This window comes from Scleropages formosus, chromosome 10 (assembly GCF_900964775.1).
Source record: "Scleropages formosus chromosome 10, fSclFor1.1, whole genome shotgun sequence".
Lineage (NCBI taxonomy): Eukaryota > Metazoa > Chordata > Actinopteri > Osteoglossiformes > Osteoglossidae > Scleropages > Scleropages formosus.
Window position 1 is genome coordinate 3,300,984 of NC_041815.1, and position 121,896 is coordinate 3,422,879.

At 44.7% G+C, this 121,896-nt stretch overlaps 3 protein-coding genes and 1 pseudogene across 6 annotated transcripts; 1 reads left to right on the forward strand and 3 right to left on the reverse strand.

Moving 5' to 3' along the window:
- Positions 1-61,285: 61,285 nt before the first annotated feature.
- On the forward strand, positions 61,286-67,410 carry LOC114911670 (uncharacterized). Of its 4 annotated transcripts, none has more exons than XM_029255778.1 (12): positions 61,286-61,475; positions 61,799-62,161; positions 62,495-62,605; positions 63,181-63,231; positions 63,853-63,915; positions 64,515-64,586; positions 64,717-64,758; positions 64,908-64,967; positions 65,173-65,226; positions 65,297-65,353; positions 65,480-65,512; positions 66,533-67,410. In XM_029255778.1, the coding sequence occupies exons 1-12, from the start codon at positions 61,406-61,408 to the stop codon at positions 66,604-66,606; spliced, it is 1,050 nt and encodes a 349-aa protein (XP_029111611.1). In that variant the 5' UTR covers positions 61,286-61,405; the 3' UTR covers positions 66,607-67,410. The 4 variants fall into 4 exon arrangements, with proteins under 4 accessions (XP_029111611.1, XP_029111612.1, XP_029111613.1 ...); XM_029255779.1 differs by having other exon boundaries at positions 63,853-63,888; XM_029255780.1 differs by lacking the exon at positions 65,173-65,226.
- Positions 67,411-79,356: 11,946 nt separating this feature from the next.
- LOC114911603 (olfactory receptor 1-like) lies at positions 79,357-80,337 on the reverse strand. Its single transcript, XM_029255503.1, has one exon. The coding sequence runs from the start codon at positions 80,335-80,337 to the stop codon at positions 79,357-79,359; it is 981 nt and encodes a 326-aa protein (XP_029111336.1).
- Positions 80,338-85,704: 5,367 nt separating this feature from the next.
- On the reverse strand, positions 85,705-86,751 carry LOC114911604 (olfactory receptor 1-like). Its single transcript, XM_029255504.1, has one exon. It carries the CDS (start codon positions 86,686-86,688, stop codon positions 85,705-85,707), a length of 984 nt encoding a protein of 327 aa, XP_029111337.1. The 5' UTR covers positions 86,689-86,751.
- A 5,281-nt stretch (positions 86,752-92,032) lies between these two features.
- Positions 92,033-98,007, reverse strand: LOC108934007 (olfactory receptor 1-like; annotated as a pseudogene).
- Positions 98,008-121,896: the final 23,889 nt, after the last annotated feature.

The window sequence follows — 121,896 nt, forward strand, 5'->3', positions numbered from 1 at the left end:
AGAGTCAAGGGTGGAAGATAGGGCAGAGAGGAAAGTTTTAGCGGCATCATCTGTACATAGATCCGAGAATTGCCCAGCAGAAGGGAGAGTGGCCAGAGTGGCAGAGGCAAAGCTGGAAGGCAAGAGAGATTTCAAGCTGTGGCGAAAGGTGATAACGGGAGCAGAAAGAGGCGAGGAGGTAGTGGTGATGCAGGGTTGAAAAGAAACGAAGAAGTGGTCAGAGACATGCAGCGGAGTGACAAAGAGGGCAGGACAGCCACAGTTGCAGGAAAATACAAGGTCAAGACAGTTACCCGCTTTGTTAGTAGCAGGGAATTGGGACAGGGAGAGATCGAAGGACTGTAGGAGCAACAAAACGTCTCTTGCGTGAATCTTGTCGACATGAAAGTTGGATTCACCCAGGAGAATCAACGGAGCGTTGTCCCCTGGCAGAGAGCTCAACAAGATGTCGAGGTCATCTAAGAAGCAGCCAAGAGGGCCAGGAGGGCGATAAAGAACAACCACAACAAGAGTGATTGGGACAGTGATAGAAACAGCATGCCATTCAAATGAGGACAGGCCATGCAGGTGAAGAGGAAGAATAGAATATTCTCACCAGGGAGAGATGAGCAAGCCTGTGCCTCCACCTCTGCTGGAGGGACGACGGGTGTGACAGGAGGAGTCATTAGTGGAGAGAGCTGAGGGTGTGGCTGAGTTGTCTGGGAGGATCAGGGATTTAGTTAGGGCCAGGAGGTCCAGTGAGAGATGGGAGGCATAGGCTGGTATGAAGTCAACCTTTCTCACAGCAGACTGGCAGTTCCAGAGTCCCATGGAGAAAGTAAAGCAAGATGGAAGGTTTGACAGGAGAGGATAGACCAGGTTAGTGTAGCAGCGAGAGTGCCAAGGTCTCCGGGGGTGGTGAAGTCGGATGACTCGCTTGCCATAGAAGACTTTGATGGTCGACATGGTGGGCACATGATCCTTTGCGGACAGCTATACCGGTGGCCTTCCTCGGTGGACTCCCACAGGTAGACTCCCTTGTCTTTGCACCCTGAGTCTTTGCACAAAGAAGCTGCCGCTACGGATCACCAGCCCCCATTTAAACCAGGCTACCACCAATCAGCAGAGTTTCCTAATCGAAACCGAAACTACTCCAACAATGGTGAGCAAAACAACCAACCAAACAGACGTGATTAATTGAACCACCGAGTCACGCCCACTCCCTGCTATGGGACACAGAAATGATCCGGAGAACGTTTACCCACCAGGGTGTCCTCTGAAATAGGACAGCTGAACAGGCATCAGATTTACATGTTTTTTTCTCTTTCTGCTCTATCACGTTCCTCTCGGCATGGGCGGCATATCGACACAACTCACTCAGTTGGGCTTCCTCCCATCCTAGACAGGAAGTCTTCACTGCTTTCTGCAACTCCAGTCTTAAGCAATTAACAAATAATGAAGCCATTGCTTTGTCTCTCTCGTTCCCAGCTGCAATGCTAGTGTGGTCAGCCAACATTTCTTGCAACTTACGTTCCCATTTACTCACTGCTTTGTCTATTTCTTTTGAGCTTGGATGACTTTGGTCCAATCATTCTGTCAGTTGTACCTTTCTTCAATGTGAGTATTAACTTTCTGGCATTTAGTTTCCCATTTCAGATCTCCGGTTCTTGCATTCCATCCCTCTATCAGTCCATTCCAATCCACCCCTTAGCTGTCTCCTGAGCACCTGGGTTGAGTCACCTCCACTGGAATGGTAGATGTCATCCAGGTCCTTGATAGTTTCCCAGAAACTTTACCCACATATCTGTTCAGGATCTGGCAGGCTACTGCAGACATTAATCAATTCTTGGATGTCCCAGTTCCTCTGCACCAGGACCACCCTTGGATTACCGGCTGAATCTAGGGATCTACACCAATAGCAACTGGTGGTGAAGGCCCCCCCGAGGCTGACTTGCCCCCCCCCCCGCCTTTTCTCACTCTCTCCTCTTCATCTGCTTCAGGTGCATTCAGCCATAGGATGCTCCTCCTTCACTTGCTTTTCCTCCTCCTCAGAGAGCTTATCTCCTCCTGCTGCTCCCCCTTCATCATCCTCATAGGCAGGAGGGGCTGTAGGTAACACATGGTAAAATGGAAGTTCTTTATCTTATTTAGGGTGGCACTTACCTGTTTTTGGAAGGTCCAATGCCTCCGATACCATGTCCCACTGCAACTTGTGCTTCAGCTTTTGCTTGTTGTGTCTTCAGTCTGTGGGCAAGATCATTCACATACTTCTGGGCAGCTTCTAATGTTTTATTTTACCACATTTTCCTATTTCTCAAATGTATGCATGTCATTTCCTCTCACATTGCCACAGCATCACCCAGTTTCTCTTCCTAAAAGGTATTGAGCTTTTTTCAATACAATGGGATCAGCAGTACCTTCTTTGGTCCATTTGCCTCTAGTTTGTTTTTGCCACTTTTTACATTCCTTTTTAAATGGCAGACCTGTTTTATCCCTGACATACCTTCAATGGCTGCCTTTTCTAGTTCTTAGTATAGGCTCATTTCCATGATTGGTCCGTGTATGTTGCATTCATTAATTTTTTTGATTTAATATTTAAAGCAGAATTTTTTTTTTAAAAAAATCTACTTTTTATTGTTTCTGAGAATGCACACAAAAAAGAAAAGGACTTTTTATTTATTTATTAAATGTTTATTAATGTTTTTTTTCCTTTAATCATACAAAATGTAGTAATCAAAATCTCACAATACCAAATATGATGAATGCCCTAAAGTGCACAATATTTCCAATGTAACAAGTAGCCTAAACTAGAACGGGCAGCATAATGGCACAGCAAGTAGCACTGCTGTCTCCCCACATGTGGGTGGTGCGAGAGGATGTGGGTTTGATGTCCGTTCAGTCTGTGTGGAGTTTGCATATTCTCCCCGTGTCTGCATGGATTTCCTCCCACACCACAGTCCGAAGATGTGCTGTTCAGGTGCACCTATAATGTGTGAGTGACAGAGAGAGTGTGTTCTAGTGGATAAGACTATGGATGAGTGACCCATTGTAAGTAGTGTATCTAGCAGTGTCACCATGGTGAATAAGGTGTGTGGGCTGATAACACTACATAGAGTTCATTGGAAGTGAATTTGAAGAAAAGCATCTGCTAAATAAAGAAATGGAAGCTAGAACTTCATGGTGCTTTTAACACCTGCACTTAATTAATAATAAGATTCTTAAGAAGCAGTACCTGAAAAACAAATACTGCCCAGTTTCTCGGTGGTCATGTAGCCCTCCCTTACCGTCAGTCTCTTGCTGCTTTTGAAGAGCACCCAGTGATTCATATTAACTTATGAATAACTTAGAGCGAAGCCAGCATGTTTGATGAAGCCACTGATGGATTATGTACAGTTTCAATTAGTTTACACACGGGTTGTTGAAGAATACCAGAAAACGAAATGACTCAAAGTGAGAACATAGACGGCAAGAAACTATGAATGAGGCATATGTTAAATATTTTACATTTTGAGCAAAACATGGTTTAGTTAATTCATAATTTGTTTTTAAATTTTGAATCAAAAATGAATGAACACAATGTACACGGACCATGATCACATTTAGACCTTTGTTTCTCAAATTCAGTTCCCACCTCAGGGTCATCAGCTGGGTCAGGAGTAAAGTTTACTCTTGGCTCTCCCATTGTTATTTTCGTTTGGTCTCAATCCTGCAATTTATTCTTTCGGGTTTTCAGTTCAAACTAATTTGGTCTGTTTGGTAAGGAAAATTGCAGATGAGATGAGATGATTTTTTTTATTCCACTTCAAAACTTTTTTTGCAGGGTCCTTGACCCTAATTAGCTCATTAGGCCTTAATAGCAATTAGAAGTTATCACCTATTGACTATTACAGAGCTTAATAAATTCCCTGACACTCCGAACATTGGGGTGTTGTGCAACAACCATGTGTTCCTCTGAGAAACTGAGTAAAGATCTGAAAATTATGCTATGCTATGCTATGCTATGCTATGCTATGCTATGCTATGCTATGCTATGCTATGCTATGCTAAACAGGGGAAGGCTATAGAAAGATTGCCAAACACTCTCAGTTTGCAATTTCCACTACCCATAATGTCCTCAAAAAGTGACAGTTAAAGGGAACTGTGTAAGTCAAGGCAAGACCTAGAAGACAAAGGAAACTTTGAGAGGACTGCTTGTCTTCTGACCAGAAAGCCAAAAGCAAACCCTCATATAATTGTAAAGGACCTGCAGGAAGGTTTGGCTTACACAGGTTTGGTGATGCACTGTTCCATGTGCAGCGTTGCTTGTACAAAGATGATCTGCATGGAGTCATCAGGAGGAAGCCTTACAGTAACCTCATCACAAAAATCAACATCTGAGGTATGCAAAATGGCATCTAGACAAGCCAGAGGCCTTCTGGAAACAAGTGGTGTAGACTGCTGAAGTAAAAATTGAACAATCTGACCACAGTCAACAAAGGTTTGGAGAAAAGGGGCAGCATTTGATTTGAATTTGGAAAAAAAAACACCTTGCCAACTGTTAAACATGGGGGTGGATCCATTATGCTTTGGGGTTCTGTGGCAGACAATGGTACAGGAAACATTGTGCGAGTAGAGGGAAGAATGTACTGCGCTAAATATCAGCAAATTTTGCCAACGTTAAATGGTCAGCCAAGAAGTTGTATAAGCAATCCCCTTTGCAACTTCAGCAAGCCAATGATCCCAAACATACTTCAGAAGACACCATGAGCTTCTTGGAGAAAAGCAAGCTGAAGGTTTTGAAATGGCCCTCACAGTCCCCTGACTTAAAAATTATGGAAAAATCTGTGGTTAGATATTAGACGTGCTGTGCAGTTATTAAAGCTATAAGTATGTACAAAGCATATTATTTAGTAGCTAAAATACAAGGAAAGATCTTAAAGTAATTTTCTGAAATGAATAAATAATTATTCTCCCGTCTGTGTATAAGTGAGAAATGGTGTTGCAATATTGTTTTTATACAATATTGGCAGAGGGTGGGGCCAGAAGTATGCTGTCCACATCCTTTTCTTTGGAAGTCATGCAAGCACAGTTTAAAACCAATATTGATTTTCATGCTGTCAATATTTTAATTGGACAAACAATTTTATTTTCAATATATTTCAAGACCTGACAAGTAATACTTGGACCCCTGAGGATTTTTTCTTCTGCTTCCTTCTGGACTGGGAGCTGGCCCTCACAACATACCTGGCGGTGTTCTAAAGTGTTATGGAGAAGAGTTTAAATGTCTTCATGAGCATCTTCCTAACTTCACTGTTAGGCAGTTGTTCCCACATGCTTTAAAGCAATCACAATAACACGAGAAACTAGATCTGCTGGGCCTGAACACTGTAACTGGATCTTGAATTTCCTTGCTGGAAGACCTCAGTCAGTTTGGATTGGTAGCAGGACTTCAAGCACCACCGCACTGAGCACAGGGGCCCTCCAGGGCTGTGTACTTAGTCCCCTGCTTTTCGCACTACTGACTCACGACTGTACTGCAAGATCTAGCTCCAACCACGTGATTGTTTGCTAACGACACAACTGTGGTGGGTCTCATCAGGAAATATGAAACATCATACAGAGAGCAGATAGACTAACTGGCTGTGTGGTGCAGGAACAACAGTCTTCTCCTGAATGTGGGGAAAACAAAGAACATTATTATCAGCTTCAGGAGAGCTCATACCCATCATCTCCCACTGACCATAGACAGTTCTGTCTTAAAGAGAGTCAGCAGCACCAAATCCCTACAGGTACACATTACCAATGATCTCTCCTGGACCACTAACAGTGTGTCACTGTCCAAGAAAGCCCAGCAGTACCTATACTTCTTGAGGAAGCTGAGGAGGGTGAGTGTACCATCACACATCATGCACACCTTCTACAGGGCACCATTGAAAGCATCCTGACAGCTGTATTACTGCATGGTTTAGGAACTGCAGTGTCTCCAACCGCACTACCATACAGCACACAATGACTACAGCTGGGAAGATCACTGGTACCCCACTCCTCTCCCTACAGGACATATACCATGTCCGCAAAGCCTCAAAAATTGTAGACGACCCCACGCACCCGTCCACAGCCTCTTCAGTCTCCTGCAATCAGAGAAAAAATACAGGATGATATGAGCCAGCTCCAACACACTATTCAACAGCTTTTTTTCCCCCAGAAGTCAGAATCCTGAACGCTCTCTGCCACTGTTAACATACTTGACTTTGAATTCCAATCCTGCACCCACACCACCCATCCAGAACGACACCAGAAACTTTCATATGGTATGCAGAGATTGTCCTCTCATGCCACTGACAGTTTCTGCTGAAATCTCACTTAAATTGGTGTCCATTCCAAGTATAGCTACTGTATTTCTGAAATTCATTCCATATCAACCTACATTAGGTTACACTACCTCATTTCCACAAACAATTATTGCACAAAATAACCTTACTTTTTTGTACTATCTCTATGAAATCTTTTTATATTTCTATTTATTGAACTGAACATATTGCACTTTACCCCAGAGCATTTTCAGTTTTGTAGCTTGTTATTGTAAATTATTACAGTAGTAGCAGTATATGTTGTCCTCTGTGTTCACATTGTGGTCCAGGAGGAATGCTGTTTCACTCCTATGTATGTCCTAAACATAATGAGGGATGACAATAAAGCTGGCTTTGACTGTTTTTATTTCCTCTCCTCCCTGGCCTGAGACCTTGGTCTATTCATATCCATATTTATTTAAATGCAGTATCTTTGAATTTGTATTGCAATCTTAGACAATGCTTTGTGTCACTTAGGTGAAAAGAACACTGTAAATAATAAATTGATTTCAGGTGAATTCATGGAGATGTGAAATTGCCTTTAGTGTGAGAATGAGTGAGTGACTGTGTGTAGCTACTCTGTGATAGACCAGTGTCTTGTTCAGGGTGTACCCACTTCAGTCTTGTGGCCAATGATCCCAGAGCAGCTCTGGATTACTGTGACTCTGATCAGGACAAGCGGTTATTGAAATTTGACAAATAGCTGTTACTTAAGTCAAATGAATTTTTTTTTTTTTTTTTTTTATGTTATTTGCTGCAACAAAACATTTGGCTTATACAAAATTTCAACGTGATATAAATTTTTACTTTTAATTCAATAAAAAACTCATTTCATTTAACACATTCAAAAATTCATGTCAGTTAATAGAAATTTTCAAAAAGTGATTCAAATAAAAAAATATATGTATATTTACTATGTAAGAATTCATGGGAATGGCAACTTGTAGCCAAAATCATAGGTAGCCTTGTTTTTCAGTGATGCAGCAAGCTATTTCGGATGAGTGACTTTAGAATTTGCAAATTGATAATATTGCTGCTGATCTACTGTACAGAATAGCCTAAGCTCTTTCATGTCATTTGGGGACAATCTGTAGACTTCATTCTTTAAGTGTGGGACTCTTCTTTAAGGGAGTTGACATAGATTCCATTTTCTACCTTTACCTCAGTCTTCGCAAGGTTCCTGTTAATAACAAAAGCAAAGCAACCGCAAAGCATAATGTACCATGACCACGTGTAAGTATGATATATTCAGTTTATTTTATTTTTGTAACCTTTTTCAAGGCTGAAAAATATCCTCTGATGAGTGCAGTATTCCTTAAGGTTATGAGTCTCTTTAAAAATGTGGTCTATAATATGGAACTTCTTTTATTCTGTGGCATTTCATTTATCATTTTTAACATCATTAACAGTTTGAAACAATTTAACCCTTTTAGTACTGCACACCCAAATGTGGGACTGTGTTCATGAACCTTTAAGTTTCAGCTGTTGAAAGTGTATTTGATTTCCTCACGAACAGACCCCAGCGTGTGTGGATTGGCAGTAATATCTCCTCCCCACTGATCCTCAACACTGGCACTCCACAGGGAAGCATCCTGAGCCCAGTGCTATACTCCTTGTTCACACATGACTGCGTGGCCAATCACAGCTCCAACATAATCATAAAGTTTGCTGACGATACCACCATTGTGGGTCTGATCATCAACAACGATGAGACGGCCTACAGAGAGGAGGTGAGGCTCCTGGCAGAGTGGTGCCAGGACAACAACCTGTCTCTAAATGTCAGTAAAACTAAGGAGCTGGTGACTGACTTCAGGAAACAGGATACGGTTCATGCACCCACATACATAGGAGGGGACATTGTAGAGAGGGTCAACAGCTTCAGATTCCTAGGGGTCACCCTCACTGCCAAACTCACATGGACTGAGCACACAGCATTAACCATCAAAAAGGCCCACCAACATCTCCACTTTCTCAGGCGTCTGAAGAATGCCCGGATGTCCACTACAGTCCTCACCACTTTCTACAGGTGTGCTGTGGAATCTGTCCTCACAGGGTGTATTACATCCTGGGGTGGCAGCTGCTCCATACAGGACAAAAAGCCCTACAGAGGGTGGTCAGAACAGCTCAGGAAATCATTGGCACACAGCTACCAGAAGTCCAGGACACCTACACCACACGCTGCCTCAGAAAGACAATGCGCATCATGAAAGGTCATAGTCACCCCGTATGGGCATTTTTCTTTTCCCTTCCATCTGCAAAACGACTCAGGTCTATTCGAACCCACACAGCTAGGTACAGGAACAGCTTTTACCCCACTGCTGTAAGAATATACAACACTAAGCAATGTGCTACCTCTAGTAACTAGAGTTGGACTGCTACACCCAAGCACATTGGTAAATTACACTGTGACTTTAAGCATTCTCATTCTCTCGTTCTGAGTTCTCTGGCTGTCAACTGGTATTATTGTTACTACTGTTACCATTATTTATTGCTATTGCTGTTGCAATACTCACTGTCATTGTCACTGTTTCGTTTGTGCAGTATTTCTATTGTCTCTGTCCTTGTACATAGTCTGTGGAGAAGCATTCAAAAAGAATTTCATGATACATGTACATGGTACTGTATCTATGACAATAAACTTGACACTTGAAACTTGAACTTGAAACTTCAGTTCAAAGATCTAGTGGTCTTTTTTCTATGGCAGTATATACACATGGGGGGGCACAGTGGGTTGGACCGGGTCCTGCTCTCCAGTGGGTCTGAGGTTCGAGTCCCGCTTGGGGTGCCTTGTGACGGACTGGTGTCCCGTCCTGGGTGTGTCCCCTCCCCCTTCGGCCTTCTGCCCTGTGTTGCCGGGTAGGCTCCGGTTCCCCACGACCCTGTATGGGACGAGTGGTTCAGAGAGTGTGTGTGTGTGTATATACACATGTGGTTAAAATAATTTGCTTACCTTCAAAATAATTACTTTTGTCTACTTAGCTCTGCTGAATCAATATGCTTGTGGTTATTTCTATGTACACATCATGACTGGCTGTGTGGTGGATGCAGGTCAGCAGGTTTTTCTCAATTGTTTAATCTATCTGGTTAGGGGCGCGGTGGCGCGGTGGCTTGGACCGGGTCCTGCTCTCTGGTGGGTCTGGGGTTCAAGTCCTGCTTGGGGTGCCTTGCGGTAGACTGGCGTCCTGTCCTGGGTGTGTTCCCTCCCCCTCTGGCCTTACACCCTGTGTTGCTGGGTAGGCTCCGGTTCCCTGTGACCCTGTATGGGACAGGTGGTTCTGAAAATGTGTGTGTTTGTGTGTGTGTGTGTGTTTAATGTATCCATCAATTAAAAAAAAAAAAAAATCCTGTAAGGAAGACAAAATGAAAAAGCACACACTTACATGAAAATAAATACATTTTTAAATAGCTAAAAGAAAAGAAAATTACATGGGAGTGACAGAAGAATATCACAAAAAGCAAATGTCTGGGCATAATATGTGTAATAGCCTAACAGATATTTCATGGCAATACTTGGTATAATTCTCACACTGCTTATACTTCTAAGATGCTTAAATTTACAGCAGTAACCATTGCAAGTGAAGATAATGGGGGTGAGCCATATTGGCTCCTGCAAAAGAGTTGAAGGATATACTGTAATCAATTGCACCAAAGTAATACCCAATATACTCTGTATAATACCTCATTTACCTGTTCAAATAAATACTCTAGCCATTGATATATCCAACATTTCTTCAATCCATGTATTTCTGTTTTTTGGAGATGCTGAAATATTCTTCTTCTGTGAAATGTATTCTGTAAAAATATTTAAACACTGTGTGATACTGAGTGGGATGGGTGGGGCTTGCGGTGGTGTAGCGGGCTTGGCTGGGTCCTGCTCTCTGGTGGGTCTGGGGTTTGAGTCCTGCTTGGAGTGCCCTGTGACGGACTGGCGTCCTGTCCTGGGTGTGTCCCCTTCCCTTCCAGCCTCACGCCCTGGGTTGCTGGGTTAGGGTGCAGCTCACCATGAACCCTCTTGGGAAAAGCAGCTTCAGCCTGTGTGTGTGTCACAACCTCAGAGGGACACTGCCACAGGCAACAGCTGTTGAAGTTAAACACACATACATGCCACACATCTGCTTCTCATTAAACACGTTTAAAAGGAACAGACTTACTGGCAGTACTTGTGGAATCTCACTGAGACAATTGTCCCCACTGCGCTTGCTCTTCACACACATTGTCTGAACTGCTTGTCTCATACAGGGTCGTGGGGAACCGGAGCCTAACTCAACAACATAGGGCACAAGGCGGGAGGGGGAGGGGTCACACCATGGACAGGACACCAGTCCATTGCAAGGCACCTCAAGCAGGGCTCGAACCCCTGACCTGCCATACAGTGGAACCTGCTGCACCCCCACCCCCCCTAAAAAAATTCAACACCTCACCAGTTCAGTGGAGCAGATTCTTCAGCTTATTCAAATCAAAACAAAGTTCAATGCTGTTGTTTCTCTCTGAGGCAGATTATGTTGAAAACTGGGAGTTGCTAGTGATGAAGTTGACATTTAAGGAATGGAGGCATTGGTTAGAGGGTGTCACACACCCACTCCTGGTGTTGTCTGATCATTGTAATTTAAAGTGCCTACAGAAGGCAAAGAGGCTAAATTACAGAAAAGCAAGATGGGCTTTGTTTTTTTTAAACTCAATTTAACTTCAGTCACCTGTCATCCAGGCTCCAAGAACAACAATGCAGATGCCATCTCCAAACTCCATGAGATGTCTCCAAAGACACAGTCTGAGAACACCATACTCCCATCCACATGTTTCATTGCACCAATCAGGTGAGCTATTATGGAGGAAATTCGGGCAGCACAGGAAAAGGAACTGGGACCACGGGAGCAGCCAAAGAATAAAAATATGTACGGCCCAAGCTTTGCTTGAAACTGGATCCATGACTCCCCTAGTACAGGACTTCCAGAGGTCGCCGGACTCTGAAATTAATCTAAGAGAAGTTTTGGTGGCAATGTATGAGGCAGGAAGTGAAAGACTTTGTACTGGTCTGCACCTCATGCACACAGGCTAAAGTACCATGACAATTGCCTGCCGGGCTTTTTGAACCGCAGCCTATTCCTAAGAGACCCTGGTCCCACACTGTGGCTGACTTCATCACAGATCTGCCAAATTCGGAAGGAAACAAATTTATTCTGGTGGTGAGGGACTGGTTTTTGAAAGTCTTCTATCTGGTGCCTCTGAAAAAATTGCCCTCAGCGATGGAAACAACGGAGGCCTTGTTCCAACAGTTTTTCCATCTGTATGGCATTCCCAAAGAAACTGTATTGGATAGAGGTCTCCAGTTCACAATCTGGCTATGGAAAGCGGTAGATTTATGATTGGGTGTGTCTGTCAGCCTTACCTCTGGGTACCACCCCCAGTCCAATGGAGAGGTGGAATCTCTGAATCAGGAGTTGGGTCAGTTTCTTTGCTGTTATTGTGCCCAGAACCAAACTGATTGGAGTATGTACCTTTCCTGTGCTGAATATGTCTGGAACTCCCTGATCCACTCATCCACTCACCTAACCCCACTTCAATGTGTTTCAAAATACCAGCCTCCTCTTTTCCCCTAGAACACCAAATCCAGTAATTTGTTGGATGAGAATAAGCAGTTGGGGAGGCCTCCTATACCCACCTTCAGCAAGTCACCCAGGCTATAAAGACCAAGGGGGGTCAAAAGATGGCAGAGAGTATGGCTTTTCACATGGGACGTGAAACTACGCCTCCTGTTGAAGAAACTGTCTTCAAAATTCATAGGCCCTTTCAAGATTGTGAGGAACATCAATCCAGTCAATACAGATTAGTTACCTGCCCAGTACAGAATTTGTCCTACTTTCCATAAATCCCTGCTCAAACCCTATTTCACATCACCTTTACAGGTTCAACCTCCCATCAACCCATGTTGGAGGAACTGTGATTCATTTCTCTTTTACATTTATTCACTTAGCAGACACTTTTGCCCAAAGCAACTTACAACAGGTACTATGTAGTGTTAGTAGCCCACGCACCTTATTCACCACACACACACACACACATTTTCAGAACCGCTCGTCCCTTACGGGGTCACAGGGAACCGGAGCCTAACCCGGCAACTCAGGGCGTAAGGCTGGAGGGGGAAGGGACACACCCAGGACGGGCCTTATTCACCAAAGTGACTATATTGCTAGATACATTACTTACAAGGGGTTACTCATCCATGCATCAGTGAAACACACTCACTCCATGACACTTACACAGACTATGAGGGAAGCTGAACAGCCTGTCTTTGGATGGTGGGAGGAAACCAGAACACCCAGAAGAAACCCACACAGACACAGGGAGAACATGCAAAGTCCACACAGACTGAGCAGGGATCAAACCCACGTTCTCTCACACCACCCAGGCGCTGTGAGACAGCAGCGCTACTCACTGTGCCACCGTGCCGCCTTTTTATCTCCTAAGGGATCAGAAAAACATAAAAACAGGACTGAAAAGCTTTTTTTTTTTTTTTTCTTTCCAAATTTGGAACCAGAGATGTTCCCAGCATATTCCATAAGCCTTTCACATAGGGAGGATAAAATAAACAAAATCAGCTGGACAAGAAGTTTAGGTAGCTTCCTTTCCTGTACATTTTTCAACATAAAGGCAACTGGTTTCTTGTTTTCCACAACAGTGATGTTTTTTGCAAGGGATTGCCATTTCAGATAATAAGTAACCATATACACACAAACACAGATAATGCATAATTATGTAAATAAAAGCTAATGTTGTTGTCATGGTTTCGCTTTAATGAGGACGGACTCAAATGCAGAGTTTGATGAAAATATGTTTAATAAAGCCAAAACGTAATCCAAAAAACAAAGTCGTGGGACAGGAGTAGGTCAGGCGATCAGCAAACGTAGTACAGAGGGCTAGACAAAGAGAGTGGTCAGGAAATACAAAGGCAAAGGTTGATATCGGGAAAGGTTCACTGTAACATTACCAGAGAGGAAGCAAGGGTGGCAAAACGAGGTTCTACATCCAGGCTTCCTCGACATCCCTCTTTATACTTGTTTCCATTAGGAAACGGCAGGTGTCGCCAATGTGCTGGCTGCGAGGGATGTGACAGTCGTGAAGCTTTGCAGTATCCATGCATTTGTTTCAGTTCTCTGACCTGAGGGGTAACCATCCTGATCCTGCAAAGTAAAGTACGCTGTATAAGTGCGGAAAACCTATGTCTGTTATTCTGACAATGGATCTTCTTAGTTGCTTGTACATTTACATTTACTGTGTGTTTATCAATTTAGCAGACTGATGTATTCTGGTTCATATAGTGGAATGTGATAAATTGACTGCGCTGTAGAATCATGTGTCTGCATCTAAAGCTCTGCTTCTGTTGATGGAATACATTTTTCTTTGAGACGTCTGTCGCTTTAGAGAAAAGCATCTGGTAAATAAATGAATGAAAAACTAATGCTCCACATTTCAGAATCATATAGAAATACAGACAGACACAGAACTGCAAGCACATACACAGGACTTAGAAACAATATCTAAAACATTTTATATCATCACAAATTTTCTTAAAAGTTAAAAAAAAACAGCAGTTAAAAATGTTTCTATTTAAAAAAAATTATGTCCGAAACCTGATACAACAAACATTCTAATAGCGAGGAGTGAGCACTCCTCTGAAACATGGCTCCAAAGCCCTTTGTGACTTTTGATTGCTGGTAATATTCTGCTTTGGCTTAATCTCAGTTGCATTAATAAAATATTTTACTTCAGTGATTGCAAGAGTCATTGCTGTTTTTCCACAGTTTTTAACAAGATGATGGACTTGAAACAGAAGAGAGGTTTTACCTCTCTCTGGAACCAAAAAGGTGAGTTCTTCACTGACACTACTCAGATGTTGGAAGTTGCATCTTTTTTTGTATAAAAAAATCTTTTTATGCTTAATGCCAACGGACCCAGTAACAGAAAGGTGTTTTTTAGAGAAATTAACATTGCAGGTTTCCATGAACTCTCTTGGCAGCCTGAAGAGCCCCATAACTTTGTCCAAGCTGCTGGAAGTACTTGGTAAGACGAACTGATGCAAAGCCCAAGTCCTCAACAGTCTTATTCCACCTTTTGCGACATCCTGGCCCCGCCTTTTCGCAGGTTGTCAAAGAGGTGTTGATCAGAGTCATGCTTACTGAGAGCATGAGGACAGTGGCCCTCTCTTTGCTCATCTTGCCAAGTGGAAGCCACTCACGATGTTTTGTATAGATGCAAAGATCATCACAGAAGTCCTCACCAAGCACCTGAACAAAATATTGGCCGACTTGGTCTTTTGCGACCAAACTTGGGCAATGCAAGGGTGTTTGACAATCTGGAATTTTCACCTGGTTTGAGATGCAATCGCTTAGGTAGGAGACTGAAAGGTCCCTTTTGCATCAGTCAAAGCAAAGGTCTCAATAAATAGAAGCAAAACGAAATTGTGCTTAAATTGTGCCATGCGGCATTCATTAAGGTTCATGCGGCAACTCGAATTAATGAGATCATTTCAAAGACCCCCTTTGGAAGCAGTGGAAAAGAACTGTGGGACACCTGAGAGCCTTCTCTGAACATTTCAGTCTACTGGCATACAGGTCAGCAGTCATAGGAAAGCAGAATCTGACCTGAAGCAAATTTAAATGGTGCTGAAGCTGTAATGCTGAGTTTATTGAGTTTCGTGTGAGAACCCTGCATTAATCAGTAGACAGTAATATTTTGGACCACTGCTACACCACAGTAAAGGATGCATATCACTCTGTTCCACGGGCAGCTTTGGGGCTCTCTGATCACTGTCTGGTTCATCTTATACCGACCTACAGGCAGAAACTGAAATCAGCTAAACCTGTAATAAGGACTGTTAAAAGATGGACTGAGGAAGCAGAGCAGGACTTACAAGCCTGCTTCGAGTGCACTGATTGGAGTGTTTTTGAGGCTGCTGCTAGCGATCTAGATGAGCTCACATACTCTGTAACATCATATGTCAGTTTCTGCGAGGATATGTGCATCCCTACCAGGACTCGTTTAACATACAACAATGACAAACCGTGGTTCACTGCAAAACTCAGACAGCTTCGTCAGGCCAAAGAAGACTGTTGTGTATTGATTATAGTGAAAACTCCAGGCTAAGTGTTAATAGGCCACTCTTAATAGCACCATGGGTTAGAGTTTGGTTGGCCGGCAATATGTACAGAAAAAGGGTAGAAGAGTTGTTGCTGCACGTGGTTCAGTAAAGGAAAAAGAAAACATTATCCATCGCGTCTTATCTTTATTTGTGTTCGAGTGTAGTTATTGCACCCGCAAACACAACAGTTGGCGACGAGGATTTTTCGGATATTGCCCTGAAGTTTCTCCTAGTTTTTTTTGTGGATGGACATTTTCTTTCCTGGGAGACGAACGGGACGAAGACGTGCGACGGCTCCGGCTCCGAGGGGGAAGCGCAATACTGAGTGAATACAGACCTGTAAGTGACATACTCTATAGGAAAGATGGCTGGATGTATCGGACAAATTGATGCGTTTGACAGTGCTACGGATGATTGGCCGATGTACTGTGAGCGAATCGAACAGTATTTCAAAGCCAACGGCATTGCCGACGACAAGCGGGTGTCGGTGCTGTTAAGTGTGATGGGTGGAAAAGCGTATGCGTTGCTGAGAACCCTCACTGCCCCCACAAAGCCTGCAGACCTCAGCTTTGATAATATTGTGCAAACACTGCGGGATCATTTAGCGCCAAAACCGCTGCTTATAGCGGAACGTTTTAGGTTCCATAAACGTAACCAAAAAGAAGGAGAGTCTATCGCAGCTTATGTAGCTGAATTAAAGAAGCTGTCAGAACACTGTCAGTTTGGAGATGGACAGAGTGATGCGCTGAGAGACCGTCTAGTCTGTGGTATTTTACAAGAGAGTATCCAGAAAAGATTGCTTACGGAGTCGGATCTCACATTCAAACGTGCAGTTGAAATTGCTGTCGCCATGGAAACAGCAGCCAGAGACGCTGTAGAGTTGCGATCCGGAGTAAAAATGTCGGTGAACAAAGTGACCACTGTGTGTAAATTAAAAGGGACAGTGCAAAATGCAGAATTGTGCTACCGTTGTGGCAAGGGCTGGCACAAAGCAAACCAGTGCAGATTTAAAACTGAAACGTGCAGAAAATGCAACAGAGTTGGACACATACAAAGAGCTTGTCGCTCCGATCTTTCACACCAGGAGAAGAACAAACAGTACAAGGCTCAGAGAAAGAAAAGTAGAGATGTGCATGCTGTTGCTCAAAGATCTGATGAAGAAAGTGACACAGGGTTGGCAACTCTGGAAATCCACAGTCTGAAAGGTGACTTGAAGCAAGCTATCTGGCTAACACCACGAGTGAATGGAAAGACAATCCGAATGGAGCTGGACACAAGCTCTGCCGTATCTGTCATGTCACAGACTGAGTTTGAAGGACATTTCACAAAAGCAAAACTTAAGCCATCGCCTGTTAAATTGAAAACATATACTGGTGAGCCCATAGTTCCTCTGGGTGTGATGCCAGTGACTGTAAGGTACAATGATCAACAGCGCGAACTAGATCTGTATATAGTTCCAACGGCAGGACCAGCACTTTGGGGACGTGACTGGTTGAGAAAGTTACAGTTGGACTGGAAATCCATAAAAAGTCTACAAATCTCGGATCCTGTTTTGTCAGGCACTCAAGAGAAACTGAAAAAGGTGTTGGATGGTGCTGCAGTGGTATTCCAACCAGGAATAGGAACGTTGAAGCATATTAAAGGGAGAATAACCCTGAATGAGGGTGCAGTACCCAAATTTCACAAAGCGCGGCCAGTGCCCTATGCTATTCGTCAGAAAGTGGAAACGGAGCTGGATCGGTTAGAAGCTGAAGGAATACTGTCCAAAGTTGACTGGAGCCCCTGGGCAACACCAGTTGTTCCTGTTGCCAAGAAGGATGGAACTGTAAGACTGTGCGGGGATTTTACAGTCTCCATCAACTCTGAACTGCAAGCAGAACAATATCCACTACCAAGAATAGAGGATATTTTTGCTTCCTTATCAGGAGGACAGTTTTTCAGTAAAACAGATCTGGCAGAAGCATATTTGCAGATGGAAATGGAGGAAGACTCAAAGGTGTTCCTGACCATTAACACTCACAAAGGCTTGTATCGATACAATAGACTGGTTTTTGGTGTTGCCTCAGCGCCAGCATTATGGCAACGAGCGATGGAGCAGGTACTTCAAGGATGTCGGGGTACCCAGTGCTACCTTGATGATATTATAGTCACTGGAGAGGATGACGACAGTCATTTGGAGAACTTGACACGTGTTCTACAGAGACTAAGAAGTTATGGACTGCGTGCAAGGCGTGATAAGTGTGAGTTTTTCAGGAGTACTATTACATATTGTGGACACGAAATTGATGCAAACGGCTTGCACAAGTGTCATGACAAGATAAGGGCTGTCGCAGATGCCCCACGACCAAAAGATGTCTCACAATTGAGGTCGTTCCTTGGATTTGTTAATTATTATAACCGGTTTTTGGCAAACCTTGCCACTGTTCTCCACCCCTTGAATGCGTTATTGCGAGCAGGACAGAAATGGATGTGGACAAAACAGTGTGAACGAGCGTTTCAGGAAGCGAAGAAACTGGTGGTATCAGAAACAGTGTTGACCCATTTTGATCCACGTAAACCCATCAAGCTAGCCTGTGATGCTTCGCCGTACGGTATTGGAGCGGTGTTATCACATGTCATGGGTGATGGAACTGAACGCCCCATAGCTTTTGCATCACGCTCTCTCAATGCTGCAGAAAGAAATTATGCACAAATTGATAAAGAGGCTTTGAGTCTAGTATGGGGTGTGAAACGATTCAATCAGTATTTGTATGGAAACGAATTTACTGTGGTTACTGACCACCAACCCTTGGTTTCCATTTTTAATCCACGGAAAGGCGTTCCACTGACAGCAGCAGCGCGAATGCAGCGGTGGGCGTTGTTTTTAGGAGGACATAGATACCAGATTGAGTTCAAAAGAACTCACAGTCATGCAAATGCTGATGGACTCTCACGGCTACCATTAGGCGGTGATGATGATGCGAATCCGGCAAAAGGAAGCATTCCCTTGGATGTTTTTACTCTTGCTCAGCTTGAGAGTTCCCCAGTTACAGCTGAAATGCTTCAGAGGGAAACCAGGAGAGATCCAATATTGTCCCGAGTTTACACAGCTACTCAGACTGGCTGGAATGAAGAACAGAAGATACAGTTTCAGCAGTTCTATCGGCGCCGCGATGAACTGACGCTGGATGGAGGTTGCCTCATGCGGGGATTAAGGATTATTATACCTCCGAAGTTGCAAGCTCGAGTCTTGGAAGAGCTTCATGCTGGTCACCTAGGAGTGGTGAAGATGAAATCACTCGCTAGAAGTTTTGTGTGGTGGCCAGGAATCGATCAGCAGATCGAGCAGCTCGCCATGCATTGCCCAGGATGCCAAGAGGTTCAAAATATGCCAAAACCTGCACCGTTGCACCCTTGGGAATGGCCTGCTGTGCCGTGGCAAATGATTCATGTTGACTTTGCAGGACCTTTCATGGGCACTACATTTCTGGTGGTTGTCGATGCATGTTCAAAGTGGCCAGAAGTGTTTAGCATGTCGTCCACAACCACTACCCAAACTATTACAGTGCTGAGAGAACTTTTTGCGAGGACTGGTGTCCCAGAACAACTGATGAGTGACAATGGACCCCAGTTTGTATCTGAGGAGTTCCAGATCTTTCTAAAGAACAATGGGATCAGGCACGTGACCTCTGCCCCATACCATCCCGCTACAAACGGCTTAGTGGAGCGATTTGTACAAAGTTTGAAGAATGTGCTGCGTGCCATGGTGGGTGACAAGATTACGTTAACCCATAGGTTGCAAAGGTTTTTGTTTGCATATCGTAACGCAACACACGCTACCACGAATCGAACGCCAGCTGTGGTGTTCTTGGGAAGACCTTTATGTTCAAGGCTGGACCTGTTGCGACTGAATGTGAAGAGGGTTGTGCAGGACAACCAGTTGAGACAGGTGCAAAGAGACGGACCGGTACTAGAGTTGGAAATTGGTGAGAGTGTGCTCGCTAGGGACTACCACGGGGATCACAAGTGAATGCCTGCGAAGGTAAAAGAAAGAACAGGACCACTTTCTTACACAGTAGAGATTGGACCAGACACCACCTGGAGACGGCATATTGATCAGTTGAGAAAGGCAGATATTTCTTGGGAAGGTGTTCCAGGAAATGTGCCATCCACGTCTACTGTTGCCCCTTCCGATGGCAGTGACACAACTACACCACAGGATGCCGCGATGTCTTCACAGGAAGTGCCACAAACACCTATCCCAACTTGTGAGGAGAAACGTTACCCTACCCGTACACGGAAACCCCCAGACCGTCTTACTTTATAAGGTTTGGAATCCTACCGAGGCGAAGACGTCATGCAAAGGGACTTGCGGTTGTGTTATTGTTATGGGTTGCTTTTTTTTAGAGAGTTGCTTTATCTAGAGGGGAGGAGTTGTTGTGTATTGATTATAGTGAAAACTCCGGGCTAAGTGTTAATAGGCCACTCTTAATAGCACCATGGGTTAGAGTTTGGTTGGCCGGCAATATGTACAGAAAAACGATAGAAGAGTTATTGCTGCACGTGGTTCAGTAAAGGAAAAAGAAAACATTATCCATCGCGTCTTATCTTTATTTGTGTTCGAGTGTAGTTATTGCACCCGCAAACACAACAAAGACGCCTACAAGAACGGGGACGGAGTCTTGTATAAACAGGCCAAAAACACACTGGCAAAGGAGATAAGAGTGGCTAAGAGAAACTACTCTGAAAAGCTGAAGAAACAAAGTACCTGTTGAGTACTTTACTCCAGCACCGTCATACTTCAATGACTTCACTACGTATCTGCTGAGGAAAGAAATGGTGAATTCTGGCTTGTTCCGATTTGATGACTGCCCTGAGAATTACTGGCCGTGGAAAACGTCTTTTCAAGCTGTAACCAGTGAACTCAATATAACTAGTAGAGAGGAGATCGACCTTCTCGTCAGATGGCTTGGTGCTGATTCGTCTAATCATGCCAAACAAATTAAATCAGTTTATGTCAGTAATCCTACCTTAGGAGTTCGAGTGATATGGCGTCGCCTGGAAGACTGCTATGGATGCCCAGAGGTCATCGTTCAGGCAATGTTAAAGAGACTTGATGCTTTTCCTCGCATCACAAATAAAGACACATCGTCTGAGAGACCTTGGAGATTTGCTGCTTGAGCTGCAGTCTGCAAAAGTGAGTGGTCGTTTACCCGGACTTGCTTACCTTGACACAGCACGGGGAGTCAACCCCATCGTAGAAAAACTTCCGTTCAGTCTTCAGGACAAATGGATTACGCAAGGTTCCAGGTACAAAGAAGACCATAATGTATATTTTCCTCTTTTCAGCTTCTTTGTTGAATTTGTTTGTAGACAGGGAAGAACTAGAAACGATCCTAGTTTTGCACTCGCTTCGATTGGCTGTTTGAACAACATGAAAGCCGACGGAGCTGCCAGGTTGAGTAACAGAACTTCTGTCTCCGTCAAGAAAACTGAAATAATGGCTGCACGACCAAACCAAGACAGAAACTCAGAAAAGAATGTAGAACCAGACAAGGTTTGCACTATACACAATAAGTCTCATCCACTCCAGAAGTGTCGCACGTTCAGGCGCAAACACCTGGATGAATGAAAAGCACATCTGAAGGAAAAGTCCATCTGTTTTAAATGTTGTGCTTCCACCAAGCATGTTGCGAGAGACTGTAGAGCATCTATTAAGTGCAGAGAATGCGATAGTGACCGATATGTTGCAGCCATGCATCCAGGACCTGCTCCATGGTCCATTGAAGCGTCTGAACCAAAAGTAGAGCAAATCACAGAAAACACAGATGAGGACACTGCCGAGGTCACCAACAAGTGCGCTGAGATTTGCGGAGATGCCAGTAAGCCCAAGTCATGTTCAAAGATCTGTCTTGTGAAAGTTTATCCCTCTAATCAATGTGAAAAAGCCAAACACATTTATGCTGTACTGGATGAACAGAGTAATAGATTTTTGGTGAAGTCACAGTTCTTCGATCTGTTCAACATTGTGAGCAGTTCTTCCCCTTATACACTGAAGACGTGTTCAGGTGTAGTGTCTACGGCGGGGAGGAAAGCAAGTGGTTTCTCTGTCGAATCGCTTGATGGGAAAACAGTAGTTGCTCTTCCACCCTTGACAGAGTGTAACACCTTACCAGACGATAGATCCGAGATCCCTACACCTGAGGCAGCTGTGCGTTTCCCCCACCTCACTGCGGTGTCAGATAAAATCCCGACTTTAGATCCTAGTACTTCAATCCTTCTCCCCTTGGGTCGAGACGTTCTTAGTGTGCACAAAGTGTGTGAACAACGCAATGGACCCCACAACACACCATATGCGCAGCGCTTAAACCTGCGCTGGGTGATAGTGGGAGAAGTTTTCCTCAATGGCACTCATCGTCAATCCAGCGTGGATGCTTACAAGACCAACGTACTTCCCAACGGATGAACTTCATTCTTTTCTTCATGCACGAAGGGCATCAACGTCGTAGAATGGGGTGAGTCACCTCTCTTGTCATACATACCCAACCCACCATCTTCTCTCAAATGTTCAAAATCTAATGAGAGCTATACAAAGAGCTTGAAGGAGGATGTGTTCTTCACCTCTCCAGAGGATGATAAAGTAGTGCTATCTGTGGAGGATAAAGGCTTTCTAGACAAAATGGACAAAGAGGTGTACCTTGACGAGAATAGCCACTGGGTGGCACCACTTCCATTCCGCTCTCCAAGAATTCAACTCCCAAACAATAGAAAGCAAGCTATGCAGAGACTGAACTCATTACAGCGCACTCTCTCAAAGAAACCAAATATGAAAATGCACTTCTTTGACTTCATGCAGAAGGTGATTGAGAATAAACAAGCAGAACTGGCTCACCCCTGCAACCGGGGGAAGAATGTTGGTATTTGCCGATTTTTGGAGTTTACCACCCCCACAAACCTGACAAAATTAGGGTGGTCTTTGATTCGAGTGCCCAGTGTGGAGGGGTCTCCCTCAATGATGTTTTGCTGAGCAGTCCTGACCTCAACAATAACCTTTTGGGTGTTCTGTTTGCGCTTCTGTAGGGAGAAAGCAGCTGTGATGGTGGACAGAGCAAATGTTCTATTGTTTCAAAGTAAAAGAGCAGCATCGCAACTATCTTTGCTTCCTTTGGCACAAAGACAACTGTGCAGAAAAGGAGATCATTGATTACAGAATGACCGTACATGTCTTTGGCAATAGTCCTTCGCCAGCAGTTGCAATATATGCCCTAAGACGAGCAGCAGAATTTAGCGAAGCAGAGCGCGGAACGGACGCTAAGAACTTTGTGTTATGCAACTTCTATGTAGACGATGGTATCACATCTGTCCCTACTGAAAGAGAAGCCATTGACCTTCTAAAGCACACACAGACAATGCTACCAAAGTCAAGCCTGAATCTGCATAAAGTGGCCTCCAACAAAGCTTCGGTAATGGAAGCTTTTCCGTCTAGTGAAAGAGCCAAAGATTTCAAAGACCTAGATTTCAATAAAGACTCAATACCTCTCCAACGCAGCCTTGGTATAAGTTGGAACCTCAAGACAGACTGCTTTACATTCAAAGCTTCTCATGATCTCAAACCCTTCACTCGAAGAGGGATCCTTTCCACCATCAATTGTTTATATGATCCTCTCGGGTTTGTCTGTCCAATTACTATGCAAGGCAAGGGTCTCGTGAGAGAACTTTCAACAATCCAGCAGGATTGGAACAACATTCTTCCGTTGGACAAAAGAGATCCATGGAAGGCATGGTCTTCATCTCTAGCAGAGCTTGATAGATTGCAAATAGCACGACCTTATGTCCCAACCTCACTGTGCGGAGCTCAACTTCGAGAGCTGTGCATCTTCTCAGATGCATCTACTTTAGCTATTGCTGCAGTGGCGTACCTACAAGTGATAGACTCAAACGGACAGCCTAATGTGGGGTTTGCAATGGGAAGGTCCAAGTTAGCCCCTTTTCCAGCGCATACTGTTCTACGCCTGGAGTTGTGTGCAGCAGTGCTTGCTGTTGAGTTAATGGAGCTCATAAAAGGAGAAATCCACACAGATCTCCACAACATCCATTTTTATACTGACAGTTGCATAGTGCTCGGTTACATTCACAATGTAACATGCAGATTCTACATGTACGTGGCCAATAGAGTCGCACGCATAAGAAAAGCCACAGAACCTAGTCAATTGCATTACGTCTGTTCTGAACAGAACCCAGCAGATCATGCCACCAGGTTTGTGGCAGCAGCCCACTTACCCCTTACCAACTGGTTCTCAGGTCCAGAGTTCCTTAGGAAATGTGGCCCTATAGGATGTAGTGTAGAAGAGTCATATGGAGTTGTCAAGGCAGAAGAGGATGTTGAAATTCGCCCTCAAGTGAACGCCCTGGCAACTGACATTACTGAGCAGTCTCTAGACTCAGGCAGATTCCAATGTTTCTCGAGCTGGAGATCTTTGGTGAGAGCTGTCACTACCCTTACTCACATCGCAAAATCATTCTCAGATCTTCTCATCTCTACCTAACAATCTCTGTCGAAAGTAGCATCGGTGTACAAAGACTTCAGATGTGGAGACGTCGCAAGCTAAATCGACTATAATCAAAACTGTACAGCGAGAAGTGTACAAAGAGGAGTTTGAGAGTCTGACCAAGTATGGTAAAGTCTCGCAGCGTAGCACACTCCTAAGACTTGACCCCTTTGTGGACAAAGAAGGTCTGTTAAGAGTTGGGGGTCGCATTCACCATGCTAATATTTCAGATCCAGAGAGGCATCCCTTGATACTCCCGCCCAACCATCATGTAACTGATCTTTTAATTCGGCATTACCACAATCAAGTGGCTCATCAAGGCCGTTATTTTACCAAGGGCGCTATACGTAGTGCTGGATTGTGGATCGTCAGCGGCAAAAGACTTGTTTCAAGTATCATCCACAAATGTGTGCTATGCAAGAAGCTGAGAGGTAAAATGGAGAGTCAGAAGATGTCGGTTTTGCCCTCAGATAGAGTTTCTGTAGATCCACCTTTCACACACACAGGTCTTGATGTTTTCAGACCATTCACTGTGGTGACACCCAAGACAAGAGGGCATAGCACTGAGGACAAGCGATGGGCTGTCATATTCAGCTGCTTGAGTACTAGGGCAGTTCACTTGGAGGTCATGGAGTCCCTATCAGCATCAAGCTTTATTTGTGCTTTGCGACACTTCTTGGCTGTCAGAAGACCAGTGAAGCATTTTTGTTCAGACAGAGGGACGAATTTTGTTGGAGCAGTTAAAGAACTCCAAGTCGTCAGCAGCGACTCAGAGTTGAAAGGCTTCTTGCAGAATCAAAGCTGCACCTGGACGTTCAACGCTCCGCACTCCTCTTATATGGGTGGGGTGTGGAAAAGAATGATCGCGATACCCAGACGTATCCTGGAGGTGCTTTTGATGAAAACTCCTATAAGACTCATGCGTGAGGTCTTGACAACTTTAATGACAGAAGTCATAGCCATTATGAATTCCCATCCCTTAACCCCAATTTCAACAGATGCAAGCATGCCGCAAGTGCTCTCACCAGCGATGTTCTTGACTCAGAAAGCAAGCGTTGCTCCAACTCCGCCAGGAAACTTTGAGTTAGGTCACCTGCACAAAAGTCAATGGCGTCAAGTCCAGATGTTAGCGGATTCATTCTGGAAGCGATGGAAGCAGAAGTACTTGTCTACCTTGCAATCCAGAAGGAAATGGACAGAGGAGAGAGATAATATTCATGAAGGAGACGTTGTTCTGTTGAAAGATGGGGAAGCTAAGCGCAGTGAATGGCCAGTTGGTCTTATAACAAAGACTGTAGCCTCTTCTGATGGGAAAATTTGTAAGGTTATGGTGAAGACTGCTACACAGGGGGTCGTCAGAGAGTACTTAAGACCTATATGTGATGTAGTCTTACTTTTTTCTGGTTATCAAAATGCATAGTGGTATAACATAACTTATACCAGGCGAGGAGTGTACCGTGCAGTGTTTATTTCTTATTATAAGCTGATTTTGATTTGTTTAAGAAGTACGTTTGTGACATCTATTGGTGAAAAAATGTTATCGCACTACTCTCTAGAACGTATCCGGAAGTTTAAAAAGTTATAGAAGAAGAGACTGTGATGGGCATCCAGAGTAGCGTTGTTGTTTGCTTTCAACCCTTGGAGTAGATACGACCGTAAGTCACTAATTTTATTTTGAAAACATCTGTAATAGTTCTTTTGTGTTAGTTTGATGAAAAATGGTCGATATTGGCATGTTTAAAGATTGATGTTCTGTCCTGAAATCCATCGCGATTTGATGACTAACATGCTAACGGAGCTGTGCAGTCACACACACACACACACACACATTTTCAGAACCGCTTGTCCCATACAGGGTTGCGGGGAACCGAAGCCTACCCGGTAACACAGGGCGTAAGGCTGGAGGGGGAGGGGACACACCCAGGACGGGACGCCAGTCCATCGCAAGGCACCCCAAGCGGGACTCGAACTCTAGACCCACCAGAGAGCAGGACTGTGGTCCAACCCACTGCGCCACCGCGCCCCCCAGCTGTGCAGTCATTTTCATATATACCTGCACGTCATTACTGTGCTTCGATTGTTTATTTAGCTGTTTGAATGTGTTAGCGGATGTTTAGAAAGGTGAAAGTTGTATGTTATTTGTGATATTTTGTGAGTTACTTTGTAATTTGTATCTTTGTATTTTCTTTTTTAGTTATGCAAAAAAGTCAAATAAAGTGACAGGTGCATCACACAAATGCAAAGAAGAATGTGTGATGGAGCTTTATTTCTGTCAACTATCTGTCAATGCTTTGGTTCAGAACACCACTGCCAGGGTAGAATAATATGATTGACTGTAAGTTTTGACAAAGAAAGAACTATGGAATGCACGCATTAACCTTATCTGAAAGGCACTGAAAACAGGAACCTGGGGTGTCTTTTTGAAAATTCAAGCCGAACTGAAGTTCATGATGAAGCAAGATATTCTTTATATTAATATTTATTTTTTATTTAATATGTGTGGATATTCTGTGCATGTGGGATTGTATTAAAAAAATTTTAGTGGCCCTTGTCTTACCTGGCTACTTTGAGAACTTTCAACTATTTTTTATGTTGCTGATTTCAACAGAGGGGGTGCGGTGGCGCAGTGGGTTGGACTGCAGTCCTGCTCTCCGGTAGGTCTGGGGTTCAAGTCCCGCTTGGGGTGCCTTGCGGCAGACTGGCGTCCTGTCCTGGGTGTGTCCCCTTCCCCCTCCGGCCTTACGCCCTGTGTTGCCGGGTAGGCTCCGGTTCCCTGTGACCCCGTAAGGGACAAGCGGTTCTGAAAATGTGTGTGTGTGATTTCAACAGGGGGCAGTGGTGTGGTGGCACAGTGGGTTGGACCTGGCCCTGCTTTCCGGTGAGTTTGGGGTTCAAGTCCTGCTTGGGGTGCCTTGCGGCAGACTTATGTCCCACCCCCCTTACGCCCTGTGTTACCACATAGGCTCCGGTTCCCTGCAACCCCATATGGGACAAGCGGTTCCGTGTGTGTGATTTCAGTTTCTTTATTATATGTTTTTTGTGTTGAGATTATTAGTTTTGTTTTATGTTTTAGGGGGTATGGTAATGTTTTGCATTTGTTTTTAGAAGTATTATTTTATGTTTTGGAGATGCATGAATGTGATATGATGTTTCACATCAAGCTGTTAATGGGGGACGGTCCTGTTGATGTGTCAAATGTGTAGCTCAGTTGTATTTTCATTGAAGACAATAAAGGGATTGTTTTTTTTTTTTTTTTGAGCTTTGAATGTATTTCATTGCCACACACACACACACACTTTCTGAACCACTTGTCCCTTACGGGGTTGCAGGGAACCGGAGCCTAACCCAGCAACTCAGGGCGTAAGGCTGGAGGGGGAGGAGACACACCCAGGACAGGACACCAGTCCGTCGCAAGGTACCCCAAGCGGGACTCAAATCCCAGACCCACTGGAGAGTAGGACCCAGTCCAACCCACTGCGCCACTGCACCACCACACCCCCCTATTGCAAAACAATTTGATGTCATTTTATTGTGATTGTCATGGCTGGTTCCGGAAGGAAGTGGCGGACCCAAGTGCAGAGCAGAATAAGGGCTTTATTCAGGAAATTCCAAAAAACTTTGTCACAGGATAGGCAAAAGGTCTCCGAGGGTCAAACATCACACACACTTTCTGAACCACTTGTCCCAGGGAACCGGCGCCTACCCGGCAACACAGGACATGAGGCCGGAAGGGGAGGGGACACACCCAGGACGGGATGCCAGTCCACTGCAAGGCACCCCAAGCGGGACTCAAACCCCCGACCCACCAGAAAGGAGGACCTGGTCCAACCCACTGCGTCACTGCACCCCCCCGGTCAAACATCATTAAAGGGGCAATTCAAAAGACAAGGTCGGTACACAGGTAGGAGGTCGATGATCATAAAGAGGCATGAAGACTAGGGAGTAGGCTAAAGAGACTTGGAAAGGGCTCAGGGATCAGGAAGGAGTTGAGATATAGCATGGGGGTTGCAAGTAACAAGGCTGAACAAGGTTCCACGTCAGCTCCTGCTCTGCCACGCCCCAGGTGTTCCGTGTTGTCTGGGCAGCGTGGATGTAGCAGTGATAATGTTTTTCATGTAAAGACTTTTCAAGAGGGAGGTGCAGTGGCACAGTGGGATGGACTGGGTCCTGCTCTCCGGTGGGTCTGGGATTCGAGTCCCACTTGGGATGCCTTGCGACAAACTGGTGTCCTGTCCTGGGTGTGTCCCCTCCCCCCAGCCTTGCGCCCTGATTTGTAGGGTTAGGCTCCGGTTCCCCACGACTCCGTATGGGACAAGCGGTTCAGAGAGTGTGTGTGAGTTTTCAGTACGTTCTTTGTTGACCCACCGAAGGAAATGTAGTTTTTATATTTGCTGAGATTTTAACTGTCTGTAATATTAAAAAACTTTATTCCAATAAAGGTTTAAAAAAATATATGTTTGCCCAACATGTGGAAGTAGTCACTGACCACAAGCCACTGGTGGCTATATGAAAGAGACTGCTGAACAAAAAGGCTCCAGATGTAGCGTCCGGATGAGAGTCTGACAGAGACGTGCGTTGCTCTTACGTCCGAACACGAAAGAAAAGTAGAATGACCCTACGTGCAGAGTGATATTAGAAGTGCACTGTGCAAACTAAAGCACTCGGTGGAGGTGAAACAAGAAACATAGGACAAACCAACACACAGTGTATTCCCCCAAAGGTGAACAGTGAAATTCGAATCTGTGAGTACAACTTGAACCGAGAGGAGTGATGAAATACTGGACTAGAACACTGGACCAGGACTGGAGAACAAGAGGCAGGAGTTGACAGGTCGGGCACTTGGGACTGGAACATAAACACCTATGAAACAAACTGAGGAGACTACTAATCGCAAGGAGAGCACAATGAAAATACGGATCAAGAATCCACAACCCATCATCCGCCACTTGCTCCCTTTATACCTTAGTAAGTATCTAACTGTGAACAGGTGCTTGGTTCTGGGTCAGCAGAAGGGAGTGGCCCCTCCTCTGGGCTGCCGTGGTATTACCCCTGGGGGTCGTGACACCAGAATCTCCTCTTGAGAGCAAAGAGTTGCTCATTTGAAATTTCCCACAAACAGAAAATAGAAGTCTTGCCAGCCGACGTGCTCTCAAGAGCTCCCACATTGAAACCGACCAGAGAGGAAGTAGTGCACAGCATCACTACATACGCGATTTGTGAAAAACTGATGCAATGCATCTGAGTAATCAAGTCCTCCAAAGTGCACAGGGGACATCAGGGCATCAACTCATGGATGTGGCTTGCCAGGGATATCATTTACTGTCTGGGGATGGCTGCAGAGATCCACCAGCACTTCAAAACATGCGGAACATGTGTCATGCACAGCAGCAAACCACCTAAACAATCCGTTATTGTCACATCAACCCCCAAGAGGCCCCGGCAAAGAGGAGCCATGGACATATTCTAATGGAGAGGAGATGACTATCTGGTCATTTATTGCTATTACAGCAACTTTACTGAAGTGGAGAAACTGAAATCCATCAGCTCTAGTGAAATGGTGAAAAGGCGCATTTTCTCAGGAATGGCTCACTGGATGTGTTAGTGAGCAACAACGGCACCCAGTTTGCCTCGACTGAATTTAAGAATTTCAAGGACCTGTGAGGCTTCTGACAAGAAACCATCAGCCCAAGTAACAGTCAGGTGAATGGAGCTATGGAGGCAGCAGTGAAAACTGTGAAAAGGATTTCCAACCTGGGTGAAGCAATACCATTCAATGACCTGCACCAGTTTTTCAATTACATTAGACTGGAACAAGGAACGGTGAGGGAACTGGGACCGGTAAAAAGTCAGCAGTATGATCAGACTGGAAATCATAATATTATGAGTAATATCCCAAAAAGTATGAGACAGCACAAAACCGCACAAAGTCAGCATTAACATGGTTTTTTTCTTGTGCTGTTTGCAGAGGAGGCAGCTTCATAGATTGGTGTGACATCACGTGTCATATAATCATTAAGATCTCGAAAAGTAATGGAACTAGAACCCTGGCTTGAAAGTCACAAACTGGCAGAAATGAAGGATTAAAGAATAAGCCTGAATTCGGATATCCACAGCATTGTATGGGGTATGTTTGTCATACAAACAGCACAAATTTCAGACAAAAAACAACGCAAAAGACCGTGGATGTCACTCCCTGCATATACATCAGTTCGGACATTCGACTATGTTGCGCATCATCTAAACAACGGCTGTTCTAACTGTGTCTTTTAAAGTCGGCATATTAGAGGGTGTTTGTTAATGTGAAGAATCTGCTCGAGATATAGGTCTTTGGGCAAAGTTGGTTTTTTCAAGTGAGTGCAGTCTTTCAATGGGTACTTGGTAGTGTCTCTTCGAGTGTACCGCTGGTTCAATAAATGTTCCTCGCAAACAGCTTTCATACATCGTTTTTTTCCCAAACCCACAGTGGCTACAGCATGCTTAGGTTTAACGTCTTCTCTCTTGACATTGACAAGAATGATATTTTAATTGACATTGACAAACAGTGTTAAATGGAATACGAAACCAGAACAAACAATATAACAATACAAGATAAAATGCATGTGACAGGCAACAGCAACAAGGTTCAGCGTTACTTTGTTGGTACTTTGCCGGCATCTTGCTGATTCATTGGAACAACTTGCCTGTCACAGCTCAGTCTGTGACACCCTCCCACCAACTTAGTTTTTTTGTTTTTTTTTTTTTTTTTTAAATATAAGATACACAAATGAGTAGTACAATACTAAAGTAATGGCTGAATAAAGGTTGTATCTGGGGATGCTTCTGGAGTTATGATGTGTGGACAGTTACACCATAGATGAGCTGGAGAGATCCTGGGCGAAGTGAATCTGGAAAAGGTGGGTTTTCAGACCCTTCTTGAAAATGGAGTTTCCGCAGTTCTGAGTGACAGGGGAAGGTCTTTCCGCCCAGAACCGAGAACCTCCGCGCTTTGCCTTTCGTGCGCAGGACCACCAAACAAGCAGAAGTAGATGAGCAAAGGGGCCTGGCTGGAGTGTACTGGTTGATTAAGTCTTGTGAATAGCTGGGAGCAGTTCTATTGATGCATTTGTACACAGTAACCAGGGTTTTGAATCTTTTTCGGGCAGCTATATGAAGCCAGTGCAGAGAGATGAGTAGAGGAGGTACATGGGAACACTTTGGCAAATCAAATACAACTCGTACAGCAGCATTCTGTAGAAGCTGCAGAGGTTTGATGGTATTAGAAGGAAGGCCACACAGAAAAGAGTTGCAGTAGTCCAAACGGGAAGTCACCATGGCCTGGACAAGTAGCTGGGTGGAATCAGTAGTGAGGTAAGGACGGATCCTTTGAATATTATGCAGGATGTATCTGCAGGACCAGGTTGTGGCTTCGATATGTTGAGAGAATGACAGACTCACATCAATCGTTACTCCCAGACTCTTAGCAAAGGAGCTAGGCGAAATAAGTGAGTTGTCCAGTTTGATTGAGAGGTCGTAACAGGAGGACAGGCCAGCTGGGAGGTAAAGAATCTCTGTTTTGGAGAGGTTGAGTTGGAGGTGGTAATCATACATCCATCAAGAGATGTCTGACAGGCAGGCAGCAATGCATGAGGAGATGTCCAAATTCAAGCCGCTCTCCAAATCTCAAATCTCTGACCTCCTGATATTGCGCAGAGCCACCACTTGCTTGCTTGATCCGATCCCATTGTCACTCCTACAGAACATGTCACCGGAACTCTCCCCCTTAATCTCTAAGATCATCAACTCCTGACTCTACTCTGGATGTTTCCCAGCTGCTTTCAAAACCGCTGCAATTTCACTTCTGTTAAGAAAAGCCCTCCCCAGATCCCAATCTGGTTGAAAATTACAGACCGGTCTCTCTCCTTTCCTTCATGTCTAAAACCTTAGAGCGGGTGTCCTGTGATCAACTGTTTGATTTCCTCACCTGAAACCATCTCCTCAATGGTTATCAGTCTGGTTTCAAAGTTGGTCACTCCACTGTGATGGCCCTTCTGGCGGTGTCTGATGCTCTCCAAGCCACTAGAGCCGCCTCCCTCTCCTTGGTCCTCATCCTCCTCGATCTGTCTGCAGCATTTGATACAGTCAACCAACGGATTTTACTCTCCTCTCTTAATCAGCTTGGGATCAAAGGAGCGGCATTATGATGGTTTGAGTCCTACCTATTTGACAGATCCTATCAAGTGGTCTGGCGGAGCTTTCATTCTTCCCCTCTGCCTCTCTCAACTGGTGTCCTGCAGGGCTCGGTATTGGGTCCTCTTCTTTTTTCGATCTACACCTCCTCCCTCGGGCCGGTCATAGCATCCCATGGATTCAAGTACCACTGCTATGCTGATGATACCCAGCTCTTCCTCTCCTTTCCACCATGTGTGTCAGACATGTCCGCACTCATTGCTGCCTGCCTCTCGGACATCTCTTCATGAACGTCTGATCACCACCTTCAACTCAACCTCTCCAAAACAGAGATTCTTCACCTCCTTATCTTGATCAAACTGGACAACTCACTAATTTTGCCTGCCTCCTTGGTTAAGAATGTGAGAGTAACAGTTGACTTGAGTCTGTCTTCCTCTCAGCACATCGAAGCCACAACCCAGTCCTGCAGCTACATCCTGCATAATATTCGTAGGATCTGTCCCTACCTCACAATTGACTCTGCCTAACTACTTGCCCAGGCAATGGTGACTTCCTGTCTGGACTACTGCAACTCTCTCCTGTGTAACCTTCCAGCTACTGCCATCAAACCTCTGCAGCTATTTCAGAATGCTTCTGCACGAGTTGTGTTTGATTTGCTGAAGCGTTCCCATGTATCTCCTCTACTCACTTCTCTGCACTGGCTTCCTATAGCTGCCTGAATCAAATTCAAGACCCTGGTTATTTTCTACTGCTACACCCTAACCAGACCCCTTCGCTGATCTACTTCTGCTCGCTTGGTGGTCCCGCGCACGAAAAGTAAAGCACGGAGGTAAGATAAGATAGGATAACACTTTATTGTCTGTTTACACAGAAATTTGTCTTGCTTCTCCAGCTCAGCAATCCATCCATCTTATTACATCACAAAAACACAAATAAAACATAAACAACTTGTTATAATCCCAAAAACAGTAAAAGCCATTACATAAAATTAAATACAAATCCTCAAAAACAGCATGGGAATCTGCATTTGCATTTTTAGTGCAGGTACATCAGTCTGTATATAAACAGTCCATGAGATGTATGTGTACCTGTGTGTATGTATGTATGTGTATATATATATGTGTGTATATATGCATGAAGAAGTAGAGTCACCTCCTTAACCTACCCTGTCGGTTCAATAGTGTGATGGAGTGAGGAATAAAGGAGTGTTTGTACTTATTCCTCTTGCAATCTGGTGCCCAAAAGTGCCTCCCAGAGGGCAGAAACTGGTATTCCTCATGTAAAACATGAGAAATCTGAACTGATCTTCTCCGCCAGTCTAAAGGTGTGCTTGATGCAACTATCTAGGAAAGAATTTTCCACGCAATGACCCACCATCTTTGAACAGATATTCAGCAGTCTTAAAATTCTGCTTTTCAGCTGAACCGAGAGGCCACAGAACCAGACCGGGCCTCCATATAGCAAAGTCCTGCGAATTGTGGAGCAGAAGAATAAATAAATAATCTCCCTACTGACTCCAAAACATCTAAGTCTTCTCAGAAAGTAGATTCTCTGTTGGACCTTAGTACATATATAATCCACATGATATGACCAAGATAAAGCATTATCCACATACACTCCCAAATATTTGAAGGATGAGGACTGCTTTATAGATTTATTGTAAATGATGATTGGGGCTGGTGTGAGTTGTGTGGATCCAAAAATAATTTCCTCTGTTTTAGTGGAATTTAAAATGAGTGCATTCTGATTATATCATTGGACCACTATGTTCACACTATCAAATAGAAGTCTGGCTTCTCCCCCTCAGTCATCAATGCTACCAGTGCTGTGTCATCAGAAAATTTAATGAGATAATGGTTAGGCGTACTAATGACGCAATCATTAGTGTAAACAGTGAATAACAATGGTGAGCTGACACAACCTTGAGGAGCGCCAGTACTTGTTATAAGCAGAGGGGAATATGTGTTTTTAATTTTAACTAACCGTTACTGAAATTTCCACTCCATCATCAGGCCTTATAAGTATTGATCTCAGCACATCACTGCAGCTCTCTGCAGTCCCAGAAGTCTCGAACCTGGTAAAAAAAAGTATTCAACTCTACAGCAAAGGCCACCTCATCCTTTGTTACCAATGACTTCTTTTGTTTACTGGGCATACCTGCCATGCTTTTCATGGTCTCCTATATTTTTCTGGGATTATGAACCTTAAAAGACTCTTCTAGATATCTCTTATAAATAGCCTTTGCCTTCCTGATTTTATCTCTCTCCTCCTTGTCCCTCGTTTGCAGCTCCAATTTATCCTTATTTTTAAAGGCTATTTTCCTCTGATTCATTATACATTTAATGTCTTTGGTTATGTAGAATTTATTATTAGGGCACACTTTAATTGATTTTGTGGGAATAATAGACTCAGCACAAAAATTAATATAATCACTTGTAACTGAGCATGCTGAGTCCAAAGTACCCTCCCTCAGCACCTCCCAGTCAGTACCGCCAAAGCAGGCTCCCAGAGTTTCTTTGCTGTTCTGTGTCCAGTGCCTTACCACCCTATTCAAAGGTTTATTACTTTTTAGTTTGGTCCGATTGCCACGCCCACACCTCCGAGCCGACACGGAACACCTGGGATGCAACGCAGACTGGGACATAAAAGGCTGCGTCAGACCAGCAGCTGATGCGGAACCTTGTTCAGCCTTCTCGTTTGCGACCTTCTAGACAATTCCTGTTCCCGAACGCCTTCCCCGATCCCGTCCCTTGTTCCCACGATCCTGTGCCTCTTTATGATCATCGACCTCTTGCCTGTGTACCGACCTCGCCTTTTAGATTCTCCCTGTTACGATGTTCGCACCTCGAAGACCATTTGCCTGTTCTCTGACCTCCTCTCTTGGATTTCCCCGAAGACACCACGTATACCGCTCTGCACTTGGGTCCGCCGCTTCCTTCCAGAGCCAGACATGACACCGATAAGTTGGAATAAGATGCACCACATTATGATCAGAGTTGGCTATTGGTGGTTTGCTTCTGGAATGATAGGCATTACTAATGTTTATGTAACATTTGTTCAATATATTATCCTTCCTCGTTCCACATTTTACAACCTGTTGAAATCCTGGCAAAGTTTTCTCCAGATTGCAGAAGTTAAAATCACCAAGAACAACAGTGGGGGCGTCAGGAAATTGTTGTTGTAAATTGTACACACTGTCCGCTATTAAGGCTGCAGCCCGATGCACTTTGCTGCTTAGTGGAACATAAACAACAAACAGCAGGATGCAACCAAATTCCCAAGAGAGGTAGAATGGTCTCAACCCAATGCCCAACAGGTTCTCGGTTTTGGCTCCGTTGTGATGGAATGACATTCCCCTCCAACTCAGAACTGCAGAAACTCTGTCCACATTGAAGAAGGTTCTGAAAACTCACCTTTTCCAGATGCATTTCACCCAAGATCTCTCCAGTTTATGTACGGTGTAAATGTTCATCCACCGCAACTTCATGAGAATCCCCAGATAAGCCTTTATTCAGCCGCTACACCGGCATTGTATGTGATTGTTTGTGTATCTTACAATATTAAAAAAAAAAAAAAATGGTAGGAAGTATCAGGATTTGTCTATCTTGTGTTTTATGCACCTACTTGAACGATGAACATTGGTGCAGCAAGTGGAAGGTAACAAATTAAGTTTACTTGAGAGTCACATGTCTGCAGCCATGTCTCTTTTTCGTAATGTAATGCATAAATTGTACTTTTGCTGAGATGTATGTCACTTTGGACAAAAGCATCTGCTAAATGACTAAATGTAAATGTAAACACCTGCCTATAAAACAGTCCCAATACTGGAGATGCAATGTTGCTGCCTTCTTCGGCCACAGAGACAGTTGCACCGAGCTTCGCAAGCAGGTCTCGGCCCAGCAGGTTCAACAGACAGTGGTCACTAAGGAGAAACGAACGGTTAGTTACAACAATGTCTTTTGTCATTCTCATGGGAAGTGAGTCTCTTTTTTTGAAGCTTTGTGTTATTCCTGATGCTCCCATGAAATGGATCTGATTTCCATTTGTGGTGGCCCGGCACCTCCTGTCTTCTAATAGTGGATCTTGTCGCCGCTGTGTCCACCAGGAAGGAAATGGGTTGATGCTGGCGCCACCAGTTGTATCATTGGGTTTGATGTGGGGCACCAGGTCAGACCACTCGTCCCCACTTCATCCTAGCCAGTGTGATCGAATGTCATCACTCCCCTTGGCAGGGGCGCCCGCTACGATTGACCTTGGTGGTCAGTCCACTGATTGTGGCTTCCTTCCCCAACCCTAACCCTAACCATAACCCTCTGTCTATCAATAAGCTTATCAATACTGCTTTCCCCAATCTGAACTAGCCCTAATCTTATTCCTGTTCCTATCCCAAATCTCAGCCATATTCTAACCCCAACACTAACTCTGTCCCTATCACTGAGCTCGAGTATAACTCTGACTCTAAGGCTAGAATAGAATAGAATAGAACTTTATTTTGCCATTTGTACACGTACACATGGTCCGGGCACATAGGAATTCTTGAGCAATGCTAAGAGAGTCATATGTAAAAACAACGTGTACAGAATAAATACTCTGAAACTTTAATAAATAAAGCTAAAATAATACAATAACTGCAATAAAAGAGAGAATAAATATTAAAAAAGGAGGAAATACTATTAAAAAAGGAGGGGGGCAAATACTTTAAGATGGGGGGGGGAGCAGGAATAAGAAAACCTAAGGCTAACCTCAACCCTAACCCTCATCCTAACCCAGACCTAATGCTAGCTCTATCCCTATTCCTAACCAGAACCCAACTGAACCCTTACTCTGACCCTATCTGTATCCATATCCATATCCCTATCCCAAACCCTAATTTTAATCCTAACCCCAACCCTATGCCTATAACTGTCCTTAAGTCTATTTCTAACTATAAACTTAACCCTATCGGTATCCTGATCCGTAACCTTAACAAGTCACTTTCCCAGCCCAAACTGTAACTTTAACTCTATCCCTATCCCTAACCCTCACCCTATCTATAACCTAACCCTACACCTATTCCTATCACTTTTCTCAACGCTATCTCTGACCCTAAGCCTATCCTTATTCCAATCCCCATTCCTATCCTTTTCCCCATATCTTTCCTGAACTGTAAACTAAACCTTAACCATAGCCATATCCTTATGCCTATCCCTATATATTTCCCTATCCCTGTCCTTAATGCTAACCCTAACTCTAACCCCATCCTTATCCCAATACATATTTCAACAAAGGAAGACCACAACAACGAAGCAGTCCCAATATTACTATGACTACACCAACTATTATTCCTGCTTTTGCAAACAAGGCTCCCCATTGCCCCAGCTTGAGGTTCAACCAGTCCTAATGCAGTACTTGACTCCCCTTGTTAGTTTTGACTTCCTGCCTCAAGTTGTTTAGTTTTGCCATGGTCTCAGCAAAGGATCCTTCAGGTGCAGTGCTGTTAAGTATGAACGTACAACATTGATCACGAAACATTTAGCACACTCTTCCTTTATCAGCCACGAGCCAGGTTAGAGCTCGGCGATTCTGCCAAGTCATGGTACTTGTAGCAGCTAGCTGCTCTCCTAGGACACTAAGCACTTCATCTGTATAGTTTATGAATCTTTGTTGATTGTAATAAGTGTGTGTAATCCACTCAATGTTTTTGTTAGGGGAAATCCAGAGAAACAAAGATCAAATCATGCTAGTATCTCATTCCTTGCCTTGTACTCATTGGGTATACATCTAGATTGCCCAATCGCATCAATATAAACACTGGGGTCAAGGGTATAAGCCCTCTTATCTGTTTTTCCTTGGGTCCTCCTAGGCTCCTGAATTGCCATATTCCCATCAAATATCTCCCATTTCATTATTGTGACTTCTTCAGCAAGCATTACCTTGGCATACAACCCATTCCATTGTCTTCGTAACGTTGTCCTAAGTTGACCCTCACCACATAACCAAAAAATGATCTGCTATGGCCATGGACTGATCCTCATAAGGGAGTATATACGGCACCGCCCTGTGCTGAGTCAGAAAGTGTGTGGCTCTGTTAAAGCAAGTTTCCTGAACTTCAGAGTCATTGAAATAGGTACTGTTGGCATATGGAGGCATAGCCACACTCTGTTCGGTCACTATGTTCACCCATTCACCTAAGTCCCAGGTTACTTTGCTTTTTCCTGAAAACCTTCCTACCCTAGTTCCATTTTCACTTCTTTTAAAACATTCAAATTCATGCCTTTTGTTAATAGCATACTTTGGAATTTCTCTCTTTTCTTTGTCCACTCCCACATTAAGGTGTTTACACTGGTGTCCCCTTCCTACCCAAGTCTCCCATGGGTTGTTCAAGTTCTCCAGATATGCCAACATTCAGTGGGACACTACAGTCTTACTGAACTGCTAAAGTGGCAATATTCTCTATTAAAGTCTGCGTAATGGCTATAGTTGTCACATCCCACGGGGTCACTGCCCCTCCTGGTCAGAGGCGGCGCCACTCAGTGCCGCTAGCTAACGCTTACCTATCACCTCACAGTCTCGTAGGACATGGAGGTATAAAAGGAGCCAGCGGAGCAGAACTAGTCGCGGATTCTTAATCAGCAGTTCTCTTGTGCTTCTTTGGCGATTGGTAGTCTCTTGTTCCCTCAGTCTGTTTCCTAGGTGTGCATGTTCCAGTCCCGAGTGCCCGTCCCGTCGCTTCCTGCCTCTTGTTCTTCAGTCCTGGTCCATCGTTCCTGTCCGGTATTTCGTCACGTCTCAGGGTTGCGGTCAGACTCACAGATTAGCATTTCACTGTTCACCGTAGTTCCAACACCGTGTGTGTTTCCTGGTCTCGTGTTCCTTGTTTCACTTCCACTGAGTGTCTTACAATACTCACCGTACACGTCTAACCTCACACTGCACGTGAAGTCATTATATATCTCGTCTGTGTTTGGACGTAATAGCAACGCGCGTCCGTGTCGGACTCCCGTCCGGACGCTACAGAAGAATCCGCCTGCTAATATGACTTCAGCGGAATGGCGTGAGCTGGCGGATCTGACAGAGGCGAACCAAGAACAACTCCTGGTTTGCACAAACGCCGCTAGCCGCATCACAGATCAATTGGAGCGGTTGACACGACTCCTCAGTCACGGTGGGCGGGGCGCCGATCCGACCAGTTCACAAACGCATGATGATTGGCGGACATGTCTTTTTGATCGTCTTTATGCTTCCTCGGGTCCTCGCGCGGAGCCCACGAGCCCTGTGCAGACCAATGGGATCAGCGCTACTGAGCAGCTGTCCGTTCCCTTCCAGGAGGCTTTGCAAGGTAGCAGAGATGAGAACCAGAATTACACAGAATACTCAATCTCCAGTCCAGCCTCTCTGTTCCCAGGGCCCTACTCTCCTGAGTCACCCTCTAGCCCAGACAGAAAGACAGAGAGACAGTTCTTCCCCAGCACCAAGAGTTTTCAGGTGCGTTCCTGGTCTCCAGTGGAGAAGACATCCAGCCCCCGATTGTCAAGACCACTCTCTCAGGAGTTCTCGCCGGATTACCGAAGCAACTCCGGGTCCAGCCGGACCCCGACGCCGCCAGGGCAGCAGGTGCCCTACAGCCCTGTGGACAGTGAGCCGGCTAAAGCACGCAACCTTGTCAGCTGTGCAGGGCTCGAAGAACAGTGTGTCAGGCAGGGAATAATACGACTCAGTAACGGGCGTTTGACAGAGGAGGAAAGGAGGCGCCGTTTTCTGCAACGCTTGTGCTTTTACTGTGGGGCTGCGGATCACGTTCAGGTTTCCTGTCCAGTGCGGCCACCCCGTGGATCCCAACGGACCGACTTGCTGGTGAGTGATGTATCTCTCCATATCTCCCTGTTGACATTACCAGTTACAGTATCCTGGGGTTTCCAGCAGCAGCAGACAAAAGCTATGGTAGACAGTGGCGCTGCAGGGAATTTCATGGATCATGATATGGCCGCGTCCTGGGGCTTGCCCTGTGCCCGATGCCCTAAACCCCTGGCTATTAAAGCTATTGATGGCGCTCCAATCGGGTCGGGGCGTGTAGAGCAGTGCACAGAGCCCGTTACTATGCAGGTAGGGCCACTCCATAAGGAACAGATATGGTTCTATCTGATTAAGTCCCCTGATAACCCCCTTATTTTGGGATATCCATGGTTATGCACCCATGACCCTATTATCTCTTGGAGGGAGGGGAAACTGCTGTCGTGGGGAAAGCAGTGTCCCAAACACCTGGAGACGTCTTGTAACTCCACATCCATAGAGAGCCCTAATGCAGATCTGCCCCTGCAGCTGCCAAGGGAGTATGCAGATCTAGTGGCGGTGTTTAGCAAACACAAGGCTGCAGAACTGCCTCCTCATAGGCCTTGGGATTGTGCTATAGATCTTTTTTCTGGCGCTACACCCCCTAGGGGGCGGGTATACCCTCTTTCTCAACCTGAACATCAGGCAATGGAGGCTTATATAACGGAGGCACTAGAAGCCGGATTCATCCGGCCGTCTACCTCTCCAGCTTCCGCTGGCTTTTTCTTTGTTGAGAAAAGGGACGGGGGTTTGCGCCCGTGTATTGATTATCGGGGGCTAAATGCCATTACTGTGAAGTACCCGCACCCCTTGCCTCTTATCACGTCGGCCCTCGAACAGGTTTCCGGTGCTACCATCTTTACGAAACTGGACCTTAGGAGCGCATATAACCTGATTCGCGTTAGGGAAGGGGATGAGTGGAAGACCGCTTTTAGCACCGCCCTCGGCCATTATGAGTACCTGGTCATGCCTTTTGGCCTGGCGAATGCACCTTCCGTATTCCAGGCTTTTGTTAATGAAGTACTCAGAGAGCTAATTAATCGCTCAGTATTAGTGTATCTGGATGATATCCTGATCTTTTCTCGGTCCCGTGAGGAGCATATTGGACATGTCAGGGAGGTGTTGCAAAAGCTGGCAGCACATAAGCTGTACGTGAAAGGGGAGAAGTGCCAGTTCCATGTGCACTCTGTGGATTTCCTGGGGTACATCCTAACACCCAACGGGGTCACGATGGATCCACAGAAGGTCTCGGCAGTTCTGTCATGGCCCCAGCCAAAGACAGTAAAGGACCTGCAACGGTTCCTAGGTTTTGCGAATTTCTATAGGCGCTTCATAAGGAACTTCAGTTCCGTTGCAGCCCCGTTGACTGCTCTGTTAAAAGGAGCCCCTAGGCGCCTGACCTGGACTCCTGAGGCTAGTCAGGCCTTTGAAGACCTAAAAAAGCGTTTTACTTCTGCCCCAATCCTGAAGCACCCTGATCCCAAACTGCCCTTTATTGTGGAGGTTGATGCTTCTGAGGCCGGGGTAGGGGCAGTGCTCTCACAGCGCCAGGGAAGTCCCCTGAAGCTCTATCCATGTGCGTATTTTTCACACAAGATGTCGCCTACTGAACAGAATTATGATGTAGGAAACAGGGAGCTCTTAGCCATAAAGATGGCCTTGGAAGAGTGGAGACATTGGTTAGAGGGGGCTACGCACCCATTCTTAGTGTTAACTGATCACCGGAACCTGGAATATCTGCAGAAGGCAAAGAGGCTCAATTCCAGACAGGCGCGGTGGGCCATGTTCTTCACCAGGTTCCGTTTCACGGTGACCTATCGTCCTGGCTCCAAGAACGGCAAGGCCGATGCCCTGTCCCGTTTGTTCGAGGTATCGCCTCAGCTCTCCCCACCAGACACCATCTTGTCCCCGACGCAGTTTGTGGCTCCTATCCGTTGGGCTTTATTGGACGATATCCAAGCAGCCCAACGTCAAGAACCCGGTCCCAACGAGCAGCCCCAAGACAAAGAATACGTCCCGTCCACTGTTCGGTCCGAGCTCCTACACTGGGCCCATGATGGTCCAAGTACAGGACACCCAGGGGTCAACCGAACCTTGAAGCTTCTCTCTGAACGCTTCTGGTGGCCATCCATGAGACAGGACGTACGAGACTTCGTCCTTGCCTGCACCACATGTGCCCAGGCCAAGGTCCCACGGCAGCTGCCATCAGGGCTTTTAGAACCACTCCCGATTCCCAACCGTCCATGGTCCCATATAGCGGTGGACTTCCTTACTGATCTTCCGTGTTCTGATGGAAACACCACCATATTGGTCGTCATAGATCGCTTTTCCAAGGCCTGTCGACTGATTCCTCTGAAAGGTCTACCTACAGCCCTGGAGACCGCGGAACTGCTGTTCCAACATGTCTTCCGGCTGTATGGCCTGCCAGAGGATGTCGTCTCGGACAGGGGACCCCAGTTCACCTCAAGGGTCTGGAAGGCCTTCTTTGCCCGCTTAGGAGTCTCAGTCAGCCTCTCCTCTGGTTATCATCCACAGTCTAATGGGCAAGTGGAACGCCTCAACCAGGAGGTTGGACGTTACCTGCGGAGTTACTGTGCTCAGAATCAAGCGGATTGGAACAGATACCTCCCCTGGGCAGAGTACGCCCAGAACTCCCTGGTCCATTCGTCCACAAACTTAACTCCTTTCCAGTGTGTGCTCGGTTACCAGCCTCCGCTGTTCCCGTGGACGATGGAGACCAGTGGGTTGCCAGCTGTGGACGACTGGTACAAGAGGAGTGAGTCGGTGTGGGAATCCGCACATGTCCGTCTCCAGGAGGTGGTATCCAGCCAAAAGGAGAAGGCCGACAAAAGGCGTAGGACTGTATTGTACCAGCCAGGGCAGAGAGTATGGTTGTCCACCCAGGATCTCAAACTACATTTGCCCTCGAGGAAGCTTGCCCCCCGTTTCATCGGCCCATTCAAGATCCTGAAGAGGATCAACCCGGTTTCTTACCGTCTTCAGTTGCCCTCACATTATCGTATCTGTCCCACGTTTCATGTTTCGCGCCTCAAGCCCCATTGTGTTTCCGCCCTGCAGAGCCCAGCAGTCTCTCCACCTCCACCGTTGGATGTGGATGGTTCTCCTGCCTACTCCGTCAGGGCCCTCCTGGACTCCAAACGGAGACGGGGTACGCTGTACTATCTGGTCGACTGGGAGGGCTATGGGCCGGAGGAGCAGTCTTGGGTACCAGCACGGGACATCTTGGACCCAGCTCTTATTGAGGACTTCCATGAGTGTCATCCGGATCGGCCTGCTCCGCGACGGCGGGGGCGACCGCCTACCCGCCGGCGTTCTGCGGCTGGAGCCGCCCCTGGAGGGGGGGGTACTGTCACATCCCACGGGGTCACTGCCCCTCCTGGTCAGAGGCGGCGCCACTCAGTGCCGCTAGCTAACGCTTACCTATCACCTCACAGTCTCGTAGGACATGGAGGTATAAAAGGAGCCAGCGGAGCAGAACTAGTCGCGGATTCTTAATCAGCAGTTCTCTTGTGCTTCTTTGGCGATTGGTAGTCTCTTGTTCCCTCAGTCTGTTTCCTAGGTGTGCATGTTCCAGTCCCGAGTGCCCGTCCCGTCGCTTCCTGCCTCTTGTTCTTCAGTCCTGGTCCATCGTTCCTGTCCGGTATTTCGTCACGTCTCAGGGTTGCGGTCAGACTCACAGATTAGCATTTCACTGTTCACCGTAGTTCCAACACCGTGTGTGTTTCCTGGTCTCGTGTTCCTTGTTTCACTTCCACTGAGTGTCTTACAATACTCACCGTACACGTCTAACCTCACACTGCACGTGAAGTCATTATATATCTCGTCTGTGTTTGGACGTAATAGCAACGCGTGTCCGTGTCGGACTCCCGTCCGGACGCTACAATAGTCATGTGGGTTGGGGATTACCACTTAGGTTTTTAACAGTGATAGCGCATATACGACAATCTCCCTGTTCAGATTTTGATGCTGTATAATGTGCCCACTTGTACCTGTCATTGTCCATAGCTTTTGCCCACATTTTCTCTTGTGCGCTGTTAGGCTGCTTGCTATTGGGCTGAGCCTGTCTATGTTTTGTCATAGCCTTCTGAGTTGCTCGTGTAGTAGATGATACCACAGTGGCATTAATTCCTGTACTTCGTTCATGTCTATGGCCCTGTACTTTCATTTCTTCTGTTAGAGTAGCACAAGAGGTATAAACAGAGGCCTCAGATACCACACTCTCCACCTGCTGAGTTCTAGTCAAGTGCTGAGAACTCAATGGTGGTAAAGTGTCCTGTGCCAGCACCAGAGGCAGGACTTGAAGTGCCACCCACAATAGGTAGGCCATCATCACCATCAGGTAGGCCAGTAGGCACCTGCCCTAGGGCTCCCTGATCTTTAACAGGCAGTGGGAATTGTTTTTCCCTCCCTGTGTCTGGTGCCATGTTGGTTTCCGTTGCTCCCCTGGGCCCTGTTTCATGGTCTGTCATTGGATGCGTCTCACCCTGGACCACTGGCGTTGCCTTGCTCAGAACTCTGGTGCTCTGGTTCAGATGATATCACGTCATGCTACCTTCCACCTGGACTGCTGTTGGCGTTGCCCAGGCTAATTTGTAGGGACCCTCTCGCCTGGGCTCATTCTACTTCCTCCGAAAGACCCTCAGGCACACCTGGTTCCCTGGGATGACCGGGTTGCTTACTTCAGGAGGCTCCTCTAGCTCCTTCCCTTTTTCCTGTAAGTAGATCATCTTATGTATAGCAATTAGTTATCTCATAATATTCTTTGAGTTCCACTTGCAATTACTCCAAAGATGGACCTTTACAGGGTCCTTGTCTGTAAATAAGGCACAGGCATGGATCGACCCGTAAGCATTTCCTGCGGGGTTAGGTGGGTGTTTCTGTTAGTTTGCATGCAATAAGACATCAAAGCCAAGGGTAGTGCCTCCACCCAATTCAATTTAGCACTTGCACAGGTTTTATTCAGCTTAGCTTTATGAGTTCCATTTACTCTCTCCACCATTCCTTGTGATTGTGGGTGATGGGAACAACCCAACCTCTGCTTAATTCTCAATTGCTGCATCACACCTTTCACAGTTTTTTGTATAAATGCAGATCCATTATCCACACTAATTTCTGAGTGTATACCAAAACACAGTATAACTTCTCTTGTGAGAAACTTAATCAACGTTTCTGACCCTTGATCTTCGGATGGTACTGCTTCCACCCACCTACTAAACCTATCTACAACCACCAACATGTATCTTTTTCCTTGTGCTCCTTTTATCATGTCCACATAATCTATCACCAGATGCTTTAAAGGTCCTTCTGGTACTGGGATGTGTCCTATGGGCATAGTAATTCCCTTCTTTACACTATTTTATGCACAGATTTCACACTTCACCAATGCATCATCTAACATAGCTTGCAGGTATGAGGATCAGTAGATTTATTTTTTGATTTTATGTATTACCTCCCCCCCTTGCACAATGGTGAAGACCATGCACATCTATAATTAGAATGGACAACAGGGACACTGGGACCACAAGGTCACCAGTGTGGGAGCGTCATAGACCAGCTGCATCTTTGGTCACCCTTTTCTGTGCCCTGGTAGAGTGCTCATATGGGCCTGCTTTGTCTTGTATTTTGGCTATATCCTCAAATGTGGAGGCAGGCTGTACTGCAACCATAGGCGCTAGAACAGAAATGTTGCAATTGGAGGCTGTCTTAGCTGCCTCATCAGCTGCATTGTTGCCTTTGGTAACAAAGTCATTTCCTTTCCTGTGGGCCTGACACTTAACAATAGCTCATTGTCTTGGGATCATTGTAGCTTCAGTAAGAGCAATGATTTTTGGTAGATGCTGTATCGAGGAACCATCTGTTTTCTTAAAACCTCGTTGTTTCCATACTGCACCGACAAATGACAGCCCCATGGCCATAAGCAAATTATTGAATAGAGAATTCCAAAAATGAAAAGTAAATCCCTTTTGCATTAAGTGGTTTTATTTGTTTTTAACAAATCAAACACAACAAGTAAAGGTCAACAATTCTTATTCTGAGGTGAAAATTACTAACACGGGGGCCCCACAAGGTTATGTTAGCTCACCCATTTTATTTACATTATACACTAATGAGTGTGTAACTAGTCAGGATAACACCTTTTTCATAAAATTTTCTGATGATACAGCTATATTGAGTTTATTGAACAGAAACACCACACCTTCGCAGTACTTCTGTGAAGTTGCCAGGTTTGTGGGGTGGTGTGACGATAATTCCTTGATTTTAAATGAAATGAAGACTGTTGAAATGATCTTTGACCCCAGATCTGTGGGGGATCATAGCCCTGTAATAATACATGCTAATATTATTGAACAGGTATCTTCATATAAATACTTGGGTATTTATATATGGGGGTGCGGTGGTGCAGTGGGTTGGACCACAGTCCTGCTCTCCGGTGGGTCTTGGGTTCAATTCCTGCTTGGGGTGCCTTGCGACGGACTGGCGTCCCGTCCTGGGTGTGTCCCCTCCCCCTCCAGCCTTACGCCCTGAGTTGCCGGGTTAGGCTCTGGTTCCCCGTGACCCCGTATGGGACAAGCGGTTCTGAAAATGTGTGTGTGTGTGTGTGTGTGTGTGTGTGTGTGTGTGTGTGTGTGTGTGTGTTACAATACACATAATATGTGGCAAGAAATCCAGGCAGTTACAAACTACAGGAATACCACAGACAGCACAGAGGCTAGAGACACCACTTTACCGGACAGTTTCTACGCCAGACTCAACGTGGATACCCCATCAAGCTCCCCTGAGGACTCTGCTTTCCAGGTGATACACACACAGGTCCTGAAGGCTCTGAAGCAGGTGAATCCCTGTAAGGCAGCAGGTCCAGATGGTGTATCACCCAGAGTCCTAAAGACCTGTGCTGAACAATTAGCAGGTGTGTACATGGACATTTTCAACCTTTCCTTATCACAAGCAGTAGTCCCACACATATTCAAGTCCTCCATCATTGTACCAGTCCCAAAAAAATCAGACGCTTCCTCCCTGAATGACTTTAGACCAGTGGCGCTCACACCAGTAGCCATGAAGTGCCTAGAAAAACTGAAACTTACTCACATCAACTCTGTGGTCCCTGACATTGTTGACCCTCTACAGTTCGCTTATCGGCCTAACAGGTCGGTGGACGATGTGGTGGCCATGGCCCTCCACCATACTCTACAACACCTGGACTGTAGCAGAACATATGTCAGGATGCTTTTCCTGGACTATAGTTCTGCTTTTAACACCATCCGGCCAGGAAAGCTGATCACCAAGCTGACTGACCTTGGGGTCCAGACTACCACTTGGAACTGGATTCTGGACTTCCTTATAGAAAGACCGCAGATGGTGAGGATGGGAAGGAGGGTCTCTGGTGAGCTCACGGTCAGCACAGGATCACCGCAGGGCTGCTGCCTCAACCCGAAACTCTTCACTTTGTATATCTATGACTGTGACTCCACCCAGAATGATACGGTGGTCATCAAGTATGCCGACGACATGACCATCCTGGGTTGCATTAAGGGTGAGGACAAGTCAGGGTACAGGGCCTCGGTCAACGGCATTCTGGTCTATGGTGAGGAGAACGACCTCGTCCTTAATGTAGACAAGACGAGGGAGTTAATCATAGACTTCAGGAAGAAATCCCCTCCCCTGCAGTCTCTCATCATCAGGGGGACTGAGGTGGAGAGGGCTGACAGTCACAAGTTCCTGGGGCTTCAGGTGACATCAAATCTGAGCTGGACTGAAAACACTGCCGCCATAGTGAAAAAGGCTCAGAAACGGCTTTACTTTATAAGATTGCTCAAAAAGGCTGGAGTGAGCCTCCGCCCCCTCACACAAACTTACAGAGGACTCGTGGAGAGCATCCTCACTACTCCTATCACTGTCTGGTATGGCAACACCACCCAGGCAGAGAGGAAGGCCCTTCAGAGAGTGGTGAACACAGTAGAGAGGATCATTGGGACTGATCTTCCATCTATTGACACCATTTATACACAACGCTGCAAGAAAAAAGCCCAGAAAATCATCGGCGACATACATCACCCAGCTCACCTTTTCTTCAAGTACAAAAAGTCAGTTTACAATCTGAGGCACAGCAGAACGGATAGCATAATCACACACAAAACATGGTTTTACAACACCTTCTTCCCCGCCACAGTGAGACTTCATGGCAATAACTGCATAAGGACTGATTTAAGATTTCGGCTACCTCATACAAAGTGCCATTGTTAACCTCGAACGTGCAATACTTAACCTCTATGGGTGCAAGAATACAATGTGCAATAATAACGTGCAATAACCATCAGAGCATTAATATTATTATTATTATTAACATTAACCAATAGCCTGTTAATATTACTATTAACAGTATTATTGTAGTCTTTACTGTGTATTTCACTGTGTATGGGATATTTTACTGTGTACTTTGTGTGTGCTTTGTGTGTATTGTGTTTTTTTATTCCTGTATTAAAGTATTTTCTCCCCTCCTTTTTTTTAATAGTATTTCCTCTTTTTTTAGTATTTACTCCCTCTTTTACAGTAGTTATTGTATTATTTTAGCTTTATTTATTGAAGTTTTAGAGTATTTATTCTGTACACGTTGTTTTTACATTTGACTCTCTCAGCATCGCTGAAGAATTCCTATATGCCCGGACCATGTGTATGTGTACAAATGGCAAATAAAGTTCTATTCTATTATATAGATAATTTGTTATGCTGGTCTTCTCACATAAACAGTCTGTGTTCTAGACTGCAGAAGAGACAACATTTTTTGCAAATGTTAAAAGCATCTGCAGTAACCAGAAGATTCTGTTTTTGTTTTATCAGTCTTTTTTATGAGAGCTTGATAAGATATGGTATTACAGCATGGTATGGAAACTTGACTGTCCAATCAAAATCAAAACTTGCACGACTAGTACATACTGCTCTAAAAATTATCGGGTGGGAAGAGAAACGACCCATACAGGAGTTGTACGAGATATCTATTTTAAAACAAGCTAAAAAAATTGCTGCTGATGACACACACGTTTGTCACGTTCTCCGCATCTGGCACATCTGCGACACCTGCCGTTCCCTGATGGGAGCGACAATAAAGAGGGAAGCCGAGGAAGCCCAGATGCGGAACCTTGTTTTGCCTCCCTTGTTTCCTAGCGAACCGTGTTACCAAGAAACCCATCCTGACTTCGACCCTTTGCCTGTTTTTTCCTGACCACGTTCTGTGCCTAGCCCTTTGGTCTCCGTTTGCTGATCGCCTGACCCTCACCTGCCCCTCGCCTGCCCCTCGACACTGATTATGGATTCTGACTCGGCTTCCGTGCACGTCGTTCCGAGAACTCTGCACTTGAGTCCGTCTGTGCTATGCGCAACCGTGACAGAAGGTTCCGCCGGCTACCAGGACTCAGCAGAGTATGCGCAACTGCGTACAGCGCTCACCAAGCAAGGCGAGTTTTTGGGAACACAATCCCAGTCGTTGCAGCGCATACAAGAAAAGGTCGACGGATTAATCCAGGTCCTCCAAACCGGAGGTTTTCTCAAACCCGCCTTCCAGAGTGCACCCGCAACTCCTGCAGAGCCTGTCCCACCCACACACCCCGAGGCTTCGGGGACGGTCACAAGGATCGCGACCCCAGAGAGGTATGACGGTTCGCCCGATCAATGTCAGGACTTTCTGATGCAGTGAGAGTTGGTTTTTGAGTGTTCTCCGCACATGTATCAGACGGACGCAGCTAAGATCGCTTTTGTCTTGTCGTTGTTAACCGGTCCAGCCCGGGCGTGGGCCGCAGCTGGGTGGCGCATTCGCCCAAGAACTACCTATGACATTTTCCGCAAGAAGTTCGAAGCGGTTTTTGACCACCCGCACGCGGGGCGCGCGGCGGGTAATGATCTCATGCGTCTCACCCAGGGAAGTAGAAGCGTGGCTGAGTATGCTCTTGAGTTCAGACCCCTCGCAGCCAAGAGTGGCTGGAACTCCCCTGCCCTCCTCACCTGCTTCTTCGAAGGGCTGAATCCCCGGATCCAGGACGAGTTCACGTACAGGGGTGAGGAGGGGGACTTCGACCGGTTTGTGGAGACAGCCATCGCCATCGACAATCTTGGCAGGAGTCGACAACCCCTGGGGACCAGCCCAGCAGAGGACTGGCTCAGGAAAGAAGAAAGGAGATGGTGCCAGGTGGGGAGACTGTGTCTCTATTGTGGGTCCCTGGAGCATCTCCGTGCCGCGTGCCCCGAGCGACCACCTCAGGGGACCTCCACAGAAACAAAGGCGAGTCCAGGGGAGCACTGGGGACAGCTACGTCTGCCGGTGAGTCTTTCCTGGGGGGCAAGCTGAGTGCAGACGAACGCCCTCATAGATTCCGGAGCCACGGGCTGTTTCATGGATTTAGGCTTTGCCTAAGCGCACTATGTCCCTATTAAAACATGTGAAGTCACCCTGAGTGTGAAAGCCCTGGATGGTCAACCCTTGGGTGATGGGGTGGTTGATTCCCGGACGACACTTCTCGTGCTTGAAACAAGCGAGTGTCACCACGAGAAACTCACCTTCTTTCTGATCCGAGCTCCAGACACCCCTGTCATTTTAGGTTACCCCTGGTTGGCACGACATGACCCCGTCTTTAGGTGGAGTACCAAGGAGCTGGTTTCTTGGGGAGGATCCTGTCACGCATCCTGCCTCACGCTTCCTTGCCAGGCCACGTCGGTGGAAGGGGTAGAGGGCCTTCCCCCACCGGTCATACCCCCGGACTATGAGGATCTACGAGAGGTCTTCAGCAAGGTCCGCGCCGCTCAACTGCCTCCTCACCGGTCCTGGGACTGTGCTGTCGACCTCTTGCCAGGTACCACACCACCTCGGGGCTGGGTGTATCCCCTGTCGTTACCGGAACAACGGGCCATGCAGGAGTACATCAGGGAGGCCCTCGAAGCTGGTCTGATCTGGCCGTCAACGTCACCAGCAGCAGCAGGGTTCTTCTTTATCGGTAAGAAGGACGGGGGACTGAGGCCGTGCATAGATTACCGAGGGTTGAACACCATAACGGTCAAGTACCCGCACCCCTTACCGTTGATTACCTCGGCTCTGGAGGGGATCCATGGATCGACCTGGTTCTCGAAATTAGACATCCGCAGTGCGTATAACCTCATCCGGATCCATGAGGGGGATGAATGGAAGACGGCCTTCTCCACTTCACTAGGTCACTATGAGTACAGGGTCATGCCTTTTGGCCTAGCTAATGCCCCCGCAGTTTTCCAGGCCTTTCTAAACCATGTGTTGGGCGATTTCCTTCATCACTGCGTCATCGTCTACCTGGACGATATACTGATCTACTTGAAGACCCGAGAGCAGCATATCCAACAGGTCCGGGCGGTCCTCAGGCGGCTCCTACAACATCGATTGTATGTGAAGGCAGAGAAGTGTGAATTCCACCAACGCCAAATCTCCTTCCTGGGCTACATCCTGAGCCAAGAGGGAGTTTCCATGGACCCCAGGAAGGTGGGTGCACTGACCTCCTGGCCTCGACCTACCACGGTAAGGGCGCTCCAGCGCTTCCTTGGGTTCGCCAATTTCTATCGTCGGTTCATACGTAACTTTAGCACAGTAGCCGCACCCCTTACCGCGTTAACTGCAAGCAAGGACCGAAGACTCCCTTGGGGGGCGGAGGCGGAGAAGGCTTTCCAGGAGTTAAAAACACGGTTCACCTCCGCCCCAGTGCTGAAACAGCCGGACTCTTCCTTGCCGTTTGTGGTGGAGGTCGACGCCTCCTCGGTAGGGGTGGGTGCAGTCCTGTCACAGCGGCAAGGGGACCCTCCCAAGTTGTACCCCTGTGCCTTCTTCTCCAGGAAGATGACCCCTGCCGAACGGAATTACGACATTGGGAACAGGGAACTCCTTGCTATCAAGCTCGCGCTTGAGGAGTGGCATCACTGGCTGGAGGGTGCGGTCCATCCCTTTGTGGTACTCACGGACTACCGCAATCTAGAGTACCTAGAGACCGCAAAACGGTTGAACTCCCGCCAGGCCAGATGGGCCCAGTTCTTCACCCGTTTCCGCTTTACTGTTTCTTATCGGCCAGGTTCCAAGAATGGGAAGGCTGATGCTTTATCGCGGGTTCATGACCCAGAACCACTGCCCCCCAACCCAGAGGAGATCCTACCCCAGGGATGCGTGGTGGGTCCGGTCCGCTGGCAACTCCTCCGGGACATCCAAGAAGCCCAGGACAGCGAGCCAGAACCGCCTGGGAGGCCAACCGACCGTGTGTATGTCCCCAGTTCCTTCCGCGCAGCAGTGCTGAAATGGGCCCATGAGGCTCCGGAGGCCGGGCATCCCGGGATCCGCCGTACCTTATCCCTGGTCCAAGGACGGTTCTGGTGGCGCTCACTGTCCGATGACGTCAGGGACTTTGTCCAGGCCTGTGCCACCTGCGCTCAGACCAGGACCCTGCCCGAAAAGGCAGCGGGTTTCCTACAACCCTTGCCTACGCTGACCTGACCCTGGACCCACGTGGCGCTGGATTTCCTAGTGGACCTCCCGGTCTCAGAGGGTAAGACCGTGATCCTTTCTGTCATAGATTGTTTCTCTAAGGCTTGCAGACTGGTGCCCCTTCCGAAGCTGCCCACCGCTCTCGAGGTATCGGCGGTCCTATTCGAGCAAGTCTTTAAACTCTACGGACTCCCCGAAGACATTGTTTCCGATCGAGGTCCCCAGTTCACCTCTCGGGTATGGAAAGCCTTTTGGAGCCGGCTCGGAGTGACGGTCAGCCTTACGTCGGGATACCACCCGCAAGCCAACGGTCACGTAAAACGCTTACAACAGGATGTTGCAAGGTTTCTCCGCGCCTACTGCTCCCAAAAACCCCACCACTGGGCTCGCTACCTGGCCTGGGCAGAGTATGCCCACAACTCCGCACCTCATACATCCACAGGTATGTCGCCCTTTCAGTGTGTGTTAGGCTACCAACCTGTCCTGTTCCCTAGCGAGACCTCTCCAAGTCCTGTTCAGGCTGTGGAGACATGGCACAACGAGAGCACCCACGTCTGGAGGATGGTCCGGGCCGACCTGCTCCGCAGTGCGGAACGCCACAAACGTCAGGCTGACCGGCACCGGCACACTCTTTCGTTATTGCCTGGGCAAAGAGTTTGGCTCTCCACCCGAGACCTTCACCTGAAGACCCCCTCCAAGAAACTCGGGTCCCGCTACATCGGCCCCTTCAAGGTAGTGCGTCGTGTCACGCCGGTTACTTACCGCCTTCAGATGCCTCCTGACCTCCGAGTGCACCCCACGTTCCATGTTTCCCTCCTGAAACCCGTAGGGGTGTCCTTGCATCAGCCACCAGTAGAAACCACGCCACCGTCTACGCTACCCCTCGCAGGGGACGATGTCTATATGGTCCGAGCCCGGCTGAAGTCCCGCCGACGGAGAGGTCGGCTGCAATATCTGGTGGATTGGGAGGGGTACGGTCCAGAGGAGCGTTCCTGGGTAGCTGCATCGGACATCCTGGACCCCGACCTGGTGGCCGCTTTCCACAGGGACCACCCCGAGTGCCTGGCTCCGCGCCCCCGAGGGCGTCCTCCTTCCCGGCCCAGGGCGTCCGGAGCCGCCCGTGGAGGGGGGGGTACTGTCACGTTCTCCGCATCTGGCACATCTGCGACACCTGCCGTTCCCTGATGGGAGCGACAATAAAGAGGGAAGCCGAGGAAGCCCAGATGCGGAACCTTGTTTTGCCTCCTTGTTTCCTAGCGAACCGTGTTACCAAGAAACCCATCCTGAGTTCGACCCTTTGCCTGTTTTTTCCTGACCACGTTCTGTGCCTAGCCCTTTGGACTCCGTTTGCTGATCGCCTGACCCTCGCCTGCCCCTCTCCTGCCCCTCGACACTGATTATGGATTCTGATTCGGCTTCCGTGCACGTCGTTCCGAGAACTCTGCACTTGAGTCCGTCCGCGCTACGCGCAGCCGTGACAACGTTCTACATGAGAACTTCAACGTTACCCTCAAAGAGACGATTTAGAATTTTGATGAGTAAATCAATTCTTTTGTGCCAACTGCGGTTAAATTATTGAATAGAGAATTCCAAAAATTAGATTTTTAGACTGGTATATAGTAGGTTTTTAATATATTTTGACTGTTGATTTCTTATTAATTGTATGTTATGGTATGTATTGTTTTATGTGAGTCCAATGTTGTGCACTGGCCATGTCATGGTTTTCCAAGACAAATTTCCCAGAAATGGGAGAATAAAGTCTGTTCTATTCTAATTCTATTCTATTCTATAAGCTGAATCAGTGTATACATTGGCAGTCTTTCCTGCTGACAACTTACACACCGTTGTCAGTGCCTTAAGTTTGGCCAACTGAGCTGAGCAGGGCTGTGGACAACTTCCTGCAACTGCTGTGATAAACTGTGTGTTTGTCCGTCTAACCACTGCGTATCCCGCATGATTGCCTCGGTGATCCTTGTAACATGAACCATCCACAAAATAGGTCACCTTAGTGTTAATTGTAGGAGTAGAAAGCAGATCAGGTCTCAGCTTTGTATAAGTCAATGCCTCTGCCACACATTTGTGAGGCTTTCCTTAAAACTGGAAAGAACAAGATTTGCTGGGTTAACACTGATGCATCTCTTAATTGTTACATCAGGGTCGGTCAGTAGAGAGGAGACATCTTGCAGACATTAACACAAACTTTCCCTGCTCCAATAGTTCTACAATCTTATGATGAGTAAATATTTGAACTGGGTACCCCATGGTTATAGAGGATTCTTTTTCATAGGCATAATATATAGCGGCCAGGCCATAATAACAGGGTGGCCATCCTTGTGCGACATTGTCGAACTTAGTGCTATGATACGCTATGGGCTGCTTCCTTTTACCACTGCAACTTTCCTGCATGAGGACAGCAGAGGCAAACATGCTGCACCGGTTGGAAATATACAGTAAAGTAGGAAAGGTTTAATATAATCAGGAACTGCTAGTGCAGGGGCTACCTGGAGTTTCTGTTAATTGTATCAAATGCCACTAATGCATCGCTTATCCATTTAAGAAGGGCTGTTAGAGATTGCCGTCCTGCCTCTTTCAAGATTTCCCTTAGAGGGGCTGTCTTAACGGCATAATCCTCTATCTAGTCAGAACTAAACATCATCATCTGACCTGTTGTCTGAGGCTGCAGGACCTTGCTGATTCCTTCAAGCTGGGAGGGTGTTATGGATGTAGCACCATGAGCTATAATTCTTCCTAAGTATTCCACTTGCGGTTGGCAGTATTGTAATTTGACCTGTGAGGCTTTGTGTCCTCCTTCTGCTGATCTTTTCACTACTGTTATTGAATTTTGATGACATTCCTCTATCAAAGAGGAGCAGATGATCAAATCATCTACACATTGAATTAGCATACCGCCATTATCAAAACTGTCTAGGCCTTGTTTTAGTATCTGATTAAACACATGTGGTGAATGCTTAAAACCCTGAAGCATTCTAGTGTATGTATATTGTTTTCCCCGTACGTAAAGCCGAACAAATAACGAGATTCTTCTTCCAAGGGCATGCTAGAAAAGGCTGAACACAGATCAATTACAGCAAAGTATTGGGCATTGGAGGGGGTGCGGTGGTGCAGTGGGTTGGACCACGGTCCTGCTGTCCGGTGGGTCTGGGGTTCGAGTCCCGCTTGGGGTGCCTTGCGACGGACTGGTGTCCCGTCCTGGGTGTGTCCCCTCCCCCTCCGGCCTTACGCCCTGTGTTGCCGGGTAGGCTCCGGTTCCCTGTGACCCCGTATGGGACAAGCGGTTCTGAAAGTGTGTGTGGTGTGTGTGTGTGTGTGTGTGTACTTGGCATTGGGGGCACATTTGTCAACAGAATGTGCGGGTTAGGTACTTCCGCTGGCCAGTCTTGGACCACGTTATTTACTGCTAGCAAGTCATGCACCAATCGCCACTTAGATCCGTCTGCTTTGATCACCGAGAGGATGGGGGTGTTACACCAACCGTAGGTTTCTCTCAACACTATGGCTTCCAGTAACCCAGTTATAGTCTTAGCTACCCCTTCTTCAACTTCTGGTTTGAGAGGATATTGTGCCTTTTGGCACAGAACAACCTTTGGTTTTAATTGTATCTGTACTGGACTAGCTGTTTTCACAAGACCTGCATCAGTATCATGTTTAGACCATAGTTGGGATGCTACTTGAAAAAACATTTGCTGCTTCAGTATCTCCTGTTGAGTTTTATTCATAGGCAATTGTAACTTATTCTTCGAGGTCAACACCACTTCTTTTGGGGTAGTGGACATGAAGGCTGGGCAGAGTATCTTAATCATGGCTTTGTCAGAGGAGTGGAGGATTAAGGGATGTTGAGTCCGTTCCCACGCAATGTCTTTTGCTTTCTTCATCATAGGGCTTATATCTTTTGATTCATATCTGCCATTTACTAACAATGTCACATGAGGTACTGATTCTGTCATGCCATATCACTTGGAAATAAAATCAGAGTCTATCTGCATAGCAGCTCCCTGTTTGCCTATTATTATATGTTGTGAGCTGAGAGGTACTATCTGTCCCTTAGTTGCTTTCTGCCATCTCTGTTCTGTTCCTGCATCATGCTGTGGATCAAACATCATTGTACAATGATATTCTGAATGTGGTTGCTGCACTTTTGGTATCTGCACTAAAATAAACCTTCCCCATTTTTCTACAATCTCTTGCACTACTTTTTCTATTTCTCCCAACCAATAAACATTAGCTCCTTGCACTTCATTTATTGGACACATGGTTCCTGCTTTGTCAATAGAGACTCTGTCATGGTTTCCCCATGGAGAGAGGCGACTGACCCAATTGCAGGTGCTCAAGTGTTTATTCAATGGGGCAGGTGAAATCTCGTGGTCCGAAAAACAGGCAAAGGGCCACCGAGGAACAAACGTGGTTTCAGGGAAGATCCAAACGAGCCGAGAGTCAGAAAACCGGGGAGACGATGAAACGGAGGCAGACAAACAAAGGAACAGGGAACATGGAGAGAGTCAAGGAGGACGGGGTTGTACGCAATGATTGTACGTAGTATAATGAATGGTAGGTTCCAGAATCTGTTGCATCCAGAGCATCCCTTTATACTCCAATTCCTTGATCAGCCTCAGGTGTCTCTGGTTGCATGGGAGCGGGGGGCATGACTGACTACCACCCTCACCTCTTTGTAACAATCTATTCCTTTTTCTAAAGATCTCTTAAGGCCATAATTGACTGTACTAAGATGTACCCTGTTTCCTCCACCTGAAGGAATATTTTTTCGGTCCTCCCCTACCTCTCCTTCTCCTTGTATTTGCATTGTCCCCGTTACTATTAGGTATTACCCTTTTGAATACAGCGGAGGCTTGGAAAAAACTTCCTGCAATTTCTCTTCCATTTTACCACTACTTTCTCTCTCAAAATTTGGGTTTAAATTTATTTATTTATTTAGCAGATGCTTTTCCCCAAAGCGACTTCCAATGAACTCTATGTAGTGTTATCAGCCCACACACCTTATTCACTGCAGTAACTTGCACTACTAAATACATTACTTACAATGGGTCACTCATCCATACATCAGTAGAACACACTGTCTGTGTAATTCACACACTATGGTTGAACCTGAACAGCATGTCTTTGGACTGTGGGCAGAAACCCATGCAGACACGGGGAGAAGAAACTCCACACAGACTGAGTGGGGATCGAACTGACATCCTCTCACACCACCGAGGCGCTGTGAAACTGCATTCTGTGCAAAATACGCTTGCTTATTCATTAGTCTTTGATTGTCAAGTTTGGGTGTCCCGACCACAGCTGTTTTTCCCCTTGAAATATTTTAATCATTATGCAGTATCTGCCCTTTTCCCCTACAATATCTTTTTATCTTGTTTAGCTTGCCACTTCTCTCTCTTTTTAATTTTCTATTATTATTATAATAATTAGGGGGCGCGGTGGCGCAGTGGGTTGGACTGGGTCCTGCTCTCCAGTGGGTCTGGGGTTCGAGTCCCCCTTGGGGTGCCTTGCGACGGACTGGCGTCCTGTCCTGGGTGTGTCCCCTCCCCCTCCGGCCTTACGCCCTGTGTTGCCGGGTAGGCTCCGGTTCCCCGTGACCCCATATAGGACAAGTGGTTCTGAAAATGTGTGTGTGTGTTTTATTATCATTATTGTTGTTGTTCTTGTAGTTCTTTCTTTCACATTATTATATTTCTCAATACACTTTCCAACACAACAGCACAACTTCTAACGGACAGATTTTCTTCACAAGACTCCTCTCAGATACACACAATAACACAACTTCTTACAGTCGGGTGATCAGTCTGCTGTAATTTGAACACGCCTTCTTCTGTTGATACACTTCCTCAACACAACAGAACCTATGTTCTTATCTTGTCGAGTGCCTGCATTTATACACTTCCTTGACACAGTAAAGCGACACTCACAAGAACTTTTTACTCTAACCTACCTGTGCAGACATCTTACTGATACACTTCCTCGACACAGTGGAGCGGTATCCGTATGTTTTCTCTATTCTAACTCCCCGGGATTTCTACTACATGTTTGAGACTTGGTTACTCAATAACTCTTATTCAGAACCATTCACCAGTACTATTATCCATCAAGGCCTACTTGATAGCACAACAGATTTACATGCAACACTCACACTCCTGCGTTTACAAGCTCCTGAGTGTGGTTGAACAACAAAGATTCTTTCACTTTGCCAGGACAGCCACACAAACTTTTACTAAGTAGGCAAAATACTGCTTACTTTTTTAGGTGCCCACCATTTGTGCAGGCTGTCCAGACCTCCATGCAACAGTGATCAATTTCGTTCCAGTCCCATTTGTGATGCCAAGTTTCTATGTCGTGGTTTCCAGAGATGATGCTCCAGACTCTTCGGGTAGTTTGTCAATGCAAGTAGACTTTATTACAAAGTAACAAAGCTGAGTTAGCCTGCAGAGCAACTGCCAGACAACTCGCAAACAGTACGTTTTATAAAATTTTGGATTAACCAGACACTTCTTTTTTTTTTTACATGGTCCAGATCCCTCTTTCAGTTAATGGTCCTTCAGTCACAGTGGCGCTTGATTCTTATTTTGACAACGATCGTTATTTTGGGGTTCTACTTCCTCACATGCTGTTCTCATTACTCCACTATTATGTTTTACAGGCACAACTGCCTTCAAGTGATCCCCTTGACTGATTGTTACTGGTTTAAACGTACCCTCATCCCAGGGCATATACTTGAGCTGTGTTTACTCTTTCCTGGCTCAGTTTCAGTTCACCTACACAAATCACACTTAAGCTTTACCATATGTTGGCGCAGCCATCTCTGCGTTAGAGAAGTGGTAAATTAATTATACTTAACGGAGGTAACAAGTACACGCTCACACCATCGGTTTTCTTAAACCGGAAGAGAAGAACATTCATTTAAATACGTGCTTCATCAGAACACATCACGTACAAAGGTAATGTGATCGATACTTCACCAACATGAGAGCACACTGAATAGAACCTCCAACAAGATACTCTAAATTGCCCACAGTATGTGAATGTTTTTTGTGGCTACTCTGTGATGTATAGGCAGGCATCCTGTCAAGGATATACCACTCTAACCTTCCTGCTGGTGATTCTGGGATTGGCTCTAGATCGCTGTGACCCTGACAAGAATAAGACAATCAAAAGTGACTGGCTGGGTGGTAAGGATGACTGTGTTTCTATTCTAGTGTCAAAATATAATGTCAGAATTTCTGCATTTTATGTAGTTACAGTACTGCATTCTTTTTGTGCATTTTCAAATAATATTTATTTCGTGCTTTAGGTCTTTCACTTTTAGTTACATGTGGCGTTCAGCAACTCTTAAACAGAGAAATAGCCAAAAGTAAACATAACTTATCAGGGAATATAATGGATCTTGTTTGCTGCCTCTGTGAAGCCTTTTTTTCAAGAAAAAAATAATGATTGTTCATGCATTATAACTTTAAGGTCATGCCCGGATAAATCTTTACACAGCTACTCCTGTAGCGTAACATAAACATTTATATGTATCTAAAAAAAATGCTAGGAAGGTGATTTGGAATTGTGGATATTCGGATTAAGTTTTATGCAGCTACTTGTGTGATGAACATTGGCTCATATGGTGGAAAGAAACAAACTAACTGCATTTAAGAATCACGTCTGCATCTAAGTCTCTCTTTCTGCTAATGTAAGACATACATTGTATCATCTATGAGATGTGTGTTGCTTTGGAGAAAAACTTCTGCTAAATGAATAAATGGACATGTAAATGTTCTGTGTTGTAAGCAATGCATATTATCAAGGAATTTAGACAAATACATACATTCTTGTATGTGGCGTGTGTCCGAAAAGAATCAGTGCCAGTTCCTAAATCAGATTGCACCAGTGACTAAAATTCGCTTGGTCAGAATTCAGTCAGAAATGTTACAGTTTGTTATAACTAGTGAAAAAGCTGTTTTGGAGAGTAAAGAGTAAAATGTCTGAAACAATAGCCTGCTTTCAATATTTATATAATCACAGAGCCTCTGTGGTCTTTCAGCCCAGTCTCCCTCCCCCAAAGGAAAAAACTTGCATTGCAACAGGAAACTGAACTTGTCTTATAGAAAGAAGAGTGCTGAGGGCCTCTAATGAAATGTAACCACCTAAGAACCTCAGAAAAAAAAAAAAAAATCAGTTTCTGCTTCCTGTTTAACTTCACACACATGCACTCACACACACACACACAGATATATGCGTGATGCATGTATAGCTGTTTGTGTGTATATTTAGCAGGCACACAAATATGTGGCTGTGTGTTTTTTCAGCAGTGGCTAATAATGTTACGAGACTGGTAATTTTCCTCTGAACAAAAAGTACTCAGTCTCAGAAAAGGGTGTATCTCAATCCACAAGAGCTGCAGTTCATACTGGACTTCGCTTTATCTCCCCTCTTAATTGTTTTTTTTAAACCTTTTTTTTTTTTTTTTTCAAAGATTTTTTTAGTACTTCCAAAGATGGGAAGTGTATGTGTTTTTTCTTTTTTATGAAAACTTTAAGATGATGCTTCCTGCTCCAAAATGTCCTACCATGGTCACGGACACAGATTTAACAATTTTCTCTTGCGTATAAACATTTTCTCGATTAATTTAATGAAATATTCAAAGTGTGAGATGTCAGTGTACGACACAAACGTATGAAGATGTTAAAAAAACTAAGTGACAGCATGCGCTGAGTATGCAACCACTGAAGCACATGAAAACACATTTGAATTTGTGTGAAGCACGAACTCAGACATTCTGGGTAATAGAGGGGAGAAGTGAGCAATACAGTGGAAGTTGTCACAGGAAATGACCTTCACAACTACGTTTTCTTTTTCTCTATAAGAAAAATTAAGCTTTAGCCACATGGGCACATTCTGATCTGCCTCCTGGCATTACTTACATGAGCCTGCAGGTTCGGTGTAAAAAATGTTGCATCTCGTAACCAAAATTTTGACTTTGTGGATCTTACTGTGTTGCAGAATTCGATCTTTAAAAGGTAAGCCCAAGTGGATATATGTACTGTATTTCAAGAATTGTCAAAAGGTTCTAACAGCTGTTGCGGTAATTGGTGATATTACAGTACGTAATTTAATATGTTACATAATAGTATTGTGGACTTGAATATTTATATCTGAAGGTGCACTTGCTTTTGTCAGGTCAGTTCTAAATATGTCAATGAATATAGAAGAAGTACAAGCATTTCTAATTGATTAGTAAAATGTAAGTTTGAAAAGTAATGTACTAATTTCATGACTCATTTATGTTATTCCTCAAAGTGTATATTCAGCATATTTTTTAAATCTTATTTGGGTTCCTCAGGTCAGAATGGATGTGCTATCCCTTGTAAGAAGAATGTCACAGTTACTGGATCCCTAAACTCTGCGGTCCTTCTGCCTTGTACCTTTATGGTGGGGGACACAGACCAAATAACTGTTGCGTGGAGCCAAGATTCTGATCTGGTGATATTTGACAAAATGAAGTATATCAGGTTCTCGAATAACAAGGAGGGGCGACTGAAGGTGTTCCCTTACATGTCCAACATAGGTAACTTCTCTGTCCAACTGGACAACTTACAGCATTTTGACCAAGGCAGTTATTGTTGTCAGATCCTCAATGAATCCAACTGCATCACTGTGAAAGTTAATCTGCAAAAGCATGAATCGGGTTCCAGACCGCAGCAAGGTAATGAAACTTGTTTGTTTTACAAAAAACCTATTTTAACATAGACAGAGGTTAGGTTGTCTCATTGCACCATTCCCTGAATGCGTCTGGGGGATAAACCAAATGTACAGATGAACATATTCAGATCTTTTTTCACACATCATGGTAAATTACAATTGTTTTTTCCTCCCATGCCAGTTTGTTCAGTGTTACCTGCATGTAGTGATTTCACAATTATCTTTATTCTGTATGTTTCCTTCAGCATTCTTTCAAGATTTTTTCAAAATAATGAGCCTTGTAGGTTTGAAGTAGGGTGTGTAAGCAACGCTGCCTGTTCTTTTTGTCCATGTGCAGAGAACCTGCCAGAAAGTTTCTTTGTGGACAACTGGTACATCATTGTTGCAGCTAGTGGAGGTTTTCTCATCGTCTTGGTAATAGCGTGCATCTGCTGTGTGCAACATAAATGTACGAACCTGCATATACCACTTTTCTTATTTAATCACAGGTGTTATTTGGCAAAAGTTGAGGTTGCAGGAAATGGTATAACAATTAATGACACAGACTTTTTAATGTGAGACAGCTGATAGCATAGAGGTTAGAACTGCTGCCTTTGGACCCAAGGGTCACAGGTTTGAATTTCACCTCTAGCTGTAATACCCTTGCACAAGATACTTACTGTAAAGAGCTCCAGTAATGTTACTTAGTTGTGTAAATGGATAAATAACTGTAAACTAGCTTAAGCAAGTTGCTTTGGAGAAAAGTGCCAGATGTATGAAGGTTCCTGTTTCAAATCCCTCTTCCACTACTTGTAAGCAATAAATGCTCTGCTCTGTAAATGGTTAAAGACAGCTTGGGGCAAAAGTATATTAATGTTCTTTTTTCTTCAAACTAAATGGATTAAACTTTTATTCTCTCATTTTTGTAAGATTAGGCCATAGCACGAGCAACAATGAACTGCTGACTTTGAAGATTAACAAAGTACTTTCAAAGAAAATATCCATAGAAATTAATCAAATGTAGTAACTATTTCCTTCCTGCAGTTTCACTTAAATCAACTAATAGGGATTACATCAACGAAAACCGCGATAAAGGTGAGTTCTTTATTATTTCAACCAGTATACATATCGAAGTTAAAATATCATGTCATGTTATTTCAGTCTTATATAATAACAAATACAGTGTTAACAAAATCTGTTGTATAGAATTCTTTGCAAAGAGTGATATTTGTTTTTAAATCCCTTTTATATTTGATTTAGTAATATTAGATGAATTTTTGTTTACACATAAAAAGTGTAGGGGGTGCGGTGGCGCAGTGGGTTGGACCACGGTCCTGCTCTCCAGTGGGTCTGGGGTTCGAGTCCCGCTTGGGGTGCCTTGCGACGGACTGGCGTCCCATCCTGGGTGTGTCCCCTCCCCCTCCGGCCTTACGCCCTGTGTTACCGGGTAGGCTCCGGTTCCCCGTGACCCTGTATGGGACGAGCGGTTCTGGGAAAAAAAACATAAAAAGTGTAAATTAAATGTGGAAGAACCACAATGAGCCCTTATGATCTTACTGGAATGTCATTCAATGCTAAGGTCAGCAGTCATGGAACATAATATCTAATGTTTTAAGGAGCCTGTCAGGATCATGTGCTGAAGACCAGAGTTCCAGTATATATACAGAGTTCCATAACAGTTTTGACTGTTATGATGATTATCTTTTGGTCCATCAGATCAACTACCACAGGATTCTGAGTCCAACAGGAGAGGTGAACGATCTGACAAGGAAGAGGGTGGTAAAGTCAAAATCTGAAATGGCTGGTTTTAACTATTTTGTTGGACAGCTGGTTTTTAACCTTGGTCTTGGCAGACACTTGTGCATAGCATGTTGGTTTTCACTGCATCTTTTAATTAATTATTCTCCACTGATTGCTCAGTGTTACTACTGTACATGCAAACTGAGTGTTAACTATAATTATCTATGTTAAATTGAATTTAAATTATTTATCGAACACTAGCAGTATAAAGGGGGGGGTGCGGTGGCACAGCAGTCTGGGGTTCAAGTCCTGCTTGGGGTGCCCTGCGACGGACTGACATCCTGTCCTGGGTGTGTCCCCTCCCCCCTCCAGCCCTACACCCTGCGCTGCCGGGTTAGGGTCTGGCTCACCACGACCCAGCTTGGGACAAGCGGTTTCAGACTGTGTCTGTGTGTGTGGTAATAGTATAAAAAATAAAGATGATGTTTCCCTTAAAGTAAATAACACACTCTTCATTATGTTTGCCAAATGTTGCGTTAGGTTTCTTAAGAAAGAGAAACAGCTTTCTGTTCTTTAGCAGCATTTTTCCATGCTTTTCACAATATTTCAGTGTTCAATGCTAATTTTCATATGTTAAGGTACCAATAACCACCCTGCACTGGACACTGAATGTGACCAGGGAGATGGAAGATGTAATGTGCATGAAACAGGTGGAGAGCAACTTTCAGTTAATAGGTTTTAGATGACACTTTATTAGATTTCTGATGTTGTGAAATATGTCATCATTAACTTAGAATCAGTGTAATTTCTTATTACTGATTGACTACTGATGTGTTTTAGGAATTGTTCCAGGAAGTGTTCCTGCTCCTATGATCATTTATGGTATGTTTTAATGAAATTGTACCAGGTCATAGGTACTCTGTACTCTTAGATTATGATTTATAGCATGGTTGTATTTTTATGTATTGTTTTTATAGTGCTACGGAGAATTCCTATTAAATATGCACCTTTTATGTCTCATGTCAATTCAGAAAATAATGAACATGACCCAGAATGGGGGTGTGTGAAAAGGCAACCGTGTGTCCAAGAAGGTAAGATGTGGTTCTTACATCATCCGTTTCTGAGCTGTGCTTCAGGGCCAGGTGCCATATTGGTGCACCGGTGAAACAACTGCTGAGAGCAAAACTCCTACAGCATATATAACTTAATATATATATTGTAATATGTAATATGCTATAATGTATAATATATAACTTAATAGATATAATTGTTAAGATCCGTACATTCTGTTTCCAGGTGCCATTTGCATTTGGAGAACACAGGAAGAAAATGCACAAAAGCCATACTATGGTAAATGTGATCCTCAGGGTGTGCTTGTTGACCTGCTGAGTGTGACTTTCATAGTTGTTCATTTTTTCAGTGAATCAGTCAGAAATACGGATGCAAGCAGAGGCCGAAATGAAGACTAAGAAGAGAAGTAAGATTAATTTAATTTTTTTCTTTATTGTAATACAGCTGTAACCAACAGTGTGTAATATATATGACTTATAACTAATTAATAATTAAATGACCTAAAGGTGATGATCTCTGTCCTTTTTGACAGGAAGCATCTGGAAAAGGAAAAATAATCAACAAAGTAAGTTGTTTTACTTAAAAGTAACTAAATGTACAGTTGGAACCCCACTGACAAAGTTATCTGGGAGCAGAGCTGGCGTTTTTTGAAAAGAGCCAAAGCAGGTCGTTGGGACTCATCAGCAGTTCCTTGATCCCTTCTTTACCCCACACGAGTCACGAATCACTAGTACCCAATACAGGAATAATATGAAGAAATATAACACATAACTGCATTTAAAATTTTTTAAAAATAATGTTATTTACTTTGAAATGTAGACAACAACTATGCATCAGCTTGAAGCTGGAGGTATTATGGTAAGATGGAGGACGACAGAGATGTGGCAAGTCACTGTAAGGCTCAAAACTAGTAGATGCAGAAGTTATAGCACCATCTACAGCTTGTTCACCTCCCGTTCACTTCTTTTTCACCTCCACTTTTTTGAAAAACCTGCAGTGCTTACTGTTCACTTATTGTTTGCTCTCTTCCAGCGTAATGGGTGGTGTTTTTGCACATGATCTGAACTAGTATGCCAGCCTAAATAGTTCTCAAAAAAGTCTATATCAACAAAAAAGTTGTTACTCATAGGTTTTTAAGTTGGGGACCAATTGTACATGCTGATACCATCTTACTTTTACTTAACCATTAAAAATATAACACGTGACACTATAAAATACATTTGAAAATGTTACAAGTCAGTTACTATGAATTACTTTGAAACATTGCATAGTAGGTAAAAGTACATTTTACACAGTAGGTTTGCTTTCATCTCATACTGTCACAGAATGATTATATAAATAAATAAATAAATAAATAAATGTTAGAACTTTAAAGAGTAATTTATGGGACCAAAGGGTCTCACATTAATCAGTCTGAGAAGATTTTGACAACTCAGAATAGTTTTTAAGTCGGATTGCTTCAGTGTATTGTCCAGTTAAACAGGAAATTGTTTCAAATGTCAGTGCTTGTAAAGCAAAAAAAAGCCATAATGTCTTTTCACATATATGTTTCAAGTTTTGACCTAATTAAATATTTCTTTAACAGGTCTTGAATATGAAAACCCCATATATTCCAACAAAACTGCCACCCATTCTCAGGAGATGGATATGTATGAATAATAATAATAATTGTGCACATGAAGCAAAGTAACAAAAAATATTTTACATAATTGCATGGATATTGCCTGAAAGGAATTAGCACGTGTTCCCTCACAATTATAGGTTTACTGTGCAGGAAGTGCATTTTAATATATAATGATTTTAATAGTTGCTTTGTAGTATATACTTTTTATCTGTGGGAGAGAGTTCTATTATATCAAACACACTGGTAACTTGGTAATTTTCTACAAATCTAAGGGTAGGATGCTAAAAGCTTGTGTTTTAAGGAAATACAGATTTAAAGCTATATTAAAAGATGAAGCAAAGACATGCTTGGAGGGTGAAGGGGAAGACAACTATGAGTGCATTAATATCAGCATGGCCTTTGCATTTGCATGCACATCTGTGATGGATAACATCTTTCGAGAATTGTAATAAACCAGCTTTATAAGCTTTTTTATGCCTTATTATTGAACCTCTAAAAATCCTTGAGTTGAAAGAAGATCATTTTGAACAATTATGAAAGTTTATCAATGGCCTTGATGTTTGTATCTCAAGATGCCAGTATATTATTAATTGGTGAATTCTGAATAGAAAATGAGGAAACTCTCTCGTATGTCGGCAGGCAAACTGGACCAGAACCTTAATGTTGTCCCAGCTCACGGTGTGCAGAGTGTCATCTTCATGAATCAAAATGAAAATTGAATTTATAAATTTGTGAGCAAGTGAGTGTGTTTCCAGGGTGCAATGTTAAGTACTTAATTGTGCATGTTCTGGAGGTTGACTGCACGGATGGCTACTTAAAATAGACAGATAAATGCAATAATGGGCATGGAATGTGTGCCTATTGTCTAAGGCTCACACACCTGACATATACTTGTTTTACAACAGTTTTAACTGATGTGTTCATGTTGGTGCCTCCATAACCTAGTATGTTACATCTGTAGGAAAGTCAGTCCCAATAATGTCAAGTAATTGGGAGATCTGTCCTTTCCCTTCATGAGGAAGCTCTTGCATCTTTTATTGTTTGAGTTGGTGCTGTTTGATCCTGTGTGAAAGATGTTGTTTGTATTTGGCTGTCAACTTGTAATTGCTGACGAGTGATTGGTACAATTTAAACTCAGTGCAATTTGGAATGCGATTTATCGAACTGCCACTAGATGTCCATCCGTTAATTATGTTCTTTGTCGTAACGAAAAAAATGCGATAATGGTAGAGAAGAAGAGTTTTGCCACAGAGTGTACGAGTGGAGAGACGGATGTTTTGTTGGTGTTTTATTAAATGTAACGTTGTTATTAGAAAACCCAGAAGTCGGTCTCGTCATTTGCGAGCTCAAGAAGCTGCAACGGGGTTAGTGGCAACAGAAGCTGAGCTCCAGAACTTCCATCTAGACATCAGAGCCTAGGAAAGACTCTATTTCCAGCAGTTCATCCCCAGGTACCGTGCCATGAAACATTCACCCCCTCTGGGTGGGGCTGTTACAGTAGGGTGTGCTTTCTGTGTCACTAGTAGTTTGCCTGTGTGTGTGTATGTTTATGTGTGGTCAAAGCCTAACAGCAAGAAACTTAAAGAGTTCATTTTTTTCATTTTTACTCTTCTGCCCCCAGCAATTAGAATCTTAGTTCTGTTAGCCCCCTAGAGGGAACTGTGTTTTCAGTTTGGTTTAATTTCCTGTTGTTAATGTAAGCAAGAGGTTTGACCTTCCATGGGAAGTGAATAAAATGACAACTTTGACCCTTCCTGCTTTTGCCAAATCTGAATTTATACCTCTGACCAGAACCCCAGGACTCCTCACCCCCAACGCTACCACTGCAACCCCTCATCCATGAGCATAACATTCAGCTCGACCAGAAGGCTGCATGAGAACCATTTTTCAGTCAAAACTGACATGATACAGTAAATCCTCTATTTAACGGACCCTGATTTACTGGACTAATGTGTACAGTTCATATGACAGAAGTACCTCTCTGTTTTTTTTTTCCCCGACTGATGTGTCAGTAATTCCGTGTAGTAGTCTGGCTGATATGTCGGCAGGTATTTACTTCATCAGTCGTACTACGAATGTGACATGTATCTAGTACATCTAATACATTGATTGTTCTGTTGCTAAAGAAAGAGGAGATTTATCATCAGTTAGTGTTTTGTAACGTGACGCAGTGTGTTTGGCTGTGGCCTGGTCTGGGGTTCGAGGTCCGCTTGGGGTGCCTTGCGACAGACTGGTGTCCCATCCTAGGTGTGTCCCCTCCCCTGACAGCCGTGTGGCCTGTGTTGCCAGGTTAAGATCCGGTTTGCTGTGACCCTGCTTGAGGCAAATGATTTCAGCCAATGTGTCTTGTTTTATAATCCGTGATATGTCATATATACAACAAAATTTGCCATATTTCAAATAAATTGTGTTGTTGTGCTTCAAGATATATCATTTGGACTTCTGACTTCATATAAATTTATAGGTTATTATAGGTTTTGCAAATGTTTGAATGTAACGTAACTCGGGAATATCGCACAACCCTTCCCCTGAATTAATCTGTTAAATTGAGGATATACGGTACTTGTCACCAAAACCAATTAGAGCAACTGTAGTATCTTGTTTGTTTTGTTTACAGTGTCATTTTCTTTACTGAGACTCCAGAAACAGTGGCTGGAGAAACCAGAAAACAAAGTTAACAGTCAAAACATTTAGAATAACCCAAGAAAAAACTCTGCATCATAACCTGTACATCAATGTCTGACTCCATAGGTGTGTGATTTGTACTCGAGTTAGTGTCAAATCCAGCTGTTAGTCCACTTTTTTATTAATCTTAACATTTACATTCTATCCCCCGTTACCTATTATTTCTTTGTAAAAAATTTATCATATGCCCTTTTTTGGTATTTAAATAATGAAACAAAACAAAAAATATGAACATGAATTCTGCAGTATTAGGTGATTAAAGTGGATTTTTAATTTTTAAAAATTAAATTTATTAATTTATCTAATTAAAAGCAATGGTCTCCAACCTGAAATAAAAGAAAGACAAACTGAATAACAGATGGCAACAAAAAATAATATGCAACAGTAAGTTATACAGTTTCTGGTGCCTCCTAATTGCTACTGTGCAATGCAACACAGATTTGTCACAGTTCTGCTAATTATCGGTTTGCGCGGTGGCACAGTAGGAAACACCGGTGTCTCATAGTATCTGACCTGCTCATCTGGGTATAGACTGAAATTTTTCCTGTTCTCCCATGCACACCATGCAACAGATATGGAAGGGAGAAGACAAACACTAAAACACTTCTGTTTGTCCCTTACAAAGGAAGCCACATGAATGGTTGCCATGATTCCAATTTGGTTTGAGGTTACTTGTTTTCATGTTTCAGAAGACTAACAGGATAAACAAAGAAAAATGTTGCTACATTTAAGATCTGAATATACAGTACATTGAATCAATAAAAAAAGATTGTCAGATCATGTTAAACTTCCAGAGATACTGTGATTGTATTGAGTCAAGTTGCTCTAAACATATTTTTGGCAAACTCCTTCATGTCCGCAGTATTCAGTGAATACACAATGGGGCTAATCATTGAAGGTAATGAGTATTACAGTGATGTATTGATTATTCGGGCATTGGGGTGAAGGGAGATGGTTACTGCAGCTATGTAAATACCTACTATGGGAAAATAAAATAGTGACACCAGTGCCAGATGGGGGAAAAAACAGATTTTAAGGGCTTTCAGACATCCTTCCCATGAAACAATTTTAAACAGTGCTAACATAATGCAAGCATATAACAACCCAATCAAGTTAGTGGTAGAGGAAGGAATGCAACAGTATTCAAATAAGCCATTGAGCTGGAGGAAGTTGGAAGGGACAGGGGTGTATGGGCCTCTCTGCTCTCCCTGTTGCCATTGTGACCCTAGAAGGACAAGCAGGCAAGAAAATGGATGGATGGATGTAATTAATGGAAATTATTTGCAGGTGTAATTACAATAATGCAATTATTTGCATTATTGAAATGGGCAGAACTGTTGTTACATGGCAGTTTCTATTACTGGTGGAAGTGTCTTCAGACCACATCCTGGACAGGAAGAAAGCTTAGCAGCTTGGTGTTGTCATGGTTGTGGACAGGAGACAGCAGGTGGGGTTTGGACCCAAGTGCAGGGGCTGTATCTTCAGAATCAAAAGAAAAAACAGGAACAATCAGAGATGGAGGTCAAGGACAGGCGAGGATCTTCTGAGGGACGAACGTCATTTCAGGGGTGAAGCAATACTCAGAAACTGGTGAACAAGCCAAGGTCAAAAAAGCCAGGAGAAGCAGGACCATTAAACAGGGACTAGAGTACTGGGAAGGCAAGCCGCTGAATGCACAAGCCAACTGGTGGGCATTGTAGATTCCACACCCAGTGCTGTGACGGCACTGCCTTTATGCTGTGTCGTTTTAATTGGCAACAGGTACTCTCGCTGAGCCTGTGGATGTAGACGTGACAGTTGTAGGCCTTGACCAATGTAAAATGTGTGGACAGGCACTGCTGGCTACTAAACTGCAAGAAAGAATTAACTTTCCTTACAATCTGCTGACGTATGAGATTTGAGTGGCTGGTCTGGGTGTGTAGTGACCATGCTTTATTCCTAGTGTTGACTGACAGGAACCCTGGTCCTCAGATGGAAACCAGAAATTGAAGTTGGAGCAGCGTGGTGGAGCAGATCATCCCACCAGGCATGACTAAGAACCTCAGGTACTGTGGCGGTTGCGTGTTTTACTGATTGGCAAAAAGAGAGCCAACCAGTTCAGGCCATGTGTATTACAATTTTTCCCGATCGATTTGACACGTTACTCCAAACTCCGCTCACCGCTCTCAAAACAATTAACACAGCCACCTGAACACTTCATTCATTGTCCTAAATACATTGTAAGTTCTTGTCTATCTCATACTACTTTCAAATGACATGCATACTTTTACCAAAACACTGTGCACAAAATTCTGCAATGTTTGCACAGCAGTTCATACAGCCAACCATAACTGTCATATATCAGGAAAAAAGCAATTGCATGTCACTGGTTTAACACAGGGTGTGCGGTGGCGCAGTGGGTTGGACTGGGTCCTGCTCTCCAGGGGGTCTGGGGTTCGGGTCCTGCTTGGGGTGCCTTGCGATGGACTGGCGTCCCATCCTGGGTGTGTCCCCTCCCCCTCACGCCCTGTGTTACCGGGTAGGCTGTGTGTGTGTGTGGGGTTTGACACAAATCCCAAACATGTATGTACCATTTTGCTAAACACAACAAGCAAAACTCTGTCATTTGTTCAATGCTCAGTTACACATGGTATGTTCTCACACACACACACACACACACACACACACACACACACACACACATTTTTAGAACCGCTAGTCCCAGACAGGGTCACGGGGAACCAGAGCCTACCCGGTAACACAGGGCGTAAGGCCAGAGGGGGAAGGGGACACACCCAGGACAGGACGCCAGTCCACCGCAAGGCACCCCAAGCGGGATTCGAATCCCAGACCCACTGGAGAGCAGGACTGTGGTCTAACCCACCACGCCACCATGCCACTGTGCTCCTTAAAGCTGCCTTCAGTCTTAACAAAAAAAGGAGAAGAGGGAGGAACGTGATTGGCCATCATGCCACAGTCCTTGGACAGCAGGGAGGCAACATCACCATGTCTGCTGCAATTTCAACTACTGGTGTTACAGTATACAATGCTGTCTGGGGGCCATACAACACCACACACACAGTCTGAACCACTTGTCTCATACAGGGTTGCAGGGAGCCAGAGCCTAATCCAGCAACACAGAGTGTAAGGCTGGAAGGGGAGGGGACACACCCAGGATGGGACACCAATCCATCACAAGGCACCCCAAGTGAGACTCAAGCCCCAGACCCCCCGGAGAGCAGGACCTGGTCCAACCCAGTGTGCCACCACACCCCCCAACATAACAACAGCAAAAGGATACAAATTTTCTTGAACTCCCTCAGTGAAATCCTCTTCGCACAGGTTGACCAGAAGCAAATGGATCGAGATTTTGTAGTTGTTTGGGACAATGTGCCATTCCACCGTTCGGCACTGGTGCGGGAGTGGTTTGAGCATCACCCCCGTTTCAGGATGGTGTTCCTTCCACCATATTCTCCTTTCCTGAATTCAGCTGAGGAGTTCTTCTGTTGGAGATGGAAAGTGTATGATTGCAACCCTTACAATCTTCTTTAAGCAATGGAAGAGGCCTGTGGAGATGTTGAGGCAGTAGTTTCTGTTATACAACAGAACTCCTCAGCCGAGAACTTCACGATAAACGTGTATTTGCATTCATGTAGGTATGGGGGTAGGGGACACGGTGGTACAGTGGGTTGGACCGGGTTCTGCTTTCCAGTGGGTCTGGGGTTCGAGTCCTGCTTGGGGTGCCTTGTGATAGACTGGTGTCCCGTCCTGGGTGTGTTCCCTCTCCTCCAGCCATTTTCCTTGTGTTGCTGGGTTAGGCTCCAGCTCCCTGCGACCCTGTATGGGACAAGCGGTTTCAGATGTAATGTGTGTGTACATCAGACTACGTTGTACAATCAATAGACCACACGAGTGTACGTTAGTATTTAATTTTAGTAAATGCATTAGTAGAAGAAAAGGCAGTACTTCTTTATGTGGGGGAATTGAACTGTTTTGTCAAGGTAAGAGTGTGTTTAGTTGGCTGTGTTAATTGTTTTGCGAGTACTTACATTCATTTGTCAAAACGATTGAGGAAAAACTGTAGTTCTTGCCTGGAGGAAATTTGTAGTTTAGGAGAACTTGTAGGCTGATAGACTTGGACCTGCAAAGGCTGCTGGGAAACTTCGTAAATAGGTCTGCTGAGACACATGATGGTTTGTTTGGGTTTCGTGCATATAATGGTTCACAAATTGTTGTTTAAGCTTAGTTTTAATGTATTTTAGGTTTGTCTGTTTTTAACATATTTCTTGTGTGAGCATTCCTATCACTAAGTTGAGTTAAACGCTGTGGCCTGATAATGGTTTGTATGTTTTGGCTGCACTTAACGCTTTTATCTAAAGTTGAGGTGACATTGGACAAGGCACAAGAAACCCCATCACAAACAACCACTGGTACCAGAACAAGTAACAGACCCATCAATGCAAACAGCTGTTAAAGCAGATGACCCATGGATGAGTCAGTCCTGCAGCTTGCAGGCCAAGTTCTGGGACGGAGCAAATGAACCCCTCCAGCTGAGGTTTACACCATCACGTGTGGAAAAACCTGGGCCTTTCCCAGAAATCATCCCAGTTATTAACAAATGATATGCGATTAGAGTGGCACCATGTCTCCAACCACCTGTTAAAGGACCCCAGTCTATTGTGGACTATATCCCCCATGAAGAGCCTAGGTAAAGGATCAGAATTGTGATCAGGGTTGTCTGGTGACTGACTAGGTCCGTGGCCAGCATTGGCTGAGCTGTTTTGAGACCCACTGCATCCTCTGTTTGCTTGCAATCTTGTATTTGTATTTCTGTTTTGTCAAACATGTTTCTATGACTTAAGTTTAAGCCTTTGAAGTGTATCCTGTGCTGCCTGGCCAGTCTGGGGAATCTGAACTGATATCTGTGCTTTTAGAGCATTTACTTTTCCACCCCTCTTTGTGGATGTGGCATAAGATTCAGAAAGGTTTTAGACAACGGAGCAATGTTTGACCTTCGGACTGTCTCAGTGCTGTTGGCCTTTCTATATCATCTGTCAGTTGCCGCTCTATTATTTCTTGAGTTATGTTCCTTCTGGTTTATTAATCAATAATCAGATTTTTAATATGAGATAAAACAAATTAGGCCTGTCAAGTTGTATTATTTGCTCTCAGTTAAGTCTGAGCTTAGTGCTGTACTCTGTGGGGTTTTGTGTAATGGTGGTCAGTGCTTTGCTGTGTTCCGAAATAAATGACACTACAAGATTTTGAGTGAAATCAAGTGTTTACTGAGACTGAGACAACAGCACTAGACAAAACACAAATTAAAAAGTATTGTGAGAAAACGTAGAATAAATGAATGTAAAAATAAACACGCAATTTAAATGCTTGACTTGGAATTGGGTCGGTAGGAGACGGTGAAGTTAAAACGGGTGAAAAACAGGGCCTGATGGACGTTTGGTCGACGGGCCTTCTTGATACTCGAGATTACGGTGGTCGGTGAGTACGAGGAACAAGTGTACCGCTCCCTCGAGCCAGTGTTGCCATTCATTGAGCGTGAGTTTGACAGCAAGGAGTTCCCGGTTTCCTATGTCGTAATTGCATTCGTCCAGGGACAACTTACGGGAAAAGAATGCGCAAGGGAACAGCTCTGTTGTATTCCCTTGCCTCTGGGAAAGAACAGCCCTGACTCTGACTGATGAGGCTTCGACCTCCACCACGAACGGCAGGGCGGCATCGGGATGCTTGAGCACTGGGGCTGAAACATGCCTTCAAACCCTGGAATGCCTTCTCACCAGCATCACTCCAGGGTAGTCGGTGCTCCTCATGCGCAGTGAGGGCCGAGAGAAGAGCCGCCAGGGTGCTGAAGCCTCGAATGAAGTGACGTTAAAAATTCGCGACGCTACGAAAACGCTGGAGTGCTTCCACCGTGGTGGGTCTAGGTCAGGCAGTCACTGCGCGGACCTTCCGAGGGTCCATGGTGACCCTGTTTCGCTCAGGACATAACCCAGGAAAGAGACCTGGGTCTGGTGAAAGAGGTATTTCTTCCCCCTTGACGTACAACCAGTGCTGGAGTAGCTGGCGCAAGACTGTCCGTACCCAGTTGACGTGTTCTTCTCGCGTCTGGGAGAAGATCAGAATGTCATCTAGGTAGACAATCACAAAGCAGTTGATGCAGTCCCCAAGAATGTGGTTCATATAAGCCTGGAAGACTGAGGGAGCATTTGATAGACTCAAAGGCATGACCCGGTATTCATAATGACCCAGGGAGGTGGAAAACGCTGTGTTTCACTAGTCCCCCTTGTGGATATGAACCAGATTATATGCACTTCGGAGATCGACCTTTGTGAAGATGGTAGAACCGTTGATGCTCTCCAGGGCGGCAGATCGGGGCAAGGGATAATGGACTGTGATGGCATTCAGCCTGCGGTAATCGATATAGAGACAGAGACCCCCGTTTTTCTTACCCACAAAGGAGCCAGCAGATACGGGTGAGGTGGAGGGCTGGATGAGACCCGAAGCCAGCGCCTCAGTGATGTACTCCTGCATGGCCTTCTGCTCAGGTAAGGACAGGGGGTACACCTGGCTCCGGGGAGGCGTCGTTCCCGGCAACAGATCGATAGCATAATCCCAGGGTCAGTGAGGGGGAAAGTCAGCCGCTCAAGTCTTACTAAAGACCTCTTAAAGGTCCTTATATTCTTGAGGCACCTCCACTGGGGGAAGCCCCGCAACTCCCTCCACGGACGTAGCCCGGCACAGAAGTGCTAGGCAGGAGTACTGGCACCTGTCGCCCCAGGCCACCAGCTCCCGGGTACTCCACGAGAACATCGGGTCACAACAGACTAGCCACGGGAAGCCTAGAATGATCGGGATGTCTGGAGCATGGATCAAAAAGAAGGTTAGGTTCTCCTGGTGACATGCCCCTATACCAGTCTGGAGCGATGGTTCAAGTGTCCACCACATCCGACCCTAGGGGTTGGCTGTCAAGGGCACTCACACGCAGCTTGACCTCACAGGTCGGTGGGAAATGTGGTGCATGTTAGAAAACACCATATCCATAAAACAACCGGCTGCCTCAGAATCTATCAAGCCAGGGGCATGCAACAGGTGTCCCTCCTAGGCTATACAGACCAGCAACATCAGTTGGCCCTGTACTCCCCGGGACTCACGTTTGTTTCCCCTGGAGTCCTTTGAGGTGGCCGCAACGGACAGGCTGATCGGACGTGGCCCGGGGAGCCACAGTAGAGGGACAGGTTTCCCAGAATGTGGCACCTCCTCCCCTTGGGGTCTGGTTTGCTCTGGCCCACCTGCAAACCGGGTGGTGGCAAAGGATAAAAAGTTGGGCCACTTCACAGGGTTTGGTCCCGGCTGAGGTTGTCCACCGCAATGGCAGTCTCCACGAAGTGGTCGAAGCTCCAATTTTCCCCCCGATAGATGAGCTCCTCTTGGATCTGGGGTTGGAGCCTGTTTCAAAAGCAGGTAAGAAGGGCTGTGGAGTTCCAACCACTTTGCTCCACCAAGGTCTGGAACTCAAGGGCCTAATCGGCCATGGTCCGGGTTCCCTGGTGCTGGTGCAGGAGACGGTGACTGGCCGAATGATCTGCATAAGGATGGTCAAACACCGCCTCAAACCTTTTCTGAAAGGTGGCGTAGGTCGTCTTCGGGCGCATGCGCCACACCGCCGTCACCCAGGTGCACATTGGACCAAGTAGCAGCACCACCATGATCACAATCATTGCATTGTCGGATTGGTACATTAAAGGAGAGCAGGCGAACACCAGCTCGCACTGCATCAAGAAACCTTAACACTGCTCTGATGTTCCATCGTACCTCTCTGGGGTGGCGATGTGCATCCTTGGGTAGGAGGTGCTGGCGCAGTGCTCTCTTAGGGGGGAGCGGGCTCAGCCTCCTCGGTGGGTTTGAGAACCCCCCCTGGCTTGGAGGACTTTTATCAGCCCGTTTAGCATCTCTTCAAAGCGTTTAAGGGTCTGTTCATGAGCACCGAGAAGTGCGCCCCGCAACGCCAAAGCACTCCGCAGATAGACGAGTTATGCTGAGTCCGGAGTAGAGGTGGAATCTTCTGTCATGGCGACAGGACTCAGGAAGGTGATGCAGTCAAGCGCAAATTGAGTTTTCCTTTTTATTGGAAAACAGGGAGCAGGCAGGAGAATGGTCAAGGGTCATGCGATCGGTAAACGTTGTTGAAAGGACAAGACAGGAATTGAGGTCAAGAAGAAAACAGGCAGAAGGTCGGTAATCCAAAACGAGTTGCAACAAATGCGGGTCGAGCAGGAAGCAGCGGTTGCCCATTACTGAGGTACCCAGTAGGCAACCCATCGACGCTGCCTTTTATCTGCTATCCCATCAGGGTGCAATAGGTGTTGCCGATATGCTGGCAGATGGGGTCGTGACAGCTGTGTGCTGTTCTCTGGTGGGTCTGGGGTTCGAGTCCTGCTTGGAGTGCCCTGTGGCAGACGGGCCCCCGCCCAGCCTCGCGCCCTGTGTTGCTGGGTTAGGCTCTGGTTCACTGCTACCCCGCTTGGGACAAGCCGTTTCAGCCAGAGTGTGTGAAAACCTCAGTATCTGTGGCAAAACTACTATTACAGAACTGTACAAGTTTTTATGTGCTTATTCAAAGCAATGGTTTTCAACTGGAAACAAGAGAAAGGCAAGAACTAAAAAAAAGATATTGACTTTAGATGCCTTGTCTTTAGTACTGTGTGAAACAACAAGCAATTTAAAATATGTATTTTTAGTAGTTCTGCCCAGATCCTTGCATATTAGGCAAAGGAAGTGCTTTGGTAAGAGACTACAGACCATAAAACCTTAAGGCACAGAACATATTAAATGGTAGTCTTAAAAGATCCCTTGTCTCATAATATAAAGAAACATAAAACTTCAGCTATTTCAAATATACATACATTGTACACATACAGTATTTGGGTAGTTTTTTCAGCAGTAAGTTTTAAATAGCTTGTAATTCTCTAAATAAAACCACACCAAAGCTTTCAAATACAACTCCAATTCCAAAAAGTTAGGAAGGACTTGGCCTTTATATATATTTAATGCAGGCTCATTGTATAGTAAAGCATGATTTCACCTGTTTCAGAACATCTTGCTATTTCAAATTTTCACATTGTTATTAGTCCTAAACACTTGACTGTCACAGCTTTTTTGGAACATGTTGCAGGCATTTATTTCAAAATAAACGTTTATCTTCAAGAACAATGCAGTTGATCTGGTAAACGTGAAATGCCTTGTCTTGATACTGTTTTTGTTTGAATACAAACCAAAGTAAATTTACAAATCACTCCTTTTTGTTTTATGTTGTTTTAGCATTTTCCATAATGTCCCAAGTTTTTTGGAATTGGTGTTGTATTTTAATGAAAAATATGTTCTTCATTAAGTCTAGACTATCTACTCCTGTCAGAATCAAAGTGAGTGTTATTGTCACTCCACCTACAGCTTAGTCACACATACAGGAGAATAAAATTTTGTTACTCTTGGACCTTCGTGTTACATAGAACGTATAGTGCAGTGTTCTACCAATAGACAAATGCAAGTACAGGACAGTGCAGGATAAGAAATCTCAGACTTCTACAAAAGTTTTTCAGCATATCAATAAATTAAACTTTAAGCACATTTTAGAACTCCTGATTGGAAACAGGGGGTGCGGTGGCGCAGTGGCGTAGTGGGTTGGACTGCAGTCCTGCTTTCCGGTGGGTCTGGGGTTCAAGTCCCGCTTGGGGTGCCTTGTGGCGGACTGGCGTCCTGTCCTGGGTGTGTCCCCTTACGCCCTGTGTTGCCGGGTAGGCTCTGGTTCCCTGTGACCCCGTAAGGGACAAGCGGTTCTGAAAATGTGTGTGTGATTGGAAGCGATGATCTTACATGGATTCTTCCAATTTAAAAAAGTTGTTGTTTTTAGATCATTGAAACACCATCTTTGTCAACGCATATTTTAAGGGTGTCTATTCCTAATGCCCCAAAACTGCCTACCTTTTGGGATGTCTTTTTTTTTGAATGACAGAGGAAGATGAAAAACAAAGAAATACAAATGTTGCTGAACTAGGTATGTAAATATACATTGTTTTTATGCAGTACAAAAAGGATGATGAATGATGAGATTATTCTTCTAAAGCAGTTACAGTACTGAGTGTATTTGCTCTGAACATTTTTTTGGCAAACTCCTTGATCTCCACGGTATTCAGTGAATACACAATGGGGTTAATCATTGGAGGTAATGAGTATGACAGTGATGTATTGATTATTTTGGCATTGCGGTGGATGGAGACAGTCATAGCAGTTATGTAAGTACACGCTGTCGGAATGTAAAATATTGACACCAGTGTGAAGTGAGAAAAACAAGTTTGAAGGGCTTTTAAACGCCCTTCCCATGACGTGATTTTAAATAGTGCCACCAAAATACAGATGTATGACAATCCAATTAGAGTTAGTGGTAGAAAAATGAATATAGCTATGTTAAAATAAGCCATGATGATGTTCAGAGAATAGTCATTACAAGCCAATCTGTATAATGGTCCATTGTCACAGAAGAAGCTATCAATCACTGTAGACTCACAGAAGGAAAGTCTGGTGTGTAAACCCACTGTGAAAGACATGACTGCTGAATTGAATGTCCATGTGACAGTGATAAGCACCCCTACTGAGATGTTTGTGACAACAGCATGGTACCTCAGTGGAATACATATTGCAACAAATCTGTCATATGCCAGAATAACGACAGTGGTTGACTGCATAGAGCTAAAGAAAAACACAAAAAACAAATTTGCCAAGCAAGCCTCATAAGAAATTTCCTGTGAATCAAAGAGAAAGGTTTTAATCAAATTAGGAATAAGTGCAGTGCTCTCGCACACATCAACGATGGCTAAGTTAAAAATAGCCATATACTTTGGGGTGTGAAGACTGCGGTCTGTGTAAATAATAATCATGACAAATGAGTTTCCCAGCATGGTAACAACATAAACAAAAGACAAGAAAATGTAGTAGTAGTTGCTATGTGGAATGTTAGAAAATCCACTGATGAAAAAGAATGCAGGTCGCAGAGGCACATTCAAGGAGGAATTCTTGGAAAACATGGCACTCATCTTCCTCTGGCTTCAACTTTTTCAGACTACGAAATACAAAATTTATCATGTTATCTGCAAATATCAACCACAAGGGAAACATGGTGCTGAGTGCTTTTTTTCAGCCACATGTAAATTGTGTATAAATGGTGATTTAAGTGATAATGTTTTTATAACAATGGGACTGAGTACATATAAAAGCTTTTTCATCGCTGATCAAAATTGACTGACTAAAATTGTACATGACATTTTAGAACATTAAGAATTTATACTAAACAATTCACCTGGAACAGTATATAATCAGAAGTAATGGATGATGAATAAAACCTTAATCAGAAATACATTTAGAAGTATATTTTAAAGCGTTTACAATACTCACCATAACATCTCACTTAGTCTCAAAAGGTAGTAATAAATTTTTTCTTTATAAACCAGTCATCTGAATATTATTGCCTATTTCCACGAAGCAAAGATCTTATTTTGGTGGAGTCTTCTTCAATGTAACCTACATCCTAACAGTGGATTTGCAAACAACTCCATGGCTTTTATGCATGGCACTCTGAATAAGTCCACTTGTATGACATCACAGTAAGAGAACGGCAGTTTAATTGATTTTTTTTTTTTTAAATTTTCCATTTATGGTCAGACTTACTTCCTTGTTAACTCTTTTGCTTTGTATGTAGGGTTTTGGTTTTCTATGTTGAAAATAAGGACTCTGACAGTACTCAGATGTTATAAGTTTCTTTGGAATTGCATTGTCAACCACCATTCAAAGTACACTATTCTAGCTACTTTATGACTGAGCTGTTGTTGCTCCTAGATGCTTCCAGTTCACAATAATAGCACTTACAGTCAACTGGGGCAGATGTAACTGAGCAAATTTCATGTATCGACATGTGACAAAGGTGGCATCCTATGAAAATGCCACGTTCAAAGATGCGGAGATCTTTAGAACGAGCCATTGTACAGCCAGTGTTTGTCAACGGCTGAAGCTTGAAGTCAATAATTATAAGGGGTGTCCAAATACTTTTGACCCTATAGTGGTTGGTACATGGGTACAATATCAATATGTCTCCTAGGATTCAGTATCCATCTTTACAACCCTAAAAGTGAGCTGCTTCTTAAAACTAGTGCAACATAGGCTGTTGATCAACTTATACCATCTTGACGTATCTTCCGTGGCCTCAGTAACAATTTTGTTGGTTTCCCCTGCTCTTATTATTCACAAAGCCTATCTTTCCTGCACTTCCCTGCAAAGCCCCTGCAGTTTATACCATACAGCTTGCCTTTCAGCTACTTAGTCAGCAGAACTTATCCATCCTTCCCTTCATACTTGCCCAGCTTCCTGTCACTGACCTCCTCTATGAATTCTTGCCAAGTGCTGTGGCATCTTTCATGACAGGTCACTTAACGTACATTTTCAGTGTTTTGCCTGTGCTGTAATTAAAGGAAATTATTTGCTTGTGGAGAATGGGGAATTGGGTGGGTATTGAAATGGGCAGAACTGTTGTTACATGGCAGTCTCTATTACTGGTGGAAAGGGTCTTCAGACCTCATCCTGGATGAGGATTGAGCTTAGCAGCTTGGTGGAGACCTCTACCAAAGTTAAATGTGTGGACAGGCACTGCTAAATTTAAACTGCAAGAAAGAATTAACCTGTCTTACAGTCTGCTGATGTATCACATTTGAGTGGCTGGTTTGGGTGTGTAATGACCATGCTTTCCTGCTAGTATTGAGTGACAGGAACCCTGGCCTTCAGATGGAAACCAGAAATTGAAGTTGGAGGAGTGTGGTGGAGCAGATCATCCCACCAGGCATGACTGAGAATCCCAAGTACTGTGGCGGGTTGTGTGTTTTATTGGTTGGCAGGAAGAGAGCCAACCATTCCGGGCTGTGTATTTTAGTTCTTGCCTGGAGGGGATTTGTAGTTTATGAGAACTGGTAGGCTGGAAGACCTGGACCTGCACAGGCTGCTGGGCAACTTCGTAAATAGCTCTGTTAAGACACATGTAGGTTTGTTTGGGTTTTGTGCATGTAATAGTTCACAAACTGATGTTTTGTTTTCTTGCCTTTTACGAGTGCCTTTCATGGCTGCTTTTATACGAGAATGCAGGGAATTGTTATCAGGATTGTATGGTGACTGACTAGGTTTGTGGTCAACATTGGCTGAGCTGTTTTTATCGAGACCCACTGCATCCCCTCAGCTTGCATGTTATCTTGTTTTTATATTTATGTTTTTACAAACATGTTTGTAAGAATTAAGTTTTAGCCTTTGAAGTGTACCCTATGTTGCCTGGCCAGTCTGGGTTATCTGAACTGATATCTCTGCCCTCAGGGCATTTGCTCCTTTGCCCCTCTTTGTGGGTGTGGCATAAGCTTCAGAAAGGTGAGTTGTTTAGAGGTTTGAGACAACAGGGCAATGTGTGATCTTCGGACTGTCTCAGTGCTATTGGCCTTTTCAATAATCATCCATCAACTGCCACTCTATTTTTTCTTGAGCTGTGTTCCACTATATAATTTCTTGAGTTATGCTCTTTTTGGTTTATTAATCAATAATCAGGTTTTTAGTATGAGCTAAAACAAATCAGGCCTGTCAAGTTGTATTATTTGCTATCAGTTAAGTCTGAGCTTAGTGCCGTACTCTGTGGGGTTTTGTGTAATGGTGGTCAATGCTTTGCTCTGCTAAGAAATAAATGACACAAAGATTTCGAGTGAAATCAAGTGTTTATTGAGACTGAAAGAACAGCACTATACAGAACACAAAATTAAATGAAATTGTGAAAAATTAGAATAAATGAATGTGAAAATAAACATGCAATATAAATGCCTGTCTACACACAGGCCTCCTATGTCTATAAAGTGGTACATTATGTAAATTCAACTGTAAGTGTGTTACCATTAGCAAATTATCAGTAAAAAGTTTTAAAGGTGATGAATAAGTTGCATTTTCCAGAGGTGTGAGGTAAACAGGTTACAAGAAGTAAACAATGATTGAAACCTAATTACAGACGTACTTTAATAGTTTATACATTCGTCCTGTTTCATATTTAACATTTCAGTGAGTACTGTTTGTTCTGCGTTGTTGTAAGACTACTTTTGTAAAGTCTCAGCCTCTTTTTCATCTGGTGCATGATGAAATTAACTAAGGTCACATTGATCATGCCATTTCTTCAGCGATTCTCCTTCATCTATAGAATGCTTGTATACTTTGTTTAATGTCAAGTCCCACTCTTGATGTTTATGTCTTCTTTACATTACTCCTCAGATTATATGCTCCTCAAAGTACAAAACTGATGTCTGTCCTGAGTAGATACAAGTGAATTTGGGATTTAGGTCATGGTCATTAAAAAAAAAATTAAGATGAAACCTCAAGAGGGGGTGCAGTGGCCCAGCGGGCTTAACTGGGTCCTGCTCTCTGGTGGGCCTGGGGTTTGAGCCCTGCTTGGGGTGCCTTGTGATGGACTGGCATAAGTTTCTATGTGCTCATTCACAACGATAGTTTTCAACTGGAAACAAGAGAAAGACAAGACTTACTTACTTACTCTCACTCACTCACACTCACTCACACACTCACACACACACACACACACACACACTGTCTGAAGCTGCTTGTCCCAAGCGGGGTTGTGGCAGACTGGAGTGGAGCCTAACCCGACAACACAGGGTACAGGGCTGGAGGGGGAGGGGACACACCCAGGATGGGATGCCAGTCCATCACAAGGAACCTCAAGCAGAATTCAAACCTCAGACCCACCAGAGAGCAGGCATAGGCCAAACCTGCTATGTCACCGTGCCCCCCTCAAGAGAAGAACTACAAAAAAGATATAGACTTTAGATGCCTTGTTTTTAGTACTGTGTGAAACAACAAGCAATTTGAAATATTGTAACAACCCGTGTTACTGTGTTTAGGTGGGAAGATGTGTTTGGTGTAAATAGTTGCATTTTGGGAAAAATGTGAAATATGGGTGTGCAACCACTGGGGGCACTTCTCGGGGAAATGATGGGGTGACCATGTTTGGGAGGATGCTGGATGACAGTCTAGGGGCACTGTGTAGGTTGGGAAGACTGCTTTGAGGTGCACATCCTGGAGGAGTCAAGCACTTTGGACTGAGAGCATCGTTTCTTTGTGTGTTAGTGTTCAAATAAAATTAAGTGAATGTTGTCTCTGCATCCTTCTTCACCCTATCCAAATCTATGGTGCTTCATACCACAATATGTATTTTTGGTAGTTCAACCCAGATTCCTGCATATTAGACAAAGTAAGTGCTTTGGTAAGAAATTAAAAACCGTAAAGACTTAAGGCACAGAACATATTAAATGGTTGTCTTAAAAGGACCCTTGTCTCATAATATAAAGAAACATTAAACTTCAGCTATTTCAAATATAAGCACGTTGTATACATACAGTATTTGGATGATTGTTTTTCAGAAGAAAGTTTTATATAGCTTGTCATTCTCTACACAAAACCACACCAAAGCTTTCAAATACAACCCCAATTCTAAAAAGTTAGGAAGGACTAGGCCTTTATATATATTTAATGCAGGCTCATTGTATAGTAAAGCATGATTTCACCTGTTTCAGAACACCTTGTTATTTCAACTTATAGTTATTAGTCCTAAACACCTGACTGTCACAACTTTTTTGGAACATGTTGCACGTTGGATTTTTAATTAATTTCAGAATAAACGTATATCTTCAAGAAAAATGCAGCGGATTTGGTAAAACGTGAAATGCCTTGTCTTGATACTGTTATTGTTTGATTACAAATCAAGGTAAATTTACAAATCATTCCTCTTTGTTGTATGTTGTTTTAGCATTTTCCATAGTGTCCCTAGTTTTTGGCAACTGGTGTTGTATTTTGATCAAAGAATATGTTCTTCATTAAGTCTAGACTATCTGCTCATGTCAGAATCAAAGTGAGTGTTATTGTCACTCCACCTACAGCTTAGTCACACATACAGGAGAATAAAATTTTTTCTCTTGGACCTCCGTGCTACAGATAACATATAATGCAGTGTGTTACCAATAGATGAGGTCAAATGCAGGATAGTGCAAGATAAGACATCTCAGACTTCTACAAAACTTGTTCAGCACAGCAATAAATTAAACTTCAAGCACATTTTAGTGCTCCTGATTAGAAGCAATGATTTAACATGGATTCTTCAAATTTAAAAAAGCTGTTGTTTTTACATCATTGAAATACCATCTTTATCAATGGATATTTTAAGGGTGTCTATTCCTAGTGCCCCAAGACTGACTACTTTTTGGGGTGTCATTCTTTTGAATAATACAGAAAGATGAAAAACAAAGAAATAAAAGTGTTGCTTACCTTGGAATGTAAATATACATTGTTTTTATGCAGTACAAAAAGGATGATGAATGATGAGATTATTCTTCTAAAGCAGGTGGAATTCTATTGAGTCTATTTGCTCTGAATGTTTTTTTGGCAAACTCCTTGATGTCTGCAGTATTCAGTGAATACACAATGGGGTTAATCATTGGAGGTAATGAGTATGACAGTGATGTATTGATTATTTTGGCATTGCGGTGGATGGAGACAGTCATAGCAGTTATGTAAGTACACGCTGTCGGAATGTAAAATATTGACACCAATGTCAAGTGGGAAAAGCAGGTTTTACAGGCTTTTAAACGCCCTTCCCATGACGTGATTTTAAATAGTGCCACCAAAATACAGATGTATGACAATCCAATTAGAGTTAGTGGTAGAAAAATGAATATAGCAATGTTCAAATAAGCCATGATGATGTTCAGAGAATAGTCATTACAAGCCAATCTGTATACTGGTCCATAATCACAAAAGAAGCTGTCAATCACTGTAGACTTACAGAAGGAAAGTCTGTTAATCAAAACCACTGTGAAAGACATGACTGCTGAATTGAATGTCCATGTGACAGTGATAAGCACTCCCATTGAGATGTTTGTGACAACAGCATGATACCTCAGTGGAAAACATATAGCAACAAATCTATCGTATGCCAGAATAACAAGAGTGGTTGACTGCATACAGCTGAAGAAAAATACAAAAAACATATTTGCCAAGCAAGCCTCATAAGAAATTTCCTGTGAATCAAAGAGAAAGGTTTTAATCAAATTAGGAATAAGTGCAGTGCTCTCGCACACATCAGCGATGGCTAAGTTAAAAATAGCCATATACTTTGGGGTGTGAAGACTGCGGTCTCTGTAAATAATAATCATGACAAATAAGTTTCCCAGCATGGTAACAACATAAACAAAAGACAAGAAAATGTAGTAGTAGTTGCTATGTGGAATGTTAGAAAATCCACTGATGAAAAAGAATGCAGGTCGCACAGGCACATTCAAGGAGGAATTCTTGGAAAACATGGCACTCATCTTCCTCTGGCTTCAACTTTTTCAGACTACGAAGTACAAAATTTATCATGTTATCTGCAAATATCAACCACAAGGGAAACGTGGTGCTGAGTGCTTTTTTCAACCAAATATAAATTTTGTATAAATGGTTATTTAAATGATAATGTTTTTATAATAATGGGACTGAGTACTTATAAAAGCCTTTTCATCTCTGATCAAAATTGACTGACTAAAATTGTACATGACATTTTAGAGGAATATTAAGAATTTATACCAAGAAATTCACTTGTAAAGTATATAATCAGAAATGATGAATGATAAATAAAACCTTAATCAGAAATACATTTAGAAGTATATTCCAAAGCATTTACAGTACTCACCATAACATCTCACTTAGTCTCACAAGGTAGTAATAAATTTTTTCTGTATAAACCAGTCATCCAATAGAATCTTATTGCCTATTTCCACGAAGCAAAGATCTTATTTTGGTGGAGTCAACTTCAACGTAACCTACAAGTTAACAGTGGACTTGCAAAGAACTTCATGGCTTTTATGCATGGCACCCTGAATAAGTCCACTTGCATGACATCACAGTAAAAGAATGGCAGTTTAATTGATTTTTTTTTTCCTCCATTTTCCATTTAAAGTCAGACTTACTGCTGTGTTTTATCTTCTGCCCTGAATGTAGGGTTTTGGTTTTGTATTTTGAAAATAAGGACTCTGACAGTTCTCAAGTGGTATAAGTACCTTTGGAATTGCAGTCAGACACCATTTAAAGTACGTTATTCTGGTGACTTTGTGGCTGAGCTGTTGTTGCTTCTAGATGCTTCCAGTTCACAATAATAGCACTTACAGTCAGTTGGGGCAGATGTAGCAGAGCATGGGGGGGTGCGGTGGCGCAGTGGGTTGGACCACGGTCCTGCTCTCCGGTGGGTCTGGGGTTCGAGTCCTGCTTGGGGTGCCTTGCAATGGACTGGCGTCCCGTCCTGGGTGTGTCCCCTCCCCCTCCAGCCTTACGCCTGGTGTTGCCAGGTTAGGCTCCGGTTCCCCGCGACCCTGTATGGGACAAGCGGTTCTAAAAATGTGTGTGTGTGTGTGTAGCAGAGCAAATTTCATGTACTGACTTGTGGCAAAGGTGGCATCCTGTGACAGTGCCACGTTTAAAGTTGCAGAGATCTTTAGAACGAGCCATTCTACAGCCACTGTTTATGAATGGCTGACACATGAAGTCAATAATTATGAGGGGTGTCTAAAAGCTTTTGGTTTTATAGTTTATTTTTACCTTGAGCTTGGTACATCGGTATAATGTCTATACATCTCTAATACCTATAATAGGATTCAGCATCTTTCTTTACAACCCAAAAGTGAATTCTTATGGTAACAATTTTGTTTGTTACCCCTGCTCTTATTATTCACAAAGCCTATTTTTTCTGCACTTCCCTGCAAAGCCCCAACAGTTTATACCCTCTCCCTTGTTTTTTGAAGCTATTTAGTGAGCAGAGCTTATCCATCAGTCCCTTCACACTTGCCCAGCTTCCTGTCACTGACCTCCTCTATGAATTGTTGCAATGTGCCGTAGCATCTTTTATGAGAGGTCACTTAATGTATCGTTTCAGTTTTTTGTCTGTGTTGTAATTAATGGAAATTATTTGCAGGTCGAAATTGGGAAATTGGGTGAGTCCTGAACTGGACAGATCTGTTGTTACATGTCAGTTTCTGTTACTGGTGGACAGGGTCTTCAGACCTCATTCTCAACAGGGAGAAAGCTTAGCAGCATAGTGGAGACCTTGACCAAGGCAAAGTATGTGGACAGGCACTGCTGGCTACTAAACTGCAAAAAAGAACTGACCTTCCTTACACTCTGGTGGTGTGTGAGATCTGAGTAGCTAGTCTGGGTGTTTAATGACCATACTTTATTCCCAGTGTTGACTTACAGGAACCCTGGTCCTCAGATGGAAACCAGTAACTGAAGTTGGAGGACTGTGGTGGAGCAGATCATCCCACCAGGCATGACTGAGAACCCCAAGTACTGTTGCAAGTTGCATGTTTTATTGGTTGGCAGGAAGAGAATAAGATCACGGACACAAGCCGATGAAACAAGTTTTCTCTGCAAGGTGTTGGGAATCATTCTCAGTGACAGGGTGAAGAGTTCGGACATCTGGGAGAAACTCAGAGTAGAGCTGCTACTCCTCCACATTGAGAGAAGCCAGCTGAGGTGGTTCGAGCATCTGCTAAGGATACCCCCTGGGCACCACCTTTAGGAGGTATACCATTCACGGCCAACTGGGACGAGGGCTGGAGATCAGCCTAGGATCCGCTGGAGGGATTATATCTCCCAGTCAGCCTGGGAGCGGCTGAGGATTCCCCCGGGTTGAGCTGGAGGAAGTTGCGAGAGACAGGGGTGTACGGGCCTCTGTGCCCTCCCTGTTGCCACCGTGACCCTAGAAGGACAAGCGGGCAAGAAAATGGATGAATGAAAGAATAGACATAATTAGTGGGAATTATTTGCAGGTACATAATGGGAAATTGGGTGGGTATTGAAATGGGCAGAACTGTTGTTACTTGGCAGTCTCTATTACTGGTAGAAGAGGTCTTCAGATGTCATTCTGGACAGGGAGAAAGCTTAGCAGCTTGGTGGAGACCTTGACCAAAGTAAAATGCATGGACAGGCACTGCTGGCTACTAAACTGCAAAGAGGAATTAGCCTTCCTTACAGCCAGCTGGTGTATGAGATTTGAGTGGGTGTGTAATGACCATGCTTTATTCCTAGTGTTGACTGACAGGAACCCTGGCCCTCACATGGAAGCCAGAAATTGAAGTTGAAGCACTGTGGTGGAGCAAATAATCCCACCAGGCATGACTGAGAACCCCAGGCACCGTGGCGAGTTGCATGTTTTACTGGTTAGCAGGAAGAGAGCCAACCAGTCCAGGCCATGTATTTTTGTTCTTGCCTCGAGGGGATTTGTAGTTTAGGAGAACTTGTAGACTGGTAGACTTGGACCTGCAAAGGCTGCTGGGAAAGTTTTTAAATAGCTCTGCTGAGACACATGTAGATTTGTTTGGGTTCTGTGCATTTAATGGTTCACCAGTTGTGTTTGTTGTGTGTTTTGTGACCTTGTACAAGTGCCTTTTATGGCTGCTTTTACACCAGAGTGAAGGGAATTATGATCAGGGTTGTCTGGTGACTGACTAGGTTTGTGAGCAACATCGGCTGGACTGTATTTATCGAGACCCACTGCATCCCTTCAGCTTGCTTGCTATCTTGTCTTTATATTTCAGTTTTTTCACACATGTTTGTATGATTAAAGCTCAAGTGTACACAATGTTGTCTTGGGGGGGGCACAGTGGCCCAACAGGCTTGGCTGGGTCTCACTCCCTGGTGGGTCTGGGGTTTGAGTCCTACTTAGGGTGCCCTGCAACCAGCTGGCACCCCGTCCTAGGTGTTTCACCTCCTCGCTCCAGCCATGCATCCTGTGTTGCCTGTGTTGCTCATTGCGACCCTTCTTGGGACACGCAGTTTCAGACAGTGTGTGTGTATGTTGCCTGGTCAGTCTGGGGAATCTGAACTGATATCTGTGCCCTTAGGGCATTTGGTCTTCCACCCCTCCTTGAGGGTGTGGTATAAGCTTGAAAAAGGTGAGCTGTTTAGATGTTTTAGATAATGGGGCATTGTTTGACCTTTGGACTGTCTCAGTGATGTTGGCCTGTCTATATCATCCATCAATTGCCACTCTATTATTTCTTGAGTTGTGTTCAGGGTATGTGTTAGGGCAGCACGGTGGCACAGCAAGGAGTGCTGCTGTCTCACAGCATAGGGGTGGTGTGAGAGAATGTGGGTTTAATCCCTGCTCAGTTGGTGTGGAGTTTGCTCGGTTAAATCTGTGCTTAGTGCTGTGGTCTGTGGGGTTTTGTGTAATGGTGGTCAATGCTTTTTTTCAGTTAAGAAATAAATTACACTATAAGATTTCTAGTGAAACCAAGTGTTTATTGAGGCTGAAACAACAGCGCTAGACAAAATACAAAATTAACATAGATTGTGGAAAAATTTGCATATATGAATGTAAAAATCAACATGCAATTTAATTGCCTGTCTACACCCAGGTCAAATTTCTTATTATATCTATATGTATATATTGTAACTATATATAATATATAGTTATATTACCATAAAGTTGTATTATTTATAGTTATATGAAAGTTAGACATGTAGATATATCTATACTATAGTTATATCCATACTATACTACACACACACACACACACACAGTTTCTGAACCGCTTGTCCCATACAGGGTCGCGGGGAGCCGGAGCCTACCCGGCAACACAGGGCGTAAGGCCAGAGGGGGAGGGGATACACCCAGGACGGGACGCCAGTCTGCCGCAAGGCACCCCAAGCAGGACTCGAACCCCAGACCCACCAGAGAGCAGGACCCGGTCCAACCCACTGCACCACCGCGCCCCCCTCATACCATACTATTATATCTAATATATATAAAATAGTTATATATCAATACAACTATCATATATAATATCTGTATCTCTATTTCAAATATAAGTACACTGTACACATATTAGGGTGATTTTTTTTGGGGGGGGCAAGTTTTATATTGCCTGTCATTCTTTATATAAAACCACACCAAAGCTTTCAAATGCTACCCCATTTCCAAAAAATTAGGAAGGACTAGGCTTTTTTGGGTGGCTCATTATATAGTGTAACATAATTGCCTCACCTGTTTCACATCACCTTGTTATTTCAACTTACATTTTACATTACATCATTATTACCTGTCACATCATTATTAGTCCTAAACACTTGACTGTCTCATCTTTTTTGGAATTGGTGGTATATTTTAATAAAAAAATATGCTCTTCATTAAGTCTAAACTATATACTCATCTCAAACTCAAAGTGAACTTTAATGTCACTCCACCTGTAGGTTTGTCACACATAGAGGAGAACGAAAGTTTGTTTCTCTTGGACCTCCGTGCTACATACAGCACATAGTGCAATGTGTTACTAACAGACGAGTGCAAATACAGGAAAGTGCAGAACAAGACATCTCAGACTTATACAAAACTTCTTCAGGATATCAATAAATTAAACTTCAAGCAGATTTTATCACTCCTGATTAGAAGCAACGATCTAACATGGATTCTGTACATTTAATAAATCACTGAAACACCATCTGTGACATTGCATATTTTAAGGGTGTCTATTCCTAGTATCCCAAAACTGCCTACTTTTTGGGGTGTCTTTCTTTGGAATGAAAGAGAAAGATGAAAGACAAAGAAAGAAAAATGTCACAACTTGGAATCAGAACATACACTGTTTTCATGCAGTACAAAAAGGATGATGAATTATGATATTATTTTTCTAAAGCAGTTGCAATTCTATTGCATCTAGTTGATCTGAAAATTTTTTTGGCAAACTCCTTGATGTCTGCAGTATTCAGTGAATACACAATGGGATTAATCATTGGAGGTAATGAGTATGATAGTGATGTATTGATTATTCGGGCATTGCGGTGGATGGAAACAGTCAAAGCAGTTATGTAAGTACCCACTACGGGAATGTAAAATATAGACACCAATGTCAAGTGGGAAAAGCAGGTTTTAAAGGCTTTTAAACGCCCTTCCCATGACGTGATTTTAAATAGCGCCACCAAAATACAGATGTATGACAATCCAATTAAAGTTAGAGGTAGAAAGATGAATGTAGCTATGTTAAAATAAGCCATCATGATGTTCAGAGAATAGTCATTACAAGCCAATCTGTATAATGGTCCATGGTCACAAAAGAAGCTGTCAATCACTGTAGACTCACAGAAGGAAAGTCTAGTGATCAAACCCACTGTGAAAGACATGACTGCTGAATTGAATGTCCATGTGACAGTGATAAGCACTCCCATTGAGATGTTTGTGACAACAGCATGATACCTCAGTGGAAAACATATTGCAACAAATCTATCGTATGCCAGAATAACAAGAGTGGTTGATTGCATACAGCTGAAGAAAAACACAAAAAACAAATTTGCCAAGCAAGCCTCATAAGTAATTTCCTGTGAATCGAAGAGAAAGGTTTTAATCAAATTAGGAATAAGTGCAGTGCTCTGGCACACATCAGCGATGGCTAAGTTAAAAATAGCCATATACTTTGGGGTGTGAAGACTGCGGTCTGTGTAAATAATAATCATGACAAATGAGTTTCACAGCATTGAAACAACATAAACAAAAGACAAGAAAATGTAGTAGTAGTTGCTATATGGAATGTTAGAAAATCCACTGATGAAGAAGAATGCAGGTCGCACAATAACATTTGAGGAGGAATTCTTGGAAAACATGACACTCATTTTCCTCTGGCTTCAACTTTTTCAGACCTATAAGTATAAAATTTATCATGTTATCTGCAATTATCAACCACAAGGGAAATGTGGAGCTGAATATTTTTTTCAGCCACATGTAAATTTTGTGTAAATCTTGATTTAAATGATAATGTTTTTATAACAATGGGGCTGAGTACCTATAAAAGCCTTTTTATTGCTGATCAAAATTGACTGACTAAAATTGAACATGAAATTGAAGAATATTAAGAAGACATATGAAAAAGTTCACCTGTAAAGTATATAATCAAAAAAATGTATGATAAATAAAACCTTAATCAGAAATACATTTAAATGTATATTTCAAAGCATTCACAATACTCACCATAACATCTTAGTCTCACAAGTTACTAATTGTTTTTTCTGTATTAACCAGTCATCCGATTGTATATTATTGCCTGTTTCCTGATAGCTAAATATTTATTTTGGTGGAGTCATCTTCAATGTAACCTAAAACCTAATAGTGGATTTGCAAACAACTCCATGGCTTTTATGCATGGCACTCTGAATAAGTCCACTTGTATGACATCACAGTAAAAGAATGACAGTGTAATTGAATTTTTTTAAATTTTCCATTTAAGGTCAGAATTACTGCCTGGTTAACTCTTCTGCTTTGAATCTAGGGTTTTGGTTTTCTGTGTTGAAAGTAAGGACTCTGGCAGTACTCAAGATGTATAAGTTCCTTTGGAATTGCATTGTCAGCCACCATTCAAAGGATGTTCTTCTGGCTGCTTTGTGGCTGAGCTGTTTTTGCTCCTAGATGCTTCCAGTTCACAACAATAGCACTTACAGTCAACTGGGGCAGATGTAGCAGAGCATATTTCATGAACTGACTTGGGGCAAAGGTGGCATCCTATGAAAATGGCATGTTTAAAGTTGCGGAGGTCGTTAGAACAAGCTATTCTACAGCCAGTGTTTGTCAATGGCTGAAGCTTGAGGTCAATAATTAGGAGTGGTGTTCAAATACTTCTGGCCCTATAGTGTATTTCCACACTGTGCTTGGTACATGGGCACATTTCAGTATATCTCCTAGGATTCAGTATCTGTCTTTACAACCCTAAAAGTGAGCTGCTTCTTAAAACCAGTGCAACATAGGCTGCTGATCAATTTATACCATCTTGACGTCTCTTCCATGGCCTCAGTAACAATTTTGTTGGTTTCCCCTGCTCTTATTATTCACAAAGCCTATCTTTCCTGCACTTCCCTGCAAAGCCCCTGCAGTTTAGATCATACTCCTTATCTTTCAACTATTTAGTGAGCAGAACATATCCATCAGTCCCTTCATAGTTGCTCAACTTCCTATCACTAACCTCCTCTATGAATTCTTGCTAAGTGCTGTGGAATCTTTCATGACAGGTCACTTAACGTATCTTTTCAGTTATATTGCCTGTGCTGTAATTAAAGGGCCTTCCTGGATCTGGGCTGTCACATACTGAGCTGTGATGGGCATTCTGGTAGCAAAGGTTCAGCCAGATGCCGGCAAAAATACCATCAATAAAATATTGAATCTTGCTGCTGCTGCCTGTTCACATGCATTTCGCTTTGTACTGTTATATTGTTAATTTTGGTGTCAGTATGTCAGTTAACATTTTTTGTTTGAATCAGACTGGGTGCTGGGAAAGGCTTACCGATATCCATGTTTTGTATCCAACATTTCCTTTTCTATTAAAGTACAGGTACATGCAGTTGGTTGTTAAAAGTAAATACATTTATTGCAGTGTTCAAAAATCATTTCTGTTATCTTTTGCTTACCATTCAGCTACTTGGCATTTTGTTTAGCTGGGTAGCTTGTATTGTAAACTAGGAGGAGTGAACCACTTGGGGTATTTCTAGGTGGGAGTCCTTGGGTACAACCAACTTGAAAGAGATGTTTGGGAAGTGTAATGGGATAAATGTTTTTATATATTGTAAAATAGGGATATTTTTATCAGACAAATGTTTTGTATGATTTGTATGTTTTTGTATTTAAGTTGAGTATTATTTTTGGGGAATATGTATTTTGGAGGGGGGTGCGGTGGCGCAGTGGGTTGGACTGGGTCCTGCTCTCCAGTGGGTCTGGGGTTCGAGTCCCGGTTGGGGTGCCTTGCGACGGACTGGAGTCCTGTCCTGGTTGTGTCCCCTCCCCCTCCGGCCCTATGCCCTATGTTGCCGGGTAATCTCCGGTTCCCTGCGACCCCGTATGAGACAAGCAGTTCAGGTAATGTGTGTGTGTGTGTGTGTGTGTGTGTGTATTTTGGAATTAGTTGTTGAGGCTGTTGGTGTAGCCAGAAGGGCGGAGTTACTGCTGTAAAGCTTGTATTTGGTCACTAGTTAGGAGACTCAGGTAGACAGGTACTCACACAGAGAACTGTGGATTGCCTATGGGCCTTATTTTCTTTTGTAACCTAATGTTTATTTTTGTATTTGGCTGTGGTTAAAGTGTTTTGAAGATTTTTTTAAGTAAAGAAAAATAAATATTTTTGGTCTAACTCTTTCAGTTCTCCACTGCTGTGTCCATCTGTTGTCCATATGCTCGGGTGTGGTGTCAGAAGTGGGAGTTTGGACTGACTGAGTAGAGAATTGATAGAGAAGTGATCATTGAAGTAAACGGCCCCCAGGAGAGAGGAGAAGTGATGGGAGGAAGAAGATGGAGCAGAAGATGAAGGTGCTGCAGAAGTTTTGTTTCCTTCTGCTGGTGATCTTGCCATGGTGCAACTTGCAAAGATGTTTGAAACTTTCATGGATTTCCAGAGAGTCAGAGATGAATGGATGGAGAGAAAGACTGCCCATCAGTTCCAACAGTTTCAAGTCCTGTCTCATCAGGTGCAACAGTTACAGCTTGATGTGGAACAACAGAGGGAGTGAGGAAGCACTCCTCTACCAGCTCCAGTCTCAGGGCCTTCAGTGTCCACAGCAGTGAGGTGTTATGAACCCAAGATGGTAAAGCAGGAGGACTCTGATGTTGAACATTTTCTGACTACATTTGAAAGGCTGGCAGTAGTCTATGGCTAGCCAAAAGTAGTTTGAACCACTTGTTTAATTCCATTGATAATGGGTAAGGCCCAGAGTGCTTTTGCAGCTATGGAGTCAGAGAGCAGTATGGATTATGACAAAATAAAAATCAGTGCTCAAAAAGTATGAAATCAACCCAGAAACCTATCATCAACAGTTCAGGTCTATGGAAACCAGCACTGAGGAGACCCCCCGAAAACTCTATGTACGGCTGAAGGATCTCTTCTGTAAGTGGGTCAAGTTTGAACAAAGCAGCAAAGAGGATATCGTGGAGGTAGTGGTGTTAGAACAATATTTGCGAATTTTCTACCCTGAAGTGAAGATCTGGGTTAAAGAACGTCGTCCTGCAACGGCAGCAGATGCGGCTGAACTGGTGGAGAACTATGTAGTAGCCCACAAAAGCTCCAAGACCCATCACTATGCTGGTGACCGGACTGGCAAGCCAGGGGTAAGTCTGATGGTGTGTGTAAAGGAGCTGGTTCTGATGTTAAACCCAATTATCCTAGGAACACCTTGCCCACTGGTCTTGATAGTGTAAAGTCTGAGCCCAGAAATAAAGTTTGGTGTGATGGTTTAATTGTGGTGTCCCAGGTCATAAAAGTCAATTCTGTCCAGTTAAAAAGACCAAATATACTCATTTGTGCTATGAGGCCCACCTCCCCTATAGGAACTATACAGAACAGGCAACCTGTTGTTATGGTTTACCTCAATGGGAAGCCTGTTGTAGGTCTTGTAGATACTGAGTGTTCACAGACATTAGTGCAGGCAACCTTAGTCCCCCCAGAATTTTGGAATGAGGAGGACAGGCTCACCATGCGCTGTGTACATGGTGACCAAAGTGAGCATATCACTATTGATGTGTACATTTGGGTTTGTGACCAGACCTTCTTGTTGAGGGTAGGACTAGTGCCAAGGTTGCCCTACCCTATGCTATTGGGGCAAGACCTCCCTGTGTTGCCTGACTTGGTCAGTAAAACAACTCTGTATGGTGTGATTACTCGTGCAAGGGCTAAGGAACAGGAAAAATCTGAACTCTTGCATGTGTTACCTTTCCAGGGTTTTGATGTTGTAACTGAGTGCACTCTAAGGAAGAGAGGTGTGGTAGAGAAATAAATGTAACTATGTTAAGAGAAGACATCATGATGTTCACAGAATAGTCATTACAAGCCAATCTGTACACTGGTCCATTGTCACAGAAGTAGCTGTCAATCACTGTAGACTTATAGAAGGAGAGTCTGGTGATCAAACCCACTGTGAAACACATGACTGCTGAATTGAACATCCACGTGATAGTGATAAGCACCCCCGCTGAGATGTTTGTGACAACAGCATGATACACACACACACACACACTTTCTGACCCGCTTGTCCCATGCAGGGTCGTGGGGAACCGGAGCCTAATCCGGCAGCACAGGGCGTAAGGCTGGAGGGGGAGGGGACACACCCAGGACGGGACGCCAGTCCATCGCAAGGCACCCCAAGCAGGACTTGAACCCCAGACCCACCAGAGAGCAGGACCCAGTCCAACCCACTGCACCCCCGCGCCCCCCAACTACAGCATGATACCTCAATGGAAAACATACTGCAACAAATCTATTATATGCCAGAATAACAAGAGCGGTTGACTGCATACAGCTGAAGAAAAACACAAAAAACATATTTGCCAAGCAAGCCTCATAAGTAATTTCCTGTGAATGAAACAGGAAGGTTTTAATCAAATTAGGAATAAGTGCAGTGCTCTGGCACACATCAGTGATGGCTAAGTTAAAAATAGCCATATACTTTGGAGTGTGAAGACTGTGCCCTCTGTAAATAATAATCATGACAAATGAGTTTCCCAACATAGTAACAACATAAACAAAAGACAAGAAAATGTGGTAATAGTTGCTGTGTGGAATGTTAGAAAATCCACTGATGAAGAAGAATCCAGATCGTACAGTAACATTTGAGGAGGAATTCTTGGACATCATCGTGCAGGTATTCTTCCAGTTTGGCTTTGGCTGATCTGAAACTATAAAAGTCCTTAATCACTAAATACATATATGCACTTACATACATATATTTGTATGTACATACATGTATATCCATCCACCGTACTTTAAATAGTGTTGAGTGTGTTTATTTGTGAGGGGGTGCGGTGGCGCAGTGGGTTGGACCGCAGTCCTGCTCTCTAGTGGGTCTGGGGTTCACGTCCCGCTTGGGGTGCCTTGTGGCGGACTGGCGTCCCGTCCTGGGTGTGTCCCCTTCCCCCTCTGGCCTTGCGCCCTGTGTCACCGGGTAGGCTCCGGTTCCCCGCGACCCCGTATGGGACGAGCGGTTCTGAAAATGTGTGTGTGTGTGTGTGTTTATTTGTATATAAACTATGTCACATTGCCTGAAATTGTGTTTCCTCACAATAAAGTTTTAGCAGAAAACACACACACACACACACACACATTTTCTGAACCACTTGTCCTATACAGGGTCGCGGGGAACCGGAGCCTAACCCAGCAACACAGGGCGTTATGCTGGAGGGGGAGGGGACACACCCAGGACGGGACACTAGTCCATCACAAGGCACCCCAAGCAAGATTTGAACCCCAGACTCACCAGAGAGCAGGAACCGCTTCGACCCACTGCGCCACCATGCCCCCTCAGCAGAAAACAATTTGCTCTAAATAAAGTTTGTATGTGAAATGCAAAACCCTTTTTCAGGAAAACAATGTTTGATAAATAAAAAATATCTTGAATGTATGTGTTAAGGATGCGCCGGGACAGGTAAGAATTTTGTCTTAAAGGGGGTGGTTTATTCAGGGTCATGCAGGGAAGGAGACAAAGGGGGGGACAGGGAATGGGTAGTCCGTGAGGGGGCTTCGAGCGTGGGGTTGCGATCGGGGTCGACGTCGTGATCAGGGTCGTGGCTGTGGTCGTCTGGGGTCGTTCTGTCTCAGCGGCTCCTCCAACTCTCTCTCTCCTTCACTGGCGGGTCCGGGGGAAGAAATAGAGGTTGTGATCAGTCCCAGCTGCTGCTGGCCCGTCCCTGACTCCGCCCCCTCTTCCAACCGCCCTGGCGTGCTACAGTATATCAAAAATTTGTTTAGAACTACAGTATAAAAAAGCATTTTCAGTGCTCACCGTTACATTTGACGTATGCTGTGACAGTAATGTTAATTTACACTGGTGGTCCCGTGCACGAAAGGTAAAGCATGGAGGCTCTCAGTTCTGGCTCTATTGTGGTGGAATGACCTCCCCCTCTCACTCAGAACTGCTGAAACTGTCCACCTTCAAGAAGGGTCTTAAAACTCATCTCTTCTGGACTCACTTCTCCCATCATCTCTCAAGCTTATGTATGGTGTAAATGTTCATGCACCATAACTTCATGATCATGCCCAGATAAGCCTTTATACAGCCACTACTCCAGTATTGTACGTAAATGTTTGTGTACCTTTAAAAAAAAAAAAATGTAGGAAGGTGATCAGGGATCGTCTATTCTGTTTTATGCACCTACTCTTGCAATGAAAATTGGTGCATAAAGTGGAAAAAAACAAACTAAGTTTACTTAAGAATCACATGTCCGCAACTATGTCTCTCTTTCTCCTATTTGTAATGCACAAATTGTATTTCGCTGAGATGTATATCACTTTGGAGATAAGTGTCTGCTAAATGAATAAATGTGAATGGAATGTATGAATCTTTCATTTGCCAAAATATAAAGAGCTCCGTAGTAAAAGCTAAACATTATTTATTTTAATGGAACCACCTTCAACCTATCAGTGGATGTGCAAAACACCCCTTGGCTTTATGCATTGTACTCTGGATAATTCCACGTGTGTGACACGTGATAATAAATTCCTTGACTGTCACTAATAGCCTTTTGCAAGTTTTCCCTGCAATATATGTGATGTTGAACATGTATATGGTTGCCAAAGAGGCAACAGACATATGAATGTTTTTAACATTGCAGACTAATTTGTTCTGTGCAGACTGCATCTTGTATTTTGTTTTATATGTTGAAAATCGCGGATCTGGCAGTATTTTAGCAATATGGCTTCCTCCATAATTGCATTATTAACCACCTCTGAAAGTATGTTAATTTAAAGAAATTATGAAAAGCTTCATAACTATTACTAAAAATTTAAAGAATAAAAGGAAAACTACCCTGACAGAAATTCATTATTCATGCTATTACATGGATTGAAAGCTGTGACAAATGCATTTTTTTTAAGAAATAGCTGGGCTCTATCGTCCTGTCTGAATCCTTTGGACAACTTGCAGCTAAAGTCCAGTTCCACTCATTGGCTAGGCCCAAGTTGTGTGGTGTATGCATGAGGTGCTAGCTTTATGACCAGCACGTCACTTGGCCGGTTACCAGAAACCTGACCTGGTCAGCCATCAACTATTGATCGTGAACCATAACATGGAGCCCTACACTGGCTCTTAGTGTCGATTCTATCCCTTCACCTTCCTGGAAAAAATTCTAAGTCCTTGTTGGACAAAGGCTCTCGCAGTGAGCTTTTCCTACACTGATGAGCTTTGCCTCAGCTCTCATCACCTCACCAGCCCTCATGTAGTGTCCTTGATAAAGTCACCTTTTTAATTAGACAGGTTAATAAAAATGCTTCCTGCTTTGAACAAGACTTTTACTTGGTTTCCAAATTACCTTAAATTTTATATTTCAAAAGATAGCTGATAGTGTAGCTGTCACACAAACAGGCTGGAGACAGGTGAGAGTGGACCCAAGTGCGGGTTGGTTTTATTCCTTTTCTCGAAGTTCGAAGGTTGTACAAGGCACAGACGTCGATAGACAGGCAAGGAAAAACCGGTGGTCGTAGAAGACGGGCGAGGGTCGAAAACCAGGAACACTAGGCAAGATGCAAAGAGCAGAACAAAGACGGTGATACTGCAAGACCCCAAGGGCGATTGCAAGATTCAGCATTGTCTTGCGGACATGGAGCTCCTATTATCCCGGGTCTCATTGATTGGTCGCAGGTGTTGGCAATCTGCTTGTTCCCGGGGGCGTGACAGTAGTGGTTAGTGATGCGGCCTTTGAACACAAAGGTTGTAGGTTTGAGTCCTACCTGCAGCTGTAGTACCCCTGAGCAAGGTACTTACCCTAAATGGAACCAGTAAAATTACCCTGCTGTGTAAATGGATAAATAATTGTAAGTAACTTAACATTGTAAGTTGCTTTGGAGAAAAGTGTCAGCTAAATGAATAAATGTAACTGTAAAATCTATAATTCTATGAAATGTGTAGTATGTATTTCTCAGAGGGGAATCTGGACTTCATTTCTGTTCAGTTTAAGCCAGTCTATTCATAAACTAAAGCTTAAACAAAACACTTCCTATGACTTTGAAATATGCCAGCCTTTATTTAAAGGAGGAAGGAAGAAATAGGATACTGAACGGCTTAATACATGCATGGCCTGAAATATACAGGCAGCTTGTGTCAGGTTCAGAGCAAATGGTCTCATCTTCTAGCACATAAAAAAAAAAAAAAAAAAAAAAACTGTTAGCTAAGCCTCCATGGGTGTATTTGGATAATAAGAGTATTGCACCACCTCTGGAAGGGCATGCACAAAGGTATTGACAATAGTTGTCAGTGTCATTTGTCACAACAGGTCCTGCTCAGGAGACATGCGAAGAATCTACAGTGAGCTTGGCTAATGATCTGTTGACTGTTTGTAAAGCGCTAATTAGTCCAGTGAGTATACGAACATTTACCACAGCATAATCAAGAAGATGTACGTTCCACTCAAAAGTAAATAGCCAAAGTCAGTGAAAGCATAGGCAAGTTTCACTTCAATAAGCACAAAAACTTGACATTTTATGAACATTTTTGGTGAGAGTGCAATGTCTTTATACAGCTTTGTTGTGATGTAATTACTAAAATATTTGTAAAATATGGTAACATGGACTGTTAGTACATGTTATTTTAGCAGAACATACTACAACATATTAAGACTCTTGCAATGAAAGTTACCATGGGAATGGGATCGGCAAATCAATTAAGTAATCAAACAAAGAAACAGCGATGAGAGACACATAGACAGAGAGACAAAAATAAATGCAAATTAACAAATAAGTGACAAAGATAGTAGAGATGGCCCAGTTCAATAAAATACCACTTAACGGGCTGTGAAAGGACTCATTATAGAGTATATTAACAGCTGGCAGAAATAATCTCTGCAATAATGATTATGGACTCATATTCTCCTCAAGTACTCTCTGGTACAGTGTGGGATTCATGGTTGACTATGACGGAAAGCTGGCCAGGCCCTGAGGCAGAAAAGTAGCTCCAACTCATACATATGTATACTTCTACCACCATGCTTTACAGCTGGTATGAGGTCCTTTTGGTCAAAGTTAGTTTTCTGTTTTCACCAGATATGACATCTGACACTGTGGCCAAACAGCTCTACCTTTGTCTCATCTGTTCAGAGCATATTGTTCCACCAGTCCTGTTCTTTGTGAAGGTGTCTGGCAAACTACATTCTTTTTGAGACTTTGCACATAGATCAAAGTTATGCAGTCTCTTTGGAATGGTTGACTCATGCACTTTAACCTTGACTGAGGTAGGATTTGCCTACAAATCATTTAATGTACTCGTTTTTCACGGAGATTGCCAATAGCATCTTTCAGGTACCTCTTGGGCTGAATTTGATGACATAACCTGGCCTGGATAGATTGCCAGTGGTTTGAAATTTTCTCCATTATTTTGTAGATGATTTTTCAGAAAGTAGAATGATTGACTGTAAATTGTTTGGAAATGGATTTAGAATGCTTTCCAGACATATAGGCATCAACAATATTTCTTCTGATTGCTTCAGAGAACTTCTTATATCTTGGCATTATGTAGCCACACACCTCAATTGCTAATACCAAACCAAACCTCAGTTTCTGATATTTATATGAAGCAGTGCCCCTCGCATTACTTTCTTTCAATGTTTTCACAACTGTAAGCTGTTTTAGTGCACCTGATTATTATTTTAGGCCTTTGATGCATTGAAAAGGCACAGGGTATTAACTTTTTCTGCACCATGAAATTGCATTTATATTGATGTAAATAGCACAAATGAGTGCAAAAAAAGGTGAGGGGGGTGCGGTGGCGCAGTGGGTTGGACCACAGTCCTGCTTTTCAGTGGGTCTGGGGTTTGAGTCCTGCTTGGGGTGCCTTGTGACGGACTGGCGTCCCATCCTGGGTGTGTTCCCTCCCCCTCCAGTCTTCTGCCCTGTGTTGCCGGGTTAGACTCCGGCTTGCTGCGGCCCCGCTTGTGACAAGCGGTTTAAGTCAATGTGTTTGTGGGTTTGTTTGATATTACAAGTCCTCATTCTGATGCAGAAACTTGTTAAAAACATGTCATGAAGCCTGTTAATTCTTTCTTAACATGTAAGACAGAGTAAGACGATAGAATCATAATGACAGCGCTTAATGCTACGAGGTACGACAGATATCATAGTTCATTTTTGTTTATTCCAGTGGAAATCTATGTATTATGGAACAATATTCAGTCTGGGTGGGGGTGCAGTGGTGCAGTGGTGCGGTGGCACAGTGGGTTGAGCCGGGCCGCAGTCCTTCTCTCCAGTGGGTCTGGGGTTCAAGTCCTGCTTGGGGTGCTCTGCGACAGACTGGTGTCCCATCCTTGGTGTGTCCCCTCTCCCTCCAGCCTTATGCCCTGTGTTGCTGGGTAGGCTCCGGTTCCCCGTGACCCCATATGGGACAAGCGGTTCTGAAAATGTGTGTGTGTATTCAGTCTGGTAATTTATAACTGGAAATTATTGTGAGACTTTGGCATAATAGTTGTTCTGCAGGTTTTTGACATATTGATGGGAGCAGCTACACAAACGAGGGGCCGCACTGCTGCTCCTCAGAGTGAAAATATAATTTAATTATCTAAAACCTCATTATACAATTAATGCAGTGGTAGCATTTCTCTGTGGAATTAATTCCTGGGCCATTAGTGAGCTCTTTTTTTATTGGAGAGGTTGGTTTACACACACACACTTTCAGAACCACTTGTCCCATACGGGGTCACGGGGAACTGGAGCCTAACCCAGCAACACAGGGCATAAGGCCAGAGAGGGAGGGGACACACCCAGGACAGGACGCCAGGCCATCACAAGGCACCCCAAGCGGAACTCAAACCCCAGACCCACCGGACAGCAGGACTGTGGTCCAACCCACTGCGCCACCACACCCCCTAGGTTGGTTTATTAATGGGCAATTATTGGTGTCCTTAGGCCTCACTGGAGTATTACAATTGTGGCTTCACCCCCCCAACACACACACAGTCTGAAACCACTTGTTCCAGGCAGGGTCACAGTGAACCAGAGCCTAACCTGGCAACACAGGGTGCAAGGCTAAAAGAGGAGGGAACACACCTAGAATGGGACACCAGTCCATCACAAAGCACCCCAAGCAGGACTTGAACCCCACACCCACTAGAGAGCAGGACTTGGCCAAGTCTGCTGTGCCAGCACACCCTGTTGTTTTCACCCTGTTACATAAAAAATACCCAATACATTAACTGAAAAACTTACTTCTTACATGAATTTGTCATTCTTACATGAATCTGTAGGTCATTCTCCCTCTCCCTATACGAAAAAGTAAGCATTTTAAAATATACAGCTGCCTGTTTGGTGGTCCCACGCACGAAAGGTAAAGCATGGAGGTTCTTGGTTCTGGCTCTGTTGTGGTGGAACGACCTCCCCATTTCACTCAGAACTACTGAATCTTTGTTCAAATTTAAAGAGGGTCTTAAAACTCACGTTTTGCAGACTCACTTCACCCATGATTTCTTAAGTTCATGTAAAGTATAAATGTTCATGCACTATAACTTTAAGATCATGCTCGGATAAACCTTTATGAAGCCATGCCTCTAATGTAATGTAAATGTTTAGATGTATCGCGCAAAAAAAAAAAAAAATTACTTGGGATGTGATCTGGAATTGTCACATTTCTGAACATTTCCTGAACTGCCTGTCCCATATGGGGTTGCGGTGAACTGGAGCCTACCTGGTGACACAGGGCGTAAGGCCGGAGGGGGAGGGGACACACCCAGGACGGGACGCCAGTCCGTCACAAGGCACCCCAAGAGGGACTTGAACCCCAGACCCACTGCGCCGCCATATTGCGCACATGCCGATCTCCCGTCCGCGTGCGCACCAACCACGTGCTTCCTGCGCGCAACTCCGGCACGACCCGCCAGAATTGTCCCCCCGGAATTGTCAATATTCTGAAAGTTTTAGGCAACTACTTTACTCATGTAGTGGTGGTGCAGTGGGTTGGTCCAGGTCCTGCACTTTGGTGGGTTTGGGGTTCGAATCCTGCTTGGGGTGCCATGTGATGGACTGGTGTCCCTTCCTGCCTTGTGTGCTAGGTTAGACTCCCATGCCCCATGTAGGGTGAGCAGTTTGGATGGATGCACTGTATTCATGTGATGAACATCAGTGCAAATAGTAAAAGAAACTGTACTTAAGAATCACATGTCAGAAGCTGTTTCTTTCTTGTAATGCACAAATTGTATTTTGTATGAGATGTACATCATTTTGCAGAAAAGCGTCTGCTATATGAATAAATGTAAATGTAAAATATACTTACAAAATAAAAAAAATATCCTTACAAAATATACTTATGGCTACTTTTCAAGCAGTTTCATAAACTTTCCTGTGGGGCATGGTGGAACAATAGATATACCTTGAGTCTCACTGCTGCTTGATAGGAGAGGGTTCAAATCTACTTTGCCCTGTGTTTGTCCCCCATAGACGTAAAAGGTAAACTGCTTTCAATCACTCCATCAGCTGGAAAAACATGCAAAAAAAGTTGTATAGCATTATAAGTCAGGCTTAGCTGAAAGAGATTTCCACTCCATTCCTTATTCCAAGCTTCCATCAAACATAAGAAAGAACCAAACAAAATGATCAGTTATTCAATATTCATTTTTTATTATAGACTTCATATGTAAGTACTATGTAAGCTATATAGCAACTTTTAAGTGGTCAGCAACAGGCAAGCATAATTAAGTAAACATGCACACGCACGCTTGTAATTTAATAGATGGACTCAAAATGTTCTACATGTCCTATTTCACCAATGATACTTTTGCCGTTTTTATTATTCTTCCCAGTCTGGTTCTGATGTCCTTTGTCCTAAGACAGTAAATAGTCAGGTTAATAAGGGATGGAACTACGGTGGCTACAATGAGCAACGTACTGTGATCTGTCAGACTGAGTACCATTCTAATTCCAGTTAACAGCACAATGGCCAGCTTAGGGGGTTGGTAACTGGCTACAACTATAATGTGGCTCACACAGGTGGCAAATATTTGCTTTCTGCTTGCAACATTGGAAAGCTTCAGGACAGTGTAAACAATCTTCATGTATGTCAGGAGGATTTTGGGGAAAAGGCCAAATAGCATGGCAATATTGTCATCACATGGTGCAAAGAAACTAATATTAGATCTGAATGATTCTAAAGAAAACAAATATGATATCCATTCCATAAACATTCAGCGCAAGATTTTAAATTGTGTCATCAGTAATCAAAAAGACAAGACTTTTAAATTTTCTGAGGCCGAAGTGTAAATGATTCAACCTGGGTCAGACAAAGTGGAGGCATGCCACTGTCTACACTGTTGAAGGATGCCTTCATAGTCTTCTGCAGAAGGGAAAAAGAGTCAAATCTTGTCCTTACAGAGCTTACAAACCCATCAACTGTATCAGTAGCCAAGAAGAGTGATGTCACCAAGCTCTTAGATGGCATATCAGTGGATGAGGAGACCAGGCAATTTTCCAAAGGAGTGTTGGCTGTGACTGGTGAAGACGAAGATGAGAATGATAGAATAAAGACATTATGTTGCTTTGATTTTGTTAACATCAAGTACTGTTTCTCTAACTAAACTTGTTAAACTTTGAATGGTTTTATAAGTTTGAAAGGAAAGTTAGAAAGATGTTTGAATTTCTAGCATTTTGAAAAAAAAAATTGCTGCTGTATTTATTTAATTTTGCAAAAAAACAAGCAATTATCTTTTCACAGTCAGCACAAGCTATTTATTATGCTTATTGCTTCATACCAGATTAAAGTAGCATGTTAGGATTACAAAACTGGGTTTTTCTCAGAACAATCAAACTTGGATTTATGTAATTTTGCAGTCAAACTCCTCAAGTGATAAAGAACCCCAGAGTGATAGCTAAGGATCTTCCTGCATCTCATGTATGTGTCTACTGTAATTAATACATTGAATATGAGTGGTGGTCATGACAGGTTACCAGAGAGGAAATCACACACACACACACACACACACACACACACACACACACACACACACACACACACACATTTTCTGAACCGCTTGTCCCATACAGGGTCACGGGGAACCAGAGCCTACCCAGCAGCACAGGGCGTAAGGCCAGAAGGTGAGGGGAACACTCCCAGGACGGGACACCAGTCCGTCGCAAGGCACCCCAAGCGGCACTCGAACCCCAGACCCCCTGGAAAGCAGGACTGTGGTCCAACCCACTGCACCACCACACCCCAAGAGGAAACCACTGCTCTCCAAAAAACATTGCTGCATCTCAAGTTTGCTAAGCGGTTATGTACGCTGGCAGCATAACAATGGTTGGTAGCATAGTAGTTAGAGCTATTGCTGTTGGACCTAAAAGTTCCCCATGGTTGTGGGTTTGAATACCACCTTTGGTTATAGTACCTTTCAGTAAGGTCCTTACCCTAAATGGCTCAAATAAAATCATGTAGCTATACAAATGGGTAGATTAAGTTGTTCTGGAGAAAAGCATCAGTTGAAACAATAACTATGGGTACACAAACACCTGATGGCTTGATATCACTGCTGTGGATAAATGAGACAAAATCAGACTTCTGGTAAATGGACACAGCATTGTTTGGGGAAAACAACATTATACAGCAAGATGTTGCACTATTATGAATCATGGTGTATGGAACATAATGTTTGAAGCTTCTACTGGGCATGGATAGCTTATAATCACTGAGGAAATAATGAGAAGAAGCCTTTGGATTTTTCTGTTACCAGTTACTGCTGGAAAATCTATCTATCTATCTATCTATCTATCTATCTGTTCAGTACAGTATAACTATCTCTATACCTACAATCCATTTGTTTTCAATTAAATGTAAGTCATTCTAGATAAAAGGTGTAAGCTAAATACTACATACTATTTTAAATTCTCTGTCTCACTATTGAAGGAGCATGGTGGCACAGTGATGCAATGGGTTTGGCCAGTGCCCACCGTGTGGCAGGCCTCGGGCTTAAGCCCTGCTGGGGTGCCCTGCAATGGCTTGGCGTCCCATCCAGGGTGTGTCCCTTGCTCAGGATAAGTAGTTATTGATCGCGTGTGTCTCTCACTAATAGTCACGGTGGTCTGGTGACAAAGTGAATTCAACTCATAAAAACTGGGATTGAAGTGATTTCAAATTTATCCTTCATTATTAATTTATGTGCTTTTTTTTCACAGGACCTAACCTGTGAATAAATTCAATGATTTCTGTTTGTTATAATTCCACTGATTATGATGTAGTGGCTGGATTTGCAAACAATTAAACTTCTAATCCAAACTGGGTTTGAAGTTGAAGAGCTAGTGTACTACAGGTAAGTGTCTGTCAAACACATAAATGTAAATAAAATAAGACTCACATACCCAGATATCTTTGTGACATTCAAAATGTTACTGAATAATACCTGTTTTTAGTTGCTTTAGTGAACATTATTCCTCATGTCTTAACAGCTTTCCGAAAAACAAGGCAACGACAGCAAACTTTCACCTCCTCAACATTTATGTACCTTTATTATTAGTAAGTTGGGTACTATACTGGAAAAATGGTGCTTAGCTAAAATGGGGAATAATAGACTGTAAACACTGGCAGAAATTGTCTTGAAGACATCCCTGATGGCATACTCAGCTCAGGCTCAAAGCAAACAAGCCCTATGATCTGACAACCAATTATGTCTCTTGAGATGAGGGCACCCACTTTCAGTAACAATACAAACGGACAGTATTTTGTTAATCAGGTGTAACTGTCAAGCTCAGGTGTGTGAAGACCTTAATTAAGTTTTGCTAATGAGGTTTTTGCTCTTGGGCTTAACACATTAAATACACCAGAGCTAGTACTGCAACTTTGGTGCATGCTATTGTTAAGAGAGTCAGAAGACGTGATCGATGTTTATAATTTGTGTCCAGATCATAAAACTGGTAAATAACTGATATACACAGACCTAGGTAAACAGTGAAACTGGTTATTTTAAACTGTAATAAGACTCACTTTCATTAAGTCACAGAAAGAGTATTACAGAAATATAAATTCTCAGAGATGTGTGTCGCTTTGGAGAAAGTAGCCTGCTAAAAAGATAAATGTAAATGTAAAATGTATAGAAATATAAATGAAGCTGATTATGATAGATGTTTGGCACAAATGTTACAACATCTTCAATCCCGCAGGATTAGACACTGTAAAATCTATCAGGAGTAATATTTTGGCCCAGTGGCCTAAAGAGATAATGATCAAAAACATTTAAAATCCCAGAAGACTGTCTAATGGCCCAAAACCAACTATCTCCTGAAGGATTAATATCTTTCTAAAGATCCTAATTGGAGTTATTAATATAATGATATTTTGCTTTTGTTGTCATGGATGACACATAGGTACTGAGAATTGAAAGATACCCATAATGTCATTGCTGAAGAGTCCACAAGCATTTCATTAGGCCAGACAAAGAGTTGAAGAACATATAATTAAACAGGACTCATGAGGTTTGTTTTCTGAGTAAAAAGACTCAATTTTTCAGTCAGAATAATACCTTTTTCCCTGCAATAAAGATTACCCATGCTTACAATGATCTCAACCAATTGTATTTTTCTTTTATTTGAAATCAAAGTTATGCCCCATATAAATGAAAAAAACTGGGTTTTGAGGTGGAGGGGTTTGAGTGCCTGAATGATCTCATGAACTATGTTGCTTGGGGCTATATGCCCCTGGTAGGGTCTCCCAAGGCAAACAGGTCCTGGGTGACAGACGAGACAAAGCGCGGTTCAAAATCCCCTTATGATTATTAAATCAAGGATCTCGTTCACCCCGCCCGGTATGGGGTCACCAGGGCCCCACCCTGGAGCCAGGCCTGGGGGGGGGGCTCGCATGCGAGCGCCTGGTGGCCAGGTCTATGCCCACGGGGCCTGGCCGGGCTTAGCCCGAAGCCAAGATGTGGAGCCGCTCTTCAGTGGGCTCACCACCTGCCGGAAAGGACATACGGGGCCGGTGCATTGTGATTTGGGCAGTGGTCGGGGCCGAGTGCCCAGCCGACCCAAACCTCGGGCGCCAACTCTGGCTTTTGGGACTTGGAATGTCACCTCACTGGAGGGGAAGGAGCCTGAGCTAGTGCAGGAGGTTGAGAGATACTGTCTAGATATAGTCGGGCTCACTTCCATTCACAGCTTGGGTTCTGGAACCACTCTTCTCGACCAAGGGTGGACTCTCCACTATTCTGGCGTTGCCCAGGGTGAGAGGAGGCAGGCGGGTGTGGGCTTATTAATAGCCCCCCAGTTCAGCCGCCATGTGTTGGAGTCTACCCCGGTGAATGAGAGGGTCATCTCCCTACGCCTTCGGGTCAGGGAACGGTCTCTCACTGTCGTTTGTGCTTATGCGCCTAGCGGCAGTGTAGAATACCCGGCCTTTTTGGAGTCCCTGGGGGGCGTGCTGGAAAGCGCTCCCACTGGGGACTCTGTCGTTCTGCTGGGGGACTTTAACGCCCACGTGGGCAGCGACAGTGATACCCGGAGGGGCGTGATTGGGAGGAATGGCCTCCCCTGATCTGAACCCAAGTGGTGAGTTGTTATTGGATTTCTGTGCTAGTCACGGTTTGTCCATAACAAACACCATGTTCATGCATAAGGGTGTCCATCAGTGCACTTGGCACCAGGACACTCCAGGTCGGAGGTCGATGATCGACTTTGTAGTCGTTTCTTCTGATCTTCGGCCATATGTCTTGGACACTCGGGTGAAGAGAGGGGCTGAGCTGTCAACTGATCACCACCTGGTGGTGAGTTGGATCCGATGGCGGGGGAAAAAGTTGGACAGACCTGGTAGGCCCAAACGCATAGTGAGGGTCTGTTGGGAATGTTTGGCGGAGGCCCCTGTCAGAGAGGTCTTCGACTCCCACCTCCAACAGAGCTTCAACCAGGTCCCGAGGGAGGTGGGGAACATTGAGTCTGAATGGACTATGTTCCACGCCTCCATTGTCGGGGCAGCGGTTCGGAGCTGCGGCCATAAAGTCTCCGGCGCCTGTCGCGGCGCAATCCCCGAACACGGTGGTGGACACCGGAGGTAAGGGATGCCGTCAAGCTGAAGAAGGAGTTCTATCGGGCCTGGCTGGCTCATGGGACTCCTGAAGCAGCTGACGGGTACCAGCGGGCCAGACGGAGCGCAGCCCTGGCAGTCGCCGCGGCAAAAACTCGGGCCTGCGAGGAGTTCGGTGAGGCCATGGAGGAAGACTTTCGGTCGGCCTCAAAGAGATTCTGGCAAACCGTCCGGCGACTCAGAGGGGGGAAGCGGTGTTCCACAAACACTGTTTACAGTGGAAGTGGTGCGTTGCTGACCTCAGCTGAGGATGTCCTCGGGCAGTGGAAGGAGTACTTTGAGGATCTCCTCAATCCCTCCGACACGCCTTCCGTAGAGGAAGCTGAGGCCGGGGACTCGGAGGGGGACTCGTCCATTACCCTGGCTGAAGTTGCTGAGGTAGTCAAAAAACTCCTCGGTGGCAAGGCTCCGGGGGTGGATGAGATCCGCCCCGAGTTTCTCAAGCCTCTGGATGTTGTGGTGCTGTCTTGGCTGACACGCCTCTGCAGCATCGCGTGGAGTTCGGAGATGGTGCCTCTGGACTGGCAGACCAGGGTGGTGGTCCCTCTTTTTCACACTCCTTAGCCTCCCTGGGAAAGTCTATGCCGGGGTACTGGAGAGGAGAATCTGACTGACAGTCGAACCTCGGATCCAGGAGGAGCAATGCGGTTTTCACCCTGACCGTGGAACACTGGACCAGCTCTATACCCTCACTAGGGTGCTGGAGGGTTCGTGGGAGTTTGCCCAACCAGTCCATATGTGTTTTGTGGACCTGGAGAAGGCATTCGATCGTGTCCCTCGTGGCATCCTGTGGGGGGTACTTCGGGATTATGGGGTTCACGGCTCGTTGCTATGGGCTGTTTGTTCCCTGTATGACCAGAGCAGGAGCTTGGTTCGCATTGTCGGCAGTAAGTCAGACCTGTTCCCGGTGCATGTTGGACTCTGCCAGGGCTGCCCTTTGTCACCGATTCTGTTCATTATCTTTATTTACAGAATTTCTAGGCGCAGCCAGGGAACAGAGGGTGTCTGTTTTGGTGGCCGCAGGATCTCGTCTCTGCTTTTTGCGGACGATGTGGTCCTGTTGGCTTCATCAAGTCAAGACTTGCAGCGTGCACTGGAGAGGTTTGCAGCCGAGTGCGAAGCGGCGGGGATGAGAATCAGCACCTCCAAATCCGAGGCCATGGTTCTCAGTCGGAAAAAGGTGGATTGCTCCCTCCGGGTTAGGGGGGAGTTGCTCCCTCAAGTGGAGGAGTTTAAGTATCTTGGGGTCTTGTTCACGAGTGAGGGAAAAATGGAGCGGCAGTTTGACAGGCGGATCGGTGCGGCGTCCGCAGTAATGCGGTCATTGTACCGGTCTGTTGTGGTGAAGAAGGAGCTGAGTCGTAAGGTGAAGCTCTCAATTTACCGGTCGATCTACGTTCCTACCCTCAGCTATGGTCATGAACTTTGGATCATGACCGAAAGAATGAGATCACAGATACAAGCGGCAGAAATGAGTTTCCTCCGCAGAGCGGCTGGGCGCACCCTTAGGGATAGGGTGAGGAGCTCAGTCACCCAGGAGGAGCTCGGAGTAGAGCCGCTGCTCCTCCGCATCGAGAAGAGCCAGTTGAGGTGGCTCGGGCATCTGTTCCGGATGCCTCCTGGACGCCTCCCTGGAGAGATGTTCCGGGCATGTCCCACTGGGAAGAGGCCTCAGGGCAGACCCAGGACACGTTGGAGAGATTACGTCTCCCAGCTGGTCTGGAAACACCTTGGGGTTCCCCCAGAGGAGCTGGAGGAGGTTTGCAGGGAGAGGGAAGTCTGGGGGGGCTCTGTTTAGACTACTGCCCCCGCGACCCGGTCCCAGATAAGCGGAGAAAGATGGATGGATGGGTTTCCATTTATTAGAAATCTTAAATTGTGTCTTAATATTTCTTTGATTAAAAAATCTACTACTAAGGAAATGAAACTAAATATTACTGCTCTAATATCTGTATGGAATGGAATACTATCCAGTGGTATCTGGTTGCATTCATATTTAGTTTGTAGACACATTTGTTGTATTTGTAATTGATGGTGTTAAAGGATTTATCTTCATGTATTTTTGAAAATATTTTCATCATATATGTATATTCACAGTAAAATTATAGAAGCCTTTCTGGCCTTTTGTAATTCTGTTTCATGAATAATTTTGTTCACAGTGTTATACAAAATGTTCAACACTTTCTTCGAAAAAGTGAGGCCCCCAATGCAAATCAAACTTTACACAGTTAATGGTGGGATTTTTAAATTGAGCAGTTAAGCTACATTATAGCTGGTAGTTTTACTACTCGAAAGAGCAGCGGCTAGTGTACTACACTGTTGCCTTCCTTTACTTTGTCTTTGGGGAAAAAAAAAAAAAAAAAAAAACTAGTACGAAAGAAATGCATGGGTTCAGTGCAAGAATAAAAAACAAACTTGTTTGTTAAAACACAGAAACAACAAATGGCTACATCATCTCTTCAGAAGGGTACTGGGCACCTTTAGAGATGTCATATGTTGCAAATGTCTCCCGCTCAGGTGTGAAGGTGTTGCTAATGAGGTGTTGATATTTCATAATTGACTCTGAGGAGATGAATGATGTAATTACTCAAGTGACAATTTTCCACTTGTTGGCTCATTATTGTAAGTAGCAGTGAAAGCAGAGAATCCTCTGAGGTCATAAGTTACAGTTATGATATTTTTTTACCTCACAAATACAATTCCTTCCGGGTGAAATCAGACTCTCTTGCCATTCATTAATGAGTTGTACAACTTCCATTTATAAGCCAAAAAAGCTGAAATACATTGGCAATCATTATTCAGTCATTAGTTAACACAACCTCCTCCGTGAACCGCCACCTTATCGTGGTGGAGGGGTTTGAGTGCCTGAATGAGTCCAGGAGCTATGTTGTCTGGGGCTACATGCCCCTGGTAGGGTCTCCCATGGCAGACAGGTCCTGGATGACAGACGAGACAAAGCGCGGTTCAAAAACCCCTTATGACAAAAAAATCAAGGCGTCCGTTTACCCCGCCCGGTATGGGGTCACCGGGGCCCCACCCTGGAGCCAGGCCTGGGGGGGGGGCTCGCATGCGAGCGCCTGGTGGCCAGGTCTATGCCCACGGGGCCTGGCCGGGCTCAGCCCGAAGCCACAACGTGGAGCCGCTCTTCGGTGGGCTCACCACCTGCCGGAGAAACCATAAGGGGCCGGTGCGTTGTGATTTGGGCGGTGGTCAGGGCCGAGTGCCCGGCCGACCCAAACCTCGGGCGCCAACTCTGGTTTTTGGGACTTGGAATGTCACCTCACTGGCGGGGAAGGAGCCTGAGCTGGTGCGGGAAGTTGAGCGATACCGTCTAGATATAGTCGGGCTCACTTCCACTCACAGCTTGGGTTCTGGAACCACTCTACTCGATCGAGGGTGGACTCTCCACTATTCTGGCGTTGCCCAGGGTGAGAGGCGGCGGGCTGGTGTGGGCTTATTAATAGCCCCCCAGTTCAGCCGCCATGTGTTGGAGTCTACCCCGGTGAATGAGAGGGTCATCTCCCTACGCCTTCGGGTCAGGGAACGGTCTCTCACTGTCGTTTGTGCTTATGCGCCTAGCGGCAGTGTAGAGTACCCGGCCTTTTTAGAGTCCCTGGGGGGCGTGCTGGAAAGCGCTCCCACTGGGGACTCTGTCGTTCTACTGGGGGACTTTAACGCCCATGTGGGCAGCGACAGTGATACCTGGAGGGGCGTGATTGGGAGGAACGGCCTCCCTGATCTGAACCCGAGCGGTGAGTTGTTATTGGATTTCTGTGCTAGTCGCGGTTTATCCATAACGAACACCATGTTCATGCATAAGGGTGTCCACCAGTGCACTTGGCACCAGGACACCCTAGGTCGGAGGTCGATGATCGACTTTGTAGTCGTTTCTTCTGACCTTCGGCCATATGTCTTGGACACTCGGGTGAAGAGAGGGGCTGAGCTGTCAACTGATCACCACCTGGTGGTGAGTTGGATTCGATGGCGGGGGAAAAAGCTGGACAGACCTGGCAGGCCCAAACGCATAGTGAGGGTCTGTTGGGAACGTTTGGCGGAGGCCCCTGTCAGAGAGGTCTTCAACTCCCACCTCCGACAGAGCTTCAACCAGGTCCCGAGGGAGGTGGGGGACATTGAGTCTGAATGGACTATGTTCCGCTCCTCCATTGTCGGTGCGGCTGTCCGGAGCTGCGGCCATAAGGTCTCCGGTGCCTGTCGCGGCGGCAATCCCCGAACACGGTGGTGGACACCGGAAGTAAGGGATGCCGTCAAGCTGAAGAAGGAGTTCTATCGGGCCTGGCTGGCTCATGGGACTCCTGAAGCAGCTGACAGGTACCGACGGGCCAAACGGAGCGCGGCTCTGGCGGTCGCCGCGGCAAAAACTCGGGCTTGGGAGGAGTTCGGTGAGGCCATGGAGGAAGACTTTCGGTCGGCCTCAAAGAGATTCTGGCAAACCGTCCGGCGACTCAGAGGGGGGAAGCGGTGTTCCACGAACACTGTTTACAGTGGAAGTGGTGCGCTGCTGACCTCAGCTGAGGATGTTCTCGGGCGGTGGAAGGAGTACTTTGAGGATCTCCTCAATCCCTCCGACACGCCTTCCGCAGAGGAAGCTGAGGCTGGGGACTCGGAGGGGGACTCGTCCATTACCCTGGCTGAAGTTGCTGAGGTAGTCAAAAAACTCCTCGGTGGCAAGGCTCCGGGGGTGGATGAGATCCGCCCCGAGTTTCTCAAGTCTCTGGATGTTGTGGGGCTGTCTTGGCTGACACGCCTCTGCAGCATCGCGTGGAGTTCGGGAACGGTGCCTCTGGACTGGCAGACCGGGGTGGTGGTCCCTCTTTTTAAGAAGGGGGACCGGAGATTGTGTTCCAACTACAGGGGGATCACACTCCTTAGCCTCCCTGGGAAAGTCTATGCCAGGGTACTGGAAAGGAGAATCCGACCGATAGTCGAACCTCGGATTCAGGAGGAGCAATGCGGTTTTCGCCCTGGCCGTGGAACACTGGACCAGCTCTATACCCTCACTAGGGTGTTGGAGGGTTCGTGGGAGTTTGCCCAACCAGTCCATATGTGTTTTGTGGACCTGGAGAAGGCATTCGACCGTGTCCCTCGTGGCATCCTGTGGGGGGTGCTTCGGGATTATGGGGTTCGGGGCTCGTTGCTACGGGCTGTTCGTTCCCTGTATGACCGGAGCAGGAGCTTGGTTCGCATTGCCGGCAGTAAGTCAGACCTGTTCCCGGTGCATGTTGGACTCCGCCAGGGCTGCCCTTTGTCACCGATTCTGTTCATTATTTTTATGGACAGAATTTCTAGGCGCAGTCAGGGAACGGAGGGTGTCTGTTTTGGTGGCCGCGAGATCTCGTCTCTGCTTTTTGCGGACGATGTGGTCCTGTTGGCTTCATCAAGTCAAGACTTGCAGCGTGCACTGGGGAGGTTTGCAGCCGAGTGCGAAGCGGCGGGGATGAGAATCAGCACCTCCAAATCCGAGGCCATGGTTCTCAGTCGGAAAAAGGTGGATTGCTCCCTCCGGGTTAGGGGGGAGTTGCTCCCTCAAGTGGAGGAGTTTAAGTATCTCGGGGTCTTGTTCACGAGTGAGGGAAAAATGGAGCGGCAGGTCGACAGACGGATCGGTGCGGCGTCCGCAGTAATGCGGTCATTGTACCGGTCTGTTGTGGTGAAGAGGGAGCTGAGTCGTAAGGCGAAGCTCTCAATTTACCGGTCGATCTACGTTCCTACCCTCACCTATGGTCATGAACTCTGGATCATGACCGAAAGAATGAGATCGCGGATACAAGCGGCAGAAATGAGTTTCCTCCGCAGAGTGGCTGGGCGCACCCTTAGGGATAGGGTGAGGAGCTCAGTCACCCGGGAGGAGCTCGGAGTAGAGCCGCTGCTCCTCCGCATCGAGAGGAGCCAGTTGAGGTGGCTCGGGCATCTGTTCCGGATGCCTCCTGGACGCCTCCCTGGGGAGGTGCTCCGGGCTTGTCCCACTGGGAGGAGGCCTCGGGGCAGACCCAGGACACGTTGGAGAGACTATGTCTCCCGGCTGGCCTGGGAACGCCTTGGGGTTCCCCCAGAGGAACTGGAGGAGGTGTGCGGGGAGAGGGAGGTCTGGAGTACTCTGCTCGGACTGCTGCCCCCGCGACCCGGCCCCGGATAAAAGCGGAGGAAGATGGATGGATGGATGGATAGTTAACACAACTTAAGGGTACTTAAGGTATACTGAACAAAACAACATACCTGAACCTTATAAAGCATTCTTTGGCTTGACATTTTTATTTTGTTGTCACTTTTCTTTTAAACAATTCTGTGTGAAGATATTTTACAAAACAAATCAACCTAAAGTTGTGTCGTGTCTGCGGTTCCAGCCCTGCCTGGGGTGCCCAGTGACAAACTGGCATCCTGTTCTGGGTGTGCCCTATGCTGCTGGGTAAGGCTCCAGCTCACTGTGACCCTGCCTGGGACAAGTGGTTGTTGACAATGGATTAGTATCATAGTGGTGCAGCTAGTAGCTCCTTAAAGTTCCTGGGCTTAACATTTGGGCATTGGTTCAGATATGCATGCCCACCCAGTGTTTTTACATGTATATCCTCCATGTGCTTTGTCTTCCTACAGCCAAAATACATCTATTTCAAGTGAACTAGTTACTATATTACCCATGGTGAGTAAATTTGTGAGTGTGTAATTGCCCTGAAATAGGCTGAAATCCTGTACTACAATCCAGACTGTACACAACCTTATGCACTATATTTCCACAGTAGGCTCTGGAACCCCATGACCCTGCATTAGAAAGAACAGGCTGTTGAACTTGAACTAATTCCACCCATGCTTTAATTTTCAAGTTGTCTTTGTCATTCCTCTGTATAGCTTGTACACAGTGGAATGAAATGTCCATGCTCTGGAGACCAAGATACAACACAGAACAGGAGTACAGGACAATAAACTACACAGAACAAAAAAAAAAAGGGGGCTGAAGGCAGTCTGTAGGGTGAGGCCCCAAGATGACTGCTGAATGCCACTGTGCCACTGTCTGAAGTTTATAGCAACTGGTATTTCCAAGTAGTCTCCCATCTAAGTATTAACTAGGTCCAATACTGCTTTGCTTTCAAGATCAGTCATACTCCAGGTAATACGGCCATAAGCAGAGCTTGGACTCATCTGCAATTTGAATCCGTGACCACTTGCACCTGAAGCGAGAATCCTACCCCTAGACCAACGAGCTATAGTTAGTATTAAAGCAAGCTAGTTACTATATCATCTGGTTTGTTTCTTTCCTCTCATGTTTGCACGAGTGCTCCAGTTTCCTCCCATTGTCTAAAATATGCATTTCATGTGGATTGGTAAATTCAAATTGCTTGTAATGTGTGTATGTCTGAGCAACTGATTGCTGTATGTGATGGATAGGCTTCCTGTCCAGAGGGTACCCTGATAAGCCTTGTGCTGTATGCTTCAGGGCTGGCCCAAAGACCACTGCAACCCTGTCTAGAACAAGTGGTTATCAATGGTAACTGAGTATACTGTTTTGTTTAGACTAAGTGACTGAATATACTGTAAATGTATAGACTGAACAGCCTACCAAATAAACTGTTTCACACTGAATACATTATTTGCAGCTTATAAGGTTTATATGAGGGGGTGTGGTGGCACAGGGTACTTGGCCAGGTCCTGCTGTCTGGTAGGTCTGGGGTTCAAGTCCTGCTTGGGGTGCCTTGTGACAGACTGGGATCCCATCCTGGGTGTGTTCCTTCCCCTTCCAGCCTTGCGCCCTGTGTTGCTGGATTAGGTTCTGGTTTGCCACAACAAGCATTTTGTGTGTGTGTGTGTGTGTGTGTGTGTGTGTGTGTGTGAGATCTGTCTGTCAGAATATGCATTTAGTCTGAGAATAGACTGTTGCAAAGCATTCCCTTCTCCTGTGCTTTTATTCATAATGTCATCAATGATTAGTCGATGTTGAGTTGACTTTCATCACATAACTCACTCTCACACGCACCATTTGAACTGCTCGTCCTGAGCAGGGTTGCAGCAAGCCGGACCCTAACCCGGCAACACAAGGTGCAAGGCTGGAGGGGGAGGGGTCACACCCAGGATGGGGCACCCCAAGCAGGGCTCAAACCCCAGACCCACCAGAGAGTGGGACCCAGTCAAGCCACCGCCCCCCATCACATAATTGTCGAATTTAAAAAAAATTTGAAGTCATGCAATCCCTACATGCACCATCTATGCCAGAACCCCCAGCAAAGCTTTGTTCTCTGCATTTCAACTTCTTTAGGAAAGTGAAATCACTGACCTAATGCTCTCAAAGTCATGACCTACTCCTGTAATCCCTTTTCCTTCTCCTCTGTTACAGCCCATTTCCCCACAACTCCTTCCCTTTATTACACTGGTCCAGCTGGGTCCGTCATTGCTTCTTACAGGTTCTTCTATCATTGCTTTGCTGATGATAACCAGCTGTTCTCTTGTCTCCCAGCTGCCACAGATGCATCTTCTTATATTGCAGCACACCTTTCAGAGATCTCAATGTGGATGACTGACCACTATCTAAAAGTCTTTCCAAGAATGAGCTCCTTCTCTTCCCAAGCAGGTCCATCTACTTGACAGTAGTTAATATCAAACTGGGCTATTTGGTCATTTAATCTGCTGCATCAGGCAAGAGCCTGGAAGTAACAATATACTCCATTCAAGGATGATATCCAAACTGGACTACGGAAGCTCTGCCTCTGTCAATAAGCTTCTCCAGGTTGATCTGGAATGTTGTAGTATTAGCTGCATTTCACTTGCCTAAGCATTTGGCAAGACTGCTTTGAGAACACAGACTGAGATTTGTTTGCAGACGGAACAGACCTTGAGGAATATGCTGAAACAGTCCTGGGACATGTAAACTTTTGCACGTTAAATGTGTTAAAATAAAGGACAACAAAGGTGTTTCCTAACCAAAAGCCGCAACAGCAATGTGAAGACATTATTCAGGGAGTGAGATGCAGCTTTCAGGTCAGGTGACAAACAAGGCTACAGTAAAGCATGGGGGAAACTCAAGAGGGGCATAGAGAAAGCAAAGGAGAAGTACAAAACAGCGCAGTGAGGATGAATTCGACAACAACTACCCCTGCAGCATGTGGAACCCCAATCAAGGCACTAACTACAAGGCCACCAATCTACTGCCCACTGATGATGCCAGACTACCTGCAGTCCTAAACCAGTACTTTTCCCATTTTGACACTCAGAGCACAGGGTCTGTCCCACCCATCAACCCACCTGCAGGAGAGTCAACAGTGGTTCTACAGCACCACCAGGTGAGGACAACCCTGAGGAAAGTTAGGGTAGGCAAGGCGGCAGGCCCAGATGGAGTGCCTGGCTGGGTACTGAAAGCATGTGTCAATTAACTTAAAGAGGTGTTTATTAAAATATTCAATCTCTCGTTACAACAAGCTGCAGTTCCAACGTGCCTTAAATCTTCCACCCTCATCCCAGTGCCCTAGAAACCAACTGTAAAGATCCGGAATAACTATCGCCCAATGGCCTTAACACCTATCGTCATTACATTTAGATTACATTTATTTAGCAGACACTTTCTTCAAAGTGACTTCAAATGAACTCTCTGTAGTGTTATCAACCCACACACCTTATTCACAAAGGTGACTTACACTGATACACAACTAACAATGGGTCACTCATCCGTACATCAGTGGAACACACACACTCTCTGTGACTCACACACTACAGGGGAACTTGAAGAGCCTGTCTTTGGACTGTCTGAGGAAACTAAAGCACCTGGAGGAAACCCACAAAGACACAGGGAGAACATGAAAATACCACACAGACTGAGCGGGAGATCAAACCCATGTCCTCTCACACCCCCCAGGTTCTGAGAGATAGCACCGCTACTTGCGGTGCCACCGTGCCCATCATGAAGTGCTTTGACAAACTTGTGCTCTCACATATCAGAACCATCATCCCACCTGATCTGGATAAGCACCAGTTTGCCTACTGAGCAAATCACTCCGCAGAGGATGCCATCACAACAGCTCTCCACACCACTCTGACACACTTAGAGGAACCAAATAGTTATGTGACGATGCTATTTGTGTATTTTAGCTCCTCATTTAACACTGTTATCCTTCACAAAGTGGTCAGCAAACTGAACGACCTGGGCCTAGGTTCCGCTCTGTGTTCATGGGTGATGGATTTCCTCACAAACTGACCACAGCATGTCAAAACTGGTAACCACACCTCCTCCACCCTCATTCTAAACAGAGGAACCCCTCAGCACTGAGCTCCATGCTCTTCACACTCCTCACCCATGACTGCAAGCCCCTGTACACCTCCAGCTCACACACATTGAATGCAACTGCTTGTCCCAAGTGGGGTTGCAGCAAACTGGAGCCTAACCCAGCAACACAGGGCGTAAGGCTGGAGGGGGAGGGGACACATCCAGGATGGGATGCCAAGCCATCACAGGGCACCCCAAGTGGGACTCAAACCCTAGACCATCCAGAGAGCAGGATCTG

What these genes read in the sequence shown, in the direction of transcription:
- LOC114911670 (XM_029255778.1), top strand. Translation starts at nt 61,406, where the DNA reads ATGTTGCATCTCGTAACCAAAATTTTGACTTTGTGGATCTTACTGTGT. An exon ending in GCAACCGTGTGTCCAAGAAG is followed by an intron (nt 64,968 to 65,172) that starts GTAAGATGTGGT and finishes TTCTGTTTCCAG; the next exon opens with GTGCCATTTGCATTTGGAGA. An exon ending in AAGGAAAAATAATCAACAAA is followed by an intron (nt 65,513 to 66,532) that starts GTAAGTTGTTTT and finishes TTTCTTTAACAG; the next exon opens with GTCTTGAATATGAAAACCCC.
- LOC114911603 (XM_029255503.1), bottom strand. Translation starts at nt 80,337, where the DNA reads ATGAGTGCCATGTTTTCCAAGAATTCCTCCTTGAATGTGCCTCTGCGA.
- LOC114911604 (XM_029255504.1), bottom strand. Translation starts at nt 86,688, where the DNA reads ATGAGTGCCATGTTTTCCAAGAATTCCTCCTTGAATGTGCCTGTGCGA.